A 144,179-nucleotide genomic window follows, 5' to 3' on the forward strand; every position below is an offset into this window, starting at 1 on the left:
GACTTGCTTTCGTAATGCCTCAAATTCCCTTTTGACGCGTTCATTAAATTTTCCCTGATTTTCAACATGCTTATTTATGTTCTGGTACTCTTCGGTTTCTGCAAATGGCAATGGTGCTGTATCATCTGAATCTCTGTCCCCATTTAAACTAAGACTTGTCAATTTATCTGAAATCTCCTCAGCTCTTTCCGATAAGTCACCTAATTGTTCTTTCTGTTTATTTACATCTTCCGTAAGTGTCGCGACTCGGGTTTCAGTATTGACACATTTGATAGTTAACTGTTCATATTGTTGTGTTAGGTTATTTAATCTGTCATTTGGTACGGATTCCTCGATTCTCTCAAATATTTCTTCCTTATCATGTGCACGTTGTAAATTTAACTCTGAAAATTTCTGTACTATCACGCGATCTCTTTCTTCCTGTTGTCTATCCTGTTCCTTTTGTCTAATCTCTACTGCAATTAATCTATTATTGTGAGCATTCAACATCGGTTGTACTTAGCATTCAAAATCGGTTGTACTTCTTCTCTGATTTCTTTCTTTAATTCATCTTTCATATTTTTGAAACATGTCCCTATTCGTGAATCTAACCGCGTTTCCATTGTTTCCATCTCTGTTTTAATTGTTCCTATTTGTGAGTCTAACCGTGTTGCCAAAGTTCCCATCTCTGTTTTTAATTCAGATCCTAACTGTGATCCCAGTGAGTCTAACCGTGTTTCCATTGTTCCCATATCAGTTTTAATTGCTCCTATTTGTGATCCCAGTGAGTCTAACCGTGTTTCCATTGTTCCCATACAAGTTCTAATTGTTCCTATCACAGTTTTAATTGTTCCTATTTGTGAGTCTAACCGTATTTCCATTCGTGCTCCCAAATTTAATATAGCACTCATCAGCTGCTCCATATCTTCTATCGTTAATCTCGTATTCTGTGAATTTTCTGATTGAGAAAAATTTTCAAATGGTTCCGGACTATCTTCCCGACTTATTAAATTGTTTTTAACTTCATCATTCATCATACTGTTCTCCTGTGTTAGCGAGTTCGCCATGTTAACAATTTCGTCATTCTCACTATTCATCATTTTTGCCTTTTTCATCGATCGCGTAATCACTTACAAAATGTGCAAAACTCGTCACTGTACGAAAATTACACACAATGACTCATTATCTCCAACAATACCATTCACACGAAATGTTTCCCTCAAACACGACTAACGAACAATTGAAATAATTGCACTAAATTGTCAAACCCGTAGACAAGACAACAAAAATTAAATTCTGCAAAAAAAAATACCATTAGAAGAATGACAATTACCAAATCTACACATGCAATATAGACTACAATTACTAAACTACGAATTACTACAACAATACTACTGTCTGCTATTTATACAATCAGAAGAATTCCAAGGGACGATCCGAAGCAGCGGTCGCCACGTGCATGGGGGCTTAGTTAAAAATTAATGAATGCAATGCAAATACTTTTTAATTTTTTTGTAGCTGTCTGTCCGATTACGAAGTCTCGTAAGCGGTTGGCCCTGACTAGTTTTGGCACGCAATCTGACTGCATAGAATAACAACAAAGAATGAAAGAAAATTTCCGTTAACACAATTAATTAATTAAGTCCCCAGCAACTATAAAACGTACGAAACCAAAACACAAGTGTAATTGTTCTGTGTGTGGAAGTGTGATTCAACGTACACATCTGGCACGGTTCTTCGTCAATAAGACAAGATATTTTGAACACCATTTATATTGAAGCAATTAAAAAAAATATAAATACTATAATTGCGTAAGGAAACCAGAATTACACTCTAATACAAGAACACAAGCCAAATGCTTTGTTGACTGAACCTGTAATGACGCATTATTTAAGACATTGAAATAATAAAAAGAAAAGGGATTTTTTTTACCTTCATATATATTGACGAAAAGCACTCTGATCATTACAATATCTCCACTCGAACAACATCTGCTGTCTAGCCCATCAAACAACTGCATACAACATGGCCACAAATAGCACAGCTATCAATATCCTCTCAGCAAGATCTGCACAAGCACTCACTACGACGACATCTCAACAACGACTTGACTCCTACTACTTCTCAACAAGCACTGACTACTGCCACATCTCGACAAGCACTGCCAGTGGAGGTGCCGGAATAAAACTCTTTGGCGCAATCTCTGGCGCTGTGGCTCAGTGTAGCCACCTTTCAGGCTGTTGATAAAAATTATAATTTAACATGTCACTTTTTGAGTAATTGTGTGCACGTTACTGTGAGCGTTGGACAATGGATGCTCTTATATTGAAAAGATCAATGATGTGATATTATTCACGATTGGAGCAGAAGAAAGATGAATTCTGCGTTTATGCAGTATATTTCCCTGCATTTATAGAATATATCTTTTTGGTACACATGTATGAAGAGCAAATGAGCGATCATATGCACACACTTCAGAACATCGTATTTATTTCTGCCATTCACAGAAGTATTTGTGCCTTATTTGTAATGATCGTCATCTCCACCTTCCCCCTTTGTAGTTCGAGTCGTTGCACGTTACAGCTTCTGTTCGGCTCTTTCTTGTTCAGTCGATGTTTCCTTACCTTCAGAGCCTATTAGCCTATTTTGCTATGCACTTTTCTATAAAAATCATTCCTACTCCGAGATTTGTAATTGAGAAATTGGGATTTGATGCTGAAAGCCCCTTATCAGTTTTCAGGTAACACTCACCTTCACACATATACACTGACCGGAAAAAATCACAATACCACAAAATAATTTCATGAAATTTCGGGAAAACATTTGTCTGTGTAACAACATACACTCCTGGAAATTGAAATAAGAACACCGTGAATTCATTGTCCCAGGAAGGGGAAACTTTATTGACACATTCCTGGGGTCAGATACATCACATGATCACACTGACAGAACCACAGGCACATAGACACAGGCAACAGAGCATGCACAATGTCGGCACTAGTACAGTGTATATCCACCTTTCGCAGCAATGCACGCTGCTATTCTCCCATGGAGACGATCGTAGAGATGCTGGATGTAGTCCTGTGGAACGGCTTGCCATGCCATTTCCACCTGGCGCCTCAGTTGGACCAGCGTTCGTGCTGGACGTGCAGACCGCGTGAGACGACGCTTCATCCAGTCCCAAACATGCTCATTGGGGGACAGATCCGGAGATCTTGCTGGCCAGGGTAGTTGACTTACACCTTCTAGAGCACGTTGGGTGGCACGGGATACATGCGGACGTGCATTGTCCTGTTGGAACAGCAAGTTCCCTTGCCGGTCTAGGAATGGTAGAACGATGGGTTCGATGACGGTTTGGATGTACCGTGCACTATTCAGTGTCCTCTCGACGATCACCAGTGGTGTACGGCCAGTGTAGGAGATCGCTCCCCACACCATGATGCCGGGTGTTGGCCCTGTGTGCCTCGGTCGTATGCAGTCCTGATTGTGGCGCTCACCTGCACGGCGCCAAACACGCATACGACCATCACTGGCACCAAGGCAGAAGCGACTCTCATCGCTGAAGACGACACGTCTCCATTCGTCCCTCCATTCACGCCTGTCGCGACACCACTGGAGGCGGGCTGCACGATGTTGGGGCGTGAGCGGAAGACGGCCTAACGGTGTGCGGGACCGTAGCCCAGCTTCATGGAGACGGTTGCGAATGGTCCTCGCCGATACCCCAGGAGCAACAGTGTCCCTAATTTGCTGGGAAGTGGCGGTGCGGTCCCCTACGGCACTGCGTAGGATCCTACGGTCTTGGCGTGCATCCGTGCGTCGCTGCGGTCCGGTCCCAGGTCGACGGGCACGTGCATCTTCCGCCGACCACTGGCGACAACATCGATGTACTGTGGAGACCTCACGCCCCATGTGTTGAGCAATTCGGCGGTACGTCCACCCGGCCTCCCGCATGCCCACTATACGCCCTCGCTCAAAGTCCGTCAACTGCACATACGGTTCACGTCCACGCTGTCACGGCATGCTACCAGTGTTAAAGACTGCGATGGAGCTCCGTATGGCACAGCAAACTGGCTGACACTGACGGCGGCGGTGCACAAATGCTGCGCAGCTAGCGCCATTTGACGGCCAACACCGCGGTTCCTGGTGTGTCCGCTGTGCCGTGCGTGTGATCATTGCTTGTACAGCCCTCTCGCAGTGTCCGGAGCAAGTATGGTGGGTCTGACACACCGGTGTCAATGTGTTCTTTTTTCCATTTCCAGGAGTGTATTTAAGTGATTAACATTGTAAGATGACATTAATGTAAGCGCGAGATAAGCCATTGCAAATATGAAATGCTGGTATATTAATAACCGGTGTAATCGCAAGAATATTGAATGCAGGCATGTAAATGTGTATGCATTGTGTTGTACAGGTGGCGGATGTCAGTTTGTGAGATGGAGTTCCATACCTGTTGCACTTATTCGTTCAATACAGAGACGGTTGGTTGCGGATGACGCTGGATTTGTCTTCCGATGATGTCTTATATGCGCTCGATTGGAGACGGATCTAGTGATCGAGCATGTCAAGGCGATATTCGATACTCTGTACAACATGTTGTGTTACAACAGCGGTATGTGGGGGAGCGTTATCCTGTTGGAAAACACCCCCTGGAATACTGTTCATCAATGGCAGCACACCAGGTCGCATCACCAGATTGACATACAACTTCGCAGTCAGGAAGCTTGGGATAACAACGAGAGTGCTCCTCCCATCATACGAAATCCCATTCTGACCATAACTCCAGGTGTAGATCCATTGTGTCTTGCACGCAGACAGGTTGCTCGCAGCCTCTCAAGTGGTCTCCTTCTAACCAACAAAAAAATGGCTCTGAGCACTATAGGACTTAACTTCAGAGATCATCAGTCCCCTAGAACTTAGAACTACATCTGCATCCATACTCCGCAAGCCACCTGACGGTGTGTGGCGGAGCGTACTTTGAGTACCTCTATCGGTTCTCCCTTCTATTCCAGTCTCGTATTGTTCATGAAAAGAAAGATTGTCGGTATGCCTCTGTGTGGGTTCTAATCTGATTTTATCCTCATCCTCTCCTCACGAGATATACGTAGGAGGGAGCAATATACTGCTTGACTCATCGGTGAAGGTATGTTCTCGAAACTTCAACAAAAGCTCGTACCCAGCTACTGAGCGTCTCTCTTGCAGAGTCTTCCACTGGAGTTTATCTATCATCTCCGTAACGCTTTCGCGATTACTGAATGATCCTGTAACGAAGCGCGCTGCTCTCCGTTGGATCTTCTCTATCTCTTCTATCAACCCTATATGGTACGGATCCCACACCGGTGAGCAGTATTCAAGCAGTGGGCGAACAAGCGTACTGTAACCTACTTCCTTTGTTTTCGGACTGCATTTGTTCAGGATTCTTCCGATGAACCTCAGTCTGGCATCTGCTTTACCGACGATTAATTTCATATGCTCATTCCATTTTAAATCATTCCTAATGCGTACTCCCAGATAATTTATGGAATTAACTGCTTCCGGTTGCTGACCTGCTATATTGTAGCTAAATGATAAGGGATCTTTCTTTCTATGTATTCGCAGCACATTACACTCGTCTACATTGAGATTCAATTGCCATTCCCTGCACCATGCGTCAATTCGTTGCAGATCTTCCTGCATTTCAGTACAATTTTTCGTTGTTACAACCTCTCTATATACCACAGCATCATCCGCAAAAAGCTTCAGTTAACTTCCGATGTTATCCACAACGTCATTTATGTATATTGTGAATAGCAACAGTCCTACGACACTCCCCTGCGGCACACCTGACATCGCTCTTTTTTCGGAAGACTCCTCTCCATTGAGAATGACATGCTGCGTTCTGTTATCTAGGAACTCTTCAATCTAATCCCACAACTGGTCTGATAGTCCATATGCTCTTACTTTGTTCATTAAACGACTGTGGGGAAGTGTATCGAACGCCTTGCGGAAGTCAAGAAACACGGCATCTACCTGGGAACCCGTGTCTATGGTCCTCTGAGTCTCGTGGACGAATAGGGCGAGCTGGGTTTCATACGATCGTCTTTTTCGAAACCTTTGCCGATTCCTACAGAGAAGATTTCTAGTCTCCAGAAAAGTCATTACACTCGAACATAATACGTGTTCCAAAATTCTGCAACTGATCGACGTTAGAGATATAGGCCTATAGTTGCGCACATTTGTTCGACGTCCCTTCTTAAAAACGGAGATGACCTGTGCCCTTCTACTTAAACCTAACCAACCTAAGGACATCACAGCCATGCCCGAGACAGGATTCGAGCCTGCGACCGTAGCGGTCGTGCGGTTCCACACTGTTGCTTCTAGAACCGCTCGGCCACACCGGCCGGCCTCTAACCAACACACGGCCATTATTGGCACCGTATGCGACGTATGCGACCGAACGAGATTTCATCACTAAAATAACAGACCCCCACCCTATCCTCCTGTGAGCTCTTGTTTGACATCACTGAAGTCGCAAATGGTGGTAGTTTGGAGTCAGTGAAACACACACTTCAGGGCGTCTGGCTCGGAGATGTCCTCGAAGTAAACAATTTGTAACAGTTCGTTGTGTCACCGCGATGGCAAATCGCTACTGCAGATCCCGACGCCCTCTCGGTAGTGCCATGTGGCCGTGCGGAGTCCGGTCTTCTTGCGACCGCAAGTTCCCGTGACTACCGCTGCCAGTCATTACGAACAGCGGCTATATTCCTGCCAGGTCTTTCTGCAATATCCCAGAAGAAACGGCCAGCTTCTCGTATCCATATTAGACGACCTCTTTCAAACCCAGTTAGGTGTTCATAATGACGTATTAGTCGCCTTTAAGACATTCTTGATTAACATTGTCTCACCACATCCAGTCTCAAAGGTAACTAACAGCCATGGCAGCTACAGCGTATATTTAAAGGAAACCTGATTTATATCCTCATTCGTATGCGACTAGCGCGAAATCTGAATAGACGCCATGTTTCGGACGTAGAAACACGCCTGCCAACTTTCGTTTACGTCGCCCAACTCCTTCTTGGTGTTGTGATTTTTTTCCGTCGATGTATACAATCTTGTAAGCGTAAAAATTTTAAATTATTCGAAAATGTTCCTGCATGTTTTCCCCAAGGTAACCCCTTCCATTATCATTATTCCCGTTTTCTTTGTTAATTTTAAGTGCTTCTTTCGCCAGACTTACGACCCCTCAGAATATCATAGCATACCACAACGGACACACACGTTTGCGTTATAAGGATACAGTCCTGTTTCAGTGTTACAGTAGTCCATGCGCATCCTTGAGCCACATCAGTATTCCCTTAACCTTTCATTCAATAGTGAATGTCCTTACCATCTTAGATAGTCATCTAACCAAACTCCCAGAAACTGTATGTAATATGTTTGTTTAATGTTATTGCTAAGTAGTTATAGCATTAAACTGCTCCTGTATTGTTGTTTTGTCTCCGCATTTATATCGTTTAGCACCATTTAACGGTCTGTACACTGTCTTTCAGTTTCTTTCGTTGTCACTGAAATCTTCTGCCGTAAATCAGTTCTCTTATGCACGTTTAAAAAATGACTAGTATCAAACTTCCTGGCAGATTAAAACCGTATGCCGGACCGAGACTCGAACTCGGGACCTTTGCCTTTCGCGGGCAAGGGCTCTACCAACTGAGCTACCCAAGCATGACTCACGCCTCCTCCTCACAGCTTTACTTCCGCCAGTACCTCGTCTCCTACCTTCCAAACTTTACAGAAGCTTTCCTGCGAAGGAAGGTAGGAGACGAGGTACTGGCGGAAGTAAAGCTGTGAGGAGGGGGTGTGAGTCGTGCTTGGGTAGCTCAGTTGGTAGGGCACTCGCCCGCGAAAGACAAAGATCCCGAGTTCGAGTCTCGGTCCGGCACACAGTTTTAATCTGCCAGGAAGTTTCATATCAGCGCACACTCCGTTGCAGAGTGAAAATCTCATTCTGCAAAGACTAGTATCATCTGCGAACAAAACCGGCTTCTCTGCCGACAAGTTATATGATAAATCATTTATAAAGAATAAGAGAAAGTCTAACACAGAGTCTTTAGGCCAGTTGTCGTCAAACATTTTTGCTTAATGGCGACTCCGCGGGCCTTATCTGAAGGAGGGGTCGGGGCGGTAGCCACTCAAAGAGAAATACAATTTTCAGTAAACTACGCTTATTGATAGAAGATTACCACTTGAACATTTCGAATCTATATATTGCAAGGCCAAACACCAGGTATTTTTAAGTGAAAAAGTAAATAATATATACGAAATACACGCATTTTTTCTGAAGGCTTACAAAGTGAGCAATTTTCCGCACCCAAGCGGTTACTGTAGCAAGTGACATTGCAACAACATCGCATGTTTTTGTTCAAATTTCCAGGAACAGTTTCTATGCATTTTCTTCACACCTTAGTATCTGAAAGAAGACCAAGCGACTGCAGCACACCGTTTTGAACCGGGGATTTGAATCAGCCAGATAGAAAAGGGAGGGTTTTCAAAAATATAACTTTATTAATTCAGAATTTTCACAAAGGGATAGAATGGCTGATGATATCTTTACATTTATAAAAGGATGTAAAGGTCAATCTGATCTGTAATCTTTTGCTTGATCTATGTAAGTAACTAATTCATATTTGGGGTGAACGCTTTGGCCACTTTTCCTGACAATCACTGTGGCCATTTTTTCAGGTCGGACGCCATATCGGCATTAGTGATTCACAAAAGAAATTATAAAACTGAAATAAATGACAAGGAACTACATATGTAGGCCAAAGACGTCGTTTAAACATTAAAATTGTACAAACTATTACTCTTCACGCAACTGAGGTAGCAAGAATAATATAAATGACTTGTCTTACGACAGACGTTTCAAAAACAAAAAAGATTATACTAAAAAATAAAGGAACGAGCTTCCTCTGTCAGTCTCACTGACAACATCGGCGATGTATGTTAGAACTCGTCTGACCACTTCTCGGCAAGCAGCAGCGCTGTTCAGGGCAGAAAATATCCAATGGTCACTTTTACCGTCTTGACCACTACACCTTCCCCAACAGATCTTACTCTTAACTGGTAACATACATAAATCAGTATGTTATACAGGGTGAAAAATATTTACACCGACAAACTCTGGGAGGTTGTAGGGGACATCAAAACAAATATTTTTCCCTAATGTCATTTTTTCGTATGAGGATTACTTAAACCGGTGGAGGGCCTATTACGCTCTTCAGCTGTTAGAGGTCGTATTACGATCTTCAGTTGTTAGAGGGCGTATTACGCTCTTCAGTTGTAGGCAACTGCTGTCCATCAAGTGTAGTAGTGCACTGTCTCTGTTTACTAATGGAGCGATACACCTGGAGTGAGTACACTGACATGCTTGGTGCGTACTTCATAGCGCACCACAACGGACGAGCCGCACAGCGGGTTTATCAACAATATCCTAATCGCCGTATCCCGCATCATGCGAGCTTTGCGGCTGTGCACCAACGTCTGCGTGAGACCGGGTCATTTAGCAGATTACCTGGACAGGGACGCTGTCGCACGGTAAGAACGCTGCAATTTGAGGAAGCTGTCTTGCAGCATGTAGAGCGGGATCCTTCAATCAGCACTCGTGCAATTGCACGTAACATGGGGACGAATCAGACGAATGTAAGAACAGTCCATCGAGAGCAATTGTTACGTCCATTTCACTTACAGCGTGTCCACAACCTGGAACCAGTTGATTATCCACCCAGAGCACAGTTTTCGCGGTGGTACCTGGGACACTGTGAAATGCATTCTACATTTCCATCCTCTGTGTTGTTTACCGATGAAGCAACGTTAGGGCATGATGGAGTCTTCAACATGCACAATTCGCATGTTTGGAGTGAGGATAACCCACTTGCCACAGTTACTAGCGCTCATCAATTGCGGTTCTTCGTTAATGTGTGGGTCGGTGTTGTTGGGGACCGTTCAATTGGGCCGTATCTGCTACGTAGGCGATTAAATGGCAGGCACTATTACAATTTTCTCGCCAGAGCATTGCCAGAATTGCTGAAAAATTTCCCGCTCCCTACAAGGCAACGCATGTGGTTCCAGCATGACGGGGCGCCGGCACATTTCAGTCGTCGTGTGCGTCGATTCCAGGACCGATGGCTCCCAGAAACATGGATTGGCAGAGGTGGTCCTGTCCCATGGCCTGCTCGATCCCCAGATATGTCCCCTCTGCACTTTTTTGTTGGTTTAATTAATTTGTGGCCAGAGAAATCGTCCTCTACCTGTTTAAATACTCCTCATAGGAAAAAATGACATTAGGGAAAAATATTTGTTTTGATGTCCCCTACAACCTCCCAGAGTTTGTCGGTTTAAATACCTTTCACCCTGTATTAATTAATAACATTAATTTCATTATGACATACGATCACAAACGTTCATTAAATATTCTGAACGTCAGTTTTGTTTTACTCATTGTGCAGTATTCCAACAGCCCTTACTTGATTTCCTATTACTTGCTACATACGTGTGTTACATTTGAAGATGACCGTCTGTAAAACACGCATTCACGGTTCCATGTCACTTCCGTTTACATTTATACAGCAGCTACTTTTTGAAGCTGTTTGTGCGAACAGTCAGAATTCGAAAACAAGCTATAAAATATACCCCTTCCCCCCTCCCCTCATTCCTATCCTGCAGTGACCGTGCTACATACCATTCTGCCCCTGACGTAAGCTCTCGGCCGAATTCACCATCATCAACTAAAAATTAAGCACATCTTAAAACGTAACTGTCTCTGTAAGTGTTTTTGTTTGTTATTGAACACACTTAAGAAGCTGTTAATGTTAGCTGACACATTTGTAATCTGCTATTAGTTGCTAGAAGCATGTTATTATACGTAAGTTGGAACTTAAATAGTGGTAACACTGCTGTGGAGACAGTATGCAATGGAATTTACTATTGTCGCTGATAAGCAGACTATAAAGGCTCCTTTGAAAAAAAAAATTTTTTTTTACTACTACTACTACTAGGCTAATTACTGTTTAGCTCTACAGGACCTTTATACTGAAATGTTTCCCACACCACCTTGTATTGTCTTTCTATGTGTGTGAGTATGTTCACTGTTGTGGGTTAATACATACAGCATACACAGGGCGATGTGTGAAACTGATAGCGATTACACGCTTCCGCTGTTGTAGAAATCTGCTCCAGATGCTGCAGATACCGTGTTGAGCTGAAAGTGGTAACCAAAGTACGGAGAAATATTCTTCGGGGCTCTGTTGCATAGCAATCAGATTGCTTTCAGTTCTGAGAAATGTTCAGGTACTATTGTGGATTTGAATGATCCATGAAGTGACTTCTTTTCCGAAGAAAACATCGAACTATTTCACTAGAACTGAACGCTCCCGTCGGAACTGTTCTCAAGCTGGTATTTATTATTAAATCACAATAGAAGATACGCTGGGTGTAGAATAACACGTACCTTCTTGAAATGAACATTATTTTATTGTTCTATTAACTGATTTCCTTCCATATACACATATATTTTACAATGTGAATCAAAAACTTGCAATGGCGTCGATTTTTACATCACAAGAATGGCTCTCTACTAGTAAAATTTTCTCTTAAGAAGAACAAAAGCTCTATATCCTAAGAATAATTATGTGAGCGCTGACCGCCACAGAGTAATAAACAATATCTTTCTCTTTCTCTCTCTCTCTCTCTCTCTCTCTCTCTCTCTCTCTCTCGCACTGTAACAGCCAGTTTCGCTGCCTGATACATCATAACACTTTGTTGACATACCTACCTTACCTCCGAGCAAATGGACTCGCCCGTCCCACGTCACCATCGAGGGAAAAACAGTCACTTGTGAGCGAGCGGCCTAACGTAACTGTGTCACTGTTTTCGAAACAGGAACAACGGAGTTTGATCAAGATTGAATGTGCCAGAGGTCGTACAGCACCGCAGTGTCATCAGTGTCTTCAAGAGGCGCGCGGTAAATCGTTATTGCCGTACAGAACAGTGGCACGTTGGGTAGAAGCCTTCAACGAAGGTCGGCAAACTGTGGCATACATGCATCGGGCAGGCCGTCCTAGCGTCTCTGAACAAGAAGTGCATGCTGTTGTAGCGTTAGTGGACAGATATCGAAGCCATACGATTCGTGAGCTCGCCCACGATACCGGATTAGAGCATACGACTGAAATTCGCATCCTGAAGGAACGCCTGGGCATGCGAAAAATTGCATTACGATGGGTTCCGTATGATTTGACTGAAATGCGTTGCGACGCTGCTCAGACGCACTTGGAGTGCTATAAGCGCGAAGGAGAGGCTGTCTTACGCCGTATCGTAACAGTGGATGAGACATGGGCCACATCGTACGAGCCAAAACTGAAACGACAATCCAACGAATGGCGTCATTATGAGTCGCCGCGAAAAAGTCGAAAGTGTTTCAGAGCCCCAGTACCTGAAAGTTATGGTGATTCTCGTGTACGACTGTGATGGTGTTATCCAAATGCACTACGTTAGCAGACCGTCAATGTACATTATTGCTGTTCGTTTTTGGAGCATCACCTGTGACCAGCTTTGCGAAACAAGCGGCGACACTTTCTGTGCAACCCACCCATCATTTTGCACGACAATGCGCGGACGACAGCGCAAGCTGTGAGTGCTCTGTTCGGTCGATGGGACTAAGAAGTACTGTACCATCTACCATACCCCCCGGACTTAAGTGCTTCTGACTTTCATTTGACTCCGAAGATGAAGGAACCACTTCGTGGCATTCGCTTCAGAACTGTTCCAGAGATTCCAGGCAGTAGACCGCTCCATTCGCACCATCAACATAACAGGCTCTACTAACGGTATACTACGCCTTCCACATCGCTGGCAACGTATTCTACACAACGCTGTTGACTACTTTGAAGGACAGTAACAGGTGCAGCCGGCCGAAGTGGCCAAGCGGTTCTAGGCGCTACAGTCTGGAAGCGCGCGACCTCTGTGGTCGCAGGTTCGAATCCTGCCTTGGGCATGGATGTGTGTGATGTCCTTAGGTTAGATAGGTTTAAGTGGTTCTAAGTTCTAGGTGACTGATGACCACAGCAGTTAAATCCCATAGTGCTCAGAGCCAATTAACAGGTGCAAACATGTAACACTTTTGTATCGGTTGTGAATAAATACACTCCTGGAAATGGAAAAAGGAACACATTGACACCGGTGTGTCAGACCAACCATACTTGCTCCGGACACTGCGAGAGGGCTGTACAAGCAATGATCACACGCACGGCACAGCGTACACACCAGGAAGCGCGGTGTTGGCCGTCGAATGGCGCTAGCTGCGCAGCATTTGTGCACCGCCGCCGTCAGTGTCAGCCAGATTGCCGTGGCATACGGAGCTCCATCGCAGTCTTTAACACTGGTAGCATGCCGCGACAGCGTGGACGTGAACCGTATGTGCAGTTGACGGACCTTGAGCGAGGGCGTATAGTGGGCATGCGGGAGGCCGGGTGGACGTACCGCCGAATTGCTCAACACGTGGGGCGTGAGGTCTCCACAGTACATCGATGTTGTCGCCAGCGGTCGGCGGAAGGTGCACGTGCCCGTCGACCTGGGACCGGACCGCAGCGACGCACGGATGCACGCCAAGACCGTAGGATCCTACGCAGTGCCGTAGGGGACCGCACCGCCACTTCCCAGCAAATTAGGGACACTGTTGCTCCTGGGGTATCGGCGAGGACCATTCGCAACCGTCTCCATGTAGCTGGGCTACGGTCCCGCACACCGTTAGGCCGTCTTCCGCTCACGCCCCAACATCGTGCAGCCCGCCTCCAGTGGTGTCGCGACAGGCGTGAATGGTGGGACGAATGGAGACGTGTCGTCTTCAGCGATGAGAGTCGCTTCTGCCTTGGTGCCAATGATGGTCGTATGCGTGTTTGGCGCCGTGCAGGTGAGCGCCACAATCAGGACTGCATACGACCGAGGCACACAGGGCCAACACCGGGCATCATGGTGTGGGGAACGATCTCCTACACTGGCCGTACACCACTGGTGATCGTCGAGGGGACACTGAATAGTGCACGGTACATCCAAACCGTCATCGAACCCATCGTTCTACCATTCCTAGACCGGCAAGGGAACTTGCTGTTCCAACAGGACAATGCACGTCCGCATGTATCCCGTGCCACCCAACGTGCTCTAGAAGGTGTAAGTCAACTACCCTGGCCAGCAAGATCTCCGGATCTGTCCCCCATTGAGCATGTTTGGGACTGGATGAAGCGTCGTCTCACGCGGTCTGCACGTCCAGCACGAACGCTGGTCCAACTGAGGCGCCAGGTGGAAATGGCATGGCAAGCCGTTCCACAGGACTACATCCAGCATCTCTACGATCGTCTCCATGGGAGAATAGCAGCCTGCATTGCTGCGAAAGGTGGATATACACTGTACTAGTGCCGACATTGTGCATGCTCTGTTGCCTGTGTCTATGTGCCTGTGGTTCTGTCAGTGTGATCATGTGATGTATCTGACCCCAGGAATGTGTCAATAAAGTTTCCCCTTCCTGGGACAATGAATTCACGGTGTTCTTATTTCAATTTCCAGGAGTGTAGTTGCCACTATTTAAATTCCAACCCTCGTAAAATACTTTTGAGAACAGCAGGCTGCACGAACACTTGATTCGGGCCGCAGGCGACCCGCGGGGCGTGGTTTGACGACCACCGCTTTAGACACTCTATAACAAACTTTCCGGTCTATACATGAATTCAAGTTCCCTGCCGCGATTTCTATCTTTATGTTCATGATAATCACAGAAATTCCATTAGGAATTTTGATACTGTCTTTACTAACATATAGACTGCTTTGCGTATGTTATAATACATAAATACTCCGTGCAAACTGGCTGACCTATGGTGAATTGCCGGCCGCGGTGGGCGAGCGGTTCTAAGCGCTCCAGTCCGGAACCGCGCTGCTGCTACGGTCGCAGGTTCGAATCCTGCGCCGGCCATGGATGTGTCTGATGTCCTTAGGTTAGTAAGGTTTAAGTAGTTCTAAGTCTAGGGGACTGATGACCTCAGATGTTGAGTCACATAGTGCTCAGAGCCATTTTTATGGTGAATTCAAGACCCTCGCCACTGTGAAAACGATGCCGCTGCCACCTCGCGATGAATGATAGAACTCCTTTCAATATTATTAGGAGATACACGTAAGGCCATGCAACTGTAGCAGCTGGGTTCTTGGTGTGTATAGAGGACAGTCCATGCAGTTTATACCCGCTTCCTTTTTCCACTTGGCAATGTTGTCCTCTTTTTAATAGTACGGCTTTTCTTACCACGAAGATTCTCAGTATGAAGGAACAGCAGTTGCTTTCGTCACACGCGCTGTTTCAGATTCTCAGGTAAATAGGAGTAAGCTCTATATTTAAGCTTTCCAAGACGGAAAAATAAGAATGGGAGACCAGGATCTAGCGCTCGTGTTGGAAAGGTTATTAGTCTGGGATGTACTCTTTCGACCCTACTTTTCCATCTATACAGCGAAGAAGTAATGCCAGAAGTACAAAAATGGTTGAGAAGTGGTACTGAAATTCGGGGTGACAGATTGTCAGTGACAAAATCCGCTGATAACTTTGCTGTTTTCACTGAAAGCGAAGAAAAACTGCAGGACCTCTTGCGTGAAATGAACGGTTTTTTAGTAAAAGACATAAAATAACACAATGAACAGCATAATGAGCGCACACTGTGGACTGAAAGTAAGGCAAAGAAAGACGAAAGTCATGAGCAGTAGGAGAAATGAGATTATCGGTAAACTTAATATAAAAATTGAGGACCACGCAGTTGATGAACTGAAGGAGTTCTGCTACCTTGGAAGCAAACAATACATGTTGGGCGAAGCAACAGACTAACACAGACAAAGAGGGCATTCCTGTTCGGGAGAAGTCTACTAGTACCAAACATTGGGCTTCATTAGAGGAAAACATTTGTGAGGATGTACGTTTGGAGCGCAGCATTGTACAGAAGCGAATACTGGTCTACTGGAAAACCAGAAAGTAGAGAACCGAACAGTTTGAGATGTGGCGCTACAGAAGGACGCTGACAATGGACAGACAAGATACGACAACGGAATCCGTGAGGATAGGAACACATGGAAAATACTGGTAAGAAGAAGGTTCAAGATGGTTCAAATGGCTCTGAGCACTATGGGACTTAACAGCTGAGGTCATCAGTCCCCTAGAACTTAGAACTACTTAAACATAACTAACCTAAGGACATCACACACATCCATGCCAGAGGCAGGATTCGAACCTGCGACCGCAGCGGACACGCGGTTCCAGACTGAAGTTCCTTGAGCCGCTTGGCCACAACGGCCGGCTAAGAAGAAGGGACAGGATGACAGTATACGCCTTGAGGGAATTGTAGGGCTAAAAACATAGACTGGAATGAAACTTCCTGGCAGATTAAGGCTGTGTGCCAGACCGAGACTCTAACTCGGGACCTTTGCCTTTCGCGGGCAAGTGCTCTACCATCTAAGCTACTTAAGCACGACTCACGCCCCGTCCTCACAGCTTTACATCTACCAGTATCTCGTCTGCTCCCTTCCAAATTTCCCCCAGGCTGTGGCTAAGCTATGCCTCCGCAATAACCTTTTTTCCAGGAGTGCTAGTTCCGCAAGGTTCGCAGGAGAGCCTCTGTGAAGTTTGGAAGGTAGGAAACGAGATACTGGCTGAAGTAAAGCTTTGAAGACGGGATGTGAGTCGTGCTTGAGTAGCTCAGATGATGGAGCACTTGCCCGCGAAAGGCAAAGGTTCCGAGTTCGAGTCTCGGTCCGGCACACAGTTTTAATCTGCCAGGAAGTTTCATATCAGCGCGCACTCCGCTGCAGAGTGAAAATCTGATTCTGATAGACTGGAATGTATCCAACAGATAACTGAAGACGTTAGGTGCAAATGCTACTTAGAGATGAAGAGGCAGGCACAGGAGAGGAATTAATAGCGTGCCGCATCGAACAGTTAGAAGACTGACGACAATAAAAGACCAACAAAGGAAACATATGCGGATTACAATGAGGACCGTCATAGCTACCTCATCTCTAAACATCAATGGCAGTCCCTCTGTGTACCAACCCTGCAAGAGGTCTGTTGCTTCCTGTCTGTGCTCCGTATTGGTGGCTGACGGTCTTTGTGTCCTACTTACCTCACGGACCGTTACAGTAATTACCGAAACACTTTCATTTTACTACATGTTGACTGGAATATTCTCTTTCAAATTCTCATGGTGGCAAGGGTAAAATAAAGGGAGCGAAAGGCTATTTACAATTCGTACAGAAACCAGATGGCAGTTATAAGAGCCGAGGGACAGGAAAGGGAAGCAGTGGTTGGGAAGGGAGTGAGACAGGGTTGTAGCCTCTCCCCGATGTTATTCACTCTGTATATTGAGCAAGCAGTAAAGGAAACAAAAGAAAAATTCGGAGTAGGTATTAAAATCCATGGAGAAGAAATAAAAACTTTGAGGTTCGCCGATGACATTGTAATTCTGTCAGAGACAGTAAAGGACTTGGAAGAGCAGTTATAGGGAATGGACAGTGTCTTGAAAAGAGAATATAAGATGAACATCAACAAAAGCAAAACGGGGATAATGGAATGTAGTCGAATTAAGTCGAGTGATGCTAAGGGAAATGAGACACTTAAAGTAGTAAAGGAGTTTTGCTATTTGGGGAGCAAAATAACTGATGATGGTCGAAGTAGAGAGGATATAAAATGTAGACTGGCAATGGCAAAGCAAGCGTTTCTGAAGAAAAGAAATTTGTTAACATCGAGTATAGACTTAAGTGTCAGCAAGTCGTTTTTGAAAGTATTTGTATGGAGTGTAGCCATGTATGGAAGTGGCACATGGACGATAAATAGTTTGGACAAGAAGAGAATACGAGCTTTCTAAATGCGGTGCTACAGAATAATGCTGAAGATTAGATGGGTAGATCACATAACTAATGAGGAGGCATTGAATAGAATCGGGGAGAAGAGAAATGTGTAGCACAACTAGACTAAAAGAAGGGATCGGTTGGCAGGACATGTTCTGAGGCATCAAGGGATCACCAATTTAGTATTGGAGGGCAGCGTGGAGGATAAAAATCGTAGAGGGAGACAAAGAGATGAATACACTAAGAAGATTCAGAAGGATATAGGTTGCAGTAGGTACTGGGAGATGAAGCAGTTTCCACAGGATAGAGTAGCACGGAGAGCTGCATCAAACCAGTCTCAGGACTGAAGACCACAGCCGGCCTGAGTGGCCGAGCGGTTCTAGGCGCTTCAGTCTGGAACCGCACGACCGCTACGGTCGCAGGTTGGAATCCTGCCTCGGGCATGGATGTGTGGGATGTCCTTAGGTTATTTAGGTTTAAGTAGTTCTAAGTTCTAGGGTACTGATGACCTCAGATGTTGTCCCATAGTGCTCAGAGCCATTTGAACCATTTTTTTTTTAAGTCCACAACAACAACATCCTCCATCTCTTGCCGACTATTCCGGCTTTAAACTAGCATACAGAGGCTATCTTGCTGGAATTCTGCCATCCATATTTCAAAATTTTGATAACGCGCTTACTTCCGATCGTGAGCAAAATCATATATATTTCAAACCTCAGGAACTATTTCTACAACTAGTTAATACAGAGGAAACCAAGAAATTTCAGCTAAAGAAGATCGGAAGGTATGCTAGGTGAAATCTATAAGGGGGATCAAAACGTTCAAAGGCCATACGGTCCAGAACCAGTATGCTTATCAGGCAAAATCTCCATGAGCATTGAGGCAATTATCTGACCGACGCACCACGTTGAAAATAGCCGACTGGTGAAACGCCGACCCCTGCTGCATGAAGAAGTCCGTAACTGCCTGCTGTACATCCTCGTCCGACAGATATCGTCGACCCTTCAAGGGCGTTCTTTCAGGGAGAGTGGGCGTGACTGTCGCATGGCGAGAGATCAAGACTATAGGCGGGTGCTCTAGTGTGTCCTACTTGATTTGGCGTAACTTCTGCTTTATGACAGTTGCAATGTTCGGACGTGGTTTATCACGAAGCAACGGCACCTCTTGTCGTACTCCTCAAGGTTTTCGACAGACATGCTGTCCCATACACATTCTTCCTTCTCCAATGAATGTCCACAGATGTATGTCCTTCAGCAGCCAAGAAAAGAATGACAGCATATCGATGCTGTTTGGACGCATGTGGTAACACATTCCCGCATTTACTCTACGCACGACGGGAAGACAAGCATGCCACACTAATCCTACATATCGGTGCTTATATAGGGCGGTCCATTGATCGTGGCCGGGCCAAATATCTCACGAAATAAGCATCAAACGAAAAAATTACAAAGAACGAAACTCGTCTAGCTTGAAGGGGGGGAACCAGATGGCGTTATGGTTGGCCCACTAGATGGCGCGGCCATAGGTCAAACGGATATCAACTGCGTTTTTTAAATAGGAACCCCTATTTTTTATTACATATTCGTGTAGTACGTAAAGAAATATGAATGTTTTAGTTGGACCACTTTTTTCGCTTTGTAATAGATGGCGCTATAACAGTCACAAATGTATAATGGTATCACGTAACTCCGACAGTGCGGACGGTATTTGCTTCGTGATACATTACCCGTGTTAAAATGGACTGGAAAAGGTCGATATCGTGTTGATGTATGGCTATTGTGATCAAAATGCCCAACGGGCATGCTGCTCGATGTCCTCGACGACATCATCCAAGTGTCCGGATCGTTCGCCGGATAGTTAAGGAAACCGGAAGTGTTCAGCCACATGTGAAACGTCAACCACGACCTGCAACAAATGATTATGCCCAAGTAGGTGTTTTAGCTGCTGTCGCGGCTAATCCGCACATCAGTAGCAGACAAATTGCGCGAGAATCGGGAATCTCAAAAACAACGGGGTTGCGAATGCTACATCAACATCGATTGCAGCCGTACCATATTTCTATGCACCAGGAATTGCATGGCGACGACTTTGAACGTCGTGTACAGTTCTGCCACTGGTCACAAGAGAAATTACGGGATGATAACAGATTTTTTGCACTCGTTCTGTTTCGCGACGAAGAGTCATTCACCAACGGCGGTAACCTAGACCGGCATAATATGCGCTATTGAGTAACAGAAAATCCACGATGGCTGCGACAAGTGGAACATCAGCGATCTTGGCGGGCTAATGTATGGTGCGGCATTATGGGAGAAAGGATAATTCGCCCCCATTTTATCCATGGCAATCTAAATGGTGCAATGTATGCTGATTTCCTAAGTAATGTTCTACCGATGTTACTACAAGATGTTTCACTGCATGACAGAATGGCAACATGATGGATGTCCGGCACATAGCTCGCGTGCGGTTGAAGCGGTACTGAATAGCATATTTCATGACAGGTGGATTGGTCGTCGAATCACCATACCATGGCCCGCACGTTCACCGGATCTGAAGACCCCGGATTTCTTTTTGTGGGAAAGTTGAAGGATATTTGCTATCGTGATCCACCGACAACGCCTGACAACATGCGTCAGCACATTCTCAATGCATGTGCGAACATTGCGGAAGGTGGACTACTCGCTGTTGAGAGCAATGTCGTTACACGTATTGCCAAATGCATTGAGGCTGACGGACATCATTTTGAGCATTTATTGTATTAATGTGGTATTTACAGGTAATCACGCTGTAACCGCGTGTGTTCTCAGAAATGATAAGTTCACAAAGGTAGATGTATCACATTGGAACAACCGAAGTAAAATGTTCAAACGTACCTGCGTTCTGTATTTTAATTTTAAAAACCTACCTGTTACCAACTGTTCGTCTAAAATTGTGATCCATATGTGTGTGACTATTACAGCACCATCTATCACAAAGCGAAAAAAGTGGTCCAAATAAAACGTTCATATTTCTTTACGTACTACACGAATATGTAATAAAAAATGAGAGTTCCTATTTTTAAAAAACGCAGTTGATATCCGTTTGACCTATGGCAGCGTCATCTAGCGGGCCAACCATAGCGCCATCTGGTTTCCCCCTTCAAGCTAGACGAGTTTGGTTCTTTGTAGTTTTTACGTTTGACGCTTATTTCGTGAGATATTTGGCCCGGTCACGATCAATGGACCACCCTTCATACTAGCATCGCAGTCGCGCTACAATGCACAGACACTGCAACAATGCCCTCAAGTGGGAACTTTTTGATCGCCCCTTAAATACTATTAAGCGACTGTCACGGAAGCCCGGTTCCAGTTTCAGGTTGCCTACGTAGCGTCTTCCAGGGGTAACAAAAATTTGATTTTGAATACACGGTGTTCCATTTATCTGAGGACCGCCTGCCCGGGGTATTGCAGGCCGACCAGAGGCGCCACGCCTGCTGGTCGTGCCGGTCTTACGGATCCCGCATGACAGCACTATGCCGTGCCCCCCATCCCCTCCCACCACCCCTTTTTGTGGATTTTAGCTTGAAAGCCGTACAGACATACGCGCCTTGCCCGTCAGTGTCCGAGCAGTAAAACAGGCATCACGAGTGTAACAGTGAAGTTTGCGAACGCAGCAATGGCAAAAGAGAATTATTCAATTCCACAACGAGTATTTATGATTTGTTATGTGCCTACAGGGTCCGCTCGTAATGTTCGGATATTGTTTAAACAGAATTTTCCAAGCGTTCGCGTTCCAAGTCGTGATGCAGTTCACAAATTAGTGAACAAATAAGTGTTCAAGACAAGAAGCGTAAACGACGACATACAGTGCTCACAGAAGCTCGTCTCGATGACATTGCATACCTTCTGGAAAATTGCCCTAAAAAGTCTCTTACACGTCTTTCGCAGTAAGTTCAAAATGGCTCAGAGCACTATGCGACTTAACTTCTGAGGTCATCAGTCGTCTAGAACTTAGAACTAATTAAACCTGACTAACCTAAGGACATCACACACATCTATGCCCGAGGCAGGTTTCGAACCTGCAACCGTAGCGGTCGCTCGGTTCCAGACTGTAGCGCCTAGAACCGCACGGCCACTCCGGCCGGTCGCAGCAAGTACAAATATCGTGAACCTTTGTACAAAGAGGTGGTAAGCTGCTTGGGCCGAGGCCCTATAAAATATCTGTAGTGCAGGAACTTCGTGCTGGTGATCCTGCGCACAGGACTAAGTTTCGCGAATGGGTTTTAAAACAAGTTCATGACCGTGAAAGGGATCCTTACCTCATTCTGTTTTCAGACGAGGCCTGGTTCCATTTACACGGATATGTTAATTTCCAAACTGTCGAACTGGAGCGCAGATAGACTTGTTTTACTTCATGAGGAACCTCTTCATGATCAGAAAATAGGAGTGTGGTGCGCAATTAGTGGTGACAGAAATATAAGCCGAATTTTTTTAATAACACAGATGCAAGTGAAAGATATGTGCAAAACATTTTGCGACGATTTTTTTAATGAAATGCGTGAAAGAGAACGAAGCTTCGCATTTTTTCAACAGGATTAGGCAAGGGCTCATACGGCCAGTGTTTCTTTGCATGCAATCCACGATGTGTTCGAGGAGAGAGTGATTAGCAACAAGTGCTGACTTAAATCCTTGCAGTTTTTATTTTTCGGGTGCACTGAAGAACAAATTATACACAACAAAGCCGGCCGCTGTGGCCGAGCCGTTCTAGGCGCTTCAGTCCGGAACCGCGCTGCTGCTACGGTCGCAGGTTCGAATCCTGCTTCAGGCATGGATGTGTGTGATGTCCTTAGGTTAGTTAGGTTTAAGTAGTTCTAAGTCTAGGGGACTGATGACCTCAGATGTTAAGTCCCATAGTGCTTGGATCCATTTGAAACTTTTTTTTTTTTTTTGTACACAACAAATCCTCACACGGTAGAGGAACTCAAGGATAACATCCATGAAACAATTAATTCAATATCTCAGAGACAATTACATCGTGTGATTAATAATTTGTTGAGTAGATATCACAGATGCGTGAAAAATAATGGCAGGGAGTTCCAGCATCTCCTTGCGTGACATGGGTGAGTACAAAATTTATTTGCTTATATTTTAAATGTAGCCATGTCGTACCGCAGTTCCGCAAGTGTATTTCTGAGAAACTGCTTGCTATAAGAGAGGGAATAAGGAAAGGAAGCCTTTTTTGCAAGCCGAGCAACTGCAGCGTATCGGAAATGTCTCGCTGCTTTTCCAGAACGTTTTGAAATAACAGAAACCTCTGGCACCAGCAGCTTACCACGGAGGAAGAAATAAAGCAAAGCACTGCCTCTGTTGTCTTTAATAACATTTCAGATTATCGGTTGACTGCGTCGCAAGAATTCTGCGACATGAACGGCTAAAGTGAATGCGTCTGTGTATCTGTTGAAAACCGAATGAATTTTACGTGCGATAGGCCCTACTAAACGTATAAATTCTTGGTGTACTTCATTCGGTAGCTGATATTCCACTGAAGTTCTGAAAAATAACCATTTATTACAGCAGAGCGTAATAAATTTCACACCCTTCATAAATGATAAATGTTTTGCCACCGTTTTGGAAGGACGTGGCAGTAAAAGAACAGCGCTACAACGTAATACTCCAAGGTTTCCAAATGTAAGGGCATATGGACTATCAGATCAATTGTGTGAGTGGATTGAAGAGTTCCTAGATAACAGAACGCAGCATGTCGTTCTCAATGGAGAGAAGTCTTCCGAAGTAAGAGTGATTTCAGGTGTGCCGCAGGGGTATGACCTTGTGGATAACATCGGAAGTTCACTGAGGCTTTTTGCGGATGATGCTGTAGTATATCGAGAGGTTGTAACAATGGAAAATTGTACTGAAATGCAGGAGGATCTGCAACGAATTGACGCATGGTGCAGGGAATGGCAATTGAATCTCAATGTCGACAAGTGTAATGTGCTGTGAATACATAGAAAGAAAGATCGTTTATCATTTAGCTACAGTATAGCAGGTCGGCAACTGGAAGCAGTTAATTCCATAAATTATGTGGGAGTAGGCATTAGGAGTGATTTAAAATGGAATGACCATATAAAATTAATCGTCGGTAAAGCAGACGCCAGACTGAGGTTCATGGGAAGAATCCTGAGCAAATGCAGTCCGAAAACAAAGGAAGTAGGTTACAGTACGCTTGTTCGCCCACTGCTTGAATACTGCTCACCGGTGTGGGTTCCGTACCATATAGGGTTGATAGAAGAGATAGAGAAGATACAACGGAGAGCAGCGCGCTTCGTTACAGGATCATTTAGTAATCGCGAAAGCGTTACGGAGATGATAGATAAACTCCAGTGGAAGACTCTGCAAGAGAGACGCTCAGTAGCTCGGTACGGGCTTTTGTTGAAGTTTCGAGAACATACCTTCACCGAGGAGTCAAGCAGTATATTTCTCCCTCCTACGTATATCTCGCGAGGAGAGCATGAGGATAAAATCAGAGAGATTAGAGCGCACACAAAGGCATACCGACAATCTTTCTTTCCATAAACAATACGAGACTGGAATAGAAGGGAGAACCGATAGAGGTACTCAAGGTACCTTCCGCCACACACCATCAGGTGGCTTGCGGACTATGGATGTAGATGTAGATTCGCAAAGTACACACTAAAAGCCAAAAACTGTGAGCAACGCCGACCGCGAGACTGAAAGCTGGCGACTGGTTTTGGTGTCATGTGGAGCGGCAAGGAAAGAATGCAGGAGAAGCAAAGGCGAATTTGGAATCATTCTAACGACGATACCGGCCGCAAATGGGGAAATCCACTGACGTAAGCCAGTTTCACAAACGGCACTTTTTTGTGACCCAGCGCCTGGAAACGGGCATCTCGGAAACGGCGAGCAACTCGGCTCTACGCGTGCTGCTGTGAGGATCTATTGAAAGTGGCTGAAGAAAGGTGAAACGACGTTTTGGACGTCTACGCCTCGCTCCAGAATCTGGAGGTCGGAGACAGGCCCTCTCTATAAAGAAGCACAGGGGGCGATCTATGCCAGATCTCACGGCAGAGTAGAATGACAGTGAACTTACAAGTATTCCTAAGCTCGCCATTCAGCCCAAATGCTTGAATATGGGGTTTTGCAGCAGACGACACGTACCCGTTCCCATGTTGACCAAACGACACCGCCAAGTGTGACTGCATTGGACACGGGATCATCGACATTAGACTATGGATCTATCAAAACGTGTCGCCTAGTTGGATCAATGTCCGCCCCAGTAGCTGAGTGGTCAGCGTGACGGATTGCCGTCCTCTGGGCCCGGGTTCGATTCCCGGCTGGGTCGGAGATTTTCTCCGCTCAGGGACTGGGTGTTGTGTTGTGTTCATCATCATTTCATCCCCATCCGGCGTGCAGGTCGCCCAATGTGGCGCCGAATGTAATAAGACCTGCGATATGGCGGCCGGACCTGCCCCGCGAGGGGCCTCCCGGCCAATGACGCCAAACGCTCATTTCCATTTCCAGTTGGATCAATAGCGTGAGTATGTAGCGTCTGTTCTTTCAAACATCCGAAAGAACAGACACCACACACTCATGTAATTGATTCGTCTTGACGAACAATAAAGCCACAAGCTTCAGTGAGGATCCACATTTAAGTTAGACCTCCAGCGAGAACCTAAAATTAGCGAGCGTGAAGGACGTGGTCGGATACTAGGGATTGGTAGCTCCAGGTGGGAACGTGAGACGGCCGGTGCGCGTGCCGAGACAGTCTGCATTTGCACTGTGTCCGGATGGTGCAGTGCTTAACGCAGTTGCCTAGAAAGCAGAACATCCCACGTTCAAGTCCTGGTCCGCTGATTCCGCATGAATTCCCGCTGTAGCTGACATCATTAGCTCCCTCCCTTCCGTCTGCTTTCTCCCAACTCCACGATCAAATTTACATAATACACTACTGCCCATTAAAATTGCTACATCAAGAAGAAATGCAGATGATAAACGGGTATTCATTGGACAAATATATTATCCTAGAACTGACATGTGATTACATTTTCACACAATTTGGGTGCATAGATCCTGAGGAATCAGTACCCAGAATAACCACCTCTGGCCCTAATAACGGCCTTGATACGCCTGGGCATTGAGTCAAACAGGGCTTGGATTGCGTGTACAGGTACAGCTGCCCATGCAGCTTCAACACGATACCACAGTTCATCAAGAGTAGTGACTGGCGTATTGTGACGAGCCAGTTGCTCGGCCACCATTGACCAGACGTTTTCAATTGGTGAGACATCTGGAGAATGTGCTGGCCAGGGCAGCAGTCGAACACTTTCTGCATCCAGAAACGCCCGTACAGGACCTGCAACAAGTGGTCGTGCGTTAGCCTGTTCAAATGTAGGGTTTCGCAGGCATCGAATGAAGGGTAGAGCCACGGGTCGTAACACATCTGAAATGTAACGTCCACTGTTCAAAGTGCCGTCAATGCGAACAAGAGGTGACCGAGACGTGTAACCAATGGCACCCCATACCATCACGTCGGGTGATACGCCAGTATGGCGATGACGAATACACGCTTCCAATGTGCGTTCACCGCGATGTCGCCAAACACGGATGCGACCATCATAATACTGTAAACAGAACCTAGATTCATCCGAAAAAATGACGTTTTGTCATTCGTGCACCCAGGTTCGTCGTTGAGTACACCATCGCAGGCGCTCCTGTTTGTGATGCAGCGTCAGGGGTAACCGCAGCCATGGTCTCCGAGCTGATAGTCCATGCTGCTGCAAACTTTGTCGAACTGTTCGTGCAGATGGTTGTTGTGTTGCAAACGTCCCCATCTGTTGACTCAGGGATCGAGACGTGGCTGTACGATCCGTTACAGCCATGCGGATAAGATGCCTGTCATCTCTACTGCTAGTGATACGAGGCCGTTGGGATCCAGCACGGCGTTCCGTATTCATCTTCTGGACCCACAGATTCAATATTCTGCTAACAGTCATTGGATCTCGACCAACGCTAGCAGCAATGTCGCGATACGAAAGACCGCAATCGCGATAGGCTACAATCCGACCTTTATCAAAGTCGGAAACGTGATGGTACGCATTTCTCCTCCTTACACGAGGCATTACAACAACGTTTCACCAGGCAACGCCGATCAACTGCTGTTTGTATATGAGAAGTCGGTTGGAAAATTTCCTCATGTCAGCACGTTGTAGGTGTCGCCACCGGTGCCAACCTTGTGTGAATGCTCTGAAAAGCTAATCATTTGCATATCACAGCATCTTCTTCCTGTCGGTTAAATTTCGCATCTGTAGCGCGTCATCTTCGTGGTGTAGCAATTTTAATGGCCAGTAGTGTATGTTTCTTGTTACACTACGTCGATGGCTGTGTAGCAAATCGCACAATTGATGCAGGCCAGTGGGGGCAGTATATGCTATCGGGCACATTGAACTGAGATTCCATGGGAACTGTGGCTGTGGGAGACATGAATATCATTGCGGTCCTCTTGCCTCCCTTCATGCTGGATAACATTCCTCAAGGTGTTGGTATCTACCAGTAGGATGACTGTCCCAGTCACAAACAAAGAATCATGCTACAGTGGCTTGAAGAACACGAAAGTTAACATATGCTGATATAGGCCATATTGGCCACCAAATCGCCTGATCTGAACGCAGTGGAGCGTATCTGGGGCGACACAGGGCTCCAGGTCCGCGGCCGTACGTCACCGGTCAGACAGGAATTGCTTACCAATGCCTACCCATATGGTGCCACGTATCTCCAGAAACGTATCAAGGACTTGTCGAAACCATGTCATTCGAAATTGCAGCTATATTGCGTTCCGAAGGTGGACAAACACGCTCTTAAGCTCATCAGCGTATCTTCTTCTTCTATCTTTCTTCATAAGCCAGAGCTTGTTTCCTCCGAAAACTCTCAGTCTACCCTCCAGTTATCGTTCAATCTTTTCCTTGTACGGCCAATATTTCTATTACCAGCTAGTAATTTATTTCGCAATCTTCCTTTCATCCACCCTCTATGTGTTCGCTCCATTGATGCTTTCTCTTACATACCAGCTTATTAATGGAGTGGACTTCCCATCTTTTTCTAATGTTTTCACTTTTCTCAACATCTCGCAGCGTCTTTCCTGTAATCCTTCGAAGAATTTTCATTTCCGTTGTTTCCAAAAGTCTTTCTTGATGTTTCCGGTCTTGTCTCAGCTGTGTATGTCACAATTGGCCTCACTATTGTTTTGCAAAAAAAATGTGTGTGAATTCCTAAGAAACCAAACAGCTGAGATCATCGGTCCCTAGACTCACACAGTACTTAAGCTAACTCAAACTAACTTATACACCCATGCCCGAGGGAGGACTCGAACCTCCGGCGGGAGTGTTCGCGCAAACCGAGACATGGCGACTCTAACCGCGCGGCTACTCCGCGCCTATTTTTTTTTTTTTTTTCCTTACGCATTCCTTTGCGTCTTCTCCTATATGCCTGTTTTTCCTTGTAGTATTGTTTAAACGCCCCGCCACTTTATTTGCTTTTACTATTTGTTCTCTAACTTCCTTTTCGACATTTCCACTTCTGGACAGTTCAGTACCAAGATATATAAATATCATTACACTTGCAGTTTGCATCTAACTGGGTCAACAGATGTGGTCATACATTTGGCTTTCTGAGTGGATTTGACCATATTTAGGTTTTTGCTGCCACGTTAAATAGATATAAAACTTCCTACAGTTTATATTCACTTTTTGCCACCTCGTCCTCCGTTCTATAACCACTACTAGCTCCTCTGCAAGAGTTGTAATGCTTTTTATTGTGTTTCTTGTTATTTTGGCTATCGCTCTGTAGTTGGACGGGTCTTCCTTACCTTACATGAGAATGGAAACACTAGTTCACCATTCGTTTCCAGTTTTGCTACCAGTTATAAGATTGATAACCGACTTGGTTTACTGAACCAGTTAGCTGATAACCTACATACTTCGGTAATTCATTGGGGATCCTATCTTCCCCTGGAAAATTTCTGTTCTGTAACAAATTCATAGCTTCTTCTACCCCCGCGTGTGAAACAGTTACATCATCATTTACTGTTGCGCTGATCTCTGACTTCTCTACGTTTTTCTACCTTTGCACAAGTCCGTTACATATTTAACCCATGATTCCTCACTTGTGTCACTCACTTTGAAGATTTATTTAATTATTTCCTTTGCTGTCGTAATGTTCTCGAAATTTGTTTCTGCAAGCCATAGAAGTCAATGTTCTAAACTTTTCGAAAAGGTTTCCCAGTGTTTCTATTTAAAACGATTCATTAGTGATTTTGTCTCTTTACGAGATCTTTTGTAATCTTCGTAAGACTCTTGTGCTTGGATTGTTTTATATTTCTTATAGATACATCTCTTTTTTTACGAATTTCTTTAACCTCTTCGCGAAACCTTGGTGTTCTGTTTGTATTCCTCTCTTGCCTTATAAAGTGTGTGCCTAGCGCTTCTCCAGCTGACCTTCGTCGCTGAATATGGACATAAACGTAGGAACGGTGTGGTGGAAGGGCCAGGCAGAGTGTTCTTTCTGCGTGACTTACCACTCTCATCTACAAAAAATCTGAACTAATCCAACACCTCTGCATCAAAAGCACTATAAACCTGTAGTTAAAATACACTCCTGGAAATTGAAATAAGAACACCGTGAATTCATTGTCCCAGAAAGGGGAAACTTTATTGACACATTCCTGGGGTCAGATACATCACATGGTCACACTGACAGAACCACAGGCACATAGACACAGGCAACAGAGCATGCACAATGTCGGCACTAGTACAGTGTATATCCACCTTTCGCAGCAATGCAGGCTGCTATTCTCCCATGGAGACGATCGTAGAGATGCTGGATGTAGTCCTGTGGAACGGCTTGCCATACCATTTCCACCTGGCGCCTCAGTTGGACCAGCGTTCGTGCTGGACGTGCAGACCGCGTGAGACGACGCTTCATCCAGTCCCAAACATGCTCAGTGGGGGACAGATCCGGAGATCTTGCTGGCCAGGGTAGTTGACTTACACCTTCTAGAGCACGTTGGGTGGCACGGGATACATGCGGACGTGCATTGTCCTGCTGGAACAGCAAGTTCCCTTGCCGGTCTAGGAATGGTAGAACGATGGGTTCGATAACGGTTTGGATGTACCGTGCACTATTCAGTGTCCCCTCGACGATCACCAGTGGTGTACGGCCAGTGTAGGAGATCGCTCCCCACACCATGCTGCCGGGTGTTGGCCCTGTGTGCCTCGGTCGTATGCAGTCCTGATTGTGGCGCTCATCTGCACGGCGCCAAACACGCATACGACCATCATTGGCACCAAGGCAGAAGCGACTCTCATCGCTGAAGACGACACGTCTCCATTCGTCCCACCATTCACGCCTGTCGCGACACCACTGGAGGCGGGCTGCACGATGTTGGGGCGTGAGCGGAAGACGACCTAACGGTGTGCGGGACCGTAGCCCAGCTACATGGAGACGGTTGCGAATGGTCCTCGCCGATACCCCAGGAGCAACAGTGTCCCTAATTTGCTGGGAAGTGGCGGTGCGGTCCCCTACGGCACTGCGTAGGATCCTACGGTCTTGGCGTGCATCCGTGCGTCGCTGCGGTCCGGTCCCAGGTCGACGGGCACGTGCACCTTCCGCCGACCACTGGCGACAACATCGATGTACTGTGGAGACCTCACGCCCCACGTGTTGAGCAATTCGGCGGTACGTCCACCCGGCCTCCCGCATGCCCACTATACGCCCTCACTCAAAGTCCGTCAACTGCACATACGGTTCACGTCCACGCTGTCGCGGCATGCCACCAGTGTTAAAGACTGCGATGGAGCTCCGTATCCCACGGCAAACTGGCTGACACTGACGGCGGCGGTGCACAAATGCTGCGCAGCTAGCGCCATTCCACGGCCAACACCGCGGTTCCTGGTGTGTCCGCTGTGCCGTGCGTGTGATCATTGCTTGTACAGCCCCCCCGCAGTGTCCGGAGCAAGTATGGTGGGTCTGACACACCGGTGTCAATGTGTTCTTTTTTCCATTTCCAGGAGCGTACGATTACACTTAAATCAGGGATAACGCTGGGATCCTAATAGCAGAATCAAGGTAAAATAAACTGTCAAGTCATGTCTGACCATCATATGCGGTCAGTGTTATGACTGGACGACAGTTGACGAAACGAAGGTGTACCTTCACCAAGTGCTGGACAAGCTCCGCGGAGGCCAAAATTCTCTGCTTGTGAGTGACTATTGGAGATAGTTCTCACGTGGGCTGAACCACTCAAATAGTGCCTGTACCATCACGAGTCACAAGCATTATCTAATCCTAATGCAAGTTCACTGGTACAGACACAGGGATTCACGAGTTTGGCAATCTTCAAAGAATCGAGTTAAGAGAACTCAGTCTCATCATAGCATTTCTGTAACACGACTATCAGTTTAAGTTTGTCTATTACGCGCTAAATAAAATAAAGTCATTTGGCTTTGTTGGTGAGAAACGCCGAAAAGAAGGCTCATTGTTGCGGCCTTGCCTGTACAGCTGATTCGAATAAACCTTATATTTTTATTTTCTGGTGATTGTCTTTTCATAATTTATGAGCAGAACAAAATTTATATTATATTTGTCTATGTAAGCCAGCTTTCGTATATATTCTCCAGAGATGGTTATCCTATTACCCATTACCTTTGCTCTGTATGTGTGTGTGTGTGTGTGTGTGTGTGTGTGTGTGTGTGTGTGTGTGAAAAGGGGAGGGGGGAGACAGAGAGAGACAGCTCTTTGGTTTACTGGCCTAAATTCGTTGTTATTGTGTACATGTCATGTAAACTTGTCTACTGCTGATTAAAGCACCTCTATCACAAATCAGTGATACAAATCCCAACACTTCTCCGGAGGAACTCATTAAAGTTTATTGTTGTTGACGTACAACGAGCAAGTAGTTCTCTTCATATTTAAGCAATAGCAAGTACAGAGCCATATTAAACAGCTCTTTCGCCTCTCACCGTAACTAGTAGTGTTCCACGGGGTTCAGATCTGGAACCACTCCTGTTCTTGGTCCTGCACAGAAAGGTGTGAAGTACGCAGCCATTCAAATGTTTGACAACCAGCCTTGTGAAGGAAAAGTGCTGGCAGAAATGAAAACCTTAAAAGAATTAAAATGATGTCTGCCTGGCAACTTCTACTCCATAGACAATTTATGAATAAATAGTAAGCATATTATTGAATTGCACTGATAATTTTTGTAGACAGCGATTTAAAAAAAAAAAAAAAGAAAAAGAAAATATACCGTAATGTAAACGTCCTGCACGTAACAACGTTTTCAAAGAGAAAATTTATCAATATACTGGCATGATCCGTCGAAAATGCAAAAAAAAAAAAAAAAAAAAAATGAAACAGCGTAATGTCAGAAAAGAGAACCTTGCGTACGTTGCCATCTTCCATGCTTCTCAATCGCCACTGTTTGATGTCTATTTGATTTATTCAGCAGTCTTCGTTAGAAAATTTATTTTCTTTAGATATTGCGAGTTTCCAATTTATGAGCGATCTTCAGATCTGGTCGGGAGTAGGATGGAAGAGAACTGATAAACCCAAAATTGCTACGATAAGCAGTCATACATTTTTAATTATCACCTCAAAAAAAATTAAGTATTAAAATTTTTGGTTTATTTCCCGGTCCTCGTACACGTTGAAATCCTCTCACAAACAAACAAAAAATTAATTATGTAAATTTAATTTTTTCGAGGTGGTAGTTAAAACTTTATGACTACCTCTCGTATTTTGTCTTAATATACAACTTACAATCTCAGACGCACGTATCTTATAAAGAAGCTCGTCAGTTTACGTGCAAATTAATCGCCACATACCGAAGGAACTTGCAATGGCCAACCAATAGCCCCCTCCCCTCCCCCCCCCCCCTCCCCATTAATAAGAAACGATTTCGATCCTTTCTTCGTCACTTACGGCTCTCTTCCTGTAGTACCCATCCGGAAACTTTTCAGTTACGTCAAGTATGCCAAGTTCACACGTCGCACTCCGCAGACAGCCACGCTGGTGATGTTAATCGCTTCTTACAAATAGTCATTTCGGCATGCTTTGTACTCCTCGATTTTTGAAACCAGATCCCCAATTGGAAACTCTGCGACCGCGCCAACTATTCCGACAAGTCCCGTCCGATTGCCAGTCTTGTTGCAAGCATCCGAGGACAAAGTGGCTCGGAGGATCCCCGCAGTTGCCGCTAGCGGCGCTTCGGAACGCCGCCACTTCACCCGATTCACAAATGAGTGGTGGCCGGCCGAGGTTTGCGCAAGAGGCGCCGGTGGCCCACATGTAGACGTATAAGAGCGCCGGACAGCGTCACCGGCTGCGCACTTGTCCGAGTCCTACGGCCATGGAGGCACCTGCCAGCAGACTGCTTCCGCCGCTACTGCTGCTGCTGCTGCTGCAACTGCGAGACGCCGCACCAGGACCCCTTCTCAGGTCCAGCAGGAGGCACGGTGACGTCACAGACGGCGCACTGCGGGCGGAAGAGGCGGAGCTTGATGGGGATCTCGCCAGAGGATTGGATGGCGGCAGGCGCTGGACAATAGTGCACGATAAACTGGTGGCTCCGGACCCGTTTCCAGAGGAAGACGACGCCGAGGAGCAGTACAACCCTCCATCCAACGGAACTGACGCCGGACTCTATAACAAGGGCTTCTACGAGGGAGACATCCTCCTGCAACCGGAGGTAAGTCAGAGGATAGGGACGAATTATTCATTCGGCAGTGGAGTGCACACTGTTTTGGCAGATTGAAACTATTAGACCTCACAACCTTACTTTCGCCAGCACCCCTCTCTTACTTTCAAAACTTCACAGAAGTTCTCCTGCACACCCAGTGAGACCAGCTCTCCTGAAAGAAACTATACTGCTGAGAAATGGTTAAGGCACAGTCAAGGGTCTGTTTCCAGAATGAACCTTTCACTCTGCAGCCGAGTGTGCGCTATTTTGAAACTTACTGTCAGATTAATACAGTGTCCAAGACTGGGACTCGAACCCGGAACCTTTACTTTCTTAGTCAATGCTTTTACCGACTAAGTTATCCAAGCAGAACTCACGACTTTCCTTCACAGCTTCACGCCAGTACCTAACTTCCACGCATTATTCGTGAAAAGCAAGGTTTCTGGTTTCAATCACGTTTAGTTACAGGGTTTTAACCTGTCGTCCAATTGGTGCATAGGTTAACTGTTTACTCTATTTAGTCAGACATTAAATCCAAACAGCAGTATTTGATTATGTTCATTTATTCCGGTGGTTTCATCGTCAGGCACATTCCGTAGAAATCAAATTGCTGCATATCTGCGAAGTACATATCTGTACAATCAAGGAATTGGCAACATAAACCAAAACACCCTGATTATAGTGGGTACAAAATGTACTCGCACACATGTTTAACTCCAAAGTAACTGCCAGCATTAACCAATTTGTCAAAAATTTCTAATAGTATTGATTAAAATAAAAATAAAATTACAATTCTCTAATTACTGGGATCTGCTGATTAACAACCATCTTCATATCAAAACAAACATAAAAATGTCTTTGTAGTAAATATGAATTTAACAACCTCTATTTAAAAATTATTAAACCATACAAATGCTAAAAAGAGTACCATGCTTACTAAAGAATCAGTATCTTTGTCCGGTGTGGGCCACAACACCATCGTTACTAATTGTAGCATAGATCTATGTAAAAAATACTGAAAACTGTCTTTCAGTTGATGCGAACACTTAACAATCTAAAACGTACAAATAGTTAAAAATGTACTATACTTACTAACGAACCTGGGCGCACTGGACATGGACAAACAGAGGTTAGTCTTCTGACGGTTTTAAACCTTAACAACCATGTTTTGACCAACTTTTCACTACTGACATGTTACGCTTAGTAACGATGGTACCGTCAACCCTTATACTTAGATTCCATAGTAAATTTGGTACGTTTTCTTACTAATTTTATATTTATACTTTTACAAATAACGTATTCGTATATTTGTAAAGACTGCTAGGTTTACACATTAACTGAAACAGAATTTTCCGATCATTTCTTTAGATCTGAGTTACACCTCGTAACGATGGTGTTATAGCCAACAATGTACTCAGGTACCGATTCTTCAGTAAGCATGGTACATTTATTACTGTTTTTAAGTTTTAATGCTTTTTAAATAATGTATGTTTTAAAGACTGTGAAGCCATATTAACTTAAAGGCAGTTTTCCACATATTTCCGCAGATCTAAGTTACATTTAGTAACAATGGTGTTGCGGCCAACATTGTGCAAAGATATTGATTCTTTATGTTTTACTACCTTTTAAATAATATATGTTTTTTAAGACTGGTAAGTTCACATTAACTGAAGGGCAATGTTCTGTTTATTTTCGTAGATATTAAGATGCTTATTAATCACCGAAAAGGGTAATTAGCAAATTATAATTTTATTTTTATTTTTAAGAAATAATATAGATTGTTGTATCTCCTTCACCGGACGACGTCTCTTCTTGTTAACCAATTTATAGAACTGATGCGTTTATCTGTGCTATATAACTATAAAAATAATAAGGAAAAATGTTCAGCCAAATCTACGCATTAAGCGGATACTACTTTTTGAATCAAGAGAAATGTAAACTTTGCCACTTCATTAACGACAGAACTGCAACAGTTTATGATTACTCATGTAGATGCACACAAATACATGGGAGCATAATTCGTGGGAAAAGCTTAAGTCGTTGTTAGGCTTCGGTTCCTTCGCAGGATCAGGGAAACCGAAGCTCGTTTACGCAAGAGATTACTCACAAGCCTCTGTGTCATCTGCAATGAATCACTGCCCATGTGTGAAATTTATGTGAGGTTGAAAAGAAATGAAGTTTTTAAAGTATGGGCAAAAATTTGTCCAGATCAAATTAGACTGTCCCAAAAAACTGAAAACATTGAAACGACCAACACTCGGAAAAACGGTCGTCTTTTTCAAAATTTTTCTCATCTCCGGTGAGAAAATAACATTTCTGGACAGTAATGAGAGGATATGTTGTCGAAACGTATCTGCGAGTAAGCAGGAAGCTATAAAATGTGACTTGCTGTTGTCTTTGTGATTCAGTAGTGTATTCTACCTTCCATAAAGTTGAATAGCCATAGAATATACAGCAGATCAACATGCACTGATACTGTGCATCTTCGACCTAGCTAACAGTGTCTCGTGGTAAACAACTGTTAAGAGAAAAACTTACATATTCCGATGAAAGAAACATTTTCAATGAGAGTTTGAATTCTGTTTGAGCAGGAAAATCTTTTTGTTGAGATCTCTACACGTTACGTGGAACACTGCAACGTAACTGATAACGAATTGCTAACATTTCTGTAAATAACATAAAACAACAAGAGCTTTCAAGAAAAGGTCGATTAAAATATTTCTCTGTCGTTTCAACAGCTAGAACTCCATTTCCGGATGTCGTGAGAAAATTTATTTTTAACGGCGGAGGTGTTCTGCAACCCTTTTCCATTTGCTAATACACAGATCGCTTGCAACTTGTATTACGCAGAAGAGGTTCACTGCCTCAGGGAAATCCGTTGCCTCAGAGAAATCCTCTGTTGGAAATAAAACGCAGATGAATTGTTTTACTGTTTACCTCTGTTGAAAAATATGACGTGTGAAGCAAACTTTCATTAGCAGATGACTTTGATTGTTGAACAGTTCGATACCAGAAACAGCAAATTACTGATTCTTGATAATGTCAGCCACAAATGAAACCAAGGGGTCAGACGGACTTTATAACAAACGCCATTTTACTATAGATCTAACAGTTGCTAATGACTTTCAAAGCAGAAGATGAACAGAAATCAGAAAATTGAGAGCTATGAATCGCGAATCAGCACTACAAACGAATGAATGCAGCAGCTACTGGTGGAAAACTGGAAACTTTATTGAGTATTCCCTGAAGTCTCACTATATCACCAATATAAAAACCTCTTGTGACATTCGCAACGATCATCGCTTTGAATCACAACATATGAATGAGATTCGTCGACAAGAAATTACTGTTGTGAGTGTTGAAACGCACTCGGAAAGGAAAATATTTATCGGTGTTTGAAGGAGAGTGTAACATGACCGCAACATCAAAGGTGGTAAAATAACAGGGTACATGTGAATAGTTAAAGTTAGCTCTCAAGAATTGCTATTTCTTACTTTTAGCTTAATGTACTGCAAATCCTATGCTATATCATCAGGAAGACTTTGTCATTAAAATTTTCCTTCATGCTTCCTCATTTACCACTGACAGTATGAGTCCCTACTTCAGTGCCATTCCCATTCATTACTTTGCGCTGTCAATATAAGTAAAGCAGTAAATGTATTCAAAAAGTTGTAACAGATCCAGTCAAAATTATTAAATTATTTCGTTACTACTAGCGAATACAATTTTTTGGCATAGTTAAAACTGCCTTTCTCTGGCCTGCACATTCATAGAGTAGTTAGTGTCTGCCTTCCAACTGCCCAAACGTATTTCAAAATTTCTTTTTATGAAGGTTCTGCTAGGATTTGTTACTAGCAAATATTTCACCTGAAAATCTAGCTAGCTACTGCAGGTGTATCAATTTTGAAATAATTACTGAAAATAATGAACTCCGTGTATAAACCACCGTATTGAAGGAAAAAAAGAAAGCTCTAACTTTTATTCGTATCCAGTGACGCATGTCATTTCTGCGCCACATCTAGGATCTCGTGATTTTTATAGCTCCTCATGCTTGCCGTTCCCATTGAAAGCTGGTTTCTCTTTCGCTTCCTCATTTCTCTGCTTGCATGAAACAAAAGCAGAAGACAAAAATGCTGGTACAAAAATACAACATTTGTAATTAGTCAATAATTAGTACACTAGGGTCTGTCACAGTCACCAGTCTAGTATCCTTACAGCTTTTAGTCTTCGTGTATGATGAATATGAACTGGTATAATTTTTTGTTACCATATTTCCTAATGTCGTTTAGGTGGCTTTGGACTAATTATTATTCGCTGCAAACTCTTACTAAATTTCTGGCTTGGATACTAGAACTTATTACATTTGCATACATTAGTAACATCAGACAAGGGTCACTCTGTGATTACAATGAGAACAAAGAATGGAAGAGTTTACCTTTATTTTTGTTCATAATATGAAATGTTTTGCGTGCAATCATAGTAACAACATATTGATTCCATATGTCAGCGGATAAGGCAGCTCTCTCGAATACTTTTTTCATGACATTAATGATAGCTGATCTGCTTTGAACTTACGTCCATCTACATGCTACGATAACCAAAGACACGGACTCCCTTTCTTCCTTGTTACGAAACAAACCAATACCGATAACAAAAGAAATGATTAGCGATGTAAAAGTTTTAGACAAAACATCGATTGGCAGTAATTTCTATTAGAAGCAACACAAAAAGAAATATTTAAAACATATCATTTGGACAGCTAGTTGCAGACACTAAAACAACTCATGCACTGTTCCGCGCCATGTACTGGATCGCCTGCTGCACTGTCTTGGCATTGTCGATTTAAAAATGCAACGAAACTGCTCTGTTTACCGAAACGGCCCTTGAGCCGTTTACAACTTGAAACTACAGGAGCCCATAGGATCATTCCTTCCGAATCGTTGGATGCGACGCACTTTGCCCTTCCTTCTGCATCCGTTTACTTTCCCCCCACACGGATCCGTTACCACCTCATCAAATTCTCACCCCTCCGCATCCACTATGAACACTTTCGTATAGCCTACTCCATCCGCAAACTCGACTCCAACAAATACATTGTTTCCCTTCTAATTTCCAATCCTAACACGTTGCTGCGCCTTTACCAACATGTGCAACCATCCAGCATATTTACACACACTCTATATCCTCTCCCAAATATCAGTAGACTCCCCCAGCTAAATCCGCCTTTATATTTAGCTGCGCTATTAACTCTATTTGTTGCTCCCTTCTCCACTCTGTGTCAGCTCCTTTTTCCTTTCCATCTTTTCCTAGTCCGTTCCTCTTAATACCATGCTGTAGCCAGTTCCACAATCTCCTACTTCTTTTCCGTTGCCTAACATCCATCCCATCTACCCTTATCTCCACTGTTACAACGAACTGCGCGTCTCTCCCCGTCTGAGGTTCGAGTCCTCCCTCGGGCATGGGTGTGTGTGCTGTCCTTAAGCGTAAGTTAGTTTATGTTAGGTTAAGCAGCGCGTAAGCCTAGGTACTGATGACCTCAGCAGTTTGGTCCCATAGGAATTTACCACCACCTACCACAACGCACTGGACCTCATTTTTATACCCACAACCTACGAGCCTATGGAATGCCTAACCTTCTGTCTTTCATTCTTTCTTAGTGCAGGTCCTTCAACTTAACTGAACGTGCAGTGCTTTATTTTAAGATCCTCACTTTCCTCCACTATCTTCTTTTTTCATATTTTATCTTCCATTTTTTAACTGAAAACAGAAATAGTCTATAATTTTTTCTTTAATAGCATTAATGACAATTATATTTTTAATAATTTTAAAAACAAATGTCGTTGCGTCACATTTTTAGCTATAGACGAGACAAGATATTTGTATCGCTGACAGCCTGGCCTTCACCCATATGAAGCGAGGGGGATGAAACAACGCTAAAGAAGAAGAAAATACACTCCTGGAAATGGAAAAAAGAACACATTGACACCGGTGTGTCAGACCCACCATACTTGCTCCGGACACTGCGAGAGGGCTGTACAAGCAATGATCACACGCACGGCACAGCGGACACACCAGGAACCGCGGTGTTGGCCGTCGAATGGCGCTAGCTGCGCAGCATTTGTGCACCGCCGCCGTCAGTGTCAGCCAGTTTGCCGTGGCATACGGAGGTCCATCGCAGTCTTTAACACTGGTAGCATGCCGCGACAGCGTGGACGTGAACCGTATGTGCAGTTGGCGGACTTTGAGCGAGGGCGTATAGTGGGCATGCGGGAGGCCGGGTGGACGTACCGCCGAATTGCTCAACACGTGGGGCGTGAGGTCTCCACAGTACATCAATGTTGTCGCCAGTGGTCGGCGGAAGGTGCACGTGCCCGTCGACCTGGGACCGGACCGCAGCGACGCACGGATGCACGCCAAGACCGTAGGATCCTACGCAGTGCCGTAGGGGACCGCACCGCCACTTCCCAGCAAATTAGGGACACTGTTGCTCCTGGGGTATCGGCGAGGACCATTCGCAACCGTCTCCATGAAGCTGGGCTACGGTCCCGCACACCGTTAGGCCGTCTTCCGCTCACGCCCCAACATCGTGCAGCCCGCCTCCAGTGGTGTCGCGACAGGCGTGAATGGAGGGACGAATGGAGACGTGTCGTCTTCAGCGATGAGAGTCGCTTCTGCCTTGGTGCCAATGATGGTCGTATGCGTGTTTGGCGCCGTGCAGGTGAGCGCCACAATCAGGACTGCATACGACCGAGGCACACAGGGCCAACACCCGGCATCATTGTGTGGGGAGCGATGTCCTACACTGGCCGTACACCACTGGTGATCGTCGAGGGGACACTGAATAGTGCACGGTACATCCAAACCGTCATCGAACCCATCGTTCTACCATTCCTAGACCGGCAAGGGAACTTGCTGTTCCAACAGGACAATGCACGTCCGCACGTATCCCGTGCCACCCAACGTGCTCTAGAAGGTGTAAGTCAACTACCCTGGCCAGCAAGATCTCCGGATCTGTCCCCCATTGAGCATGTTTGGGACTGGATGAAGCGTCGTCTCACGCGGTCTGCACGTCCAGCACGAACGCTGGTCCAACTGAGGCGCCAGGTGGAAATGGCATGGCAAGCCGTTCCACAGGACTACATCCAGCATCTCTACGATCGTCTGCATGGGAGAATAGCAGCCTGCATTGCTGCGAAAGGTGGATATACACTGTACTAGTGCCGACATTGTGCATGCTCTGTTGCCTGTGTCTATGTGCTTGTGGTTCTGTCAGTGTGATCATGTGATGTATCTGACCCCAGGAATGTGTCAATAAAGTTTCCCCTTCCTGGGACAATGAATTCACGGTGTTCTTATTTCAATTTCCAGGAGTGTATAGCTGAAAAGGTTACTACGCAGATTTTGCAATCCGCCAACTTATGAAGAACTCGAGAGGTGATGTGGTTAAAACGTGTCCTATAGATATCCTAACAGACAGTCTGTTTCAAACCCAACAGGAATTTTGCTGGTACATGTTAATGTAATGCACGTCTATCTCAACCAGTTTCCGAGCGAACATTGTGAAGGGAACTGCATGTAACGGACATCTGGAGTCGGGTACTTCGCGATAGTCCCTTGCCTGGAGCTGACTGGAAGACTGTAGTGTGGCTCGACGAGTTGCGCTTTTGCTTCTTTTCAGATAATGCAAGGAATCGAGTGCACTGGCGCATCCGTGAGGCGTTTAATCTGCAGTGTATAGAGAGAGTAGTCCAGGCTGGAGATGGGTCTGTGATGTGTTGCGGGTGTTTCTCGTACCACGCCTCGGGCTTACAGTGTATATGAACAGAGTACTTTACTTAACATCAGCTGAGTATCTGGCGTTGCCCGGGTATACAGTTATTCCAGTATTCTATTAGTTTACATCCTCCTCCCCCCCCCCCCATCCTCTCTGATCATCTCTTCCACCTCCATTCTCTATCTACGCCTGCACTGCTCTGTTCATTTGTTCCTCCCCCTCTCTCTGTCCATCTGTTCTTCTCCCTCTGTTCATCTGCTCCTTCGCCCTCTATCCGTCTCCTTCTCCCCCTCTCGGTCGATCTGCTCCTGCCTCCTCAATCCCCTCCTCACATACTCCAGGACCATCTGTTCCTGCCACCTCTCGCCGTTCATCTCCTCCTTCCACTTCTCTCTGTTCCTCTGCCTCTCTTTCTGTCCATCACCTCTGTAGTGTCCTGCGGTCGGCAGGAAAGAACTAGCGATCAAGTCTGAACACACTTTATTATAACTAAAACGCCTTCCTAGCGTGCACTAATTCCCAAATGCAAGAACAACATGAAGCACGGCAATTCTTTTGGTGGCAAAAACCAGATAAGAGTACAAGACAATGAAAAGAGAATAATTACCAAAATACTACTCTAAACAATTACAATTATACAACTTTCAACTGAAGGCTACAGCGAGTGTCTATTATGCTAGAGCCGGCGTACGTATTGGCCGGAGCTGTCCTAGCTGTAGGTACACACTGCAGGTCTGACTCTGCTGGCATGCTTATAACACCGATTCGGCGGAGTGCTACAAGTAGCCACATTAGTTCCAATTGGTGGATCTCTGTCACATGGCTTTTCACGAAGTAGTTCCGTGTTCAGGCGGAATGTGTGTTGTTGTTTACATCCACTGGCGATGTTTCGATCTGAGCTCTTGAAGAGAGGTCGGCAGACCACCTTGCTTGTCTGTTGTGCAGGCCCTGTAACTAATAAGGGGCCGCTACGACAGCCTCATCTCGCCTTTCTCTATCTATCTCCTCCTTGTCCATTTTTCTGTCCTTTTCCCTGTTCATCTCCCCCTTCCCCTCTCTGTCCATCTCCTCTTCCATTTCTCCTGTCCATTTCCTCCTCCCCCTCTCTCCATGCATCTCCTCATCCCCTATCTGCATCCACTCTTTCTCTTCCTCCCTCCCTCCCTGCCAACCACCTTCTCATCCCCTTTCCTTCCTATCACCATGTTATCACCCTCACCCCAAAAGAGGTTATTGCTTCTTACTGCCACAATATTTCTTTCCAGACAGTAAATAATATGTGTACCAAGATTGGTTGAAATTGATCCAGAGATTCAAAAGGTCGCATAAGCACTTGTCAAATATATTTCGCAAACACTTTACATATTTCGCACATATTTGTACACATATTTCACCTGTATCTCTGACGAATTTCGTCCTTTAGTTTCATTTTCATGCAGTACTATTTTATGACATCATATCTCTTGAACTATATGTCATATAATGATATAATTTTGCAGGTATATCCAGTGGGATATGTACATATTGTCTGCGAATGTATTCCGAAAATTGTTAGCAGTAAAGAAGTAATAAATTAAAACGTCCTGCATGATGCAACAGTTTTACTGCATGACCAGCGAAAATGTAGTAAGCGAAAATCTTTTTTTTTTTTTCCTTGCATCATTTTGTGGGGGGGGGGGGCGGTAAAGTGAGAAAAAATCTTATAAAGATTTGAGATTATGTGTGAAATGGGTGAAAGTCACTAAGTGCTCTCATCTTCAAATACTGGATGAATATAATCTTGCTATTCGCATTTCGTGACCTACGATCATTTTTTCACTCGCACCCTTTGAGAGGTATGTGGTTCTTAACCCTACAGTGGCTCCTTCCGAACAGAAGTGATACGTTTGGTTCAACTGATCCAGTGGTTTAATAGAAGATGTGGAACCTACATCCATACATCTACTTTTGTAATATGTGAGGATCCGTGGTGATGAAGAGTTGCCCTCTCTCCTATATCTTCATAATTATGCTATGGACACTTCCGTCTTCCAAGATGACAAGGCTGCGTTCATATGTTCCTGGAATGATGTACACTGAGGCAAAGTATCGCCCGTCGACTGTCACGCTAAATCAATCAATCTCGATCCTTCAGAAAATGTCTGGGACAGCTGATTAAACTTAAAAACCAACATCTCCACATTTTGGTAGTTCTACGGGATCTAATTATCAGTGAGTGGCTTCAGCTGGGTATGGCATTTCTGAAACACTTACGGGCCATTATCGAGGCTAGAGGTGGTTTCATTCTATACTAGCGTGAACTCTCATGATGATTATTTTGTTTTTATCTGGTGTGCTTAGTTCGATGTCGAAAAGTAGCTGCGCACTAATCCCCCATATCGAATGACATTTTGTTTATCTTTCGAGATATATTAGAAGTAAACAGAAAAATTCTGATCACTAAAAGCGTCCACCGTTCTGAAAAGCGTTGTGTGTCTATAACACAGGTGCTGTCGCGTCACGTGACGAGGTAGACCGCGAGGATAAATAAGTATGTGAACTAGGCACGCGCATCACCGTTGCCTGTGGCTGCTCTACAGAATAACGAAGTAACAGCTGTGGTTTAAATAAGCTTCCAACGATCTTTTTGTATTTTGGAGTGGGGAGGGTGGATGTCGGAGATCATCAATACAGCACTACTTTCGACGCATCGATGTTGCTTAAATACACTCCTGGAAATGGAAAAAAGAACACATTGACACCGGTGTGTCAGACCCACCATACTTGCTCCGGACACTGCGAGAGGGCTGTACAAGCAATGATCACACGCACGGCACAGCGGACACACCAGGAACCGCGGTGTTGGCCGTCGAATGGCGCTAGCTGCGCAGCATTTGTGCACCGCCGCCGTCAGTGTCAGCCAGTTTGCCGTGGCATACGGAGCTCCATCGCAGTCTTTAACACTGGTAGCATGCCGCGACAGCGTGGACGTGAACCGTATGTGCAGTTGACGGACTTTGAGCGAGGGCGTATAGTGGGCATGCGGGAGGCCGGGTGGACGTACCGCCGAATCGCTCAACACGTGGGGCGTGAGGTCTCCACAGTACATCGATGTTGTCGCCAGTGGTCGGCGGAAGGTGCACGTGCCCGTCGACCTGGGACCGGACCGCAGCGACGCACGGATGCACGCCAAGACCGTAGGATCCTACGCAGTGCCGTAGGGGACCGCACCGCCACTTCCCAGCAAATTAGGGACACTGTTGCTCCTGGGGTATCGGCGAGGACCATTCGCAACCGTCTCCATGAAGCTGGGCTACGGTCCCGCACACCGTTAGGCCGTCTTCCGCTCACGCCCCAACATCGTGCAGCCCGCCTCCAGTGGTGTCGCGACAGGCGTGAATGGAGGGACGAATGGAGACGTGTCGTCTTCAGCGATGAGAGTCGCTTCTGCCTTGGTGCCAATGATGGTCGTATGCGTGTTTGGTGCCGTGCAGGTGAGCGCCACAATCAGGAGTGCATACGACCGAGGCACACAGGGCCAACACCCGGCAGCATGGTGTGGGGAGCGATCTCCTACACTGGCCGTACACCACTGGTGATCGTCGAGGGGACACTGAATAGTGCACGGTACATCCAAACCGTCATCGAACCCATCGTTCTACCATTCCTAGATCGGCAAGGGAACTTGCTGTTCCAACAGAACAATGCACGTCCGCATGTATCCCGTGCCACCCAACGTGCTCTAGAAGGTGTAAGTCAACTACCCTGGCCAGCAAGATCTCCGGATCTGTCCCCCATTGAGCATGTTTGGGACTGGATGAAGCGTCGTCTCACGCGGTCTGCACGTCCAGCACGAACGCTGGTCCAACTGAGGCGCCAGGTGGAAATGGCATGGCAAGCCGTTCCACAGGACTACATCCAGCATCTCTACGATCGTCTCCATGGGAGAATAGCAGCCTGCATTGCTGCGAAAGGTGGATATACACTGTACTAGTGCCGACATTGTGCATGCTCTGTTGCCTGTGTCTATGTGCCTGTGGTTCTGTCAGTGTGATCATGTGATGTATCTGACCCCAGGAATGTGTCAATAAAGTTTCCCCTTCCTGGGACAATGAATTCACGGTGTTCTTATTTCAATTTCCAGGAGTGTAATTTCACCTGCCATTAGTACTCTGTTCTTTCTCTATAAACACCAACTTACATTGGAATAATTACATGCATCGATAAATTTGTCACCACGTGGATAAGTTTCTAGACTGTAGGTCTCCTTGTAATCTACTACGATTGTCAGTTCACATTTCGAAGAAAGTGAAGGACATACCACGCGTTATAGCAGCAAGCCCAGTAAAGCATGGTGCTGCTCGAAGAAATCGTAGAGTATGATGGGTGCATTACTTACTGATATTGCCTGGGAAAGCACCACTACCACATTGACACTGGGCGATACTCTGGTATTTGTGATGGCTCGCAGTCTCTTACCAATCTACATAAACATCTACTCAAACGCCACATTAGTTTGAACATTGCCACGCTTTACTAGGCATTGTCCTGCTGGAGATAGTACGGCATTCCCTTCCATCTATCTTTCAAATGACTTACCCATCTACCGGTAGTGTGACCTAAAGTTTAACGTCGATTCCGAATGACAGTGTAACGTGGCGATTTTCACTGTGTAAATTGCTGCCTAAAGTGAAAGAACCTATGAGTTACATAGAAAATCATAGGCCTGGTTGGGCATTGAATCCCGAATCATTGCACGCACACGATCACGCACACGCCCTCTCTCTCTTTCTCTCCCCTCTCTCTGTCTCTCTCTCTCTCTGTCTCTCTCTCTCTCTCTCTCTCTCTCTCTCTCTCTCTCTCTCTCCGCAAAACCTTTCGTCTCTTGAAATGAAGCTGAAATATTTGTTACTATTTATGGTAAAGTTATTAGTAACCCGAGGGTGATTTCAACATCACAGCGCTTTACCAGACATAGTCTGTTGGACGTGGTACATCATTGCCTTCCTCCGACCTTAGAACTGAACGAAGGAAAGAAGAAAGGGAGATTAGAGGTTAGCGTCCCGTCGACGGTGCGGGTATTAGAGACGGAGCACAACCTGCGATTACGAGAGGATTAGGATGGAAATCGAGTAGACCCTTTCCAAAGAAACTATCCCAGTATTTATCTGGAGCGATTTAGAAACATATCTGAAAACCCAAATCTGGATAGCCGAACGGGAACTTTAACCATCGTCCTCCAGAATGCGCGTCCAGTGTGCTAACCGCTGCGCCAACTCGCTCGGTTAAGACTGACTTACCTAATTGTATAGGGACCTACAGTTTCACATATCAAAAAATTCTCCTTTTCTTAAAATCGAGATACAGCTTTAATATGATTCGACGTTACCGAGAAACATTATCGATATAGGCTTTCGGGGCCGGAGGCCCACTAGTGTACCTTTGATGACTGCACGACACAAAGCTTTACGCCTCGCCTGGGCGCGTAAACACTGACATTGGACTGTTGATGACTGGAAACATGTTGCCTGGTCGGACGAGTCTCGTTTCAAATCGTATCGAGCGAAATGTCATGCATGTCAGCAGGGGACTGTTTAAGTTGGTGGAGGCTCTTTAATTATGTGAGGCGTGTGCGATTGGAGTGATGTGGGGCCCCTGATACGTCCAGATATGACTCTGAAAGGTGACACGTACGTAAGCATCCTGTCTGAACACCTGCATCCATCCACGTCCATTGTGCAATCCGACGGACTTGGGCAATTCCAGCAGAACAACGCGACACCCCACACGTCCAGAATTGCTACAGTGTGGCTCCAGGAACACTTTTCTGGGTTTCAATACTTCCGCTGGCCCTCGTGCTCCCCAAACATGAACATTATTGAGCATATCTGGGATGCTTTGCAACGCGCTGTTCAGAAAAGATCTCCACCTCCTCGTACTCTTACGGATTTGTGGACAGCCCTACAGAAACCATGGTGTCGAGTCCATTCCACGTCATGTTGCGGCACTCCCGATTTCTCACGGGGGCCCTACACGATATCAGGCAGGTGTACCAGTATCTTTGGCTCTTCAGTGTGGCATGTACGAGGGTTATTCGGAAAGTAAGGAACGATCGGTCGCGAAATGGAAACCACAGTAAAAATACGATGAAGTTTTGCACAGGTTTGTTGGGAAGTGTCTCTAGTACGCCCGTCGATCGCGTTACGTCGTTCTTTTTAGTTCTGAGCACACAGGGAGCACGCAAAGATACGTAGAACAATAGTGTCTCCCGCCAAGTACGAGGGCCTGGTGGGAAATTTCGCCTGAAGCTATGTAGCCAACATTACATAACTGTCTTCTTCTTCAAGCCAATTCTCAGCCGCATTCTGCAGGGGCAATGAAGACGCTCCTGCATCGTTTTCAATTGTAAATGTTTGATTACCCACAATGCAGCCCGGAATTGTCTCCCTCTGAGTTTCATCTCTGCTCACATGAATCGTTGGCTATGAAGAGGCATTCTGGCACAGACGACGAGCTGTAGGCCAGCGTAGAGAATTGGCGGAAAGCACTGGCGGCTGCCTTCTATAACGACGGTATTGGAAAGTTCGTACAACGCTACGATAAACGTCTAAGTCGGATCGGAGCTGTGGAGCTGGAAGTTGCAGCTAACTGTTGCAAATAAAACTGTTTTGATTTTCACTGTATTTTGCATGTCACGACCTATCATTCCTTACTTTCCGAAAAGCGCTGGTAAATAAACAGTCAATGAAACGTAAAATAATTGCCAGTTCGGTTCTTTTTCATCTAGGCTTAACTGTACTCGCAGTCAGAACATTCGTTGCAATTCTCAAGGTACAAAGTCTTAATAAATAACACCGGCGTGTAATGCACTGGTCGGCAACGTTATTCACGGACTACAAGACAGTGTTTTCTTCCGTCGGTGTAAGCTGTCAACATACAAGCAAATAGCTGATTTCCAAGGTGCGCACTCAATGGAAGTCAGTATGGACAGTGGAATACGTGCGTTGCATAATCATTTGCCGCTGTTTGTAGGGATTTTTCCTGGGACCGGGAGCAGAGACAAACACATACGTGGCGGTCTGTCACTGACCCGAAAACTCTGTGCGAGGCAAAAGCTCGGTCGCCGGCCCCGGCGGCCAGGTAAATAAACACGCAATTAACGGGTCCTAAAGAGTCCATTCTTCATGTTGCCGGCTGTCCGTGGAGGAAGCTGCCGCGAAACGACGCAGACCGGCGCGCGACTGGTGTTCTTCCGCGGACGAGTCGCCTTCCGAAAGGCGGACGAGATGGGCGTAGGCGGTGGCAATGGCGTCTCACTAAATCGGCGTCGACGCATGTAAAGATCCTCGGCATTTCTTTGTTGCTGGTCTGTAATAATTTTCTATAATAACTATCCATCTGCTAGAAACAAAATCAAAACTTGGGTAAAATTACGAGTAAAGTTATGTCTGTCATGAAATCTGCAGCTAACATTATCCGCCCGGTTGAAAATAACTAAACGTTAAATGTGCCAAGTTCAAAATGGTTCAAATGGCTCTGAGCACTATGGGACTTAACTTCTGAGGTCATCAGTCCCCTAGAACTTAGAACTACTTAAGCCTAACTAACCTAAGAACATCACACACATCTATGCCCCAGGCAGGATTCGAACTTGCGACCGTAGCGGTCGCGCGGTTCCAGACTGTAGCGCCTAGATCCGCTCGGCCACTCCGGCTAAATGTACCAAGTGCTGTTAACAAGTTACGTACGGCACAAAACGAAAAACTTGAACGCAAACGAGACACAACGTGAAAACCACAAAAAGGTATAGTAGAAGAGCTGCCTATGTTTACAATGCAAAATCGCACAAGAACGCCGTAGATGAAAAGGCTAGCTCAGATGAAAAAGGTTTTTTTTCAGTAAAAATAAAATATGTTTGCTTCAAACATTGACTTGAACAGAGAAAAAGTTATAAATTGTAAGTTTTGTAGTACGAAAAGTACACTACGAGAGCGCCAAATAAGGAGATTAGAAAGTTTTATTGGAAATGGTCAGATACAGTGCGAAAGGAACTTATTGCAAAGTAGAGAAGGCAAGAGAAAATTCTGTGCATAATCTCTGTAAGGAGACTAAGCTGGTAAAATAACGAATAAATGCCCCGCCCCATGACTGAGGTCTCTGGAATCACAATAGCATTCGGATTGGATGTAAATGGTTCGATTTCTGACAAAGAAATTTTCGTGGTCGATAATGAGAGGTGAACTGAGAGTCAACTTCTTCCGTATGGGCGCCGCGATCTCGATAAACCTGAAGAAAGACATCGTTCCACCAGGCTGTATTTTAAAACTGCATTTTTTAAAGCAGTTCTAGTGTCGAGCGCGGATCATTGTTAAGTACTTAACAGATGTGGGTCCTCACACTCGTCAAAGAGTAATAGCGTGCCATACACAGCTACTCACGGCATGCGATTTCTGTTCGACAATGGTGATGTTGCCACGTCTGTTATGCACTTAACAATGAGCCGCGCTCGAAATTAGTACTGCTTAACAAAATACAAGTTTAAAATACTGACTGGTGCAACGATGTCTTTCTTTAGAAGTGACAGTGTTCATTTTCTGGTCAACAAATTCCGTCCTATCATTCTGAATTAAATTCCATCACCTGATCACAGTGTGGAATGATAACATAAAACCTTGTAAATGGCACTCCTTCCATCGGCTGGAGACCTTAATGCCTTCGAAAAGAGAGACCTATCAACCAGTAGCGTATCCCACTTTGCGTCCTTTTCTTAGGCCCTCAACATCAAAACAAGTACATTTTTTTAGTCTGCAGTTAACAGCAGTAATGTATCGTACTAAACGCATAACAAAGAGCTGTTTTTAACTTCTTATTTATTTCGACATGTCTTAAACCATCATCCAGGGACTATACGAACGTCAGATAGCGAAACAACAGAAAGTAAAAACGCAAAAAATCCAAAAACGTATGTGGTAAGCTAATCGTAAACTGATACTTACTTACGAACAATAAAAAGTGTTCTCACATGACATACATTATGCAACACACGATTACCATTCATACTGCAACCACAACTGTTGTGCACAACATGATGTTAAAGCATCTAACAAGAAGATGAGGCCCATTAAGTGGCAAAAGACAAACTGAACGTTATAATTTCCTGTGGGATCGAAAAGCGATATACAACACGCACTCACAGTCATTTAACGTTTACACTCATAATTTTAAAAAGAAATTCCAAAAGACGATGCAACAGAAGACATTATCAAGCATGTGGCTGAAAAAAGTCTTAAGGGAGTTTGACAACTAACACAGTGACTTGATGATATCTTACTTTATATTATTTAATGCAATAACGGAGAAAACAGTGAAGGATAAAAACAGTAGTTGAAATTAAGGACTTGAATGAGTAATACCGCGATTGATCCAGATGATTGCTGTGGAAACTGCTAGAAGAAAAAGACCAAGTGAGTGGTCGCCTTGGTAACACAAGATTAGCGAAACGTGAGTTTCCTGTGCGTCTGATAGCAATCAGATAATGAGAACTGTGCCCGGGAAAACTACAACTCAAAAGATATGTGTTTTCTAGGCTTTTCAAGGGTCACCGTACAGGGTCTACAGTGAACATATCGATTTGTGTAAAACTTGTGCCACTGGTCACCACTGGTAGCTAGGAGGTCAACAATCGACAGATTACTCGCCAGTTCACTGCTCAACAACACGTGAACGGCCAACCGTCAAGGATCTCTGTCTGCCGGATTGGAACTCAGAAACTAAAGCCTTGAATTCCGCGGGAAATACTTTTAGCTGCTGAGTTATCCGAGAACGGCTCATGGTGCGATCTCACAGCCTCACATTCTGTTGGAAATTCCCTCCTACTTTCCAAATTTCACACCAGCTCTCCTGCTTACATTACTGGACAAGCGTGTCTCCGAAGAAATGGTTTAGCCACAACCCAGAGGGTACTTCCAGAAGTAATCTTTCACTCTGCAGTGGTGAGTTATTTTGAAACACTTTGGCAGACTAAAATTATGTGCCGTATCGGGACTCGGAATCGCAATCTTGTTTTAGTTTGTTTTAGTTTTGATATTATCTTTCTCATAAACCCAGAAACTTTGCAAGTGTTCTCCTATGGCTTGTTCGACTAGCACTCGTGGAAGGAACGGTATCACGAAAAATCTTTCAGGAACTTTTTAAACTGTGCACATTTCCCTGTAGAATGAAAGATCTTTCCTGAAGATTCATTTCATTTCCGAGTAATGGTATTCCTCCACTGGAAAAAGGAGCGAGATCAGTTGTAGTAGTCATTAATGGGTCACGCGCTATATCTCCTCAGCAGTTATTGGAGTGGGGAAATCTCGATCTAAGCTTTTTGTTCAATGAAAACTCAATGAAAAATCCTAACAGTATACGATACTGCCACATGTTAGTTTTACGCAAGATAAATATAGGTTTCAATTGTTGTTTTCAGTAACACAAACTTCGCCACCCTGTTCCAATTTTCTCCACTGTTAGACAGGATACGTCAGCACATGTGCTACCAAACTATTCCTCCTTTTGGGAATGGTTTTTCCAAGACTAAATTATTCCCATCTCCTCTCAACACCGCCGGCCAGTGTGGCCGAGCGGTTCTAGGCGCTTCAGTCTGGAACCGCGCGACCGCTACGGTCGCAGGTTCGAATCCTGCCTCGGGCATGGATGTGTGTGATGTCCTTAGTTTAGTTAGGTTTAAGTAGTTCTAAGTTCTAGGGGACTGATGACCTGAGATGTTAAGTCCCATAGTGCTCAGAACCATTTGAACCATTTCCTCTCAACACCAGAATGATTTTTCACTCTGCAGAGGAGTGCACGCTGATTTCGAACTTCCTAGGAGATGAGGCAGAAGATGGGGTACTGGCGGAAGTAGAGCTGTGAGGGCGTTCCGTGTTTGGATAGCTCAGTCGGTAGAGCAATTACCCAAGAAAGGCAAATTTTCCAGGTACAAGTCCCGGTCCAACAAACAGTTTTAATCAGCCAGAGACTTTCCTTTTTAGTTCGTGCTTTGTTCGTTCAGTTATTTTTATCATCATACCGTAACTTACATCTATTCGTTAATCGGAGTGTGAACTTTGTGATCATGTTGGTAGATGTTGTTAAGACTTGAATACTTCTGTAGAGGCTCTCATCTTTATTTGTAAAGATCCGCCTTGACCCCACAATTTGTACAACTCACCATTACCCGTTTGAGCTATAGTCACCTTCAGATCATTTTCGGATACATATTACTAGTATCCGGATTGACACAGTTAAGTCGTTTAAATATCTGGGCGTACATTGCAAAGCGATACGAAATGGGACGAGCATGTGTCAACTGTGGCAGGGAAGGCGAATGATCGACTTCAGTTAATTGGTAGAATTTTAGGAAAGAGTGGTTCACCTGTAAAGGAGACCACGTATAGGACGCTGGTTCAACCTATTCTTGAGTGCTGCTCGAGTGTTTGGGATCCGTACGAGATCCGATTGAAGGAAGACATTGAAACAATTCAGAGGCGGGCTATTAGATTTGTTACCGTTAGGTTCGAACAACGCGTAAGTGTTACGGAGATACTTCGGGAACTCAAATGGGAATCCCTGGAGGGAAGGCGAAGCTCTTTTTCGAGAAACACTATTGAGAAAATTTAGGGAGAAGCATTTGAAGCTGACTACCACACGATTCTACTGCCGCGAACATTCATCACATGTAAGGAACACAAAGATAGGATACGAGAAATTAGGGCTGATACGGAATGGAGGAATGTATACAGTCGTTTTTGCCTCACTCTATTTGCGAATGACTAGTGGTGGACACGCACCGTACGGTGGCTTGAGAAGTAGCTCTGTGGATGTAGACGAAGAAAAAATATTCGGAAATAAGTATCAACGGGAAAATCTGTACACCTATGTACCTAGGCGTATATTGACGTGGATACTTATAATGTTTTTTATGATACCCGAAACCGGTAACAACCTATATGATCAAGACAGATTTTTTTTACAAATGAATTGCCATAACATGATCGAGGACTTCCTACACACTCTTTTAATTGATACCTTTCATCCTTGTTCAGTGTGGTGTATCAGAGGTGTATCTGTCACATTTGGGTGTCTGTAATGAGAGTCTGTGCAGTGTAATGTTATCGAATATAAGGGAGGTCGTTGGCATGATACTGCGTACTTCTCTTGAAAACAACGTTGGCCAGCGTGAAACATGACGTCCCCTTTCGACAAGCGGCTATCCATCAACAGTTTCAAATGCCTTCACACCATGAGACCACTCGGAGGGGTCTTTGATTTACACCAGAACAATTATACCCAGTCAGATTATCAGCAACACTACCTCTTCATCCATTCGTGGCCAAATACAAGGGACAAAAATGATTTCAGCTGTTAGGATAGTAATTGTTCCCTCTGGATAAAAGCGATGACTAACGACCCGTTCTGCTATGACCTGAAACTGCTTAATGCTGCTTCTTTCTTCTTTAAGTTTTGCACTGCACTCAATTACTTCCACAGCGTGACGTAAACAAATTGTACAATTTCAGAACCTTCGACCTCAGCCATTAGTATTAAGTCTGAGTTTATTTCAGCGCTGATTAAAGCTTTCTTCTTTATTACCGTTCTACTACTTTTGACGAATACTTTTGACTTCTTCGTCTCAGTTGATACGGCTTCCTGCATAACAAAGGTCTTTCGTCTCTTCTTTTCTCTTCATATTGATTTTCAGATGGCTTTCCTTCTTCATTTAGGGGTCAATAGAAAGCTTGGATAACCATCCGTCTACTTTGATTAGTGAAGTAACAGTATTGTGACGTGTGACGACATTGAGGCTCGGAGTGTTTGACATGTATTGCGTTTGTAGAGAGCGTGTTGGAGTAAGCGTTGGCGCACTTTGTGAGATGTTCATGTTTCTAAACTGTTAGTAAATGATACTAGTGCGACATTGGACTTGGTGCTGCCTGTTTTTGTTGCCGTGTCAGGGAGTTATTTTCAAGTCGTTGTTGCCTTGTCGGAGAGTTATTTTAAAGTCGTTAGTTATTGGCTCTGATTTGTTTTCGGTTTTGAATTGGTTAGTTATTCTCGTTGTTAATGGTTTGAAAGTTAATTTTTTGGTTTTTCGTTTGGATCATTCGATGAAATTTATTAATCGTCGTTAGTTGATTGCTGCTATGGATGACGATATGTCTGATATAATTAAATTTTCTGAGTTATACGGTCTCGTGGCAGAACTTGTGAATTTATAATATACCTTTTTATTTTGTTCCACTTATGCATTCAAATCATATAAAACAGTTAAGATTTCGACTGCCGTCTTTGCCATCTTCTTCAGGAGTTAAAGTCACTGGCTGCCGGGTATATTGCATCTATATAAATAGTGTTCTGTTTATACATATGCAATAGTTGACTCTAAAACCTTCCAGAGTGGTCCAAAGTGAAGCATTCACGGAAGGCAAGTTGGTGAACTCATAGCAATCCTGTTCCATCTTGAGACCTAGGCCCACCAAGAGAGACACAGGCCGCGGCGCTTACGTCACAGCACGTGACACACAGGTCGTACGATTGCCAGCAGTCGTCTTTGGCAGGAAGCGAGTAACTATTTAGCGCAAATTTAATAATCCTTAACCGCGCGTTAAAATGCATGCAAGCTCTCGATATCACAAGACAAAATTAAGATATTTGGTGGGTACCTTTTCATTGACATATTGATTTCCCATGGGCTCTGCACGGCGCCAACGTTCGCGAAGTATGGCGAACAAGGCGATTAGTGTGACGTCACAAGTTTGTAGCAGGGCCCGTATTCTCATGCGCCCGCCGCGGGACCAAATGACGTCAGGTGGCACGAGGAGCCGGAGCCACGTGTGAAACCGTCACTGTCCCCTTCCTAAAAGCTTCCTTCACTCAGTATGCAAAGCCCAGTCCCGTGCCACACTCAGAGTGTACCCCAGGTCCTGTTAAAATTGTTGCTGTCTGTTCTAATTTCGTCCGCTTTTAATAACAGGGTCTCTGTACGGTGACGTTTGAACCAAAACTCTAGTCTTTTCCAATTGTATTTTGTGCCCGTTTCCTAGTCAGTGTTCAGCGAAGGCCAACTTCTCAAGTTCTCTTTGCTTAATATGTCGTGAGCACTCTGCACAACTCTCAACAACAGTGCGAGTAGTTTATCCTATGGAAATGCTACCACACTGACAGGGGACACCATGCACGCCAGAAACTCGGGGTGTTACGTATGTCGTGTCCTGGCAGCGGGCCGCAACTCTGCTCTCAGTCCATGTCTCTTCAGCACACTTCCTATCTCGCTAGTCGACGCTCGTTGGACATCCAGTGAAAGCAAAGACGGACGTTTGACGCTTGTAGGGAGGCAAGGACGGCAGTTCCAAACGTGGCACCGCCCCCTAGCGTCACCTGAGGTCACTCGGTTCTACATCGGGACAGAACTGCTATGAGCTGCTCAACTTGCATTCCGCTCGTGCATCACTTTGGCCCTCTCTGAAGGATTCCAGATGCTGCTATTGCTGCAAAGACAGAAAGGCAGAACAGCGTGTCAGCACCAGCAGTCAGCGATTTTAGCTCCTGATGACGATGGCGGAGACCAATATCAAAAGCTCGAGTGTTTATTCGAAGAGACACTGTTTTTTAACCGAGGAAATTTTGTTCAAGAATGCCACCGTGAAAGATTCTGGGGACAATAACAATCACAATCAGAAAAGAGAGAGAAGGTTCGATGAGTTGACAGCACCTCTCGGACAGTGGGTCTGTGGTGAGAACAGAGCAGTTTTGGCAACAAATGTTCACCAACTTCCCATGATCTGTTGAACTAGGCCTAGAGACAACTTGCTCATTATGTTTTGTTAGTGTGTCCGAATCTTGTGAAAAAAATTGCAATGCAAGAAGAAGATTGGATATTTTATTCCGTCATTCAAATAAAAATACGTAATTTCTGTGTTAAAAATGAAAATGCGTGTGGCTAGGGCCTCCCACCGGGTAGACCGTTCGCCTAGTGCAAGTCTTTCGAGTTGACGCCACTTCGGCGACTTGCATGTCGATGGCGATGAAATGATGATGATAAGAACAACACAACACCCAGTCCCTGAGCGGAGAAAATCTCCGACCAAGCCGAGAATCGAACCCGGACTGACCACTCAGCTACCAGGGGCGGACGTTTCTGTGTTTGAAAAATATAACAGAGTGAAGAAGGCACAGTGTATTTAACTGTGCAAGATCTGTCTCAATAAGGGTTTTGTCAATGATAAACACGCTACTTCTTCGCCACTTCGTGTTTTTCCTTTCACGCGATCTATTTCATAAGCGGAGATAATGGTATGTTCATTCTCCTCGCTCAAAGTCGAGCCTAAATAACTGTCGTTAGTGCCATAAACGGAAAGGCCAGTGAAAATTTGTAGTTTTGATTGTACTCTTACTGGCTATTTTTTACCGTCCTTCGAGATCTGTCCGTCTTGTGTTTCAGGTGAAGAACGCCGTCTCTGACCCGGCACTACTGTGGCCTCACGGTGCGATTGTCTACAAAACGGACGAGCAAATCGGTACGTCAATCTCTGTCCTTATTCTTGATTCTTCCCTTCTCTCTTCACTCATCATACTTATCACCACTTTTCGTATTAAGCGCTTGCAGTGCATCTTCTATTTGTCTCTGCATCTATATTTGCTTATAATGCCAGTCTCTCTGGTTCTTCCTTAATCTACTTAACGATCTATTATCCGAAGTAAGATAGTTCATGTTTAATCTTCATACTTATCTTATGGAGTGATGACGCGAATATAAAGCCCCTGTCAGTCTAATGTCAAAGTCAACTGCCCGTCTTGTTCCCTGCCGAGCTAATGATACTCAGACGACCGATTATCAGCGAAATAAATGTAAGATGGAGCACAAAAGAAATGCTGCACCAATATTCATTCAATGAAAGACAGAGCTTTGGCTTTTAAGCTTGAAGATGGCAGTCCGACCATCAGTCTTACCCATTCTTTGTTGGTAACCCATTCAGTAGCATTTCAAACACTCCCAGTTCCCAAATTTGTCTCAGAAAACAGAATGGATTCTCTGTGACGACTCACGCTAGAGAAAAGGACAAGAGAAAATGTCTGTCTGGAAACTTAAGATTAGTTATATGGAAAGCAAGAGGAAGAGGAAGAAGAAATAGCGAAAATATTCTCACAACAACAGACAGATATTGCTGCTGTCTCAGAAATGGAGATGAAGCAGAAAAGTAGCAAATATGGTGGAAGATACATAATGGTGTACGGAGGTACAACAGAAAGAAAGATCAAATAAAGACGTAGCAGCATTCGTAAATCAGAAATTATGAATACATAAATGAAATAATTATAACAACAACGATAAAAACGGAAGAGAAACTCTGACTCTGATAACAGTTTATGCATCGGAGAAAGATAAGGTTGAGGAATCAGTACCCTTTTATGATAACCTTCAAAAAATTGTGGCTCAGTATGATCAAAAACTTCAAGCAAGAAAGCCGATCATCTGATAAAATCAAATACACCGTAAGCTTAACGTTCGTTTTACTTACATTGTGAATAGTTGTTACAGTTTTGCGTCTCAAGCGTTAGTAAACTATCAAGAAGCATGATTGATCGTAAAATAAATGCAAACAGAGCGAAAACTCATGTATGAAATGCCGTTAGCTACAGCGTATGCATGAAGAAATACTTTCAACATTATATATAGTACCTAGTTTTAATAAAGCACCTCGTATGTAGTGGTTCTTGCACCGAAATTTAACCCTTCAAGCAGAATAAAGTGTTCTGACGGACCAATGACAACATGCTCTCGATACGGCGCCCGTCGTATGGCGGTCCATTGAAACAGTGACCTCACTACTGTAGGAAACAAATTTAATAAGCCATTAAATATTATCAACGTAGAATTATAAAACGTAGTAACATGGAAAATTTGGAAATTTGTGGTAAGGTCTTTATGGGACCAAACTGCTGAGGTCATCGGTCCCTAAGCCTACTCACTACTTAATCTAACTTAAACTAACTTACGCTAAGGACAAAACACAGACACCCATGCCGAAGGGAGGACTCGAACCTCCGACGGGGGGAGCAGCACGGACCGTGACAAGACGCCTGAGACTGTGCGGCTACCCCGCGCGGCGTAGTAACATGTACTCGCCTTTGTTACATAAAGTTAGTTTACATTTCATGTGAAGGTAATAACATGCAATAATTTATAAGTTAAAACTAAACAATTACGGAAATATACTGCTGGGAAAAAGGCAACACCCTCGAGCACTGTTTTCAGTGCCACCAGAATGTTACATGTACAAATTCGGGGTTTTAGTGTTAGTGATTCATTTGTTCATAGTCATGCGATCAGATGGAGCTCAGGAGGCCTGTCTTCGTGCTCTGTGTTTAGCCTCTTCAGGCAGTACTGTGATGAGTTTAGAGATGAACAGTGTTGGTAACATTCATTCTAGGATATACCCATGCCCCATCGCAGAGTAAGCACTCCTATTTAACAGCTTCAGCCATTTGAATGTGATCGCACTACGGACTTGCAGGAAGCTGGACGGACGTATCGACGGATTGCTGTATATGTTGGGCACAGCATATCGAAGGCGTGTAACTGCTTCCAACAGTGTTCTGTGGAACATTCCCACACCTGTAGACCATGTTCTGTACATAAGCTTAGTACAGACGCACGTCAAGATCGACACATTGTGCGAGCGGCGTGGTCGGCCGAACATCATCCAGGGACGAAATATGGGCACGTGTTCCATCTGCTCTAGCATCAGGGACTATGGGGAACTGTCTGGTTCCAGCAGGATTAAGATCACATGTAGAGTCCGCGCAAGATACCATAGCCGGTAAATGCTCAGTCGGTAGAGCATGCGTGGGGAGAGCGGTAGTGGTAGGGGTTACGGGCAGGTGCTGTAGGAGAGAGGCCGAGCGTTGGAGGGGAAGCACTGTTCTATACTGAAGCTCACTTTTTTTTTAAATATTAGGTGGAATCCCCCCAAGCCGACACTTGCATGGTGAACATTCAAAAAGATTTGTCACCTCTGCTTTGGTTAGTATCTGAAAAGAATTCCACTGAAAAGGGAGCGATTTATTTTTGCTTGACTTGTTAAGCATCTGTAACTTTCAGATATGCGCCATGAAAGGCGAATTTTGAGTAAAACCTATACATTTCTCTTGTTGCCGTGTTAAAATTTGCTTCTTTTGACAAAACACAGCGGAGTTTACAAAATGTCACCTCACTACCATGTTGTGCAGACACTATTGTGAAAGAAATCTGAAACAGTGGTTTATTAAGTTTATTAAGTGACGAACTGAGAAAAAGTCAGTAGCTTATGAAAAAGTACATTCTAGGTACAAAATAAATGTGTAATGTCTTCACTTATGTTGTTCCCAAATTCATAGCATTTCTCTTTTCATCATCTATCGATGTCCCTTAAAATTAAATTCTTTCATTTAAAAAGTCTGTAAGAACTGTTAACATTGCAGTGCGTCAGAAATCGTGAATAATTTAATGATTATAAAGAATCCGCCTCGATTGCAAATAGAAACCGACTGTTGACCTAGGTTTCGGTGCGGATAACCACGCCTTCTTCGGAACACACTAAACTACAAACTGCCTAATCCACGCCGAAACCTAGGCCAACAGCCGGTTTCTGTTTTCAATCGAGGCGGATTTTTTATAATCATTAAAAAGTCTGTAATTTGTGGAACAACATGGTAGATCATGAAGTTTTGCATAATAAAACTATGGCAAAATACTCTCCTCTTTGTGTGCTATCATTTACCAAAACCTCTTTGCGATATTTCAAATTGTATGTGAAATACGAGGAATGTTTTGGATATTTCATTCTGTTTTATAGCTGGCATGGCGCGATCGCAAATGAGTGTACTATATCAGGTCAGTCTTCTTGAGGTTGTTGGCAGATTGAGACCTCCACCCAAGTATAAAGAAAAATCATAGCGACCCCTGTTTTTCATTGCAACCCTTTTAGAATTTCTCGCAGTGTCTCATTTACATGTAAATATCACAATAACTATGAACATTAACGAAATGATGGTCGCGTCATCACAAACGTGACATACAGAGCTCTTAGTAATGCAAAAATGATTTTTTCTTAAAGAATAGTTTCCGTAAAATTGAAGACTGCAGGGCGTGCGCCTCCGTCTGTCATCGCCGACCTGTCGGAAGGTGGCAAACACAGTCGGCCACTCCTTCTAAACAAATGAATGAACTCTCCCAGTGCTTTGGGCGAAAACAGGTCACTGCACATATGCCACCGTATCCTGCATGGACTCTACCTCTGTCCAGGCTACCACTGACACCAAGACACTGCCAAGCATGGCTACTATGATGTCGTGAAGCAGATGACTGTAGAATGCAACGGCGCTCTGATGTCTTCAGTGATAAGAGTAGGTTCTGTCTGTATAGGAGTGATGGACGTCTGCATTGGAATGAGAGACATACACGTGTATGGCGTAGACCTGATGAGCTACGTATTCCGCAGTTTCACGACACACAGCTTCCGTCCCAGCCTTCATTGTTTATGAGACCATCAGTTAGTATTCGCGATCACATCTGGCGTTTCTGCAGGGTAAAGTAGCCCGTGCCTGCTGCATTCCACAAACTGTTATCCCCATGTTACTACCATTTTTTTTTTTTCGACAGAAAGGTGACGTGGTATTTCAGCAGGATAATGCGCGTCCACATACAGCTGCTGAGGCGCAATGTGGTTTTCGTCGTTCGCAACAATTGCCCTGCTCAGCAAGATCACCAGATCTCTCGCCAACTGAATACGTATGGTACATGAAATGGGAACTCACTCGTTCTCCAGGACCTGCACAAGCCATAGCCGAATTACAATAAAAGGCCGAACTGCTTGGGACAGTCTATCACAGAAAGGCATTCGCCACTTTCCGATCGTTTTGCGTGCGAGAATACACGCCTGTATTGCCACCAGAGGGGGGATACACTGTGTATTGACGCCACCGTTCTGGCTCTTTTTATTGTGAGATGCATGTTTCATTTGCCCTGAATTTGTTACCATTTTCTCCTACAACGACGCACTATTGTCATCGCAGTTGCCGATAAACTGGCCTTGCCGTTGAAGGTGTTGCAATTTTTTCCGGCAGCATACCGGGTGGTTATAATTAAATTTTCCCTATTTAACACGTTATAACACTAAAACTAAGTACCGCACGAGGACCAAAATTGGTGGCATTAACGTCAAGGACAAGGGGAAGAGAAATATGCAGAATCAACTGAATTGAAACACTTTTAATATGTTGCTACGGTACATGATAGCATTGCAAATGGTTACCATTACTGTTACAAAAGGGGCTCAGTAAGGCGGCCAGAGCTTGAAAGCGCAGGATTGCACCCTGCACAGCAGAACGAAGCATGTCCGTAGGTAGTTGGCTGCCTCTCTTGATACCTTGCGCTATAGATCAGCACATGCCTGAATATTCCCCTGGTAAACCCTGTCCTTCAACTGGCCCCACAACCAGAAATCACAGGGAGTGAGATCAGGTGATGGTGCCGGGCAAGCATTTGGAAACGATCGGCTAATAATTCGATCGTCTCCAAATGCGTTTCCGAGAAGCAGATGAACTTCGTGAGCGATATGCGGTGGGGCCCCATCTTGCATGAAAACCGTTGAGTTCAATGCGTCTCTCTCCTGTAGGGAGGGTATGACACGCTGGCGAAGCACATCGCAGTAACACTGTTCAGTCACACTGCACGTCTTTGGTCCTGGAGCGGCAACCTGTTCAAAAAAGAAGGGGCCAATGATGAACGAGGCCGTGAAGCCACACCATACAGTGACACGTTCAGCATACAAAGGAACTTCATGCACAGTGACTGGAGGTGAAGATCCCCACACTTTGCAATTCTGTGTGTTCACCTCCCCCGTCAGAGAAAAATGAGCTTCATCTGTCGACAGGATGGTCCAGGGATAGCCTCATCAACTTCAGTCCTTACGAGAAAGTGGAGACCGAAGTCAACACGTCGTTGTTCGTCCCGTGGGGCAAGCTGCTATACGATATGGATCTTGTACGGATACCATTTGAGAATATTTCGAAGCACCATCCGTACAGTGGAGCACGGGATGTTTAACTGTCGTGACACAGCACCCTTACTGCCTGACGATCGGGAATTGCGAGCAGCGTTGTCTGCCATAGCGACAGGGATTTCATCTACCACCTGTGGTGCAACCGAAACGGTCGTCGGCTTCTTCCTGGAGTGACGCCCAGTTCTCCAGTTGATTCGAACTTCTCCATCATGCTCCGCACAGCAGGTGGAGAAAGAGGACCCTTCCGTAAGCCTTTCAGCCGGCGATATTCTCGAAGTGCAGTTGCAGCGTTACCGTTGTTTTGGTAATAGAGCTTCACCAATAATGCCCTGCCCCTTTTGCCCAATCTTCTGTTGACAAGTCAACAAGTGCACTGCGACTGGTCAGGTGTGTCAGATTATGGATCACGATGACTGATCGCGGCACCTGGTGGCCATAGTTTGAACTGGACGGTGGCGCTGTGACACATGGAAGTCATACACCCTATTCTCTGGACTTTGATGCTACCAAGTTTGGTACTCATATGGTAATTAGTTTCGGTGTTGTAATGTGTTAAATAGAGAACGTTTAATTATAACCACCAGGTATTTACGTCTAACTTAGCCAGTCGCGGCCCAAAGTCCGGATCAGGTAATAGTCTTGTGTTCTTCTCCTGACGCCGGCCGGAGTGGCCGAGCGGTTCTAGGCGCTTCAGTCCGGAACCGCGCGACCACTACGGTCGCAGGTTCGAATCCTGCCTCGGGAATGGACGTGTGTGATGTCCATAGGTTGGATACGTTTAAGTAGTTCTAAGTTCTAGGGGACTGATGACCTCAGATGTTAAGTCCCATAGTGCTCAGAGCCATTTTCTCCTGGCACAATATTTCCTTGTATAGTGAAGCTTGCCACCGTACCACGTGAGACCACATCGTCAGCACTACGTCAACCACCGATAAAAATTATTATAGTCAAATTAAAATGTTTTATGTGCTAGGAAAATCCTTGATACCTGTGGCACGTTAAATGTGGGATGACAAGTTACATTTGAGGAGGGAGAGGGGGGGGGGGTTGGCGGGGAGGGAAGAGCAGAAGGTGAAACACTGTGACCCTCATCCCAGAACCGAACCCAGAATTTCAACACCTAGTTATGAAATATCTTGTGGAACCTACTTTGGAGATTTACAGTTGGACAATGTGTCTCTTTGATCACTAGGTTGCCCAGAGTCTGCACAGTGCGAAATCCTGATGAAGGCCATGGAGCACTACCACCGCAACACGTGCATCCGCTTCAAGCAGTGGTCGGGGGAGGCCAACTACGTGAGGCTGTTCTTCAACCCGGAGAGCGGCGCCTGCTGGTCCCCCGTGGGTCGCCAGGGCGGCGAGCAGCTGCTGTCTCTGGGCGAGAGGTGCTGGTAAGTCCCACAGTCAACTGCTGTGTACCACAGTGTCCGAGGTTCACTTCGCGAGAGTCATGTGTGGCGGGGTTCAAGAAGTGGCACCGTCAACTGTACTCATCAAGCCAATGCCGTCTATCTTCTTTAGTGGTTTGTAGGCTAAGATCCACTAGATATACACTATCTGATCCAAAGTATCCGGACACCTATTAGTGGACATTAATGTGGGGAGTGTCCACCCTCCACCTTTATAATAGTTTTCACTGTGGTGTCTGAATGTCTGTGAAAAAATGACAAAACACTATTCCTCATGCCAAAACCAGAGTAGATGGTGCTGTTTGGCTCTTGGGTGTGGAGCGAAGTCGACATTATCACCCCAAAAGTGGTCCATTGTGCTCAGGTCGGAACTCTGGGCAGGGCAGTCCATTCAGAAATGTTACTGTCCACAAACCATTGCCTCACACTCCTACTTTATGACAGAGGGCATTGTCATAATGACATATACAGCCATCGTCTCCAATCCGTTCCGCTACTGTACGCGTTATTTAATGCTGTAAAATGTGTTCATACCAGTCCACATTTATCGTTTTCTAATGGCGAACAAGGGGACCATACCCTAACCACGGAAAACACGCCTACATCGCAACGCTACCACCTCTACGCTACGCTACACCTGATGAAAAGTAACATTCTCCAAGTATTCGCAAACCCAAACCCTTCCATCGGTTCGCCACGGAGTGCAATGTGATTCATTACCCAAAAACACTCTTTCCTGTTATCCACTGTCCAGTGGCACCGCTCTTCCAGTCATCTCAAGCTTCTCTTAACACTGATTACAGAAATATTTGGCCTATAAGTAGCTTCCGACCATATACCCCTCTTTTTAACCCCTACGCGCAATCATTGTGCCAGTTGGACTGCTGGTAGCACTTTGAAACTCAAGAACGATTCCTTCCGCTGATTTCGCGCGATTTTTTTTACAGCCACCCGCCGCAATACTCGGTGGTCCCTGTCCGTCAGTACATCAGGTCCGCCTGTTCTTCCTTCAGCTGTGGATGTTCATTCACTTTTCCACGTCACAATCACATCGACCTGGGCAGCTTTAGAAGGGCTGAAATGCCTCTGGTGGATTCGTTACTCATGTGATATCCAATGACTCGTCCACGTTCGACGCAACTCAGCTCTCCTGAACGAACCATTCTGTTGTTACTGCTTCTCTGCTGATAGTACAATGCTCCCCACTTTCTTTTATACTGGCGAGTTCGCCTCTCGTGATATCTAGTGGCCAACTGCACATTATGTATGTTTCCGCATACTTTCGATCAGGTAATGTATTTTGTTGTTTAGTTTGTAAAAAATGAGCCATAATCGTCACATTCTCGAGCCCACAACTACTGTTGGGTAGTTAGGTACTTGTTCCATCGATCGTATTCATGATGAAGGTTAAGATGTGAAAGTTATCAATAAAACAGACATAGGATATACAGGGTCAGTCAGGAGAGAGGTACATGATTTGAGAGGTGATAGTGTTAGTGATTCTGAACAAAAAACTTCATATGGACGTATAACCTATTGAATGGTTTCCGAGATAGAACACATTTAATATCACTTTTGTACGTTTTTCTTAAATAACTCGAAAACCGCATCCTCCAGCGCAAACATGTCGCAGTACAAAATTAAACTATATTCAATTTCCTACAAAAAAGTTCCTATTCATTTTACTCTAGAATTAATGGTTTATGCGAAGAGAGAGCGAGGAGGTTGAAAAACTCGGTCGACGCGCACGCACTATAGCTTAAGTAGTTTTTGTAAGCCAATTTGAGGTAGTTTCCTGACTTGATAGACCACAAATGTGTTCTTTTCAATTTGCTCTATATTACTGTGGTACATTGTAAACCTCAAATTGGCCTACAAAAACGATGTAAGCTACAGCACACAAACCATTAGTTCGCACAAACTCTTCGCACCCACCATTAGTTCTATAGACAAAAATGAATAGGACCTTTTCTGTAGGAAATTTAATATAGTTTAATTTTGTACTGTGACACGTTTCCGCTGGAGGGTGCAGTTTGATATTCAAGAAAAATGTACAAAAGTGATATTAAATGTGTTCTATCTCGGAAACCATTCGGAATAGGGCATACGTCCATATGAAGTTTTTTGTTCAGAATCACTAATACTATCACCCCTCAAAGCATCTACCTTTCCTCCTGAATCAACCCTGTATATACAAGGTGTTCAAAAGAAGTGTCGAAAACTTTGAGGGGTGGTAGTACTCATCGAAACAAGAAAACTAAGTCCAATAAACATGTGTCTGGAAATGCATACTTCCTGAGATAAACACGTGTTTACGTTGGATGTTCAATGTGGCGTCCATTCATGACAATGCACCCCACTGCCCTCTGGTGTAAGGAATGGAAATGGAAATGCCGTGTGGCCAGGGCTTCCCGGCGGGTAGACCGTTCGCCTGGTGCAAGTCTTTCGAGGTGACGCCACTTCGGCGACTTGTGTGTCGATGGGGGTGAAATGATGATAATAAGGACAACACAATACCCAGTTCCTGAGCGGAGAAAATCTCCGACCCAGCCGGGAATCGAACCCGGGCCGTTAGGTATGACATTCCGTCGCGCAGACCAGTCAGCTACCAGGGGCTTAAGGCGTAAGGAATGACGCACCCATTTGAAGTGTACCCAGTTGGTGCTGTATCTGCTTGCACTCGCTGAAGACACGCCTCTGTAGTGTCCGTACATCTTTGATTGGCATGACGAAGACCAATTCCTTCAAGAGTCCCCATAACCAAAAGTCTAGTCGATTGAGGTCTGGGGAAGGAGCAGTCCAAAGTGTTCCCTCCCCCCCCTCCTCCCTTCCCCCCCAACACTGACCAATCCAGAGGTCCTGAAATGTCTGCATCAGATGCCCGCGCACCTTGTGACGAAAGTGTGCTGGTGTCTCATCTCGCGTGAACTACATTTGTATTCGTTGCTACAGTGGAGCAGCCTCCGTCAAGGTAGGCAATACATCAATAATGCGCCTCAGTTAACCTTTGTGGTAGCACGTATGGTTGTAATTAACTGTCGCGAAGCACGCCTGCCCATACGTTGATTGAGAATCGGTGTTGATGCCCTCTTTCCTGAATTGCTCGCGGATTTACATCTGCCCATACACGCTGGTTACGGAAATTCAAAACACCATCTCTTGAGAACTCTGCCTCATTGGTAAATAAAATCATGGATGTGAACTGTGGATGTGCGGCACACTTCTGCGACACCCACTGACAGAACCGCTGTCTGCCGTGATGATCCTGTGGCCTTAAAGAGACGGGCTTTCTGCTGATAATCGCTGCACACTGATCCCGGGGGTTTCTCCGCCACTGAAAGTAGCACACATTCCTCCAGGGCAGGCGTGCGTACTGGTGAGGGGCCTTCCACTGTCAGTCTTCCGAGGAGCAAGGATACCTGTGTCCCTCAGACTCTGGAAAAGTCTACCGAACAGCTTATCAGAGGGCACTCGGCGCTGTCGACAATCTTCAGCGTAGAGGGCACGGGCTTACAGGCTACGTCCATTTGCTAAACCATAGCAGAATGTCATATCCGCCATTTCACTTGTCGAATAGTTGGCTTCCATTGCTAACAAGTGGTGGAAGAGAGAAAATGTAAATATACTACACCATCTGAACGTACAAACAGCGCAATAACAGTAAACAGATATATGAATCCGCGTCTGGAAGAAGATAAAACACAATGATAACATATCCAAGGTTGACAGTACTGTACAATAAGGCACACAAACACTACGAAAACTAACGTGGCCTACAACAAGTCTCGAACCGCCTAATGGTAGGTAGAGTACTGTGAGTAAGACATCATGATACCCTGCCGATACATTTGACGGATCGCCAGTGCAATTACTTTGCTAATGTCCGCAGCCAAGCGACGCGCGGTCCTTCCTATAAACGCGTGCTTATCTCGGAAAGTATGCGTTTATGGACCCATGTTTATTGGGCTTATTTTTCTTGTTTCAATGGGTACTACAAGTACTCTCAGAGTATTCGATACTCGTTTTTGAACACCCCCTATATATAATAGGAAAAATATTTATATGGTTTCATATTGGCCATTTACATATTTTTCTTTAAAAATGACTAATTAAATCTGACAAAGAATTCTTCTATAGTATAGAATCAGTTGATAAAGAGAACCTTCTGTAATCTACATTTGCAAGAACTTCTGCCATTTGTCATAAATTTTATTTCCAGGAATGAATTATCAAAGGGTCACATAGCTGCGTATTTTACCCCTTCTTGTATCAAAGTTAGATTCATTAATGGGTAATGCAGATCAATTTTCCTTCTACTGTTGTAACTTTGAATAGCTCTAATGCATTGTTGATAACATATTTGATAAGTGAATAAATGTTGTAAGGCTTTGGTTAGTATATCTAGCTGGTTAAAGAGACGAAAGCAGATGTACGTGTGACAAACCCACACTTAATTCTAATTATTTTCTTTTGTGAAATGAATTCTTTTAGCCTGAGTAGGGAGTTGCCACAGAATATAATCCCAAGACATCAGTAAATGAAAATATGAGAAATATATTAACTTCTGCATCCCAAAGTTTACAGTTATTCATTTAGCAAGAGCAACTAAACCAAAGCGTTTTAGCAGGTCTGTGTCGACATACTTCTCCTATAGTCGTTGGTTTATCCAAGATTTCAGGTCCACCGCTTCATTTCATGTTGGAGCCGATATTAGCATCATAAATAATATACACAAAAACTGCATAATGATAGTTTATTTATAATTGCTCAGTACAAAAACAAAGGCATCGTACTCCACTTCCACATGATATATTCAGGTTTTGGCACCGTACTATTTGAAAAAGGTACTAGAGTCGTTCGATAACGTTGATCCATACTTTTTTCTCAGAACATATTTATTCTAAAAAATTGGTGTCAATATCAATCAATACTTCTTTTACATGTACTGTTTTTCCACATAGTCTCCATCACCTTTTATGGCCATGAGCTGGTTTGGTGTCATAGCATGTAATCCCTATTAGTAGAAGCTCTCGTCCTGTCCTCATAACCATGTTTTCGCTGCATTAATTACGCTCTCATCATCTCCATAATGTGTCCCACGTAAAACATTGAAATGGCCGAAATAGATGGAACTCCGAGGGCACCAGCTCTGAGCTGTAGGGTGGACGAGACAATGATGTCCAACCTAGATCGCGAAGTGTTCGCGGCTTCTGAGACTTTTGTGTGAACATGCATTGTTGAGCTGGAGGAAGCTTTTTTTCTGCAACTAAGAATTCAATTACAGCACTTTGAACCTAACGAGTGCCTTGCGTAGTTGCATAGACGTCATTCTGAGTGTTCGCTATGTCACAATTGTTCGAAACTTCGCATAAGTACAGAGGAAACATCAAATTTGAAAGCATCTTAAAGAAAGTTTTCTTATATATAACAAAGGATGTAAAAAGGAATTTGGGACATTTTTTATTGAACGACCCACCGAGCGAGGTGGCGTAGTAGTTAGCACACTGGACTCGCATTCGGGAGGACGACGGTTCAATCGCGCGTCCGGCCATTCTGATTTAGGTTTTCCGTGATTTCCCTAAATCACTCCAGGCAAATGCCGGGATGGTTCCTTTGAAAGGGCACGGCCGACTTCCTTCCTCGTCCTTCCCTAATCCGATGATACCGATGACCTCGCTGTTTGATCTCTCTCCCCAAACAATCCAATCCAATCCAATTGAACGACCCTAGTATTTATCGGAATCACTGGCTTAACTGGCTCAACAGTTTCCAGAACTGTCTATAATTGTCCACCTTCAGCTGAAGCTGCTTCTGTTAATATTTTAACTTGTAACATCTTTCTTATGGTGTCAAACAAGCTCTACGCCATTGCTACTTAGTGTCTTATACATAAAATGATTATTTATAGTTTTCAGTAACCCTGAAGATCAATATTCCGTACGATTCAGTGAATCAAAATAGTATTCAGGGACACTCACATAGTGCTGGTTCCGTCTGCATGCAAATCGTTTTTGTAACATATCGATTGAACCGGTTAGACGTGGAGATACAAAAGGGAAAACTGCTATAAAACGAAGTTACACAAAAGATTATATTTTACTCAAAGATTACAAATTTGAACTTGGGTTTTTCCAGGGCAAAGTATCACGTAACTTACTGATGCGTTTCTATAAATGTTTTAATTAATCAATATTAGTTACTAAATTTAATATTAGCTTCAGGCTTTGCAAGATTAGTTCGTGGATGCTATTCCTACAAAACCTGTTTTTTGACTGCGAAAAGAGGTGGTCCTGACTACCAGTACATATTAGTAATCCCAGGGATAATTTTCAAAGAGGAACCAAATACGAAAACTTGAACCATATGAAGAAAGCTGATAAAGTCACTCTAAGTAAAACAATCGACATAGTAATGGTTAGATGATTTCAAGAAATCTTATGAAGTGGCCAGAAGTTACGTTACGTCAAAAAAATTGGTTGTTGTTGTAGTCTTCAGCCCGAAGACTGGTTTGATGCTGCTCTCCACGCTACTCCATCCTGTGCAAGCCTCTTAATCTCCGAGTAGCTACTGCAACCTACATCCTTCTGAATCTTTTTACTGTGTTCATCTTCTGGTCTCCCTTTAAAACTTAAATCCCATCCCTCTCCCATTTCCCTCCAACAGTAAAGTGGTGATCCCGTGATGTTTCAGAATGTGTCCCATCAACTGATCCCTTCTTCTCATCAGGTTATGCCACAAATTTCTTTTCTCTCTAATTCTCTTCAGCATCTCCTCGTTAATTAAGTGATCTACCCACCTAATCTTTAACACCATATTTCAAAAGCTTCTATTCTCTTCTTGTCTGAAATGTTTATCGTCGATGTTTCACTTTTCTACAAGGCTACATTCCAGACACATACGAGTACTTTCAGTAAAGACTTCCAAACACTTATATCTATGTTCGATGTTAACAAGTTTCTCTTCTTCAGAAACACTTTTCTTGCCATTGCCAGTCTGCATTTTACGTCCTCACTACGTGGACCATCATCAGTTATTTTACTGCCCAAATATCAAAACTCATGTACTACATTTAGTGATTCGTTTCCTAATCTAATGCTCTCAGCATCGCCTGAGTCGACTACATTCCATTACCCTTTTTTAGCTGTCGTTGATGTTCGTCTTATATCCTCCTTTCAAGACACTGTCCATTTGGTTCAACAGCTCTTCCAAGCATTTTGATGTCTCTAACACTATTACATCGTTTTATTACTGTAATTCCGTCTCCAATTTTTTTTTGTTTCATTTACGTCGTTGCTCTTTGTACTGATTGAGTAACATCGGAGACAGGCTAAAACTCAGTCTCACTCCCTTCCCAACCACCGCTGCCTTTCATGCCCCTCGAGTCCTATAACTGCCGTCTAGTTTCTGTACAAGTTGTACATAATACTTAGCTCCCTGTATTTTGCCACTGCTATCTTCAGAATTTCGAAGAGTGTATTCCAGTCGACATTTTCAAAAACCTTCTCCAAATCTATAAAATCCTTAACGTATATTTGCCTTTCCTTAACCTATCTTCAAACATGCATCAAGTCGTAGGGTCAGTATTGCCTCGCGTGTTCCTTCATTTCTCCGTAATCCAAACTGATCTTCCCTGAGGTCGTCTTCTGTCAGTTTTCCATACGCATGTAAATGATTCGTGTTAATATTTTGCAACCATGACTTATTAAACTGACAGTTGGGTAATATTCACACCTGTCAGCATTTGCTTTCTTTGGAAATTGAATTATTACAACCTTCTTGAAGTCTGATGGTGTTTCTCTTGTCTCATACGTCTTGCATACCAGGTGGAATATTTTTGTTATGACTGACTCTCCCAAGGCATCAGTAGTTCTGATGAAATGTCTACTCCGGGGGTCTTATTTCGACGTAGGTCTTTCAATACTCTATCAAATTCTTCTCGCAGTATCATTTCTCCTATCCAATCTTCCTCTGCGTTCTATAATATTGCCTTCAAGCACATTTCTCTTGTATAGCCCTTCTTCATACTCCTTTCAACTTTCACCTTTCCCTTCTTCACTTAGTATTCGTTTTCCATCTGAGATCTTGATAGTCACATGGCTGCTTTTCTTTTCTCCAAACGATTCTTTAATTTTCCTGTAGGCGTTATCTATCTTTCCCCTAGTGATGTATGCTTCTATATCCTCACATTTGTACTCTAAACATTACTGCATAGCCATTTTGCATTTCCTCTCAATATCATTTTTAGACGTTTGTATTCCCTTTAGCCTGCTTCATTAGCTGCATTTTTATATTTTCTCCTTTCATCAATTAAGTTCAGTATCTTCTGTGATATCCAAGGATTTCTATCCGGCCTTGATCCTCAGCTGCTTTCACTGTTTCATCACTATTACGCAAAAATTTAGGCTGTCAAGAAAAGAGGGTCCACCAACTGACGTTGTGGATTAGTAACAGATCGAGTAGCGCAATAGGTCTCTGACGCACGAAAGGAGCGAAGCATTCAATAGAATTATATCACAGTGCAATAGAGACGGTGGAAGGGTATTGTTGGAATGCAGCATGATAGTGGGTCTTAAATGGCAGTTATCTCTGTTTCAAATACTGTCCGAGTTTCGAAATTACCCAGTCACGATGCTAAGCGTCTACTGGGAATATTGCGCTGTAGGCGTCACAGTCCGCGATGAATGTCACAGTGGTTAATCGCACGAACGTCAAGGTACTTATCAGCAACTGCTGCCAATAAAGCTCCAAAATAAACGATAAGCCACATCCGCCAACACATCAGCAGAACTTAACGCTGGAACTACTAGGGTTGTTTCAGACGAGCAATGAGACGTTCTTTGGGGCCCAGTGGATAAGTCTTCAGAAGACAGAACAACAGCTTTGCCTTAACATCAGTCATTCAAGTTATTTGGTGCCATACTGCAGCTAATTCTGTCTTGTGATAATCTGTGCTCGTTATAGATCGGTTAACTGAAACTTTTGCTTTAGAGCGCTCTACATCACCGCTATAAACACCGACCCAACAACACGACGAACAAGGGAGAGAGGAACTTACAGAAAACTTCCTGTCAATATGTGAAAACAGAAAATAAAACACTCACGGGAATCTGTGTGTCTGCAAAATTCACACACACACACACACACACACACACACACACACACACACACACACACACACACACGTTGTTACAAATGCAGTGGTATTTGAAGACGATCAGATCTTGGTGAAAATACTGGCCACTGACTTAATATAATTAAAACGATTGTAATTTCAGCAAATACTCGAAAAGATCCGCTATCGTTTGACTAGACGGTCGGTGATCAATCACAGTTATCATTTTCAATCGTTTAATATGATGAGATGTAAGGTGAAACAACCAAATAAACGTAGTCCCGGAGAATCCAGATGCCAGATAGATTTATCGGAAGCTGTGTAATTCAAGCACGGAAGAGTTAGCTTGTACACTATGGGAAAGAGATATCTAGTCCTACACACGTCAATACCTTCGTCCTAACATCTTAGCGAGGTGTCCTGATGTCACAAAACATCTTAAAACACCCTGTGTTCGCTCAGTCATCATCTAAAGTGGAGGACAAGGCCGTAGGTAATTACAACAACATTCTCTCGTTATCAAACACAATGTGTCCACGCGCTTTACACTGGTAAATCTTCAAGTCAGTACATCCTTCATCCTCAACAGTACTTTTCAGTTGTTTTAATCTGTGAATGCCGTTATACTTTTTCCCCCTGTTGACCGTCCAACACACAGGGGATAGGCAAACTAATGTGAACACCTGTACTTACTTGAGAATGGTTTATTAATAAGGGGCCGTAATACGGCTGGGATTCTTCTTGGAATATTGGCTTATAATGATTGTATACTCTCCAGTGGAATGTTAGGCCACTCTTCAATCAGAACCTCTTCAAACTCCTGTAGTGACGAGGGAGGCGGAAATCTGCTCCGGAGTCTGCGCTCCAATACCACCCAAAAGTGATCGAAAATGTTCAATTCCGGGGACTGTACTGGCCAAGGGAGACGCTGCAGTTCAGTTGCTTCTCCTCATACCACGATTGTACTGTCCTGGCTCTGTATGTGGATGCATTATCGTCCTGAAATATGGCATCATTGTTGGAGAACAAATTTGAATTATGGTGTGCACCTGATCACCTAAAATGTTCACATAATACTTGGCTTTAACACTGCCTTTGAGAGTAATGATAGGACCAACAGAATACCATGATATGGCTGCCCACATCATCACACTTCCACCTCCATGCTTAAACGTCTGAATCAAGCAATCAGAATTGTAGGCTTCTTTTGGCGTTCTCCAGACATAAACCCGGCCCGATGTTGGAAATAACGAAAACATTGACTCGTCCGACCATATGACGTGTTCCCACTGATCAGCCGTCCAGGATTTATGCTCCTGACACCATGTTTTACGCTTCTTTGGTTGGTTGTCGTCACTAATGGTTTCGGTATTGCATCTCGTCCATGAATATTTGCTTTATGGAGTTCTCGGCGGACAGTGTCGATAGATACAGGGTCTCGGAGATGGCTATTGAGCTCTGCAGTCACTTTAGCCACCGTAGTTTTGTGTTGTTTTGACACAGTTGGTATTAGCGTGCGATGATCTCTGTCATATAGTTTTCATTTGCGCCCACTATTACGTTTACATGTTGATGTCTGTCCATGTTTTGTGTAGACTGTTATGACTGTAGAAACAGTTGCTCTTGAAACATTCAGTAAGTTGGCTGTTTTGGTTACTGACGTTTTTCATTGCATGCCGACCTCGGCCTCTGAATGCAAGTACGAAGTGTGTACTACTCGTAAGCCGGCCGAAGTGGCCGTGCGGTTAAAGGCGCTGCAGTCTGGAACCGCACGACCGCTACGGTCGCAGGTTCGAATCCTGCCTCGCGCATGGATGTTTGTGATGTCCTTAGGTTAGTTAGGTTTAACTAGTTCTAAGTTCTAGGGGACTAATGACCTCAGCAGTTTGTAACCTCCCCCCTCACTTATCGACCTTAATGACAGTGAAAAATGAAACCGCGTGTACCTAATGGAAATTTGGGAAAAGCAATCGTCACCGAAGTTAATCTATCGGTAAAGAGGGAGGAAAGGGTTACATCTTAATGAAAGGAAAAATGCAAATGAAACTGGTGGAAATTAATTTTGAAAAGGGGTAAAGTTAATAAAGAAGGTAAATGTGCAGCCGTTACGTTAACAATTAACTAGCGGTAATTAGGTATTTGAGATTTGGGGAAATCACGGTCGCCAGTCCTAAGGACAATTACTATAGTAACTGAAAAAGAAAGGTTATTACACATATAATTAGCACTAGAAGCGTGGCAACTGAAGGTTGACACGTGTAGTGTGAAAACTGAAAGTTTGTCAGAAGTAATAAATTTCGCTACACCCTGACTTAATTTAGCAAAAGAATTAATAAAACCGGAAAATCGAAAGTTAATTTAGTGACTGAAGTTAATAGTGAGCTTTCTTTCTGAAGCACATCGACATTAAGTAAAATAAGGTTAGTCTTGGACTACCTCAACAATCATTTCAAAAGCTACTTGAATCTACGCAATTTAGAAATAAGAGAATTAACTTTGAACTTGAATTAAATGATTCTGAACTGTTAACAATAGTAAAATTTAGTACGTACCAAGCTGAGCTGCAGTCACAGGTAAGCTAAATTATGCTAACAAAACTCGCACTCTAAATTTGTGCTCGTGTAACCTAAATATTGTAGCCAGCTACTGAACTTTGAAATTAAAGCAGTGAAATCTAATCATATTATTTTAATGCTGGCGTTTGAATTTCAACGACACTCGGGTTCATTTCGGAAAAGGAAGGGACCCTGCTTGGCAATGCAATTGGGACAATGAGCAACAAAGGTTCATGCTAAGTTGCTGTAATTTTGCGAGGCAAATGGAACAATTTGAAAAGCTGAGGTCTGCCATACAGTTCTGAAACTTTACGTGCTTTTAGTCTTCCTTGTTGGTTGATTGAAGGTTTGAAGCCGTCGATCGAGGAGGTGGCGACAGTCACTCATTGTCGGCCGTCGCTGTTGCAGAAGCTGGATGTTGGCGCGCCTTCTTCTCGACACGGTTACCAGGCGAAACGGGCTCTTGATGTGCGCCAGCTAATGCTTCCCGTCCGCGACACCATGTCAGAAACTATCATCGCGAGTCGAGCGCAATTACATGCTGCCAAACCCCGAAAGCGCGGCAACTCGCGGGAGCTTCTCACAACACACCTGCTCCACTCGCTACTCCCGCCAGACTCTCGGTTCTGCCCGCGCTCCACGCGGCAGAGTTAACACTACCAAAGATCCTACACACTTTGATTCGTCACACGACCTATCGACGTAATCGTTCGATAGCAGTTTTCCCTAGGCAAGACCCAGCGTAAAAATACAAATAATATTTACGAAACAAACCAATTATACATCGACATGAGTGCATAAATATATATATACAAACAGTAAAACAATTACAATATATAAAGAGACAGAAATGTCATATCTTGAGGTAACAAAACAAGGAAAAAAAATAATAGTACAATAGATGGAAATAGGAGTATATGCATTTCCGGCGTTACAAGTTGAGTCCCATAGTGCTCAGAGCCATTTGAACCATTACTACTCGTAAACAACCTGCAATGATGCCTAGTCGATACTGAACACGCACAGTCCAGTGCGACACGTGCATTACCTGCGTTGTTGACCGTCAAACACAACCATCCCATTCCTACCATTGTTCACGTTATTTTGCCTATCCCCTGTAGCTCAATTTTTCCTAGACATCTTAATTCGTTCTTCATTAACTTCTTTCTTTTGTGGTAAAGACTTTTCGAAAACACCTTTTTTTAGTTTATTCCCTCTGTTGTTGTTGTTGTTGTTGTTGTTGTGGTCTTCAGTCCTGAGATTGGTTTGATGCAGCTCTCCATGCTACTCTATCCTGTGCAAGCTTCTTCATCTCCCAGTGCTTACTGCAACGTACATCCTCCTGAATCTGTTAAGTATATTCATCTCTTCCCTCTAGTTTATCTTAAAAATTGTCCACTTGATAATTTCAAAAAAATCTGCATCCCTGTATTCAGATGTTTCCGCTTTTATCGTCTCTAGTTTTCCCGTGATTCGCTTATCACTCCATAAGATGATATTTTTTATTCCAGAATTTTTTTCAGTGTTATCTGTCAACATTTGACACCTGCGGAACTTTTCTGTTGCAGAGAGGTTTTTTTTTCTCTTTTTATCACCGCCAATCTGCATCTCACTTGCTTCGAACTTTGTCTATAACCTTGCTAGTAGTACTCGTTAACTTTTTCTACCGTGTCTTCCAAATTTATAAAGTTTAATTGTTCTCTTTTCCACAACTCTCCAACAATTCTCGTGTTGACTTGGTCAATTCTCCACACAATTTTTGAGTTAAGTAGATAGTTCATTCCATAAAACCGTCTATTTTCTATAATTTCTCTCTACCACTATCACAATAGAAGGCTAGAAAAATTGATACTCTGAAGAACACTGCCATAACAAATGGGTACGACAACTCTATAGTCATACATACATCTAACAAATTAAAATGAAGGGAGAAAGAACCTAAATTAAATAAGAAAAACATGACACACCACGACCTAAAATCTGACAAAACTGGAAGATCCTTGTGTAAAATTAAATTAAAAGTTTCTTTCAAATCAGGAAACATTTCAGCACAGAAGTTAGACATAATACTCCATGCGGAAAAAAAGTACCTAAACTCTTGTATCTTTGAGTCTTGTGCAGCGACTACCAAGAACAATATATTGAGTTAACAAGTAGAACCTTTCAGCCGCGTTTCAAAGTGTATTTTTACGCAGAAAGTAAAACTACGCGTGTCAACATACAATCTTTGGCATGGGCACAAAATGGAGATCCTCCACAAAGCCAACAAGGATCTATTGACGGAAAGCAAAACAACATCCAGAAATAGTAAACTTATATTGTAAGCAGCAAGTGTGGGAAGGGGATATAGTAGATGAAATCAAAGATAGGAATATTCAAACCCTTTTTAGAGGACGTAGGGTGTCGTAATACTACAGAGATTGAAAGATTAGCACGAAACAGGAATAAAGGGATGAAACTTCGTGGTAGAGTAAAACTGTGTGCCAGACCGAGACTCGAACTCGGGACCTTCGCCTTTCCCGCACCAGTGTGACTGAGCTACCCAAGCACGAGTCACGATCCCTTCTCACAGCTTTACTTCCGCCCATGCCTCGTCTCCTACCGTCCAAACTTTACAGAAGTTATCTCGCGTAACTTACAAGACCAGCACTCCTGGAAGAAAGGATAATGCAGAGACATGGCTTAGCCACAGCCTGGGGAATGTTTCCAAAATGAAATTTTCACGTGCGCTGACATGAAACTTCTTGGCAGACTAAACTGTGTGCCAGACCGGGACTCGAGCTGGGAACATCCCCAGCCTGTCGCTAAACCATGTCACCGCAGTATTCTTTCTTCCAGGAGTGCTAGTCTTGCAAGTTACACAGGAGAACATATGTGAAGTTTGGAAGATAGGAGACGACGTACTGGCCGCAGTAAAGCTGTGATGACGGGTTGTGAGTCGCGCTTGGGTAGTTCAGTCAGTAGAGCACTTGCCCACGAAAGATAAAGGTCCTGTGTTAGAGTCTCGGTCCGGCACACAGTTTTAATCTTGCAGGAAGTTTCACATCAGCGCACACTCCGCTGCAGAGCGAAAATTTCATTCTGGAATAAGGCAATTATTTAAAAAATTGAGCTTATTACTGGAATCAAAATTAGTCTCGTCGCACCAAGAAAAATGTAATCCAGTTTTATGAAACAAGCAACTGCTTCAGGTGTGAATGGCATCTTCCGGTAGTCTGGCAAGCAGAGATTTTCGCACATTAGGCAGTGCAATCATAAAAAGACCGACCGACTTAATCACGTGATCAAAAGTATCCAGACATAACGGTGGTGCGAGCTAAAGTTTAGTATCCTACACTGAGAGAACCCAGTCCATATTGTCATGGGCAACCTTGCGATTGAGTGTCAGACGGCAGCCCATAAAGCCAACAGCTGTGCCAGTAGTCTTGGTGTTCACGTGGGTGTTTAGGGTCGGACGAAGTCTGCGTTGCAGCGCTTCCCATAAATATGCAGTGGGCTTCAAAACAGGACTGTCCATTACCAGCACTCTATTGTGAAATCAGGCCGCTAGAGATTGTATTGTAAATGACTTCTATAACTGAGCGCTCTTCACGTTAACACCTATCGTGCTGACCTCAAAATTGGCCTTCGTAGGTAAGTAACTCGTAAGAGGTCAGAACCTGACCTGTCTAGTTATGGATTATACGAATACTCACTAAACAGCAGAAAAGTTTGTTTATCGGGGTGATTATTATCAAGTGAGATTTTTCTCAGTGATATTATTCAAACTTCCAAATAAGTGTAACGAACAGTTCTATTTTGGCAGCTGTAGTAAGTAATCGGTGCAATATTTTTTTTCGTAAAAATGGAAGAGGCTGATTGTTGTTAGTTAACACCATTTTTAAATTAGGAGAGGAGGTGTGAGGCATGTATGAAATGAGCTGAGGAAAATTCATGAGGAGACGGCTTCATCTCAAAGGACTGTTTATTACTGTAAAAATTAATGAGGTCGTCTGAGTGCTACAAATTCGGACGCACAGTGGTGGTTCTCTTCTGAAAAAATAGTCGATAAAATTCTTAGTATAGCTATAGAAGTTAACATTCGTGAGATATTAGGTGTATAATATTCTACATAAATCTCTACATGTGTGTATATTCAGTGCGTGATAGGTGCAATGAATGCTAACTCCAGAACAAAGACATTGGACGGACATTCTAAAATAGTGTTTGGAACCATTGAAGTATTTATTTAGAAAGTTTCTAGTGTCATTATGTAATTACATACAAGACTTTGATTCTTCACGAAACCCTAGACACAACAGTAGGTTGGCGAGTATTCCGGTGCTCTAGAAAAGTGGAAACCGAATTCCCAACAGAAAAAGTGATGGGGCAAGTTTATTGAAATTGATTGTCTATTTGGAAAATATTGAAGCAATTACCGGTCCTCGTTCTTCAACGTTACTGGTCCATCTGCATAGAGAGCTGAAACAGAAACGACTGACATTACCGCGAAAAGCGGACGCAGGACAACATATCGACTGTACGGTGACTCGAGTATGAACTGGACACCAAAATAGTTCACAACACATTCTATTCGTAGTTTTGGTTCTCTGCATCATTTTTCTCTTTCTTAATTTCTAAACGGGTTCGATTCCCGGCGGGGTCAGGGATTTTCTCTGCCTCGTGATGACTGGGTGTTGTGTGATGTCCCTAGGATAGTTAGGTTTAAGTAGTTCTAAGTTCTAGGGGACTGATGACCATAGCTGTTAAGTCCTATAGTGCTCAGAGCCATTTAATTTCTAAAAACGACTTGAAGAGAAAAATATTTCGCTGAGGAAAGAACTTATCTGCGTTGTAAATGTTCTTCGCACTTTGGTATAATTTTTTAAAGAAGAAATAGAAATTAGAACCTTTTTGAATCAAATGCATTTCGTCCAATAAATATGACGAAACTGTTGCACTGCTTACAAAAAATAGTTATTGTTTATTTATCAAACTCCTCATCCCATTTTTGTGCAGTGTCAGTAGAAATTATAGGGTAAAATTTCAGGATAGAATACTTTTGATAGGAAGGTAACTAAAAAAAGTTTACACCGGTAATACCGTATCTTTCAAAGTAGATGTCAATTGTGTTATTTCACATTTACTTTTTCAGCCTGACTTTCGAGTGAACGTTGTCAAATGTAACTACATATTGGGCAGACATTCATTTCAGGAACAACCTGAGATAGATGGCATTAAATTATGAGAGCGGAAACAATCGGTGGTATACGAAAGCCGCGAGACGTTGGCAGGTTATGACATGCGTCTGTGAGACGTGTTAGCCCCTCGTTACGTCTGAGCCAGCAGACTCCACTGTTACGCGTGTTCAACAAGCTCTGGGCATCTGATCTGGAAGAGACGCCAAGATAACGGAGAAGTAAAAGGTGGAGACGATGGTCGGAAGAAGTAAGAGTGAAGCCACATGAGACAAATTCAAAGTACGTAAATTAATTTGTACTCCTTGCACTGGAGAAATGGTTCAAATGGCTCTGAGCACTATGGGACTTAACTTCTAAGGCCATCAGTCCCCTAGAACTTAGAACTACTTAAACCTAACTAACCTAAGGACATCACACACACCCATGCTCGAGGCAGGATTCGAACCCGCGACCGCAGCGGTCGCGCGGTTCCAGACGCACTGGAGAAGATTATGCAAGAAAAATTTCGCGAAAATTCTCTGGAACAGAGCTTTGAGGCAAGCTCTCACACATTTGACGTATGCTTACTACGTAGCCCAATTCTAGATCGAGGGAGAGAGTTGTATAAGTAGTGGAACCACGGACAGTGCTGCTACGAGCGTAGGACTACTCGTTGACGAAGTAAATACTGATTACCACATAATCAGTCGTAGACGAAACAATTATTTGGGACGAATGTAGGCATGGTCGGTCAGGTACCTATCACAACCAAATGTCGAATAATTTAAATATCTCGGCAATACATTTAAATAAGGTGCATCATGTTCAACAGACGTAAAGGCGGTGTTTCAAATCGGAAATCGCTATAGCGACCTCAATCGATTGCTGAAATTACACACATGTGTCGAGAAAATTCTAATTTCAACTACACTGCCGGGAAAAAAATCGCATCACCAAAAATTAATTAATGTTGAGTAATGAAATTTTGGGAAGTGTAATAAAGGATGAAATGTATTGCTCAACAGAAGTTAGGAAAAGAATTGCAATGGCAAAAGGATTCACGAGGAAACAGAAATTACTTTGTGGACCACTAAACAAAGATATGAGGAAAAGACTTGCCAAATGTTACATCTGGAGCGTTGCACTGTATAGTACGGACATTGAGGAAGGAAGATGAAAGAAGATTGGAGGCGCTAGAGAAGTGTATACGGAGAAGAATGGAAAAAGTGAAATGGGAAGACCGAGTAAGGAATGAAGAAGTATTAAGAAGAGTTGGAGAAGAAGAAACATGCTGAAAGTCATCAGAAAATGAAAACGGAACTGGATTGGACATTGTTTGAGGAGGCACTGTTTATTAAAGGAAGGAATAGAAGGAATGGTGGAGAGAAAAAAAGGAAGATAAAAAAGAATCAAAGGAGACAAGTATTCAGAAATGAAAAGACTGACTATGGACAGACAAAAGTGGAAGAGGTTTAACCCATGACAAGACTTGCCGTAAGACAAAATACTACACTACTACTATTACTACAATGAAATTTCGCGTATACATTTGTATGTTATTGTACATTTTACATTTAAATGATTAAGATAACAATATCACAGGTTAATATAAGCACGAGATAAGCTATTGCAAATTTGAAATGCTAGTACGTTAATGACCGATGTAACCGCCAGAATATTGAATGCAATCATGCACTGTGTTGTACAGGTACCGCATGTCAGTTTGTGAGAAGTAGTTCCGTGCCTGTTGCACTTCGTCAGTCAATACAGGGACAGTTAACGTTGTTTGTGGATGCAGTTGGAGTTGTCGTCCGATGAGGTCCCATACGTGCTCGATTGTAGACAGATCTGGTGATCAAGGACACTCCTAGAGCATGTTGAATTACAACTGCGGTATGTGGGCGAGCGTTATCCTGTTGGAAAACACCCCCTGGAATGCTGATCATGAATGACAGCACAACAGATCAGACAACGCGCAAATTTGCAGTCAGGGTGCATGGGATAACCACAAGAGTGTTCCTGCTGTCATACTAAATAATCACCCAGACCATAACTCCACGTTTAGGTCGGGTGTGTCTAGACCGCAGACAGGCTGGTTGCAGGCGCTCATATGGCCTCCTTTTAAACAAGACACGGTCATCACCGGCACCGAGGCACACCCAGGTTTCATCAGAAAACACAACAGACCTTCACCATGCCCTCCAATGAGCTCTCGCTTGACACCACTAATGTCGAAAATGACGTCGGTTTGGGATCAGTGGAATTCACACTACTGGGTGTCTGTCTGTTCATGAAGTAACCGATTTGTAACAGTTCATTGCGTCTCTGTGGTGCCAACTGCTGCTCAGATTGCTGCAGCAGGTGCAGTACGATGCGCCGAACACGATGGTCTCCCCTCTTGGTAGTGCCATATGGCCGTCCGAAGCCCAGTCTTCTTGCGATCGCACTTTCTCGCGACCACCACAGCCAGCGGTCATGAACAGTGGCTACATTCCTGCCAAGTCTTTCTGCAATATCACCGAAGGAGCATCCGCCTTTTCGTAGACCTATTACACGACCTCGTTCAAACTCAATGAGGTATTGATAATGGCGTCTTTGTCGGCTTCAAGGCATTCTTGATTAACATCAACTCATTGCGTCGATTCTCAAAGGTAACTATCACGATCTCTACAGTGTGTATTTGAAGCAGATTGGCATCCTCATAGCGGCGATACTATCGCCACTGTTATGCATCTGGAGCGAAATTTTAACAGACGTCATCTTCCAGACATAGAAACACGCCTGCCAATCTCGTTTATGTCGCACAACTCATTTTTGGCGTTGCGGTTTTTTCCGTCAGTGTATATGAGACACTAATCAAACTCATAATGTTGTATGGGTGTGCGAAACACGGAACACTTTGAAACAAAATTACAACCGTCCATTCACTTTTGAACGGAAGTTTTTGGCCCACTGCATGACATAGCTATGGAAAATGGGAAGTGCGACATAAATACAAACAACAGAAATTACGTAAAGAGCCTAATAAGAAGAGCATGCCTTAAATGGGCCGGTCACGTCGTCCGAATAAATTCCTTTCGTAAAGCTACTGGGTTTCGTGCGAGAATCCTGGAAGGTCAGAGACAAATTGTCATGGCAATTGACGGGCGTCAATGAGCGGCGGACAAGCGCCACTGGAGGAGAAACCTTGGACCAGCGCGTGGTCCCCTGGGTATGGTCGTCGAATGATAGTGAGGGCCAGGCCCTTTCCCGAGTGTACGGGTGAACACAATTCTCATCCCTCCGTGTATTCAGTCGCCACAAGGACTCTCAACAAAGAACCGGCTTCCATTGATCGAAGCAAGAACCTTGTGACGCTTGATACTTACCAGTTAATCCCAGTTGCTGTTGATTCATGCCATTCTTACCACAGCGGCACGTAAGTACTGTAAATTTACTGCAGTACTCCTGATTTATATCATCACGATTGGTTACCAGTAACCAGTGTAAACAGATGGATCTAAGTGATGGGAATGCCTTCGTTTGTCGTGTCTTCGAGGTACGCATTTAAACTGATTTAGCTTTTATGATGCAGATATACAGGGTGTCCTAGAAATGTTGCGACAAACTTCGAGGGGTTGTTGAGGTTGGTTAAAGGAACAATTCGAGTACAGGACCATGTCCGGAAACCATACCCAATGACGCTACAGAACATCGAAGTTACTCGTACTGAGTCATACCTTTAACAATTGTCTTCCTCACTTCTCTGCATGTTTTCCACATAAGAGTAGTAAGAAAGGTGTCCGTGAAAGTCGATTATCATGCTTAGAGTCCCTTTCCAACACACAGTTTTAATCCATCAAAAAATTTCGCTATATGGAAAACAGAATGCGTTATTTCATGTTCACGGCACCTATTTCTGATGTAGTAGACCAAATGGTATTGATAGATAGTGTTCACAGAAAAAAAGTTATATTGTTTTGGCTTGTGTTGATCTGGAATGCTCTGTTATAGGTACCTAGGAATAGTCATCCACGAACTGGGCCATGCCGTCGGCTTCTGGCACGAGATGAACCGCCCTGACCGGGATGACTGGATAGACATTTTCTGGCACAATATTCTTCCTGTAAGTGACATCTGTTTAACTGATTCTAAATCGCCGTATTGTTCTTGTATTTTTTCTGTATCTGACTCATATTGCCACTCCCAGGGGTTTGGTGCCGCTTTCGCGAAGCACGCTAATGAGTCGGTCGACACACTGGGAGAGCAGTTTGACTACAAGTCCATCATGATGTATGGAGAATATGCATTTTCAAAGGTACGTTGCCCTAGCTATAACACACAACAATAGAAAACACAGTTACCAAGAATCTTAGATGTCAGGTTCATATCAAAACACTACTTCGCTTGGAAAACAAACAAACCCACAGCACTGTCAGCAGCTGGACCAATTTCATGGTTGGTTGGTTGATTTGGGGGAGGGAACCACATAGCGAGGTCAGATTAGGAAAGGAAGTCCACCATGCCCTTTCCAAGGAACCATCCTGGCATTTGCCTGTAGCGGTTTAGGGAAATCACGGAAAACCTAAATCAGGATGGCCGGACGCGGGTTTGACCAACACCGACTCTATAGAAGGCCCTGGCGCTACGTCATCAGTCGTTAGTGACGTCACAACGCCTAGGCATGCCACATGGCGCATGATCGTAGTGTCGGTTATGCAATGCCGTTCCTTTTGTGTTACTAATTGTGTTTTTTCGACTACAGCTATAGTTCTTTATTCTTTATTTATACCTTTTGAAGACCTGTACGATATTGTACCTAGGCACCACTACTGGTTTTGTGTCGTCAGTCTTACGTAGTACACGAATTTTGACCGGTCAGTTCAGCAACTAGTATTCACACTTGAATAGACGAAATCGCGTTTTCTATATTATTTTTTATTTAATCGAAGGATCGATTTATTTGACCTGCATGTAGGCAAAGACTGCTTTTCAGAGTAAAGATCATACAGTTAGCTGTGTTATGACAAGTCAGATTTTAGCAAAGATTTCCACTGAAAATAATAGTACGGTGTGTAAATTCGAAGTTATGAGCTCTGATACAATCGAATTAGTGTTCAACTTCAGTCATTATTTTCGAAATTGTTTTCAGGTATGTGAACTACATTTTCCAAAAGAGAATTCAGTAATACAGAACTATGATCTTCATTTGTAGCTTTACTATAGTAAGAAAATCTTTCATCTAAATAAAACTGCAGAATTCAAAACAATACCAAACATTTTGTCCAAAAATAAGAGATTTATACTGATAAGCACGCCCAGGCGTTTCTGCCTGCAACATACCTGGCGTTGGCCGTGCCTAGCTGACTTGACGTCACGAACAAGCGCCGAGGCCTTCCTTTGAGTCGGTGTTAGTTTGACTCGCCGTCCTCCCGAATGCGAGTCCAGTGTGTCCCAACTGCATGTAATCTGATTTCATAAAGCTATTACCTGTTTTACTGCAGCATCTGTGTTCAGACTGCAATTCTTTCTCCCTCTTCTACTTTTTAGGGAGCTGCACACGTGGGTGTTAAGAGAGGTTTGGTTAAAGCCATGTATTTGTTGTAAGTTTGTGTTTTTTAAATAAGAGAAAGAAGTCTTCTTGTTTATTATCTGTTTCATGTCGTCATTCATTTCGAAATACACTACTGGCAATTAAAATTGCTACACCACGAAGATGACGTGCTAAAGACGCGAAATTTAACCGACAGGAAGAAGATGCTGTGATATGCAAATGATCAGCTATTCAGAACATTCACACGAGGTTAGCGCCGGTGGCGACACCTACAGCGTGCTGACATGAGGAAAGTTTCCAACCGATTTCTCATACACAAACAGCAGTTGACCGGCGTTGCCTGGTGGAACGTTGTTGTGATGCCTCGTGTAAGGAGGAGAAATGCGTACCATCACGTTTCCGACTTTGATAAAGGTCGGATTGTAGCCTATCGCGATTACGGTTTATCGTATTGCGTCATTGCTGCTCGCGTTGGTCGTGATCCAATGACTGTTAGCAGAATATGGAATTGGTGAGTTCAGGAGGGTAATACGGAACGCCGTGATGGATCCCAACGGCCTCGTATCACTATCAGTCGAGATGACAGACATCTTATCCGCATGGCTGTAACGGATCGTGCAGCCACGTCTCGATCCCTGAGTCAACAGATGGGGACGTTTGCAAGACAGCAACCACCTGCACGAACAGTTCGACGACGTTTGCAGCAGCATGGACTATCAGCTCAGAGACCATGGCTGCAGTTACCCTTGACGCCGCATCACAGACAGGAGCGCCTGCGATGGTGTACTCAACGACGAACCTGGGTGCACGAATGCCGGCTGGCGTGGCCAAGCGGTTCTAGGCGCTTCAGTCTGGAACCGCGCGACCGCTACGGTCGCAGATTCGAATCTGCCTCGGGCATGGATGTGTGTGATGTCAAAAATGGCTCTGAGCACTATGGGACTCAACTTCTGTGGTCATCAGTCCCCTAGAACTTAGAACTACTTAAACCTAATTAACCTAAGGACATCACACACATCCATGCCCGAGGCAGGATTCGAACCTGCGACCGTAGCAGTCGCGCGGTTCCGGACTGAGCGCCTTAACCGCGAGACCACCGCGGCCGGCTGTGTGATGTCGTTAGGTTAGTTAGGTTTAAGTAGTTCTAAGTTCTAGAGGACTGATGACCTCAGATGTTAAGTCCCATAGTGCTCAGAGCCATTTGAACCATTTTTTGCATGAATGGCAGAACGTCATTTTTTCGGATGCATCCAGGTTCTTTTTATAGCATCATGATGGTCGCATCCGTGTTTGGCGACATTGTGGTGAACGCACATTGGAAGCGTGTATTCGTCAACGTCAAACTGGCGTATCACCCGGCGTGATGGTATGGGGTGCCATCACTTTGAACAGTGGACGTTACATTTCAGATGTGTTACGATCCTTGGCTCTACCCTTCATTCGATCCCTGCAAAACCCTACATTTCAACAGGATAATGCACGACCGCATGTGCAGGTCCTGTACGGGCCTTTCTGGATACGGAAAATATTCGACTGCTGCCCTGGTCAGCACATTCTCCAGATCTCTCACCAATTGAAAACGTCTGGTCAATGGTGGCCGAGCAACTGGCTCGTCACAATACGCCAGTCACTACTCTTGATGAACTGTGGTATCGTGTTGAAGCTGCATGGGCAGTTGTAGCTGTAAATGCCATCCAAGCTCTGTTTGACTCAATGCCCAGGTGAATCAAGGCCGTTATTATGACCAGAGGTGGTTGTTCTGGGTACTGATTTCTCAGGAACTATGCACCCAAATTGCGTGTAAATGTAATCACATGTCAGTTCTAGTCTAATATATTTGTCCAATGAATACCCGTTTATCATCTGCATTTCTTCTTGGTGTAGCAATTTTAATGGCCCGTAGTGTATTTAAAGAGCCAAATAGCTAATGGCTCTGAGCACTATGGGACTCAACTTCTGAGGTCATTAGTCCCCTAGAACTTAGAACTAGTTAAACCTAACTAACCTAAGGACATCACACTCATCCATGCCCGAGGCAGGATACGAACCTGCGACCGTAGCGGTCTCGCGGTTCCAGACTGCAGCGCCTAGAACCACACGGCCACTTCGGCCGGCCAGTCAAATAGCCCTTGCGGAAAATTTGGATAAATGTGGTCACGCAGTATACGGTCTTATATCTTCTTCTTTTTCTTCTTCTTCTGTGTTTATCCCATCTGAGGAAGGTTTCGCTAATGATGGGAAGTAGCCAGTGCACGATTTGTAAAATTATTATAACTTTAATTCTGTCATCGAGTACCTTTCCTTTTCTCATTAACGCAAGTTATCCTATCAGAAGAAAGACGAGTATGCCATGTTTGTGAATCGTATATACTTGATCTGTTTGTGTTTTCTGAGACGACGATACAGAACTAGCCCTGCATTCGCCTGGATAATTTTGGGAAACACCTGCGTACCAATCCTGGATTGATAGTTGATCCTAAGCAGTGATTCAGTGATCTAGTCTCATAAGGCAGCATTCTGTGTGTTAAACTATACGATGACGGATAAGAAACAGGACGTGGAACAGATGTATACGCCATCGCTCAACAGCTACAGTTTAAACGATAAAATCACGGGATGTCGCCTAAAACTGTATAACAGAATGGTTGTGCACCTTTACCGAGACCAATTTACAGCCTGGGCCAAACGGCGTTTCGAAGAGTAGGCTGGCTGAAGACCAGTTGAGAAAGCCAACAATAAATTAAATCTGAACTCACCGACAGGTCGAAAGCCTTAGTGCTTCTGGCACATGTTTATAAATTCTTTTAAAATATTGATTACAGCAATTCACAAATTCAGGATACACTAAAACTCACGCAGACGTGTTAGTAATACATGCATTTCCTGTACATGAAAGTTGTTTCGAAAATAAATGGGTAAGATGAGGCCAGTGAAAGACGAGTGGTCGTTTTAATGCTTATAAGGATAGTGTCGCAATACTGTAGAGTGCAATCGCAGATTGGCGGGAACTAGAAGCAAACATGAAAACGCTGTGCTCGCGACATTAGTGAGTAGGTGCACTTGCATTGAACAACTCGTATTATGACGCAGCACGGGGGCTGATTCGGCGCTAATGAGCAAACGGCGGGGCAACTGCTGGAATCTTTTTTTCAAGACTCTTTTAAAAGGTATTATGATCGCCTTGGACTAAAGAAACTATTTATTCATAAGATCTGCTGTTGCGACTTCGGACATGTCACTATCAGTGGAGTACAGTGAAAATTTTGCTCCAGCTCATGTGAAAACTTTCAAAAATGTCTGACATGTATATGTGTGATCATTTGAAGGTTAATGTTTTCATATCTGCTGAAGAACAATTTTATGCGACTGTAAACCACAGCCGCGGAACGTTAAATACTGGAACGTGTTGCCCAACACTCACTATTCTGGTTCTGCATCACAACTCTACGTCTAAAACGCGAAGGGGAGCCCACCTCTTTGCAGTGGCGGTAGATAGGTAGCCTATTTCCAGGAGTCAATGCTGTGTTTTAAACGTTCTGAATCCAGAAATTCCGAACAAAAGGTGTGGATATATTTGCATAAATGTGAACGTCGTTTTTAGGCTGAAAAGTATACAAGGTGCCCTTATCTAAGCGCACACAGTTTTCCAAGTTAAATGAATAATTCAGATATAGTTAATAAACGAGAGTTTAACAAGTTATTGTACTATTGATACTATGCATAAGGTCAAGTATTTAGAATAAGTTAAGAGGTGTATCTACACTCCTGGAAATTGAAATAAGAACACCGTGAATTCATTGTCCCAGGAAGGGGAAACTTTATTGACACATTCCTGGGGTCAGATAAATCACATGATCACACTGACAGAACCACAGGCACATAGACACAGGAAACAGAGCATGCACAATGTCGGCACTAGTACAGTGTATATCCACCTTTCGCAGCAATGCAGGCTGCTATTCTCCCATGGAGACGATCGTAGAGATGCTGGATGTAGTCCTGTGGAACGGCTTGCCATGCCATTTCCACCTGGCGCCTGAGTTGGACCAGCGTTCGTGCTGGACGTGCAGACCGCGTGAGACGACGCTTCATCCAGTCCCACACATGCTCAATGGGGGACAGATCCGGAGATCTTGCTGGCCAGGGTAGTTGACTTACACCTTCTAGAGCACGTTGGGTGGCACGGGATACATGCGGACGTGCATTGTCCTGTTGGAACAGCAAGTTCCCTTGCCGGTCTAGGAATGGTAGAACGATGGGTTCGATGACGGTTTGGATGTACCGTGCACTATTCAGTGTCCCCTCGACGATCACCAGTGGTGTACGGTCAGTGTAGGATATCGCCCCCCACACCATGATGCCGGGTGTTGGCCCTGTGTGCCTCGGTCGTATGCAGTCCTGATTGTGGCGCTCACCTGCACGGCGCCAAACATGCATACGACCATCATTGGCACCAAGGCAGAAGCGACTCTCATCGCTGAAGACGACACGTCTCCATTTGTCCCTCCATTCACGCCTGTCGCGACACCACTGGAGGCGGGCTGCACAATGTTGGGGCGTGAGCGGAAGACGGCCTAGCGGTGTGCGGGACCGTAGCCCAGCTTCATGGAGACGGTTGCGAATGGTCCTCGCCGATACCCCAGGAGCAACAGTGTCCCTAATTTGCTGGGAAGTGGCGGTGCGGTCCCCTACGGCACTGCGTAGGATCCTACGGTCTTGGCGTGCATCCGTGCGTCGCTGCGGTCCGGTCCCATGTCGACAGGCACGTGCACCTTCCGCCGACCACTGGCGACAACATCGATGTACTGTGGAGACCTCACGCCCCACGTGTTGAGCAATTCGGCGGTACGTCCACCCGGCCTCCCGCATGCCCACTATACGCCCTCGCTCAAAGTCCGTCAACTGCACATACGGTTCACGTCCACGCTGTCGCGGCATGCTACAAGTGTTAAAGATTGCGATGGAGCTCTGTATGCCACGGCAAACTCGCTGACACTGACGGCGGCAGTGCACAAATGCTGCGCAGCTTGCGCCATTCAACGGCCAACACCGCGGTTCCTAGTGTGTCCGCTGTGCCGTGCGTGTGATCATTGCTTGTACAGCCCTCTCGCAGTGTCCGGAGCAAGTATGGTGGGTCTGACACACCGGTGTCAATGTGTTCTTTTTTCCATTTCCAGGAGTGTATTTTATCCATTAGGTTTTTTTTCTTAAATGAAACAATGTGCTTTCTTTAATAGTAGGTGGCAGCTCTTGAATAATGATTTACCATAAAACATTCTTCAAGATAAGCCAATAAACTGCTATATGAGAAATGGCCAAGGCTGCAACAAAGCTTCTGCTCAGTTATGGTAGTAGAGTCAAACACAGCACAGTACCAGCAGCCTTGGCCATAACAATATCAAGTGTTTGAACTGATGGTGTTCTGAGTGCTGCAGTGTGGGCTGTATATATATCACAGGGCGCTGAAACATTGTATGTTCTTTGGATGGACAGGGCACATTTTACTCTGCTGTGAATGCACAGAAATGGCACAAATGGAGTCATACTTCACTGCATGTCGTGCAGGAACATCCACTGTACTCAGCTTATCTGGCTGTGTGGTACGGTTTCACAAGCTCCTTCATTCTCAGTCCACTTCTCTTCAAGGAGATGACACCTCGTAGGTCTGTTAGGTGTACAGAGACATCTGCATATTATTAGAACCTCCTTGTGCAACACGTGATACCAGGTTTACAAGAATGCAACCGTGTCCACACTATTATTTTCATGCAAGAAGGGGTGACTCCACATGTCGCTTGCCACGTGAAATATTTGCTTCGAGAAACCTTTGGTAATGACAGCAACATCTACATGCAGTTTCACATGTAGCCTTCCAGGTCTCCCAACCTAAATACAAGTGACTTCCGGTTGCAGAGATATCTGAATGATCATGTCTGACAGGGATGTATCTAGACTCTTCCTGATCAGAAGAATAGCATACGATAACATATTGGTCTGATTACACTGGATATGCTTTGAGTGTCTGTTGACCAAGTCATGTTACGGATGCAGCATATTGCTGAGTACAAGACCATTTTGAACACATGTTGTAATGTGTGACTACATCCTAAGAAAGATATACCAGAACCACAATTATCATGTTTTTGATAATTTCTCCCCTTTTCCTGCACCCGCATCACATCCTGACTGCTCAGAGTGCCATATTTTCACCTGGAAAAAGAAAGTGGAAACATTATTTTTCAGCATAATCAGGTGCGCTGATTAATGAACATACCAACGATACTTCAGCATCTCCCAGTGCAGCACTCAGAACACTGTCAGTTTAATTACTACCACCTGATAATTACAACAATAATCCATTTGACACCTACCGCTGGATAAAGATTACCTTTAGACTCAACCATTCATTATGATCTTCAACCATACACATTCATCTTGTGCCTGAATGGTTTTCTTGTTTAAAGTCCATGTCTCCTGTAAAAAGTCAAAACAGGTAACAGGCACAGATTGTAAACTTCCTTTTGAGAGTCATAGAAAGTTCAGTTTAAAAACACTATTTAGTTTAGCAGAAGCACTCCAGGTTATTTTAACTCTTCTTTTTTTCTAGTCATCCAATTGTCTTAAATTGTTCTAAATACAAAACCTCATAAACTGATTATATGACTTAATTGTTGATTTGTATCATTTTCTTTTCATTGTGTTTATTGCATATTGTGCCCAGCACAATTTTCAAAATCGCTCAGTAAGGTATTTCCATTTGGCACTATCAGTATCATGTTGTTTAATCAGTTGCCTTTAACACATATTCCTTCTTCAAGTTGCCAATATAAGAATCTGAAAACTTCCTCTAGTGCAGATGAGAATAGTTTTGGTGATATGGCCATCACATTTAGAAAATAATTTATGTGTTTCATATAAAACGTTTTCTAGCGATATATTACCACAAGCTGTACTCCAAAAGTTACCAGACACTGTGAAACAAAGAACATCGTCACATTTAAGAACGTCACAACTGCTTAAATAAATCAGTAGATAAAACAATTATAAGTTTTACCATGTAGCAAAATACTCAATGCTTTGTGTACTATTGTTAAGTGAAAACCTTGTTGCAATATATTAATCCATTTACGAAACACTAGGCGTACTCATGCCAAATGGAAATACTGCAACGTAAGGAAATTTATATACTGAATCACCCTAATAAATTTTCTTCTTTGCCCCTCTTCATAGGACAATGTTTCACCAACAATTGCACCAAAAGTGGCTGGAACTGTCATTGGACCAATATGGAAAAAGAGTCGCCTCAGTGACAGTGACTTACGAAGGATCCACAAGCTATATCGCTGCAATGGTGAGTCAAGGCTGCAGATGATATGACAGAGAGCAAAATAGTACTACGTGAAATGTGATTGACATCCTTCCAGTAGCAATGAAAACCTATAATTTTGAAGAAGTTATCTGATGTTTTATCTTGCATGTGTATGTTGTGTACTTTGAACAAGCCTCATTAGCAGGCAGCTGTAACACTTTCCCTCTCCTCTTGCTGTCTTTTGCAAAACATAGCAGGAGTATAGCAGATAGTAAACAAATAAAAGCCATGGGTGAACAATACCTACAAAGAGCAGGTAAATTACTAACCAGAAACCATTTCATTATTCAGTTGAGAAATAACCTTACCAATTCATTCGTGTGACACAAAAAGGAGTGATATGTTCCAAACCTTTAGGGCCAAGCCTATACAGATAAGGTTACATTAGATCAATACTTGCTCCATATATCATGAAACAACACTTCCTAATGATGTGGATTGTGTCGGTTTAACAAAAGGTTCCTTGACATGACATAATTCAGTGTTCTTAATAATTTTAAAATTACTATGTCCAATAATTCATCTACTGAGCAAAAGGAGTTGTCATTCAGAATTTATTTCAGTTTGTTTTTAAATGCTGGTTGGCTATCTGTCAGACTTTTGATGCTGTTTGGTAAGTGACCAAACACTTTTGTGGTAGCATGATTCACCTCTTTGTCTCTTTCTGTGCCAGAGTTAGATTTAACCCATAGTAGTGAAGACTAGTGTTTCTTCTAGTGTTGTAGCTATGCACATTGCTATTGCTTTTGAATTGGGATGGGATATTAGTAACAGACTTCATAAATATACATAGTGGTCTCCAGTTATTATTCTGGTTACACTCTTTTGCACAACGAATTTTTTTCCTTGATGGTGAATTACCCCAAAATATGATGCCAAACAAAGGCAGTGTATGAAAATAGGCACAATAAGCTAATTTACTGATATGTTTATAGCCAGGATTTTCGATAACCGTAATAGCATAAGTAGCTGAGCTCAGATGTTTCAGTATATCACCAATGTGTTTCTTCCAATTCAATCTCTCATCAATGTAACACCCCAAAATTTTGAATATTGTGCCTTAGCTGCAGACTTCTGTTCAAAGTTTATATTTATGAATGACATTATGCCATTTACTGTACAGAACTGTATATACTATGTTTTATCAAAATTTAATGACAGTCCATTTGCAGAGAACCACCTACTAATTTTCTGAAAGACATTATTTACAATTTCCTCAGTAATTCTTGTTTCTTACTATATTTATATCATCATCAAAAAGGACTAGCTTTGCTTCTTCATGAATATAGAGTGGCAAGTCATTAAGACCAAGACTGAACCCTGTGGGACCATATTCTTGATACCTCACTAGTTTGAGGAAACTGCTGATTTTTATGCATTATGTGAACTGTTTATTTCAACCTTCTGCACTTTTCCATATGAATTAAACCATTTTTGCACTGTCCTATTCATATCACAATACTTAAGCTTACCTAGAAGAATTACGTGATTCACACAGTCAAAAGACTTTGAGAGATCACAAAAATCCCAGTGGATGACGTTCAGTTATTCAAAGCAATTAATATTTTATCAGATTGACATTTTGGTAATACTTTATATATACAAATATGTTTCAATAAATTACTCATTCAAGAGTTTTCTTTGGATGAAGCTGACATAAATGAGACTGCGCTGTAGTTGCATTAGGCATCACTGTTTGCACATGTTGTTTAAGATTGGGATGTATTGCTGTTCCATCAGCTTTCTTCACATTGTATTCTTTGAACTATGCAATTCACAGACAATTTGATGTATGCTTATTGATGAACATCCCTTCAATTGATCCAATATCTTTATATTAATGTGGCTACCCAAGTATTAAGTTTTGCTGCTCTATGAATTAAATGCATTTCTGCAAGTTCCCATAACAAGTAAAGCTCCCTCTTCAACAACCAGTTAGCACTGTAAACAATGGTTAACTCTAGTATGGATGCATCACAGAGATCATGTACTGCTTTGCTAGTTATCAGCATCACTGTCAATGTGGGACACAACTGTTTATCATGACACATATGCAATTTACAAACTTGTGTATTTCACGTATTGTTCATTCAAGAGCTCTTACCATTTCAGTATTCATTTTCAGTGATTGATTCCTGATTTCAAAATAGTCAGTTTACAATCCTCTACTCTCTCTGCAATTTTGGCCTTAACGATAGATGATTCCCTGTCTTAAGAAGAGCTACAAATCATCCTATACAGAAAGAAAATGCAAAGAGTTACTATTCAAAGATATCTATTAGACAATTGCCCTTAATGACATCTTTGAACAAGTAAAACCAACTAGATGATGCCCGAATTCATTATAGGACACCTTCAAAAAATCTGAGGAAAAAATCTAGGCAATAAAAAATCAAAATTATTTCTGATAGACCATCTTAAAAACATGTACACTGAAGTGCCAAAGAAACTGGTATAGGCATGCGTATTCAAATACAGAGATATGTAAACCAACAGAATATTCAGAATACTGCTCTGCAGTCGGCAATGCCTGTATAAGACAAGTTGTTAGGTCAGTTACTGCTGCTACAAAGGCAGCTCATCAAAATTTAAGTGAGATTGAACGTGGTGTTACAGTCAACACATGAGCATTGGGACACAGCATCTCCAAGGTAGTGATGCAGTGGGGAATTTCCCATGTGATCATTTCACGAGTGTACTGTGAATATCACATAGCCAGTAAAACATTAAATCTTTGACATTGCTGTGGCTGAAAAAAAAACCTGCAATAACAGGACCAATGATGATTGAAGAGAATCATTCAATGTTGACAGAAGTGCAACCCTTCCGCAGAGATCTGAAGATTTCAGTACTTGACCATCAACAAGAGTCAGCGTGTGAACCATTCACTGAAACATCACTGATATGGGCTTTTGGAGCCGAAGGCCCATTCATGTACCCTTGATGACTGCATGGCACAAAGCTTTACACCTTACCTGAGCGCATCAGCACTGACATTGGACTGTTGATAACTTGAAACATGTTGTCTGGTTGGACGAGTCTCATCTCAAATTGTATCGAGCACATTGACATGTACGGGTATCGAGACAACCTCATGAATACATGGACCCTGCATGACAGCAGGGGACTGTTCAAACTGGTAGAGGCTCTGTAATGGTGTGTGGTGTGTACGGTAGGAGTGATATGGGACTCCTGATATGTCTAGATAAGACTCGGACAGGTGACATGTGCGTAAGCATCCAGTCTAATCACCTGCATCCGATCATGTCCATTGTGCATTCCAATGGACTTTGGCAATTCCAGCTGGACAATGCAACACCCCACACATCCAGAATTGCTACAGAGTGGCTCCAGGAACACTCCTCTGAGTATAAACACTTCCACTGGCCACCAAACTTATCAGACAGGAACATTGTCGAGCATATCTGGGATGCCTTGCCACGTGCTGTTCAGAAAAGTTCTCCAGCCCCTCGTACTCTTACGGATTTATGGACAGCACTGTGGGATGCATGTGTCAATTCCCTCCAGCACTACTTCAGACATTAGTCGAGTCCATGCCACATTGTGTTGCAAGCTTGCAGGGGCCTACACAATATTAGGCAGGTGTACCAGCTTCTTTGGTTCTTCACTGTATATTTTATAGTGTCAATTACCTCCATGTTAAACATTTCACCTGCACAGAATCAACACACTATAAAATAAATCTCAATTATTTCAGGACACCATGTGAAATCTGGCTTCCCTTACGACATTCAGTGTAACTTCAACCAAGATGCATGTGGTTTTAACAATGCAGGCTCAGCTGCTTGGGAGCAGCAAAGTGTCAATGCAACAGGTGAGCAGTTATTATCTGCATCTTTCAGGACTTCTCTGTTTCATTATCATTTCTGTAATAACAGAAAATGAGGGAGACAAAACTGATTTTTTTGTTACAGATGGATACGTGTACTCTTCAAGCACCTCACCTGGTCACCTGATGTCGATCAACTTCCATCCATTGTCAGAATCAGACCCCCGTGGTCCCATTGGTTGCGTACGCTTCTGGTACAATGTTCCTCGGAATGGATACCTCAAGGTTCTTAAAATGCTACAACTTGACCAGAAAATTATAAAATATAAATAAAACCACATGAAATGATTCACTAAATAACAAAGATTGGATTTATGAAGTGTTCTGAAGGCTTTGTTGCACCATGAAGGGGCAGTTCTGGTATTTATGTCAGGTGAATTGCTCCTGGGAAAAAGTGATGTCAAAATATCTGCATTCCTATGCCTATTTGTTGTAAGCTTATTTGGGAATACTGTATCTGAGCTTAACAAATTTAATGGAAACATTTGTAAACAATGAGAAAGATGATTTCCTTAGCTGACCCTATAAAAAGAACCATAATTTAGCACCTGTATAAGCATTTATATTTGTGCACTACTGCGACAAGTACAGAACTCAAATAAGTTATTTCAGTGTTCAGCAAAATTTTGGGCTTACAGGCATTTGTTATTAATTACTCTCCATGATATTTCAACTGGTCACCTGCCAGTCATCCTCTGGTGAGCCATCAAAGTCTTCAGTGGTACACTGAGGAAGACTGGCAGGTGCCTGTTGAAATATTGTGGAGTGTAGTTAATGATGGCTTGTTGCAACCCCAAAATTTCTCTGACCATTCTATTTATCAGAAAATTTTTAAAATTCACAAAAAAGTTATTTCAGTTTCTGCTACTTTGTACTGAAAAAGATTTTATTTCAATTCACAGCTCTATCAAATATATATGCGACGTGTCACACAGTTAACAAGTGGAATGGTGAAGCAGGTTCTTCTGTGGGAAAGTGATACTTGTACAACCACCGCTGAATGGGTACATGTCGAGGTTCCCCTTTATGTCACAAGGAGTTTCAGAGTGAGTATATCAATTCATCTCAAGCATGCCAGTAGAATAAACTGCACTTTCAATAACTCTTCAGAGTTGAATTCTTTGATATCTGCAATCTGCATGTCTGTGGTATTATAAAACACTGGAGAGACAATATAAGCAATAATCACTGATGAACAGTTCATTTCTACATAATTTTTGTAACTTGATGACCTGCCAAGTACATACCAGTATTTCAGTTAAATTATTGGACTGCAGTCAACCACTTCTTCTGTCATGATATGTCATGTTGATTGAAAGTTGATAATGCTCTCATCATGACCTCCTGTTACCTTCAACGTTTTTCTAACTTGTTTGAGCCTTTCAAGAAATACATTATATCAAGTTCTGCAAAATGGTTTTTTTTCAGCTGTAAACTCTTCATACACAGTACTGTTATCAATCTGTTCCTTCATCTTTACAGCTAGAAAGTAGTGGACATACTCCAAATCAGGAAGGCAGGATTGATGGCTTACTAATTTTAGAGCTTGTAAATAAATGGTTCAGGCCATTGCAATGGAAAATTGTGATGGATGACGTTCTGGCAAAAGATAAAAGTTATCTTCACTAAGCAGGTTCGCTTTTCCATCAATTTCTCACTAAAGTTATGCGGTAAAGAGACAAAAAAGGGTCCAGTGATCATTTTTCTCTCTTCCTCATTGTCAATAACCTCATGTTATGTGAAATTCAGAATCCTATGACTAGACCATTAGTAGCTGATAGAATTGTTTTTGCATTTCCTGGAGCACAGTCACAATGGGAAAATATTAGTTTTGTTGCTGCATGATCCCAGATTGTAGGCAATGCGCACACATTTAGAATGAATCTTTCATTCTGCAGCAGAGTGTTAACTTATCACTAGGCATGAACAGTATTTCATGGCATTCAGGCCAAGTCACATGGTACCTCTTGCTTGCTACTTTGGAGACTCCATATTGGATTTTATTATATTTTTTTTATAACTTTCCTGTTATGACAATGTCATTTCAAGGCAATGGCGCATTAAAAATTTATTACAAATGCCACTCTTGGCATGATTTGTTACAGTTAAATGTTTGATTGATTGATTGATTGATTTCTTTATTAATCCATGTAAAAATTTACATTGTGTGGATTTCGTCAGCAAAATCATATACAGTACAATATACCTACAATTAAACACATAAAATTGGTATTTACACCCATTTTTGAGGTATCTTAAATTAGTTTTATATCCTTGTGTAATTTGTAATTTTCTTATAGTACTGTACAATTTTTGATTACATATCATAATTATTTCCTCATGTATTACAATGCAGGCTACTTTAATTACACTACATGTTAGTTAATGACACATCAGCAGTAAAAAGCTTTTAGGAGACCCTAAGATAAATGACACTAATGCAAAGAGTTGTACGTGAACAGCATGATGTTTTGGTGGGTTATGGCATTGGGGGAAGTAGGTTTGTTTCCTGCTACATGCTAATATTTTTGTTCCATTTTTCATTTGTAACATATCTAGTTCTTTCTTACTCATATAATAGAAGTATGTTCTGTAATATTCAGTGTTATTCACATATAAGGCTCTCTCAGGAACAAGTTTCCTCTATTATATGACAAAGATGAAACTCCTGCAAGTGAAACAACCAGCAGTGATATTTGCTTTCTAATTTGCTATGAATACATTGCATTTTGTTCTGAATGTGTCACAATTTCTGAGGGTGTGGGTAGGCAGGAACATAAGAGGACAGCTTAAATAGCTGTGAGTGAAACAAACAGCAATCATATCCTAGTCTTGCTTGTCAGAAATACTCCGTTGTTTATTCCAAATATGCCATGATTTCTAAGAGGGTGGCTAGGCAGGAACTTAAGAGCACAGTTTAAATTACTGCAAGTGAAAGAAGCCACAATAACATTTATATTCTTGCATGTAGCAAATATTTAGCTGTGATTAAATTGTTAACAGCACTTCAAATTCAGCAGTCAAGATAAAGATCATACCACACAGTGAATTACAAAGAACTTTGTGCAAAACAGCGAAAGGACATTGAGGTTATGATGTTCAGCTGTGATTTGTACCATAATTTCCATACTTCATGTTTTACATTTTGCTAAATCTTCATTTAAAGGCAAAATATACCATTAATTGAAGTACATAACTCTATTTGCCAAGGCAACTATTCAACACACTGACAGCTACAAATTAGAAAAAAATTTTGGTGAATCTTTACAATACACGAATTTTCAGAAGCAGAAGCCAGCAACATGAGCACTCATGTATTGAAAATATGGACCAAGTTTAATTACCTTCCCCTTTCTCACAAAAATAACTGCTGTGACAATATACACTACACCATGAATCATTTGCTGACAAATTGTTTCTGCAATGTTTCACATGTAAATATTCAGCTTTCATAATGTCTGCCATAGCACTCCCAAAATACCAAAGATAAAAGTTTCTACAACAGACTGCAAACAGACTCATCAAAAATGAAGCAATCTTATTGCCTTTTGCTACTGTGAAATGCTATTGGTTATTCTTGTTTCAGGCAGAGATGTCCCTAATGATAAGTGAGTGTTGAAGTATCTCCCCTTCATTCTTTTATTACTGATATTGGTTTATCTTCTTTAATGCAATGATTTATATTAACAATTATTTTCTCCGATGTTAATTTCGATGTGACATAATTAATTTTCAGGTTATTATTCCCTGTTTCACTAATAGAATAAAGTTTTGGCACTCAGTGGGAAGATCTTCACTAATCTTTTTTTGAATTAATCAAAATAACGGAACACTGGTCTTCACCAAATGAAAATCACTTTCAAGCAACCCAATAAATTTTTCTACTACTCTATTCACTGCTTTTAACCAGAATTCATGTACTGTATAACTACTGCATGCATGTATTATCTGAGTCACTGTTAACATGAACAAAATTTATTTACATAAGTAGTTACAATTTTGTTACTGACCAGGTACATGGGCATCATCACCAAACAGGGCAGGTTCAACTTGAATTAAAACACAATTACTAATGGAGCCACAATAATGCTCGATCATTTGGCCATCAGAGAGTACATGCTATAATTCTGGAAAAACTCTCTTGTAGTTCACTACTTAAAAGGATAACTTTTTCATCACATGGTGTGATTAATTATTTCTACAAATAATAACAATTAGATAGTTAATTAAATGAAACACTATCAGTGTGGCACATTTATTTCATAAGAATTATAGACTGAGTGGGACTGTGCAGCAAAGACTTACATGAACTCTATTAAACTCAGAACAACAGAAGGAAGTGGGAAGAATGCAGCACATTTGGCTCTTACATAACAAAAGCACAGATACAAAAGTTTCATACAGTATGACTGTAACTATATATTGTCATTGATAAAAGTATAAGAAATATGGGAAAGAAGATGATTTTTCAAACATGTATCACATCATTGGATAATTTTTGGGTATCTATTACAGTATGCACTCTCCAGAAACATCATAGTACAATAAACCTTTGGGCCTAAACTGGAATTTGAACCCAGAAACTTTCCTTTCACCACCAATGCATTATCAACTGAGATATATTGGTTCCACTTATGGCTCACTCTTATAGTATCAGTTTTGACAATCTCTCTCTCCTACTCTCCAAACTTCTCTGAAGTTTTCTCCCGTAACTTCCTCAACTATCTTTTCTGGATAAAACAATATCACAAAGAAATGGCTTAGACATGACCTAGAGGTTTTCTTCCAGTTTCAATCATTTGCTCTCCAATGGAAAGTGCACTGTTTGAAACTTCATGACAATTCTTCATGATATTCTTTCTCCCAAGACTACTAGGCCAACAAGATGTGCAGGAAACTTTCCACGTTTAGAAACCAGGAAGTAGTAAAGCCAATTTAAATCTTTAAGGGCTGATAATGTGTCATTAATTTATTCATCCATTCATTCACACAACCTGCTCTGCAAACACCATTATGAAACGAATATTTTAATATGTTGATAGGAAACCTTTAACAGTAGTTTGAAAGGGCCATGGCCTTTTCCTTTTACATTGTTCAGCTGATTTTCTTTTCATAAACAGCTATCCTATACGTGTATACTTACACACATGTGCAGAACACATTAGTGGGTAAAATGTTGTTGAAACTATAACAGCAAAAGCAAATCTGCTTTCAAAGTAGTTGCTATCCCATGCCATTTAGATGATGTACATTTGTGAGTACTTTGAGTGTAAATAAGGAAATCAGTTGTCCTTTGCTGATACTACATGAGGTAATATTGTCTTGCAGTCTACATGACCCATAGTTTAGCATATTGTTACTTTAAAAAAGTGGAATTAACATGGCAGACATTGTCTGATCAGATATTTTGATTAAAATATTGTTCTTTGTGTTGTCACTACACAAGAACATTTCTGTGTAAAGTAGTACATATTTTAGAGCCAGAGTTTTGATGTCATTTTAAAGAAAATTTTCCTGTTTCAGTATTCTGTTTTCTCTTTTTTTGCAGCTGATCTTTACATCATTGAGCAATGGACAAAATCCTGTTGCCATGGATCAGTTTGAACTGCACTACAGCCGATGCAGTACTTTTCAGTCAATTAATAGAAAATATTCAGAAAAAAAGAGTAGCTTTAAGAATACAGTTATATCTCACAGCCCACCAACAAAAACACCAACACATAATCTGAAACCAAAAATTTCTATCATTTTTACACAAAAACCCTTAATCTTTTCAGGTAAAAGCTCAATAATTCCCACTGTAAAAGCCCCATCAATAATCAAAACACTTCAATCATTAAATATCAAAACATCATGAAGAATAAAAGGTATTTACAGGGCAAACCTTTTATAGACATGTTACAAAACATGTTGAAGAACATCTAAATGAGCAGAAATTTTTGGTCAGCTGTGATAAATACATAGGGTGTGATAGGTTTCCAAACAAAAATGTGTATCACTAACACAGTCCTCTGAAGCATGCTCCAGAAATTTGATGTGGTAGTTGCTTGGGCAAGTGAAGTAACTACATTACTTGATTATGAGATACAATGCTTAAGACATTAAAAATGAAAGTAAAATTGCCACAACTATCCAACTGTAACACATGTGGATACAGCAGAAGATACCTGCCACTATAATTCTGTAGGCAGAGAGCTTCTCACATTTTTAGCTTATCGGTGATTGTCGTTGTTGCATTGTATGATACAGACTATATTAGTTATGAAATTCACAATGATATTAAATTCATGAACTGTAACTATATAAACTTCATTCTGCTGAAATAGATTACAAATTGTGACTACTCAAAAAAATCTCATAGTCTGCTGAAGACACATTGCAGGAAAGTACCTGATTTCATTGTTGTATACCAGAATTTGGTTGTATTTTAATGTATGTAAAAACACGAGAAAAATAGATAGACTTATTTGGCACTATGAGTGCTGTAATTGTTCTTGTTGCAATTAACTGTTTTATGTATTTTTTATTAAACCAAAGATTTGTAAAAAAACATTTAATTATTTATTGTAAAAAGGTTGTACAGATTATAGATAGTTTTGCTACAGACAAAGATAATGTTATTTTGGTTTATTTATAGAAACATTGATATTTTTTTGTATTTGTGAAAACAGATTTTTATACAGTTCTTTTTGAAGATAACTTTAATGTGAAAATAAAAAATAATCAAATGTACGCAACTTTTCAATCCAGCAGCCTCTCCTTCCATTCTAGTGCTTTTAAAAGAATGAGAACATGTTTTCTGGGTAACAGACATCTCTCCTTGTGTAAAAGGAAACAAAAAACATCACTGACTTCTTTTACATGTTATATTCTATGTGGTACATAAAAATATTGTTAACTTCATATTTGCCAATAGAATGAAGTGTTGTAGCCATAATGTGACTTAATGTCTGTATGGGTCAGTGTCAGAATCCAAGTCCAAAGCCATCTGATCCATCTGAGCCATAATCAGTCATTCTCTCATCTGGCTCATAAAGTAACTTTTACATCAGAAAATCCATTCTGCAGATCCCCACCAAATAGGTCAAGTGAATTAATTACATTATATGGAGCTGCTTTTTAATGTTATGCTGCTGACGCTGTGTTTGGTAATGGTTAAGACAGATCAATGTACAGTATATCTCCCATGAAGGAGATCATGGCCATGTCCTCAGGGGCAGCAGTACAAGCACTATCCAGTCATAAGCCAGCTACTCCTAGCAATCAAGACATTGGAAGTTCACAGTCATCATGAAAGTTCATGTTGACAGGCCATTCAACTACCTCAGTCACCTCTAATAACCTTCTTTTGAAGAGAAGTAGCTGCGGTAGCACATGATCCTTCTCAAACTCTATGTGCTTACTGCATTCATTTTGGTGTTCTCCCTGCACCAAGTTACAATGTTGTCCAAGCTGTATATGATACTCATGCTCTCTGAGGCCATATGTTGGTATGTCAACCCACTTTTCCAAAGTAAACTAATCTCATCTCACAGTTGGTCTTGCGAACTCCCAGAACATACAATGATCAACAGCATCTCTTAATCAGTTTTGATGTGATTTGCATTTTACAAATATATGTCAGAAAAAAACAGTAAAATTATATGTAACATAGTTTGAAGATCACTTTTTCCAAATTCAGCAGAAATGTTATGAACAGTAATGTGTAACAAGTGGACCTCTTCAAGAAAGTGTCTGAAGAATTGGTTCTTCATGCATCACAATTGTGGCCAAATGCTGTACTGGTAATATTTTCATCATATTGGATCTCAGAGACACAGAACTCCAAAAGTTCCACCCATGTCTTAACAAACCACATCTACATCTTGTGACAGTACCTAACGGTTACTGCTGAGTAGTTGATCTTCTAAATAGCAGTCCATATGAGCAAACCAGTTACAACTTTACTTGCAGTTACTCATGCCTTAGGTATTTGGGCTATGCACAGCTCTATTAAAAAGAATATGTGCTTTCATGCCCTGCAGCTAATTTGCTACAAATGATAATCTGTAGGTGTGATCCTGCAATCAAGTAGTCTATGCATTGGCTAGAATTGTGAATTAATAAAATACAAGAAATATAAAATAAAAGATAATTAATAATGTAATAAAAGATTCTATTCTAATGTCTATAACTAATGTAAATAACAAGCAATTATGGTGAATAATAATATTGTGAAAAGGAAAGTTGCTACTCAACATATAGCAGAGTTGTTGAGTTACAGACAGGCGCAACAAAAAGACTGTCACAAATTAGCTTTTGGTCAGTAAGACCTTTGTCAAATTAGATGTCAAACACACACATACACACTCATGCAAACACAATTCACAGACATATGACTGCAGTGTCACGCAGCTGAGGCCACACTGTGAGCAGCAACACCAGTGCATCATGGAAGTGGTGACTGGGTGGGGGTAAAGAGGAGGCTAGGTTAGAGAGGGGGAGGGATAGCAGGGTAAGGATGGCGGACAATGATGTGCTGTTGGGGAGCGCAGGTGGAAAGAGGATAGGGCAGCTATGTGCAGTTGGGAAGTTAGACAGAGGGCTGCAGAGAAACATGTCTTTTATGCTATGAAATTTTTTCAATACCATAAACCAACTAATATTTTGTTATTTCTCTATAATTTTTCCATGTCAATTTACTAACTTTAAAATAAATACTACACTGTTCAGATATTGCCCATTTAACTTTCTTTTCAACTCCACTAATAACTTCATTCTAAATTCATCAATATCCTATTCGCATAGTAAAATGCTTGTCCCTAAAATTATTCTCTTATCAAATTATGAAGCTGTCCCCAAAAAATTTCACATACAAATCAATTCAAAAACCCTTTCAAAATAACATACATTATAGAATTACTCAACAAAATATACTCCCAAAACTTTGCCTTAATTTTGCTCTAAACACATGTTCTGCCCATACAAGCAATTAAAATTTTTATGAGGGTGCTGACCTCCATGCACCAAGTTTTGTATAAACAACAATTATAAATAAACTACACATATTACATGAGAAACCCATCCAGAATACTACAAATAATAAATTAAAAAAAACACTTGAAATTCCCTCAAATCTTATGTACAGTATGGTTCATATTTCACTCTTTCATAAATGAAGAGATTAATTACATTCTGCTGACCGCCTCGCACCAATATTTGTGCAGCCAATATTAAAACTCACCTTGTGCTAAGTCGTGCCTCCATACATCTTACATACATCTTAAATTCACCATTTTTACCCTTTAGACAAGCAATATAACTCTCCAAAATTCTCACAACTACACATGAAACACACTTATTTACACATGTAATACAAATACTATTATTCTTTTACAAGTGCAACTCTGCCATTGTTGCCCCTTATAACATTTATCATGCCAGTGTGAGTATGTTCTGAGTCACTTTTTTGCAATTTTTGAATTGCTCAGATTCAAGCCCTCTTTCCTCATTCACCAACAGGCTCTTACATTCACACAAATATTTGTGACTACAGTTGGAACACCATTTTTAGATTCAAGAAATGCACACTTACAGGCTGCACATTTGAATTTCACCACTCTCTAAACATTTATCCCTCAAAAGATAATTTTCAATATCCCTTCCATTTTCCTCCATATTTATAGTACACATTACAATTTCAGACCAACTCTTAATCTCACTATCGATTCCTAGATTCTCCTGATCTACATCCAAATTATCTGTAGCATCTAAATCTTTCACTGAATATGTTGTTTCTTCCCCCTCTTCTGAATCAAATATACTGTCTCCTTCCTCCAAATTAATGATAACAGTAGTTACAACTTTCTCTCAATTAATCACACAACTTAAAATTTCATCTTTCTTTTACAAATCCTCACTCATTTCCACCAAAACACTACAAACTTCATCACGGTTAACTCCATTAACATCCACCAATAACTCATAAGCTTCTTTACTTAAAACATCCATTACATCCGTCAATACATTAGAGAATTCACCACGAATAACTCCGCCAACCTCCACTGATATACCATATAAATTGCCATTACTACATGATTTCGCATTAGGATTCGCACTACACATGCATTCTGCCAAACATGGATCTAACTCTTTCTCCTTTACATTTTCCTTCCTATGAGATACTTCCAGCACTTTGGATTCTGGTCTACCATCTAATGCTTTACTTTCAGATTCATCCTTCGACATCCACTCAGAATTCATGCTTTCATCCAATGCCACCAGTTCCCTTGCATCAATAGAAATAATTGCACAAATACCTTCCTCTGAGGTATCTAAATCAGTAGCCTCAGCTTTTGCAACTTCAGCCTCTAAAACATCACCTTCAACAATAAATCATTGACATCTGCTGATATGTAATAAAATTCATCATCAGCTGATTATACTACTGCTACACTGCCTTCACAAATATCTTCACATACTTCTGTCAATACACCATGAAATTACCTCCAGCTGATGAGATTACAGCTTTACTGTTTTCGCAGATAACGTCATCTGCTTGCTCTGATACAAAATCATCTACATTACTTTCACCTATATCACTATAATCATTGCTAATGACTAGTTCCTCATTAGAATTCATCACACATTCCACTTCCACCAAATTCAGATCCACCTCAGCCTCTCTTCTCATCACAGAATATTCCAACAAACATATTCATTCAGTCATTCACTTCCCTTTCACAAAATAAATTGTCCAGCCCCAAATCCTCATTATCAAATTTCTCTACATATTTTACAACCTTTCTTGGACTCTCCTTATGGTTGCATTGCTTAAAATTATTTTCCATTTCCTTACTTATTACAACCTCTATCTCCAACATTTGTGGCTTCTTTGCTAAATTTTCAACACCAAAGGAATTTTTAAAATAACATGTCAGTTTCAATGCTGGTTTATTTTGCCATCTCCAGACTTGAGGTGTGGTGATCTCTAATTTCCTTAACTTGTATTCTGCCACTTCACTTCATGAGACGCCTGCCCCTCAAATCTTCATACCTGATCTTGATTTTTGTTATGAAAGTTCTCGTTTCCATTTCTCATGTGAAAATTAATATTACCATGATAGCTAGTTTGGTGATTATCATAATTCCCTTTCTGGTACCCATTTTCCTGCCTGCTGTTCCCATTATGTGGCTTGAATTTCAATGCCTGTTCGAGTTTATCCATAAAAACTAAAAACTCATCAGTGGAGTTTGTTGGACTGTAGACAAGATCCCACTGTAAAAATTTAATCAGGCATTTCTTGAGCATCACAATCTCCATCAGCATTCCTAGCAGATGATTTATATGTGTAAGAGAAAAAATCTGCATTGATCCACTTCCATGTTTGAAACTTTGTCCATTTAGGACCTCATTCTGAAGCTGTGTTTGCTTTGCTTCACTCCAGGATTTCTTCAACAAACAATTCTAAAACATTTTGTATGAGTAAAAACTTGCCCATGATTGTGCATTGTGCTTGAGATGTCTCTTAGCGAGCTTAATCTTAGCTTCTTCTGGCATTCCTCTCAAAAACTATCTTTACACACAGCAACAAAATCAACTGGATGGTAACGTCCATCATTTGCAAAACACTTTGTCATTCCTGAATTACTTCATGGAACAGCCATCACAGTAATAGACTGATTTACTGCTAAAGAATTTAATTCTGCCCTCATGTCTTTAAACTGCTGTTCATAGTGCATAACTTCTTTAATTAATACACATGCAAAATGTTCTCTATCCTTAAGCACCTCTTTCTCACATTGTACTACTCCATAAGACAAATTGTTAATAGACTTAGCGATCACTTCATCAAGTGCATTTTGCCCCACCACAAAATTCTTGACATTACCACCCAGTTCGTCCTGTAGCTTTTTCAACTTGTCCCCAAAATCCTTTTCCACTGTGTTGACTCTGATGTTAACCAGGCCAACCTCCTCAGAAATTTTGCCTACATTTGCTCTTATAGCTTCTAATTTTGAATCTATCATTCTTTCTACATCAGAAGTAATCTACTTCAGTTCACCTTTTACTGTTTCTGCTACACTTTTCTCTGTGGACTCTATCTCTGTTTTTATTGAACCTACCATTGTACCTAATAGCCCCATTTTAGAGTTCAGATTTGCCAGAATGTCGCTTAACATGTCATTAAATCAGCCATACTTGCATCTCCCTTCTGTGATTTCGGACTATCTGCTCCACTAAAATCATCCCTATCAACATACCTATCACCACATTCAGATGTGACCTTGTAGTCAAATAGGCTATGCATTGGCTGGAATTGCAAATTAATAAAATACACAGAAATATAAAATAAAAGATAAATTAATAATGTATTATAAATGGTTCAAATGGCTCTGAGCACTATGGGACTTAACATCTGAGGTCACCAGTCTCCTAGAACTTAGAACTACTTAAACCTAACTAACCTAAGGACATCAGACACATCCATGCCCGAGGCACGATTCAAACCTGCGACCATAGCGGTCGCGCAGTTCCAGACTGAAGCGCCTAGAACCACTCGGCCACACTGGCCGGCTAATGTATTATAGGTTCTATTCTAATGTCTGCAATTCATGTAAACAACAGACAGTTATGATGAATACTGTCTATTCAAGAAAGGACATCTCAAATAAATGGGAAGTGGTCCTATGATATTTAGTTAAATAACAGACAGAAAATACCCTTATCAAATGCAGTTAAGTTACATTCAGAGCATTGCAAGAATGGTAGAAAAATCTCCAAACTAAATAGTCACCAAAAACTTGCAAAAACTAAGTCCATTTCATGATCACAATACACAAAAAATTCTCCACCTCAAAATAGTTCATAGTTCAACATGATGATTCACAAATTAACATATACAATACCAAGAAAAGTAACTCAATCTTCAGTTCCTTAATAAAGCAGAAAGAGGTCACATTCAGATCATTTACAATAAATAAAAGTAATAGTTGGTTCGTAAATAAATAAGCCAGCATTCTTGCACAAGTGCACTCTTGTTAAATGAAATGAATTATCATTAAATAGTTTTATGAAAGAGGTGTCCACTAACAAATGTGTTTGTCCACTTTTAAATTAGCACAGTTTTTTTAGTAGCACTTTCCATCAACATTTAAATAAAAATTTTGGCAAACTAGTGAACCATTCATTAAAAAAAAACACAATTATAGCAAAATATGAGTTTTTCATGCTGTTTTCATTTGGTTGTGCAAATATGGAGACTATGATGTTCTGACAAAGATCTGCATAATGAAAAAGATGTATAAAAAAGGTGTAAAACAATAAATAAAATAGATACAGATACTATGCTACCAGGGAAGATAGCTATAGTGCAATGCTATCATCTGAGGTACCGTTTGTTGAAGTTTCACGAAATGATTAAAAGCTGTTAATTCAGAGGTTCATTGTGCAAATATTTGTTGACCTGTGAAATATTAATTTCTGCTGTTTTAAAGATATTGAGGCATTGTTGTGTCTTTGGATGTGCCCCACTTTTTCAGAGATCATAGATGTATTCATATCTGCACCAATATCTGACTGGAGTTATTGTCGAATCTCAAAGAGCTGTAACTTAGCCATCTTTAAGACTGTCTAACATTCTGCCATTTCTTGGAGCATCTCCTGCACAAAGACTACATGAGTAACAACCTTCCAAATTCCAAGCTTAGGGATTTTTCCCACATCCAGTTATTTGCTAATGCATGTGGCTTGCCTGGAGTGGTTGTGGTGACCCACCCAACCACATCATGCTAATGGTCCTGAGGCCGCACAGCTTTGCAAACAAATTCACCTTACCTTGTTTCAATTCTAGGTGGCCGATAAGCTTGCCTACATGTGCCTAACATTACAACCTACATCTGTACTCTACAAACCACTGTGATGTAAACAGCAGAGTCTATTTTCCATTGAATGATACAACAAGGTTTCTTACCATTCCGTTTATGTACTGGGTGTGGAGAGAATTGCTGCATAGTTGCCTCTGTGTGCATTGTAATTAGCCTAACATTGTCCTCACAGTCACAATGAGAGTGATATGCAGGATGCTGCAATATATGCATAGATTCCCCACCTAATACTGGTTTTTTAAAATTTGTAGGAAGGCTTCTGTGGGATGATTGGCGTCTATATTCAAATGTCTGCCAGTTAAAGTATTTCAGCATTTCTTTGACATTCTCCCTTGGGTTAAATAAACCTGCAGCTATTTGTGCAGCCCCATTTTGTGTATCTCCAACGTACCTTCTTAGTTCTGTTTGGTATGGGTTACAGTATATTTGAGCAATGTTCTAGGATGGGTTGCATAAATCTATAAGCCAGCACAAAACCCCAAACAACAGGAAAAAAGTACAGGTGAGTCATCTTTGTGAGAAGGTTAAAAGAAGCAACTTGCAAAATTGCAGACCAATATTCTTAATGTCGATTTCCTGCAGAATTCTTGAACACATTCTCATTCCAAATATAGTAAATTTCCTTGAGGCAGAAAAGCTTGCATCCACAAATTAGCAGAGATTTAGAAAGTATTACTCATGCAAAACTCAGTTTGCACTTTTCTCACATGATATCGTGTGAACTATGGATGAAGGGCAACATGAAGATTCCATAGTCCTAGATTTCCAAAAAGCATTTGAGATAGTGCCACATTGCAGACTGTTAATGAAGGTACAGGCATATAGAATAGGCTCCCAGATACGTAAGTAACAGAACCAAGTACATTGTCCTCTACAGTGACTGTTCATCAGAAACAAGGCCAATGTCAGGAGTGTCCCAGCAAAGAGTGATAGGACTTCTGTTGTTCTTTATATACATAAATGATCTGGTAGACAAGTGAGGAGTAATCTGTGCCTTTTTGCTGATGATGCTGTGGTGTAGGGGAAGGTGTCATCATTGACTGAGTGTAGGAGTGTATTTCTAGTTGGTGTGATAAATGACAGGTAGCTCTAAATGTAGAAAAATTTAAAGTAACACAGATGAGTAAGAGAAACAATCCCATAATGTACGAATACAGCGTTAGTAGTATGTTACTGGACACAGTCAGGTCAATTAAATATCTAGGTGTAACACTGCTAAGCAATATGAAATGGTACAAACATTTAAGGATTGTAGTGTGGAAGGTTAATGGTCGATTTTGGATCATTGGAAGAGTTTTAGGAAAGTGTAGTTCATCTGTAAAGGAGACCCATTCTTGAGTACCGCTCAGCTGTTTGAGATCCCCACCACGTTGGATTAAAGGAAGACACTGAAGCAGTTCAGAGGTAGGCTGCAAGACTTTGTTATTGACAGGTTCAGTTAATACACAAGTTTTATTAAGATGCTTTGGGAACTCAAAGGGGAATCGCCAGAGACCAGGTGTTGTTCTTTTTAAGGAATGTTGTTGAGAAAATTTAGAAAACAGGCATTTGAAGCCGACTGCAGAAAAAAATATGATGTCACCAAAGTACATTTCATGTAAGGACCATGAAGTTAAGAGGAGCGCAATTAGAGCTCACGCAGGGGCATGTAGACGGTCACTCTATTTGTAAGAGGAGCAGGAAGGGGAAAGCCTAGTAGAGGCGCTGGGTACCATCCACTACACATCATACTGTGGCTTGCGGAGTATGTACATAAAGTAAATGAATGTTTTGTATTCAATCTTATCTGTTGACTGACAGCATTTTCCCAGCATTCTACCAATGAAACCAAATTTGACACTTGCTTTACTTATGAATGAGCCTATGTGATCAGTCCACTTCATATCACGACACAATCTTACACCCACGTCTTTGCATGATTTGACTGATCCCAATTGGGACTCACTGACAAAGTATGTTGCCAATCTTTGCACCACTTTGAAATTTTATCACTATCTGACTGAATATGTACACAGCTTCTTTTGGAAAGTGTTTCATTGTAGATAAATATGTAGTGTCCATGTAAGTGAACATATAAAATTCTTTAATTATGTAATTCAATTAAAGATTGATGTTGTCTTATGTTACTGATATGTTGCTCATTAAGAGTGAATAATTAAAAAGATTTAAATCTCATAGCACATACTAACTTCACCAGAAACTGCACACAACATTCTCTCTCTAAACATAATTATAAGAGATGACTTTTGGGAAATGCAGGTTTCTTAACACTATACGTTTCTAGAACCCTGCATCCCACTTTTGTAGCTAGACACAGACAGCCACAACATATACATGGCTATGAATCTTAAACTTTCAGTGAGATGCAAAATGGTGAGTATATTCAGATAGTAAGTATCTACAAAACAATTACACAAAGATATTTTTGTCCACTTTATCTTTTAATCTTGTTTCTCAGACAATCATCTGAATTGTATCTGCTTCTACAAGATTATAAGCCTTGGCACAAACTGAGTATATTGTGGCAGAAGAACAACACAGTATTTTATGATTTACTTATCTGATACATGCAGTTATTGATAATAACTGACTGCATCTCCTCACGACTATATCCAAGTCCTTGGCATTCTTCGTATCGTACTCCAAAATTTAACAACATGCACACAAAAAATATGATTATATACTTCACAGAATAACCTTCAAAGCTTTGTTACTAACTTTTCACAAAACAAAGAGAATTTTAACAAACAAGCACAGCTGCTTATGTACAAATAATATTTTAATAATCAGAACCTGTTCACCCATTATTGGCAACAGAATTTTGACTAAATTACAATTACAAAAGATAATTACAATGTTATTGAAATGCACCATAGCATACTTAACAAAATGTAAACATAGATTTTCTAATCAGGTTTAAGGAAAAAGCATCATCTTAGTTTCTGTTTGGTCAGATAAGTATTTTCAACAATGAGAGCTTAAATTTTAAAGAAACATATGATTACTTCTCCATCCATGTTACTAACATTTGTATCATAATGTCACATTGTATAGAGTCAAGTAGAGTCCTCACTTTTGTTTGAAATTCGAAAATACCAAAATTATGACACTATATATATGAAAAATAAACATTGTTTCTGTAAAATTAAGTAATAATGATATCATTATGCTTGTAAAGCACATACTGAATCAATAGCTGTAGAACTGTAAAGTAAAATTTGTAATAATAAGAATTTACAAACATAGTAGCAGCTGGATCAGATTGTTTACTGAAAAGGTGCATCGTATTCTACAGATGAATTAGTTATTATGAAAAGCTCATGAGGTCACTTTTTAAACAAATTGAGGCTGCAATATTTTCTTGTTCTCCATCTGTAGACTCATATTTTTGTGAGGAAAAGATGACATTACTGATAAAATTAAGGAGTACACTGAATCATTTGAGGTTAAAGTTACACAGTACATAAATAGATATATTATGTATTTGAAGGCAAGTTTGAATGAAGAGAACATATATTCACTATTTTTACAGGGAGCCTGATGTGGAAGTGAAATACACATTTAAAAATTTTTCCACTAATATTATAACTACAGGTTTGTTTGAGCTAAAAAAGATGTTTGTGGTAACTGTAAGGAACTCAAAACAGAACTAAAAAGCACTTGTCTTCCCAAGCCAGCTAAAATAACAATTATGAATTTCCATCACATTGGAGTAGCACCTTCTGTTAATCCATAGAATGAAAAATCAGTCCAAAGTTGCCATTTTCTATTTTTATTCACTCGATGACTAGTTTCAGGCTGAGACCCATTTTCAAATCATCATAATAGTTGAAAATGGCATTTCTGAAGATGTCAAAAATGCACGATGCATGCAGATGTGTAAATTTCATAATGTTTAGCAGTGTTACACCTAGATATTTAATCAACCTGACTGTATCAAGTAACACACTACTAATGCTGTATTCGAACATTATGGGATTGTTTTTCCTACCCATCTGTGTGCATTGTAACAGTTCACTGTACATTTTTGACATCTTCAGAAATGCCATTTTCAACTATGTTACAATGATGTGGAAATCGGTCTCAGCCCAAAACTAGTCATCAAGTGAATAAAAAGTAAAAAACTGCAACTTCGGACTGGTTTTTTGTTCTACTGAAAAGAACAATTGTTGCTGAGAAAATGGTTCATATTTGCAGATCCAAGGGTTCCATAAGAAGATAGAGGCTGCACAGGAAAAGTGCAAGCAAAATGATGATATGGCAGGTTTATGCATGGATTTTATGCAGAACATGCCATATCTCTGCATTCCAGTGCAGGAAGTGTTTCACCTACAGCAACTATGGATCTTTGGATCTGGCAAATGTTATTTCTTTGAATACCATGGAGGAATAGCCAAAAATGGAGCAAAAGAGATTTTCAGTTTCTTGCATGCATTTTTCCATGAACACTGTTTTGGTAAAGCTATTAAAGAGATGCAGATTATCTCTGGTGGCTGCTCAGGACAGAACAGTAATAATGAAGTTGTCCTATTCCTAATGGCTTTACTGGGGCTTGGTGTGTTTGAAAAAATATATCAATATTTTCAAATCTGGGGCATTCTTTCCTACCATTTGATGGCATGTTTGGGAGAAAAAAAGAAAGTTACGACAAAAGGACAGTTTGCTCAGATACTACACTGAACTTATTCTTCTCTCTTCCAATAAAAAGGATGCATTCATCATCGACTATCTTAAGGTTAAAAACATTGTTAAGAACTTTAAAGACTGGTGGGCAGGTCTTTGTAAGCCCAATGCCCAGACTATAGAAGCAATGGGAAGAGATAAGTAACAGAAAGTCAACTTTAATACGCCACAGTACTATATGTTTGAGTATGAGAGGAGTATTAGTAATCTCAGCATTCACTGGTGGATTGACTCAAAACTCTTTCAGGCTTTTAAAGCTGCTAACAAACCTCAGACTCTCAACAGCCTCAGCACATGGAGAGAAATGTTATATAAACAAGTTTAAATTAAGAAATAAAACTTGAGCAACACATCCCAGAGGAGCACAAAAACTTTTGTTTATATTTGACAGTGCCTGAAGAAACACACATTGGTGGTGATCTAGCAGCCGTACTAAATTCATGAAATTTATTCGTAACTGCAAAATCTTCCTTACGTTAACTGTGTCAGGTAATAAGATATTACCTATTGATGACGCACGAAAATCTGTGCGGGACCAGGTCTTGAACTAGAGATGAGTCATTCATGAACTAACAGGAACCAATCACCAAGATGAACAGAAGGAGTGAGGAACAAATTCTAAAGAACAATCTTTCATATTCTGTTTCGGTCATGCTTCCTACTCATAGTTCCTGGGAATGGGAAACGGTCAGTCTTGTTCCCGCAGTGGTACTTCAGCTGGTCTTGTTCCAGCCTTGGTCCCGTTCCTGTCTGTCAGGGGTCTCCCTCGGCCAGACTCATCCTTCTTCGCATAGCCACTCATCACAGTTCCACTGCCGTTTGCACCCGGTTGGTTCAGTATAGAGTTTTGTTCATTTCATTCACTGCGCACGCCCATTCTAGATATATTGGTCCCGTTCCTGTCTGTCAGGGGTCTCCCTCGGCCAGACTCATCCTTCTTCGCATAGCCACTCATCACAGTTCCACTGCCGTTTGCACCCGGTTGGTTCAGTATAGAGTTTTGTTCATTTCATTCACTGCGCACGCCCATTCTAGATATGTTTCAAACCTTTCTTGAAATCTAGACTTCTGGTTCTTTTCGTATTCTATTCAGCATTCATGACCAGTAATTAAAATGTATTTTATAATTATTTAAATTACATAAAAATTGCATTGTACATAATACAAAAATCTTTTCAGGTAAGAAAAGGGCATATCAGCTTACTTCATTATTTTGATAAATAGCAAAGATATACTTATAAAAAAGCAAGTTTCTTGTTATTACACAAGTAAAGGAAGTTGGCACGCCACACACAAGTGGCCATTTTCTATCTTTTTTCTGATCTGGGGTAAAACAGCATGTTCGTTGTTATGGAAGCCAGACCAACTTATAACCGAATTAAGCTCATGCTTGATAATCGAGTGTCTGGTCACATATTTTGTAAAGAGTATATGATAACTTCTACAATACTATTTCAGTGGTACAGGGCGGTGCACAAAACATCGACCCAAGTACTAGACTGCTCACTGTCACTCACCAATCATCATCTATTGTTTTGAAGTTGTTGTTTGCATTAACTTATATTGTTTCACTGCGTTCAACCACATAACACTATAGTTTGCTAAATGAGAGGTTTTGCAGAAGGAAGGAAATTACTTCTACAAGTGTGTGAGAGTTCCGTAATGAATAAAAACTCTGTACTCCATGGGGGAGGCAAGTGAAACCTCTTGGCACCTTCCATCCTTCAGTCACCTATGCTAATAATTTCCAATTTTTTGTAAGAACCACATATCATGCACAGATGAACAGTGAACAAGTAAAAGTGAATGGTTCTCAAAAAAGAGCAATCACCAGTGAACTAGCTCCGAAGGATGAAATGTTTGCCCATCTCTAACTTGAATCTGCATTTCCCACTTGTCACAACAGTTGCCTTAACAACTTCAGCTGTCTGAGCACACTTACAGGACCAACCCTAATTTCCATATGTTATACTGTCTATGACCCCGCAGCTCACAATTTTACTTGGATTTCCACCACAGTGTTTCAAGGAGGCAACATTTTCAACATTAGTATTACAATCATCATTCTTCCAATTGAGGCTTGTAATACTTATTTTTAACATTGTATTGTGGAATCCATAGCTGCATTAGGTACTTTCACGTGTCACCAATGGGTAATAGCATCACACCTAATCCAGCTAATGTCAGAAGATTTCACAACTGTGAATAAATTTCATAAATTTAGTACAGCTGCAAGATCATCAACAATGTGTGTTTCTTCAAACATTTAAAAAAAAGTATTACAAGCCTCAGCAGGCAAAATGATGATTGTAATACCAATGTTGAATACCTTATCTCCTGGAAACCCTGTGGCCGGAATCCAAGTAAAGTTGCATGCGATGAGCTTGTAGACAGTATGACATATAGAAGTTTGGGTCAGTCCTGGAAGCTGAAGTGGTTGAAGGAACCACTCATGACAAGCGGTAAATCTGGGTTCGAGTCCCAGTCTGGCACAAATTTCCATGTTTCACCGATAGGTCATATCTTCGTGCCTAATGCAGCTAATAACAGAAAGATTCCACAACCGCAAATAAATTTCATTAATGTAGTACAGCTGCAAGATCATCAACAAAGTCTCTTTCTTCAGACATCATTAAAAGTAAGCAATACAACTCTTTAAAGGCAAAATAATGATCATAATACCAATGTTGAATATGTGTCTCTTTGAAATCCTGTTGTGGCAGTTTTTGTGTATCATCAACATCGACAAGTGCAATGAATATGGATGATACGATACTCTATGGTATTCTGTGATCATACTATCTCTCTACCATTCCACTCCCGAACAGCGCGCGGGAAAAACGAACACCTAAACCTTCCTGCTTGAGCTCTGATTTCTCTCATTTTATTTTGATGATCATTGCTACCTATGTAGGTTGGGCTCAACAAAATATTTTCGCATTCGGAAGAGAAAGTTGGTGACTGAAATTTCGTAAATAGATCTTGCCGCGACGAAAAAGTCTTTGCTTTAATGACTTCCATCCCAACTCGCATATCATATCTGCCACACTCTCTCCCCTATTATGTGATAATACATAACAAGCTGCCCTTTTTTCCACCCTTTTGATGTCCTCCATCAATCCCACCTGGTAAGGATCCCACACCGCGCAGCAATATTCTAACAGAGGACGAACGAGTGTAGTGTAAGCTGTCTCTTTAGTGGATTTGTTGCATCTTCTAAGTGTCCTGCCAATGAAACGCAACCTTTGGCTCACCTTCCCCACAATATTATCTATGTGGTCTTTGTTCATAATTTTAACACCCAGGTACTTAGTTGAATTGACAGCCTTGAGAATTGTACTATTTATCGAGTAATCGAATTCCAACAGATTTCTTTTGGAACTCATGTGGATCACCTCACACTTTTTGTTATTTAGCGTCAACTGCCACCTGCCACACCATATAGCAATCTTTTCTAAATCGCTTTGCAACTGATACTGGTCTTCGGATGACCTTACTAGACAGTAAATTACAGCATCATCTGCGAACAACCTAAGAGAACTGCTCAGATTGTCACCCGGGGAACACCTGATATCACTTCAGTTTTACTCGATGATTTGCCATCTATTGCTACAAACTGCGACCTTCTTGACAGGAAATCACGAATCCAGTCGCACAACTGAGACGATACCCCATAGGCCCGCAGCTTGATTAGAAGTCACTTGTGAGGAACGGTGTCAAAAGCTTTCCGGAAATCTAGAAATATGGAATCAACTTGAGATCATCTGTCGATAGCGGCCATTACTTCATGTGAATAAAGAGCTAGCTGCGTTGCACAAGAACGATGTTTTCTGAAACCATGCGGATTACGTGTCAAAAGATCGTTCCCTTCGAGGTGATTTATAATGTTTGAATACAGTACATGCTCCAAAACCCTACTGCAAACCGACGTCAATGATATAGGTCTGTAGTTCGATGGATTACTCCTACTACCCTTCTTAAACACTGGTGCGACCTGCGCAATTTCCCAATCTGTAGGTACAGATCTATCAGTGAGCGAGAGGTTGTATATGATTGCTAAGTAGGGAGCTATTGTATCAGCATAATCTGAAAGGAACCTAATCGGTATACAATCTGGACCTGAAGACTTGCTCGTATCAAGCGATTTGAGTTGCTTCGCAACTGCTAAGGTATCTACTTCTAAGAAACTCATGCTAGCAGCTGTTCGTGTTTCAAATTCTCGAATATTCCATTCATCTTCCCTGGTGAAGGAATTTTGGAAAACTGCGTTCAATAACTCCGCTTTAGCGGCACAGTTGTCAGTAACAGTACGATCGGCACTGCACAGCGAAGGTATTGACTGCGTCTTGCCGCTTGTGTACTTTACATACAACCAGAATTTCTTCAGATTTTCTACCAAATTTCAAGACAATGTTTCATTGTGGAACCTATTAAAGGCTTCTCGCATTGAAGTCCGTGCCAAATTTCGCGTGTCTGTAAATTTTAGCCAATCTTCGGGATTTCGCATTCTTCTGAACTTTGCATGCTTTTTCCATTGCCTTTGCAACAGCGTTCAGACCTGTTTTGTGTACCATGGGGGATCAGTTCCATCTCTTACCAATCGTAGATTACAGATTGTACATCAGAGCTTTTATAATTTTTTTTGTCTTCGATGGCTTTAATTATTCTTAGCAAATTGATCACGAAAAGGAACCACAGAATACCACCCGCACACAACACTGTTTTGTCTGTAGTTTAATTTTGCCCTCATACATCAGCAATGAAATTTTGTTCAACAATAAATACCATCAGCACTGTTCTTAGAAAATGCACTCTGATTCAATTAATTTTTTTTCTTTTATAAATAGAATTCAGTATCACTGGTGCACATTTATTTCTTACACATCATAATACTGTTTGCAGTTTCAAGTAATTTAAATTTGCTGCTGCAATAAAAGTTAAGATGGCGGCCAACAAAAGATAGAGGATTTCTTTTTTAATTAAGATTTTCCTTTTCCCAATAAATGGTTAAGCATTTAAATTGATGCCACCAATAAAAAAAATTATTAATTTTTTTTGCAAATTACTTTAACACAAACCCACGCTATTTTCAACTAGAAGTACAGATGAAGTTGCTATATAACCGCAACTAACAATGGCTGTGCTTCTTGCAGCTATGATGAAACAATTAATACAAAATTATAATTAAAAGAGGAAGTGAATTTTCAATAATTAATCACAAATAGTTTTAACGCATTTGGCTCTATTTGTTTTTATCAGCAAATGAACATAAAAGTACAATAATTTTACATTAAATGTTTTTCATTTAACAGACCTCAAATCAAATCGCGTCTTGCATCGGCGATGTACATCAGAAGAAGATGACAAAAGGGTACAAACAAAATAAAAGAATGAGGGAAGGAGAGGGAAAGATGAAAGGATGTGGGTTTTAAGGGAGAGGGTAAGGAGTCATTCCAATCCCGGGAGCGGAAAGACTTACCTTAGGGGGAAAAAAGGACAGGTATACACTCGCACACACACACATATCCATCCACACATATACAGACACAAGCAGACATATTTAAAGACAAAGAGTTTGGGCAGAGATGTCAGTCGAGGCGGAAGTGCAGAGGCAAAGATGTAGTTGAATGACAGGTGAGGTATGAGTGGCGGCAACATGAAATTAGCGAAGATTGAGGCCTGGTGGATAATGGGAAGAGAGGATATATTGAAGAGCAAGTTCCCATCTCCGAAGTTCAGATAGGTTGGTGTTAGTGGGAAGTATCCAGATAACCCGGACGGTGTAACACTGTGCCAAGATGTGCTGGCCGTGTACCAAGGCATGTTTAGCCACAGGGTGATCCTCATTACCAACAATCACTGTCTGCCTGTGTCCATTCATGCGAATGGACAGTTTGTTGCTGGTCATTCCCACATAGAATGCGTCACAGTGCAGGCAGGTCAGTTGGTAAATCACGTGGGTGCTTTCACACGTGGCTCTGCCTTTGATCGTGTACACCTTCCGGGTTACAGGACTGGAGTAGGTGGTGGTGGGAGGGTGCATGGGACAGGTTTTACACCGGGCGTGGTTACAAGGATAGGAGCCAGAGGGTAGGGAAGGTGGTTTGGGGATTTCATAGGGATGAACTAACAGGTTACGAAGGTTAGGTGGACGGCGGAAAGACACTCTTGGTGGAGTGGGGAGGATTTCATGAAGGGATCTCATTTCAGGGCAGGATTTGAGGAAGTCGTATCCCTGCTGGAGAGCCACATTCAGAGTCTGACCCAGTCCCGGAAAGTATCCGTCACAAGTGGGGCACTTTTGTGTTTCTTCTGTGGGAGGTTCTGGGTTTGAGAGGATGATGAAGTGGCTCTGGTTATTTGCTTCTGTACCAGGTCGGGAGGGTAGTTGCGGGATGTGAAAGCTGTTGTCAGGTTGTTGGTGTAATGGTTCAGGGATTCCTACATAGATCAACACCTTCAACCCATTACATGCAGTCTCCCATTCTTCATCAAAAACACCAACCACTTTCTCGAATGCCTGGAATCCTTACCCAATCCGTTACCCCCGAAGACAATACATTCACCTACTATTTACATTCAGGTTTGACATAGTTGAGGTTGTACAAACTGGAACACGAATTTATGTTTCTGTTATATGTGAGAAATACAGTGAAGTTTTATGATGTTTTTTTTAACAGTTTTAATATATTTCCTTTGTATGACAAAAATTTCTTCCACATCGAGCCGTCGGAACGCAGTCAGGTAGTGAACTGCCGCTCGTCCGCCCCTGGCCGCGTCGGCGTAACGTCAACTGCCGTCGGCTACGTCGTGATTGCAATCTGCTGCCGGCCGGAAACTACCCCTGCAGCAGGTCTGGATTCTCTTGTGCCTCGTCAGTCAGTTCAAGACAGGTACATGAAATGTCAAAATACATGTGTCAGTGACAAGATAAACACTCTTACCATCCTGTGGAGAAAATTTGTTAGTGTCTATATTATTCGCATTCACACAGAAAGAATTAATTTTGTCCTGTATCTTGACACTGTTCAATACAATGTAGTGATTCATTTAGGAATTCATCACAATATGCACATTTCATAGGTATGGGTGTGGGGGGCAGAGAGGCAGGAGCACTGTCTGTAAGGGCATGCAGGGACTAGAGAGTGCCAGGTGCAGTGTCGGAAGTTGAGGTGTGGAGGGGAAAAAAGGGGAAAGGAAAAGGAGAGAGACAGCGAAGGGGGAAGGTCAAGCAGGTACATTGGCAGAGGATGACAGACAAAGACAGTGAGGGAATGTGAAAAGGGGGGAGATGATAGGATGAGGGGGCGAAAATGTTGGGTGGAAGGTGTAGATTACCATAGGTTGAAGTTGGGATAATTATGGGAGGGGAGAATGCGATATAAGGACAGCTTCCATCTGCACAGTTCAGAAAATCTGGTGGTTGAGGTGAAGATCCTGATGGTCAGGGTTGTGAACCAGCCACTGAAATCAAGCATGTTATGTTTAGCTGCATGTTGTGCCCCACAGTCATACCAATATAAAAATCTGTGTAATGGTTGCAGCAGATTTACAACATGGTTGCTTTCACAGGTGGCCCAACCTTTCAAGGAGTAAGATAAGCCTGTGATAGAACTGGAATAGAAAGTGCTGGGTGGGTGGACTGAACAGGTTGCACATGTGTCTTCCACATGGATACGATCCCTATGACAAGGGATTGAGATTTGGATTGGCGTAGGGATGGACTAGGATGTTGGGGAAGCTGGGTAGGTTATGGAACACCACTTTAGGAGGGGTGGGAAGGATCTTGCATAAGATGTCCCTCATTTCAGAGCATGATGATAGATAATCAGAGCCCTGACAAAGGAAATGTTTCAGTTGTTCCAGTCCAGGATGGTACTGGGTGATGAAGGGGGGCACTCTTTTGTAACTGGCTCTTGGGGGGGGGGGGGGGGGGGGAGAATTGGGGGTATGTGGGGAAACAGCATAGGAAATCTGTTTGCAGTCTAGGTCTGAGTGATAGTACCTGTCTGTGAGGACCTTGGTGAGATATTCGACATACCGGTAAAGGAAGTACTTGTCAATACAGAGAAGCTATCCCTGTTTGGCATGGCTGTATGGGAGGGATTTTTTGATGTGGAGGGGATGGCAACTATCAAAATGCAGTTGTTGGTGGTGGTTGGTGGATTTAATGTGGGCAGAGGTGTGAAAGGAGCCATCAGAGAGGAGAAGATCAAAATCTAGGAAGGTGACACACTGAAATGAGGAGGACTGGGTGAAGTGGATGGGAGAGAAGGTGTTGAGGCTGTGAAGGAATGAGGATAGTATGTCTTGGCCTTGGGTCCAGATAATGAAGATATCATCAATGAACATGAACCACATTAGGGATTTGGGAGGTTTAGAAGGTTTCCTCTAGCTGGCCCATAAAGGGTTTGGCACAGGAGGATACCATGAAGTTGCCCATGGCTGTGCCTCTTCCTTTGAAGGGACAGTAAACAAACTAATCCGTGGCACAGCAATGTGTAACAGAAAATTAACTGCTGAGTATGCGTGTGCTGAGTGTGGTGTCGCCACATGTGTGCACTTTAATCAGCCACCAACTATATCAGCATGTGGTGACTGCTGAAGGCCACCTGTGAGAAATGGGAGCACAGTGCAGTCTCCTCCATGCCATCTGCTGGTGACACACACATATATATGTGTGGAGCACTGGTGATTGGCCTCTCTCTCTGTTGTTCTAGTTGTTATCACACACATCAGTTGTTCTGTGTCTTGTTGAGTCCCAAGAGGCTAAGTTCCATTGTTGTTCAGAGGTTAAGAAAATAGCCATATTTGTGTGACTTAGATCAGTTTTGTGTAGTACTTGGTTACTATGCAAGTGGTAATGAGGATGGATGGTTTCTGCATGTGCAGTCTTTAAGTGTGGTTTCATCAGGTTTATTCATTATGGGCACCATGCCACCAGACTCAGCTGAACAGCTTACTTTGGCTGTGACCACTTTGTTGGTCTCCATTAACATACAGAATACCATTCCACCAGTCCATCCATCCACATTTCCTCCATATGATGATTCAGCCGAGGATTGGGGAGCTTATGAAAAAAGACAGACTCGAATTTGTGCAAAGCCTTGTTCCTCTCATCAAGTTGGATCAATTACTGCCTCTTTACAAGAACCAGCAGCTCTTTCTTTTGATCACATGTGTACTTTATTGTCTAACTATTGCAAATGAAAGAGTGTCATAGCAGTGCAAGTTTAATTCTACTGATGCCTCAAGAAACCAAATCAGTCATACATGGTCTCAGCATCTGAACTTCACAGCCTTAGACAAAAGTGTCAATTCATTACCAATGTCCATAATGGCCCTTATGCAGACTCTATGGTGCACAACATAATTATCTGTTTAGCTCTGAATGGGGAAGTGTGCCAGAAGGCTTTACTCAGTGAACATTTCCTGTCAGCAGAAGTTTCGCAAATAGTGCAATCTTTTAAAGTTTCTTGGGCAGTGGGTGACCAAATGGAAGCATGGGTTGATGTGGCAGTAGTGTCACAAGATGTGCTCACTAGGACAACAGACAGCTTGCGCAACAAAGCAGCAGTGGTAGCAGTAAACATGCAGGCCCAGCACTGAGCCGACTAAGAGCAGGACAAGCAGCCATGACCACCACAGTGCCAGTATGTGTTTTTTGTTTCCATCTTGTCCTTTATGTTTTGTCCAGCATGAATGTTCAGCATTCCTAAGTGCTTGGCTACTTATAATGCTTTTCAGAAGAAAGGCCACATCATCACTGTATCATTTTTTGAAGGTTGCTCAGGGTATGAACATGGATGTAGACTGTTTGACTCCAATGCTTGCGACTTCTCTAATGTTGTTTATTGAGTTGCGTGATTTTTGTCAAGTGCACCAGCTACAGCTCAACACAAGCACTGCTGTGACATTATTGAATTCTCAAACCTATGTGAGTTTGGGCTTGCCATCATTGACATTGGTCACACAGAAGCTGGTCAGTTATAACAAAAAGAACATTGCACTTTTTGGAAAATTTATGGCATCTGCCTCTTATAAGTCAGTGGTTCATTCCATTACATTTTTTTATGGTTTCTGATGTTGGTGTTGAGAACTTGCTCATGATGGAGGCATTTCAGGCATTTGGATTTTCTGTCATCAATGCATTTCACCTTGTGTCCAATCAGGCACCATATTCTCAATTGGAAACACTGTGTGAGTAGTTTTCAGACTTGTTTTCAGAAAGTATAAGGGGTGCTATGAATTTTTCTGCTCATATTTGTTTAAAATCCACAGCTCACCCTTGTTTTTGTTGTGCAAATCCTGTTCCTGTTGCCCTGAAAGATCAAGTGAAAGTAGAATTGGACAAACTTCTATCTCTGTGGTGCAACCTGTTACGACTAGTGAATGGTCGTTTCTGTTGGTTATAGTTTGGGTGCCATAGAGAAAACTTAGTCCCTGTGGCAACATCAGTACTACTGTCAACAAGCAATCAATCGTGGATACATATCCTTTTCCATGCCAGGAGGAACTGTTGGTGAAAAAATGGGTGGCCAGTACTTTTCTAAAATTAATTTGTCTGAACCATATCTGCAGGTTCCTGTGGATAAAGAGTCTTGGAGAGTTCTGGTTTTGAATAGCCCTTTGTGCCTTCCTTTTGGTGTGGTGAGTGACACTGCTATTTTCCAAATATTTTTAGAGCAATTGACTATGTCTGTCCCAGGTTACATTAATTATCTGGATGGGGCAGCCACATTGGCCCACCCATTGCATGCCTTGTTATGCAATAATGTATCTTTTTGCTGGAGCCCAGATTGCATACGTGCTTTTCAACAGTTGAAATGCAAACTCCTCTCAGCCCCTTGTTTAGCTACGTTCTCTCTGGACCAGCCCATAGTTTTGGCAACTGATGCCTCACTGTATGGTCTTCACACAGTCCTAGCACATCAGTCTGGCAGTGGCTCTGAATGACCAGTTGCTTTCACCTCTAAATCTCTCACTCCAGCTTAGCAGTCTGGCAAAGCAATACACTGCTTACATTGCTGGGTGGTGTTCTTATCTCACTACAACTATGAAATCCATTTTCAACTTACGTCTTAACATGCCAAAGTGGACGCATTGTCCTGCCTTGCTGTGGGTCCTGATCCTGACTCTGATCATGAAGAATTGATTTGCTTTCATTTTTATATTGAACCGCAGGCCGCTGCTGACCTGGTTCTCCACCAGGTGGTTCATTTTGTTCAACAGGGCTGACCAGAAAAACTGCTGGGTCCGGCTTCAGACACCCTGCACTACTATTTTTCCTTACAGTATCACCTTCCTGCTTTTGATGGCGTTTTGCTGTTGTCCATGGAACTTCTCTCCTGGAGTAATCATCCCTAGTGCATTACGGTGCAAGGTTGTATGCCTTCTACACTAGGGCCATTGTGGTGTTTTGCATACAGCTGTTAGCTAAGAGACATGGTTTTTGGACAGGGACTTAAGGTGAAATTGTTCATTTTGTCATGGCTTGTGAGCAGTGTGCCCAACAAAAGGCAGCTTCCAGAGCATCTCTATTCCACTGTCCCACTCCATGCCAGCCATGGAAATGCATTCATATAGACTTTGCAGGTCCTTTCTTGAATTCCTATTGGCTCTTGGTTGTGGATGCATTTTCCACATTTTCTTTCATTCTCAGGTGTGCATTGATGTTGACTGAGGTCGCAATTTGTACACTTTTGAGAGGTTTTGCTATTGAGGCTGTAATAGTACATGTTGCCATAAAACATAGCAACACATCTTGCCTTCCTTTTACTATACCGAGGAAAGACGTGCATGTGAAAAATGTTACTTTAATTAGTAGTATGTAAAGAGCATTACTGTGCCAAGGTTTGTTGGAATTTATGTGCAGATATGAGGAAGAAAGTGACAACGGGTGTGTAATTTGGACTGGTCAGTGCGAGGTCACTTGCACCTTGCAGTCATGTTTTGGGGATGCTGTGGACTCCAAAGAAGAAAAGGGCCTGATGACAATGGTCAAGCACTAAAGCAAAATGAATGTTGTTATAGAGATTTTATGCTGTGCTATCTCAATTTAAGTATTAACTTATGGTTTTGGTCAAGTATTGAAGCATCATATATGAACATGTTGTATGAAAAGCTTTTTTAATTATCAGTTGTTGTGAGTTGAGAACTTATCTGAATATAGAAGAATTGTGGAGACTGTGTTTTGTGTTTTCATAAACAGTTGCTTAAATGCAGAAGCTCCCTTATAGCCTTCACCTCTCTACAATCAGAAAAGCAGTAAGTGGTCAAATCCGTGGCACTGCATCGCAGGACCACATCAAGAGAAAACAAGGTGGCAACCAGGAAATATGGGAAAAAAGGTAACTGTTATTACAGGGAATGAGTAAAGACTTGGCGTCTCACAATATACTGATCACTTAAAATCAACCCACAACAAGGAAACCACCTCATGTGGCATTCTAACTGAATGATACAGACAAGAGGATACAAAATAAGAGAGTTATATAATAAGAAATTAAAACAAAAATTTTACGAAAAATGGGAAGATGTACATTGTTGTCTAGGGCAACAGAAGTAAACAAGCCATCAAGAACTGTATCACAAGTACAAACACTGTGATGGTACAAACAATAACAACATTATTCAAATTACAGGGATAGTGACTTTAACTAAACACAAACAATCTAGATTGTCATGATTTTTAACAAAAGGAATACCAGATGGCCATAGCAACCAGGTCAATGACAAATATTATTCACGTGTGTAGTACATTCTCAGCACATAAATCACAAGAAGGTAAGTCGACTACAGAGAAGGTTTTTGGTGAGTGGTTTCGACAATGATGAGCACTTTGACAGCTACTGACAGCAATACTCCATTGCTTCGCAGTTGGCGGCAGTGCAGCTGATTGTGGTAGCTGCTACATAATGACTGTCCAAGACCATGCTTCACACATGGGGACCTCAGCAGGATCCTCCAGCAGCTAGTGCACAAATTAGGCGAGATGTACAGTATACTGCCTCCACAATTTCTAATCTGAAATAATTGACTGTGAAAGATATTGAATAACATCAGGTGACAGTGTAAATGCATTGATAAACAACACAGGTTTTTAGTGTGATATAAGCTTTAAGTTATATGATAATTTAGATTACTTTCCTGTCACAACCAGAAGTATGGATAGTATGGTCTTAGCAGAAATTCTAGATAAACTTAAAGCATTAGAAAAACTAGATGACTAATCAAATAAACTATACAGGATGTCTAATAAAATGGAGCAATTAGATGAACTATCTCGAAACAGCAAAAGTCAAGCAGATAAACTGGATGAACTATCTCAAAATAATAAAAAATAGATAACTTAACCACAAAAATAGATTAAATTTCCAAATTAGAGGAAACCTTGGCTAATTTACCTAAGGAATTCAAAATTAAAATAGTCAAACATGGTGCTATAGACAAACAAAAATACAGTTTAAAAATGTAAATAACAAGCTGACACAGCAATTACAGAACTATATGCAATTAGATCTCAGAGACTCAAGATAGAGAAGAAATATTAGAACTAAATAAAAAACTTATTGAAATTTCTAGTGATACAAATAATTTAACTGATTTGCAGAAGTCTCTAGAAGAGCACTATCTCCAATTCTGTGATTGATACTTACAGAAATTATGGAAAGAATTGGAAGACACTAAAGAGGGACTTAGAGCAAAATAGCTACATTTGTCATCCAGAATTAAAAATAGGAAATTGAGCTAGTTGTGCTAAGAAATTCCCAAAGTTTAAACCAGAAGGAGAAGTACATCCAACATATTTCTTAAATATATTTCCTCAATGCATGCCTCAGAAATGGGATGATACAAAAAAAAAATTGCACAAGGGCACCTACTAACTGATGGGGCAGAGAAATTTAAATCTTCAGAAGATTTTCAGGAAAAATTTAAGAGGAAATATTTGTCCACAAGTCTGTAAGAAAAATTCGAGACTAGATTTATTAGATCCTAAGTATTACAACTGTTTATGGGGAACACGTAAGAAGCATATTGAGTAGTATCTGACTAGGTGTAAGTATTTATATCACTCACTAGATGAAAAACATTTGGTTCAAGTGTTGGTAAGGAGAAGCCTTCACATGTAAAGAAAGTGGGTGGACTACAGTAGAACAATTATTGACAATTGTAGAAGGTTTAGATACCCTGAATACAGAAAGACACAATTTTAAACATCCAGAAAATCAGAATACAGGAAATTTAAATACAGGAAATGAGGGCAAATGCCAGACATCTAAATTTTTCAGGAAAAAAGACAGTAATTTTTGTTGGATCGATAGGAGACCAAATAATGATCTCAATAGAAAGAGAAATAATAGGGAAAGGAATAATTCACAGGTTTTTGTAACCAGTGACTCAAGCACCATTGACACTGGAGTAAAACGGAATGCATCCTACATCAAACAAAGGCCAGATACAAATAATTATCCAGTAATAGTAGCAGAAAATGGGCAACATCCTGGGATGTGGGCCAAGATCCAAGATGTAACAAAACTATTGTCACCCATACACCGAAAAATTAATTGCATTCACTCATACAATGGAAGAGAATGATTATTACAAGAAGATAATACAGAAGAAGAAGAGCAATTAAACCAATAATCAGGGGAAAGGCATTACATATAAATGTAGATATTTTTAGAGACTCAGGAAGCAAAATTTCATTAATTTCACAAGAACACTAAGGTATTCTACTGATGACAGGAGTGTATATCTTAGGAACAGTGGGTAGTACAAGAGGCATTCAAAAAGACCGTGCAAAAATAAAAACTACTCACGTGTTTGGGGTGGACCTTTTTTATTTTTTGACATAGTCTCCTTTTAGACTTATCCACTTCATCCAGCGCTGTTCTAATTTGTTGATCCCTTCCAAATAATAGGCATTGTCCAAGTCTGCAAAATAACTATTAGTTGCTGCAATCACCTCCTCGTCTGAATAAAATCTTTGTCCCGCCAGCCATATCTTCAAATTGGGGAACAAATAGTAGTCCAAGGGAGCCAAGTTTGGAGAATAGAGGATATGTGAAACGAGTTGGAATCTTATTTCCATTAACTTTGTGACCACAACTGCTGAGGTGTGTGCTGGTGGATTTTCTTGATGGAAAAGGACTTTTTTTCAGTCCAATCACCGGCATTTTTCTTGCAGCTCGGTTTTCAAAGGGTCCAGTGACAATGAATAATATGCATCTGTAATATTTTTACCCTTTTCCAGATAGTCAATGAGGATTATCCCTAGCGAATCCCAAAAGACAGTTGCCATAACCTTTCTGGCCGAAAGAATGGTCTTTGCCTTTTTTGGTGCATCTTCTCCCTTGGTAACCCATTGTTTAGATTGCTGTTTGGTCTCAGTAGTATAGTAATGTATCCATGTTTCATCCACAGTGATGATACAATGCTTAAAGTCCTGTAGATTCTTCCTGAACAGCTGCAAACCATCCTTGCAACACTTCACATGATTCCATTCTTGGTCAAGCGTGAGCAATGTGAGCAATCGCGGAACCCATCTTGCGGATAGCTTTCTCATGTCCAAATGTTTATGTAAAATATTATGTCTCCCTTCATTCAATATGCCCACAGCACTAGCAATCTCATGCACCTTAACTCTTCTGTCATCCATCATCATATCATGGATTTCATCAATGATTTCTGTAGGCGTAACCTGCACAGGGCATCCAGAACGTTCAGCATCACTTGTGCCCATATGGCCACACCGAAAATTTTGAAACCACTTATAAACTGTTCTAAACAAAGGTGCAGAGTCACTGTAATGTTTATCAAGCTTCTCTTTAGACTACTGAGGTTTTTTGCCTTTCATAAAGTAATGTTTAATCACCACACGAAATTCCTTTTCGTCCATTATTTGACTATCACTCGACTTCCTTCATTCACACAAATGCCAAGCACAAATAAATAGCTGACCAATATGGCTGAAACTTAGTGTGCATTCTTTCCAAAGATGCTACTAACTAGACATGACCTCGATAAGTGCTAGTGGTGCCATCTCTTGGACTTCACATGGACTTTTCTGATGCCCCTCTTAAAGGAAAGCAAATTAAAGAATAAAGAGGAAACTTGACTACCATTAGAGGTAAGTGATGTTGAATTTATTCAGACTCTATTAGTAGTGCCCAATGTGAGCCTGCAGCTATTGTTAGGTCTAGACTGGTTATGAAAATATAAAGTAAAACTTGAGTTTGATGATAAAGTGTTATACCGGACCAAGAAAAGCCCTAATTATGTTACACTATTTAAAATGCTTACTTTATTAACTAATGGGGAGTTATTACTAGTTGTCACTGCTCAGTTAGAGAATGATGAAGAAGAAATGTAAAATCTGGAAGGCTGTCAGGAACAAATAAAGATTAAATCTCAGAAATCTAACCTATTTACCGAGCGAGGTGGCGCAGTGGTTAGCACACTGGATTCGCATTCGGGAGGATGACGGTTCAATCCCGTGTCCGGCCATCCTGATTTAAGTTTTCTGTGATTTCCCTAGATCACTCCAGGCAAATGCCGGGATGGTTCCATTGAAAGGGCATGGCCGACTTCCTTCCCCATCCTTCCCTAATCCGAGCTTGTGCTCCGTCTCTAATGACCTCGTTGTCGACGGGACGTTAAACACCAATATCCTCCTCCTCCTCCTCTAACCTATTAACTAAAGAACAACAACACAATTTGTATACAATTTTAATGAAATACAAGAGAGTATTTTCTGAAAAATCAGGAGTGATTGGTGATTATGTTTGTCAATTTAAGATAAAAAAATAAGGAACCAGCTTTTTGTACACCTTTCCCAGTTCCCATAAGTTTAACGTCAGCAGTATGCATGGAAATGCTGAACATGATAGAAAATAACATCACAGAAAGAATTGTAATCGCATATAGCAACCCTTTACTTACAGTAAGAAAACTAGTGGGAAGAGTGCAATTAGTGTTAGATGCACGAGCTTTAAAAAGACATACAGAGAAAGCAAGAGACAGACCAGTATCTACTGATGATTTGTTAGAGAGATTCTAACAAGGAAGGTACTTTAGTTCAGTTGATTTGACTGTAGCTATTGGCAGGTTAAATTACACAAAAATTCATGATAATATACTGTGTACTTTCTCAAAGGAAAGTCTCATCAATTTAAAGTGATACCCTTTGGATTAAATATTTCAGTATCAGTGTTCATACAAGCAGTAGATGATGTGGTGTCACCGCCAGACACCACACTTGCTAGGTGGTAGCCTTTAAATCGGCCGTGGTCTGTTAGTATACGTCGGACCCGCGTGTCGCCACTGTCAGTGATTGCAGACCGAGCGCCACCACACGGCAGGTCTAGAGAGACTTACTAGCACTCGCCCCAGTTGTACAGCCGACTTAGCCAGAGATGGATCACTGACAACTACGCTCTCATTTGCCGAGACGATAGTTAGCATAGCCTTCAGCTACGTCATTTGCTACGACCTAGCAAGGCGCCATAGCATTGGATATTATTTTATATTGTGGTTATAACATGTACCGTCAAGAGAGATGTTCTACAATTGTGGATTAAAGTTAAGTATTACATCAACTACATACTTTATTTGCTACTATTAATTCCTTTAACTGTTCCAGACCTCACGCCAATCTGCGTGAGCTTAACACGTGCCTTTCGGCTTCCTCTCATTGTGACTTGGCTGTCTTGCCAAGTCACAACAGATGAGACACTAGATAAAGAACTGCTACAATAATTAATTTTATATAGATGATATGTTAGTAGGATCAGGATGTGGGAAGAACACTGTATTACTAACTAAAATCCTAGAAAAGTTTCAGGAAAAAGATATCACAATTAAATTAGCAAAGAAGTATTTTACAAGGGAAGAACTGGAATTTATAGGACATTTAGTAGGGACAAAGGGAATAAGACTGTATCCTGAAACAATAGAGGCTATCAAAGACTGTCCGGAATCAAGAACTGTACAACAATTATGCTCATTTCTGGGGATAGACTGATTCTATCATCACTATATGCAAGGCCAAGCCATAAACGATCCCAGACTATTGTCATTAGTGAAACAAAGAACAAAATGGATACAGGATGAAGGACCACCTGAAGAATTCTTTATTCTTTAATATTAAGCAGGCATTGGTAAATACACCAGTATTGTGAAATCCAGTAATGCATGAAGCCTTTAAGTTAGCAACTGATGCTTCTAAGTATGGTATAGGACGTAAACTGTTCTGGGTTGAATGGAATCCCAAGTGAGGAGATCATAGAACAATAGTGTTCATTAGCAGAAGTCTTTATAAACATGAAATAAATTATACAGTAACAGAAAAGGAATTATTAGCAATTGTATGGAGTATAAAAAAGATTGGTATGCCCATTTAGGGGTTCGAGATCATAATATATGAGGGCTGTTCAATAACGAATGATCATAATTTTTTTTGACAACATACCTTTAGTCATCCTCATAATTTTGATAGTTCTTCTCAAAGTAGTCTCCCATGAATGTGATGCACTTGTCGCAGTGTTTCTGCCAGTCTTCAAATACTTGCTGGAAACCATTTTTTGAGAGATCCTTCAAAATCACCTCTGCAGCCTTCACCACTGCTTCTGATGATTGATAATGCCTCCCATGAAGGCGTTTCTTCATGTTAGGCAATAGAAAAAAGTCACACGGGCTAAATTTGGACTATAGGGAGGGCGAGAGACGCACTTCACGTTGATTTTTTGCAAGATGTTCAGCAACAACATTGGAAATGTGTGTCCACACATTATTGTGGTGCAGCATCCAGCTTCCTTCATGGAAATGTGGTCTTTTGCGCCTGATATGGACTTGCAATGTTTTCAGGACATCCCTGTAGTATTGTCCATGTGCGGGTACAACATGCTGATAAACCATTCCATAAATATCAAAGAATGAGATGACCATAACTCTCCCAGCAGAAGAAACCACTTTTACTTTTTTGGGGGTTGTTGATGAAAGAGATTTCCACACTGAGCTTTGCTGTTTGCTCTCATGATCAAAATGATGTAGCCAAGTTTTTTTCAGCAGTTATTAAAATTGAAAGAAACTCTGGATCTTCCTCTAACATCAACTTTAACTGCATACAGACCTGCACACGAATGTCCTTTTCTTTGGGAATCAACAGTCTTGGAACCCATCATGCACAAACATGTGTCGTGTAATTTTTCTGTCACCAACGTGTGAGTGGTACTCTATGAAATGTTCAGTACTTCAGAAAGTGATCTTAAGGTAACTCGTCGATCCTCTCTCACAATGATAGCAGCAGAGTTGATGTTTCCTTTCCTGAGAGCAGTAACTGGAGCACCGGGTCGACCTTCCTTTGAAATTGATTGTCTCCCCTCTTTCAACATTTTAAACCACATTAGAGCAGTCCTGTAGGTAAGAACAGACTCTCCATAGGCCTCCTGTAACATTGTATAGGCCTCAGCTGAAGATTTGTTGAGGCGAAAGCAGAATTTCTAAGCCACATATTGTTCCTTGCATGTTACCTCCACTGCAGCAGATTTTCAGATTTCAGATATGAAGAAACAAATGAATAAGTTTTTCCCAAAATATGCTGGACCTTTCAAGAAAATAGGGATACCACATTCCAAAGCAGTATTTCAGATAGATACCAAAACAGGATACGAAAAGAGACTTTATAACATTCATACAATAACACTGTTTAAGCCCACAGGATAATCTGTCCTCTTTGCAGATCAGGTGGGGTGATGACCATCAGGTTCTGAGTTAACTGCTTCACGTTTTTCCACTTTAGTTTTCTATGAGGCAATTTCTTCCTCTTTAACTATTCTATTGTCTTTCAACTTTCTCCTGTCATCTTAGAGACATTTTGCCAACATCAAGGCTCTCTGTTAAAAAGATACAGGTATACATATATTTCAAAAACATAAGTATAGCATAATCTTCATAAGTTGTTGCAGGAAGGTACCATATTTACCATAATAACTGAAAAAAATAATAGAGTGCAATAAAATTAGGTATTTATTTGTACAGTATTTATAAAAATGATTCAAATACTTTTATACATTTATTGTATGCAAGATTTTGTATTTTTTCCTTCCATATAAAAAATAGTTTGGGTTTTATGTATGTTTTATAGGGAAGGTTAATGACTCAAATGAGTGATATATTTTTTTAAGTACAGTACTATCCATCACACATTGGCTACATATAGAATGAGCAAGTTCCCACATGGTTGTTAAGATCCACAAAGGTGATTCACAAAGACTTTAGGACAAATGACAATAACTACACGACAAACAACATGTGAATACCAGATCACTACTGGCTATCCATAGGGGTGGGTTAGGATCAATTTTCACGGTCTGAGACGGTGAAAACCATGACAGTCTGTTCTGTAGGGGATGATGACCACCTTCTCCATCTGGTGTCACTGTCAAGAACTTTAGCAGAAGGGGAACCTTGGTTGGGGGGGAGGCGGGAGGGGGGGGGGATCTTGATCCTAAGGCACTTATTCTTATATTTTCTTTTCATTCCTCTTCATTAGGAGTACAAATTTTATCCCCCGTCTTTCCATATACATCTGTTACTACCATTGTAGCTCTTCTCTTATCCAGACCATATAGTGGTAAAGCTAAGTTATTCAGAGGCACTTGTATAGCACATAAATGATAAGAGGTTGAGAAATAGGAGTGATAAAAGAAAAGAAGGAAGTAAGAAACCAATATTTTATATAGATTTTGAGTAAGATCACTATGCAGAGGAGAAATCTTCAATATTACATATACACAATGAACGAGCACTTACCTTCCAAATACAATATAGCATATATAATTGCGTAGGCTTCCATGGCCAGAGTCAGTCGACATAAAAGTTTTCTGGGTGTAGTACCACATCATAATGTATAAAACTACTGCTGCTGGAGAAAAACCAACGTTCAGCCACGGTTGCAGCGGCCTTCTTCTGGGTCTACCAGTAGTCTACTGAGAGACCCAGAAGAAGGCTGCTGCAGCCACTGCTGAAACATTGGTTTTTCTCCAGCAGTAGTAGTGTTATACATTATGATGTGGTACCACACCCAGAAAACTTGCATGTCAACCACAATATAGCATGTTTAATGTATCTGTCCAGAGACTTAGTTGAGAATGCAGCACATACAAAAACACAAAACTAGGGAAGTAAGCTAAACGAAGATAGGGAAATATTCTCCAAAATTGCTAAAGCATATGAACTTACTAGAACTCAATTGATTCCTTAGACTTTGTAAAGTTTAATTTTACAGTACTAAATTTATTTCTGAAATACAAAAACAGAAACCTGTACATGGTCAGAAACCAAATGTGTTTTAAGTCATGGTGACTAATGTAAGAAAATTGATGATGACATGTTGAAAGGAATGCACTGAATTTAGGCACATGACACCTCAATATAAAAGTGAAATTTTAGTTACGGATTGCTTATAAGGTCTCTCATTAGTTGTGCAATTTATTCCATACATCATCATTCATCTTACCAGGGAAATGTGTAGTGGTACATGTTGCTATACAGCACAGCAACACATCTCACTTCCCTTTTTCTAGACTGATGAACAATGTGCATGTGAAAAATGTGACTTTAATTAGCAGAAGCATAAAAAGCACTACTGTGCCCAGGTTTGTTGGAATTTATGTGCAGATATGAGAAAGAAAAGTGCAGGCACAGTGCAAAAAGTGACGATGGATGCATAATTTGGACTGGCCAATGAGGGGTCACTCGCACTTTGCCGTCATGTTTTGGGAGTGCTGTGGACTCCAAAGAGGAAGGGAGCCTGATGACAATGATCAAGCACTAAAGACAACTGAAAGTTGTTATATAAACTGTATGATATGCTATCTTGAGTTAAGTACGAACTTATGGTTTTGGTCAAACACTGAAGCATCATGTATGAACATGGTGTCTGGAAAGCTTTGTTAATTATCAGTTGTTGTGAGTTGAGAACTTATTTGAATACAGAAGAATTATGGAAACCATGTTTTGTGATTTCATAGTTAGGTGTTTAAATGTAGAAGCTCTCTTGTAGCTCTCACCCCTCTGCAATCAGAAAAGAAGTCAGTCGTCAAACGTGTGGCAATGCTTAGCAGGACACAACATCAAGAGAAAATAAGACAGTGACCAGGAAGATAGCTGTTATTGCAGGGAATGAGTAAAGACTTGGCATCTTGCAGTATATCAAACCTTAAAATCAACCCACAACAAGAAAAACTCATACCTAAGTTTGTGATAATGGGCCCCAGTTCATTTCTCACACCTTTCAATTGTTTTGTTCACATCACGGCATTCATCATGTTATGGCTCCACCATTCCAACCTCAATCAAATGTCAAGACAGAACAACTAGTGCATACATTCAAGTCCCAAATGAAAAAGTTAGTTGTGGATTCTTCAGTAGACAATGCCCTTCTCCATTTTCTGAGCACCTGTTGCTTCATGCCCATGGAGGAGCAGAGTTCAGCTGCGTTGCTTCACGGTCGGCAGTCTTGCACACTCCTCCGCCTTCTGTGGCCTGTGCTGCACCTGCTGTGGTTGAGTTTTCTGGCCGCTTTGCACTGAGATTGCTATTGTAGGTGCAAGGGTTTGGTTGCTGGCCTGAGTGGATTCCAGCCACTGTTGTCTGCCACCGGGGACACCGTCTTTGCAATGCCTATACAACCAATGCACTGGTGACATGCCACTTTGATTGATTGCACCCCATTCACTGCCAGAAACTTCCAGTTTGCAGATACAGCCCCTGTCATGGCAAACTGCTCTGCTGTCCTTCAATTCAAGTCCATCATCACCTGCTGTAGAGGTGCCCCTGTCCCATTGGCTGCCTCCTCCACATGTGGAGCCTTGGGGTTCCAGCTCCCCAGTGCTGGGTGCTGGTCCATCTCTGGCCTTGAGTTCGTTGCCACAGCCTGCTGTTCTGGTCAGGTCACATCCACTGGCCTCCTCACCATCATCATCTCAAGCATTGTCCATCATCACCAGTGAGACCAGCCCTGTCTCCTCTATACTTTTACCTGCCTGCTGATGATGACACAGAGATGGCAATAGCACCATACTCTCTGATGCTATCATTGGATGCCACATGGGACCACTGCCCTCTGGTGCACCTACATCCTGCACATTGCTGCCATATGCCCTGGTCCCTACCCAGCACATCGTCCCACCCCCTCCATCGGCATGGGGTGCTGCTGCTCCAGATCTGGTGGATGTGCCTCTTGTCAAGCCACTGGTGTCTACTCCACTGCCTGGGCACCCACTTCACATGAAGGAGAGGTGTACTGTATCCTACTGGTAGTGTGTGTGAGCATGAGTGTGCCGAGTGTGGTGTTGTCCCACATGTGCGATTGAATTGGCTACCAACTGTAACGGCATAGACTGATCACTGCAGGCCATCTGTGCACAGCATGGTTTCCACTGCACCATCATATATATGTGCAGAGCAGTGCTGACTGACTCTTTATAAAATTCTGGTTTTTATCATGCACATCAGTTGTTCTGTGTCTGAAGAAGTCCCAAGGGGCTTAACTCCATTGTTGTTCAGAGGTTACAAATATAGCCATATTTGTGTGACTTGGATCAGTTTTGTGTATTACTTGGTTACTACATTATTCAATAACTTGTTTACAATTGAAAACTCCATGGTGGGATAATGAGAACATTATGAAAAGGATACATTGCTACTCACCATATAGCGGGGATGTTGAGCTGCAGACAAGCACAAGTACTAACATGTAAGCTTTTCGCCAGAAGACTTCCTTCTGAAATAGATGACATACACACACACATTCATGCAAATACAGCTCACACACATGTGATCACTGTCTCTGGCTGCCAAGGCCAGAGCAATTCTTTGAGAAAACTGTAACTCTTTCTTCAACACCAGCACTTTGAATCCTGTTTTCCTCAGAACAAATGAGGACAAAATTAAACTACAGAGACAAGGAATAAGTAACATTGCACATTAAAGTACCTTGTGCCAAGAAATGAACTTCTAATTGTGTAGTAACACTGTTCATGTTACGTCGCACTTCACTTCACTTAGCGTAGACCGGGACTGTGTCCTAGGCATGCCCGATGTTAAATGACTGGGCACGGCCCGAGCTGCCGGAGTTGTTGTTGTTGTTCTTGTTCTTGTTGTTACGCCGGCAGAGGTCGCGTCCGAATTCTCACGTGCCCTCTGGTGGACGGGACTCTACTTGCGGCAACTACCGCCCATGACGTGCCGTGCCAATGTGCGCCTCCCACGATCTTTCTGGTGGCTACTACACTCCTCCTCCTTCGGGGGGTGAAGCCACTGTGATCCACCCACTGCGTCGGAAGGTGGAGCGTCGGGCAGGAGCGATGACCTCCACATCCATTGGATGGCCAGAGTCGAGGGGATCTGCCAACCCTCGAGCTGGAACCTTCGAATACGGCTGGAAGTGACCCACATGAAGAGGCCCCCGTCGTCCCACAACCGGAGCTCGGGACAGAATGGGTGACAAGCTGTCGAACTCCGGATCCTGTTCCACCTCGGGAGGGGCAAGACCCAGTGGTGGGGACGAAGGGGAAGGGATGACCACAGGTGAACTAGCCCCCTGAGAAACTGGGCCTGCTAGGGGGGCCGGCTCTCGCTGGGGCATCTCGAATGATGGCGATGCCAGTGCTGGAGCTACTGGAGGCTGCCAAGGCTGAGAACAATCGCAGTGCGGCAGAGTCACAGCGGGGAGAGGAGGTAACGTCCCCTGTGAAACCAATACAGGTGCCGGCAATGGGGAAGCCGGTGTCTGAGAGGTTGGAGGGTGGGTGCCCGAACGTGGACGGAGCTGATTTTGGTGACGACATACCACCCGATCCCCCGCCTGCAAGGTATAGAGCCGGCGGTCATTTCGGCGCAGGACCACCGCCGGTATCCAACGTGGATTGCGACCAAACCCACGGGCCCAGACCGACATGCCCAGTGGAAAACCAGGTACTCCGGTCTGTGAAGACTGGTGAGGACCAGGCCGGAGGAGGTGCAGCAGAGTCCTAGGTTGACGCCCATGGAGGAGCTCTGCGGGGCTGCGGTCGCCCATTGGTGTGGTCCGGTATGCCGTCAAGAAAAACGTCAATGCTTCCTCTGCAGGAAATTCGTGCACATACTTTTTCATCTGTGTCTTAAATGTGCGCACCATGCGTTCGGCTTCCCCATTCGATTGTCGATGGAAGGGGGGAGAGCAAACGTGCCGAATACCGAAGCGCCGACAAAAATCCTGGAAGGTCTGCGAAATAAACTGCGGTCCATTGTCTGAGACCAGGGTGATCAGCAGACCTTCCACAGAAAAGATTTTTGCTAGCGCCTGGATTGCAACTTCTGAAGTGGTTGAGGAGCAGCGAACCACATATGGGAATCGAGAATAAGCATCAATGACAATGAGCCAAAAGCCATTGAGAAACGGGCCCGCAAAATCGATGTGAACACATTCCCATGCTTGGGTTGCCGGCGGCCATGAAGAGAACGCTGCCCTGGGAGATGCTTGTTGGCCCACACACTGGGAACAGGCAGCCACCAAGTGCTCAATTTCTCTGTCAATACCGGGCCAGTACACATGTCTGCGAGCCAAGGTTTTAGTACGGGAAACACCCCAGTGCCCCGCATGTAATAACGTCAGGACCTCCCTTCATAAACCTGCAGGAACAACCACGCGAGGAGCTGTATCATCGGTAGCCAGAAGGAGAACTCCTTCCAAGACCGAGAGGCGGTCTCGTAGAAGAAAATAATTACGAAGAGGGTCCAAGGCCCGGCCCGGAGGGCGGGAGGACCACCCCTGCTGAATGAGGCGAACTACTTGCCGGAGAACCGGGTCAGCCGCCGTTTCCCTGGCGACTCGAGAACTAGTGATCGGGAAGCCATCAACTGCTTGGCGGGATGCCACATCCAAATGAAAACACATAATCTCCTCTCGATCGAACGTAGGATCCGGGCCCACCGGAAGACGGGAAAGGGTGTCGGCGCTGGCATGCTGTCCTGTAGGGCGAAAATGAATGTCATAATGGTACTTAGAGAGGAACAAGGCCCAGTGCTGTAGTCTTGGGCCGCCCTATCCGGAATCTGAGAGGCGGGGCCAAATAACGATATTAACGGCTTATGGTCAGTGATTAACTGAAACTTCGTGCCATACAAGAAAGGGTGAAACTTGGTAACAGCGTAGACAATGGCCAAAGTCTCTTTTTCCACCTGGGAGTAATGGGCCTGCGTGGGACTAAGCGTTTTAGATGCAAACGCCAGTGGTTGCTCGGAACCATCTGTGTTGCGATGGGCCAGGACCGCCCCCACCCCATACTGTGAAGCATCTGTAGCCAGGACCAACGGCTTACGGGGATCAAAAGTAGCCAAACAAGGGGCTGAAGTGAGGAGGCCCTTCAACGAGGTGAACGCTTGCTCGCATGCAGGCGACCAATCAAAAGGAACACCCTTGTGCAGAAGGCAGTACAGGGGGTGGGCTATAGTGGAAGCCCTGGGAATGAACCGGTAGTAATAGGCTATCTTGCCTAAAAAAGCTTGTAACTCTTTCAGCGAAGTGGGCCGAGGAAGGTTGACGATACCTTGGACCAAACTTCCTAGTGGCTGGATGCCATGCCGAGATATGGTGTAGCCCACATACTCAATGGACGGTTGGAAGAAGGTTGACTTATGCAGGTTGCAACGCAAGCCCACAGACCTGAATTTGAGAAAGAGGGTCCGAAGGTTATGCAAGTGTTCCTTCGTGCTGCGGCCTGTGACAATTATGTCATCCAGGTAATTAATACAATGAGGGATTGTCGATGTGACATGCTCAAGATAACGCTGGAATATCGCCGGGGCACTGGATATTCCAAAAGCCAACCGCTGGTATTGGTAATGGCCAAACGGGGTGTTGACGACCACCAGCTGTTTGGAGTCCTCATCAAGTGGTATCTGATGATAAGCCTCCGACAGATTGATTTTCGAAAAATATTGGCCTCCCGCCACGGCGGAGAACAATTCATCAGCACGAGGCAAAGGATAGGTGTCCACCACCAATTGGGAATTAATGGTGGCATTGAAATCGCCACAAAGATGTAATTTTCCCGAGGGCTTCTTGACAATAATGAGGGGCGAAGCCCACTCACTGGAAGAAACGGGAAGAACGACCCCTAGGGCTGTCAGCCGGTCTAGCTCTTCCTTTACCTGAGGGCGGAGAGTCAAGGGGATCTGTCTCGCGTGTAGAAAACGCGGGCGAGCCGACGCCTTCAACGTGAAGTGAGCTTCAAAATCGGAAACACGCCCCAGGCCCTCCTCAAAAATATCTGGAAAGTCTGAGATCAAAGATTCCAATGAGTGATAGGGAACGTCTTCGGAGACCAACTGTATGGTGTCAGCAATAGAAAACCCGAAAGCTTGAAAGGCATCCAGGCCAAAAAGGTTAGCGGAGCTCGCATCACCGACGACAATAAAAGTAATAGGCCGAGTGACTGATTTGTAAGTCACATCGGTAGTGAATTGACCCAGTAGGGGAATGAACTGTTTACCATAACCGCGTAGACGCCGGTAAACTAGAGTTTGCATGCCGACGCGTCGGGAGCCTGGCCCGATGAAACTTCCTGAATGTCAACGTCCATGTCTGCTGTACTTGCTTCCTTCAATTCTTTCGAGGCTGAGCGGCAAACTTTAGCAATGTGACCTTTTTTATTACATGTGCGACAAACGGCCCAACACTGGGGGCACTCTGACTGATCATGATGTACATAGCACGATGCACAGGACGGCAACAGGGGCCGGCGGCCGGAATTCTGTTTACGCGCCATGCCTGAGCAGCCGTAACGGCCGGATTGTACGTCTCACACGTCGTCCACCCCGGACACAGTGGACGCGGCCGCGCCGCCCTGAACCTCCACGACGTCGCACCATGCTTCCAGCTGTTGACCTGCTGCATGAGAGACTTCATACGATTGAGCAATGGACAGGACTTCCTCGAGAGAAGGGTCTTCTAACTGCAGGGCTCGTTTCCGGACCTCCCTATCAGGGGCCGAACGAACAATGACGTCGTGTACCATAACGTGGGCATACGACTCTCACGACTGCTCCGTGACAAAATGACACTTGCGACTAAGACCATGCAGGGTAGCGGCCCACGCCCGGTAAGACTGATGGGGCTGTTTCTTGCATTGATAGAACTCGACCCTAGCCGCCACAACATGCGTGCGGC

The 144,179-nt window shown here is 42.5% G+C and overlaps 1 protein-coding gene across 1 annotated transcript; it reads left to right on the top strand.

Annotated features, from left to right (window-relative positions):
- The first annotated feature begins 33,264 nt into the window (after positions 1 to 33,264).
- LOC124803196 (meprin A subunit beta-like) lies at positions 33,265 to 103,271 on the top strand. The gene is made up of 11 exons (XM_047264377.1): positions 33,265 to 33,603; positions 56,826 to 56,901; positions 63,620 to 63,818; positions 84,656 to 84,767; positions 84,852 to 84,959; positions 93,426 to 93,546; positions 97,283 to 97,399; positions 97,500 to 97,639; positions 98,317 to 98,460; positions 102,963 to 103,038; positions 103,192 to 103,271. Exons 1-11 carry the CDS (start codon positions 33,265 to 33,267, stop codon positions 103,269 to 103,271), a joined length of 1,512 nt encoding a protein of 503 aa, XP_047120333.1.
- The last annotated feature ends 40,908 nt before the right edge of the window (positions 103,272 to 144,179 follow it).

The sequence above is a fragment of the Schistocerca piceifrons genome, chromosome 6, assembly GCF_021461385.2.
Source record: "Schistocerca piceifrons isolate TAMUIC-IGC-003096 chromosome 6, iqSchPice1.1, whole genome shotgun sequence".
In the NCBI taxonomy this organism is placed as follows: domain Eukaryota; kingdom Metazoa; phylum Arthropoda; class Insecta; order Orthoptera; family Acrididae; genus Schistocerca; species Schistocerca piceifrons.

Bases quoted from the DNA above. Each gene is read 5' to 3' on its own strand.
- LOC124803196 (XM_047264377.1), top strand. From the start codon at position 33,265: ATGGAGGCACCTGCCAGCAGACTGCTTCCGCCGCTACTGCTGCTGCTG. The intron at 63,819-84,655 runs GTAAGTCCCACA...GCTCTGTTATAG, and splicing joins TCTCTGGGCGAGAGGTGCTG to GTACCTAGGAATAGTCATCC. The intron at 84,960-93,425 runs GTACGTTGCCCT...CCCTCTTCATAG, and splicing joins GAGAATATGCATTTTCAAAG to GACAATGTTTCACCAACAAT.